The sequence below is a fragment of the Pholcus phalangioides genome, unplaced genomic scaffold (genome assembly GCF_987345545.1).
Source record: "Pholcus phalangioides strain wild (caught in Gottingen) unplaced genomic scaffold, Ppha-v1.0 ptg000017l_1, whole genome shotgun sequence".
NCBI lineage: Eukaryota > Metazoa > Arthropoda > Arachnida > Araneae > Pholcidae > Pholcus > Pholcus phalangioides.
In genome coordinates this window covers 11272547-11396487 of record NW_028301610.1, presented here as the reverse complement: position 1 = coordinate 11396487, position 123941 = coordinate 11272547, and the positions used below count along the sequence as shown (strand labels likewise).

The 123941-nt window shown below is 35.7% G+C and overlaps 2 protein-coding genes across 2 annotated transcripts; both read left to right on the top strand.

Moving 5' to 3' along the window:
- The first annotated feature begins 26343 nt into the window (after nucleotides 1-26343).
- Nucleotides 26344-94115, top strand: Wdr81 (WD repeat domain 81). The gene is made up of 29 exons (XM_089247189.1): nucleotides 26344-26539; nucleotides 38115-38299; nucleotides 39099-39264; nucleotides 40915-41023; nucleotides 46572-47056; nucleotides 48122-48343; nucleotides 50107-50250; nucleotides 51229-51432; nucleotides 51616-51795; nucleotides 52032-52111; nucleotides 52871-53045; nucleotides 55805-55986; nucleotides 57484-57796; nucleotides 58548-58918; nucleotides 60373-60598; nucleotides 66236-66806; nucleotides 67134-67276; nucleotides 70058-70177; nucleotides 70400-70667; nucleotides 71685-71787; nucleotides 72448-72617; nucleotides 72826-73006; nucleotides 73225-73349; nucleotides 74418-74641; nucleotides 76978-77108; nucleotides 80523-80724; nucleotides 82138-82237; nucleotides 91088-91188; nucleotides 91504-94115. The coding sequence occupies exons 1-29, from the start codon at nucleotides 26453-26455 to the stop codon at nucleotides 91630-91632; spliced, it is 5697 nt and encodes a 1898-aa protein (XP_089103315.1). The 5' UTR covers nucleotides 26344-26452; the 3' UTR covers nucleotides 91633-94115.
- Nucleotides 94116-111924: 17809 nt separating this feature from the next.
- On the top strand, nucleotides 111925-123458 carry LOC149072371 (cofilin/actin-depolymerizing factor homolog). The gene is made up of 3 exons (XM_089246100.1): nucleotides 111925-112442; nucleotides 115338-115615; nucleotides 122984-123458. Exons 1-3 carry the CDS (start codon nucleotides 112440-112442, stop codon nucleotides 123144-123146), a joined length of 444 nt encoding a protein of 147 aa, XP_089102226.1. The 5' UTR covers nucleotides 111925-112439; the 3' UTR covers nucleotides 123147-123458.
- The last annotated feature ends 483 nt before the right edge of the window (nucleotides 123459-123941 follow it).

Sequence of the window (123941 nt, the reverse complement as noted above, 5' to 3'; positions counted from 1 at the left end):
TTGTTTTTTCACACTATAAATTAGCTATACAGGAGCCTAACAAAAATCCAGCCTAGGGGTCCTGCTGCAGGATGTGGAGGGGCCATGGTATGGTGGCTTCGCATGTGGTCTGAAACAGTAGAACTTTGCCAGACGGTAAGCCATGGCGTTTATTTTGAACGAGAGTCTCAAAAAAAGGAAAGTGATCAGTATTGCATTTATATTATTTTGAAATTTTTCAACTAATTAATGGGAAGAGGGATGTAGGTGCGACAAGATAACAAAGGCTTCGGCCATAACCTAATCCAGGAATAATTTCACCAACTCACCAGGGCCATCTTAAAAGCATCATGGGCCCACCGGGATAAGTGATTTTTTTTAAGGCCCTACCTGGCCAATTCTGGAAAAATTGAGTACTTCGAAAAACTACTTCTCATTTTTCTGAAGTCCTCTCTTCTCTTGAGGCGTCCAGGTTTACCCATGTGTTAAGACGGCACTGCTCTACTGTATGAGACAAACAGTTGATCGAGATAAAACACACAATCAATATAATAACACAACATACAAAAAAAAGTGATTCTGAGAAAATCGCTTTATTTAAAAAACCAAATTTATGAATCTATCATCTATATGTTGTTTTCATCGCACCTATCGCACAATATAGATTGCTGTCATTTCCTCGCCTCACATTCTCTACGTTTAAGGAGCTACTTACCCCATCTTCAAGAAACTCTTCCAGATTTTACCCATCTTCAAGAAATTCTTCCAGATTCTATAACCCCATTGTGTCTAATCTTGGTTGTTTTAGGGCTCAGAATCTCAGGGTTGCTTTTCATCTTTTCCTAATTTCTGACACTGGCCAATGCTCAAGCTAGTGATTCTAGATAAGGCGCGTATGGAGATAAGGTGGTATTTCTAGGAGATCCAACTTTATCCAAGGCGCCGGTGGTTAAGTTGGTATTTTTAGAAGCTCAAACTCTCTCTAGCCATTACTTCCTAGGATCGGTGTTCTTTTCATAATAGGTTTCCGTATCATACCTAATTTTTTCAGTAAGCGCTTAGACAAAGCTCTACGAGACCACTTCACAACCGAAGGAGCGTTCAGTCCTCAGAACTAAGGTGTCAAAAAAAGGCGTTACTGGAGCTTAAGCCTGAACGATCAACAAAAGCTTACAAAGAAATAGGTAAAAATATTGTCTTTTAGAAGCGGAGGCTTCTCTGACCATGCTTTCAGATGCAGAGCTTGAAAGCAATTTTAAAAAATGATAGTAAGGAAGTTCCCGTACTTCTCTCTCTCTCTCAAACTAACAGCACAAGTCCAGTCACAGTGAAACTGCAAGAAGAGCATGAAAACGAAATTTCTTATCTTTCTCACTTAGGGGGTATTCATCCTATCAGTCACAACGGAGGCAGAAATTAAATAATTTAATTTTTTCCTGATTTTTCTTTTCAGGAATCAAGTCATTTAGGAGAATAGGCGCCAATGTAGGCAAAACTTTAATTGGGGGAAGCAATCGCTCTCCCTTTGCTCCCCCGGCTACGCCACTGAGTTAGGACGAAAGAGAGCCATGGGTAAATGATTGGTAGATAAAGGGACCATTCGGGTGTCTAAAACTTGACACAATGTAGCTCAGATATCTGTAGGCCTGAATCAGTTCTGGGGTTGATCGGGCCCATGCCATCAATTATCGTAGGTGCTCTAGCACCCACAGCACCCCCGGCTCCAACACCACTCTCCAGTCTCCCGTGCATAAAATGACCACGGAAACGATCAAGCTCCTCACACTCATTGGCCATCATGAAATAAGGATCACGGTTTATGATTTGACAATTTTTGTTATACAAAAGTCATTTCAAGCACACATTAAACTAATTAAGACCGGGTCCGAAAAATTTAGAGCCGATTTTGATGGGCGTTTTTTTCTCAGCCAACTCGTTGGGCATTTTGCCTGTTGCGGCGTTGTATTTGTATTCGTATTTTTTTTTTCCGGCCTAGCCACTGGATTCGAATCTCCGGACCAATCACAAACAGATCGCCGTCGAATTAACCAAACGTTGATAGTTGAGGTTATTGTATGGCATCAACAAACACAGAATATAATTGCAGATTTCCTTTCTTCAAGAATCCATTGTTGAAGAAAGAAGGTTCAACAAGACCTTTCGGAAAGGAAGCCCTGGAATTGGCGTATGACCCAGTGGAATTGCTTTCCGCTAGCTCACCTCACCCAATATTATTGTAAGTTGTTGCTTGAATAAATGATAAAACAAAAAGCTGAGAAACTCTTATGGATGGGGCTCCATATACCCAGCGGGTGTCGGTGTAGCGTTTCTTCTCCACGGTTGAGTTGGAACATCTTTGTTCCATTTTGGTAAAGACATTCCATTATTTCAACAACTAATTTTTTGGCAAAAAAAAAAAAATGTTACAAAGAAGCAGGTTTTGTCAATGGATTTGAAATTGTATTCGTTCGATACACGATTCGCTTAAAAGGAATATTTGAAGTAATCAATTTTATTCACGTGGTCATGGACCATAGCCGAAGGACACGCTACGACAGACAATTTATTTGTCGAAAAAATTGTCATTCGTCATCTAAGGGAAATCGTATAAATCACATGAGTTGTGACAGTCGTTTTGTGATGAATGGATCACTGTTATGTTTTTTTTGTAGTTTCAGTTTCATTCACTAGTCGTTATCTTCTCACTTACGATTCGGGAGATAAGTGGGTAACAGCATCCGTGAAGTCTTAACGGGTTAACTTGGGCCCGGACCCTGTGCTACCAGTCCCAATCACTGAATACTTTCATCAATTCATAAATTTTTTTCTTTCATTAATTCTTAATTATTTTCATTCATTAATCCTTAAATATTTTCATTCATTAATCCTTAAATATTTTCATTCATTAATCGTTAAATATTTTCATTCATTAATCCTTAGGGGTCATTCAAGTATTACGTCAGCATCGAGTGGGGGGGAGGGGGTTTCGGATTTGCTGACTTTTGATGACAAGGGGGAGGGGGGGGGGGAGTTTGAAGATTGCTTACGTCATCAACCACCCTTTTTGAAGATACGAAATATTCTAAGCTGCTGACGAAATTTTGCTGACAGGGGGGGAAGGGGTCAAAAATGGCTAAAAATCTGCTTACGTAATACTTGAATGGCCCCTTAAATATTTTCATTAATTAATTCTTAAATATTTTCATTCTCATTAGTTATTAAATATTTTCATTCTCATTAGTTATTAAATATTTTCATTAATTAATTCTTAAATATTTTCATTAATTAATTCTTAAATATTTTCATTAATTAATTCTTAAATATTTTCATTCTCATTAGTTATTAAATATTTTCATTAATTAATTCTTAAATATTTTCATTCATTAGTTATTAAATATTTTCATTAATTAATTCTTAAATATTTGCATTCATTAGTTATTAAATATTTTCATTCATTAATTCTTAAATATTTCCATTCATTAATTCTTAAATATTTTCATTCATTAATTCTTAAATATTTTCATTCATTAATTCTTAAATATTTTCATTCATTAATTCTTAAATATTTTCTTTCCTTATAATTCTTAATTTTTCGTCCACATTAGTTCTTAATCATTTTTATCATATTAATTCTTCATTAATTTTGACTTTGCTTTACTACACTGAAATAATTCTCTTCAATAATTCTGAGCTTTCATCATTTCTGGATTTTTCGTAATTCTGAACAATACCTTAACTAATTCTAAAATTATTTTTTTTCATCAGTTCTGAAGTCTTTCTTTTTTAACATTTATTCTAAAATCATTTCTTTCCTTACTTCAGAAATTGTTTCCCTCTTGATAATTATGAATTTTCGTAATTTCTGAAATTATTTTCCTCATTAATTCTAAGAATTTTTTTAAATTCTGAAATCATTTTTTCCATCAATTATGAAATTATTTTTCTTTAGTATCATTTCTGAAGTCCTTTTACTCATCTATTCTGAATTTTCATTCTTTCTATAACTATTTCCCTCATTAACTGTGAATTTTCATTATTTCTAAAATTCAGAATTTTCATCGTTTCTAAAATTCAGAATTTTCATTATTTCTGAAATTATTTCCCTCATTAATTCTTAAATCATTTCTCACATTAATTTTGAATTGAATTCTCTTTATTTTCGCTCAATGTACCTTTGAATTTTGAAATTTTTTGTTATATTTCTAATATTTCTGTAAATTCTGTAATTATACATGTTTTTTTTTGGATGCCGACACGAATGAGGAAGTCATGTACACTCCCCACCCAGGGGGTCTTCATTTTAAGAATCACGACTTCACGAGCACCGTCTATGACCATCTCAGAAGAACAGCACCCCACGTATACAGCAATTCTGACTCACGCCCTAACTCAAACCATCATAATGCAGTGTCTAATTGTAGCGTCTCGGAATCACAGACCCGGCTAAAACTCTAAAATAGAAGGGCTCCAGTGAACACCACGGTGCTCGTGACAAACAGGTAGAAGATACCTAGCATAAATTATATAGTACTTACTCGACTAAACATGGTTTATAATGCGTAATCTTTCCGATGAGTCCCGGAAATTTCCAATCACCCCCGTAAGTATCCATTACCGTACATAAAAATCGAGTTCCTGCAGGAAGTTTTGGATTTAAAATTTCAAAAAAAAAAATTAATTTATAATTAATTATATATTTCCTACGAAAGATAATATACTCTTTAGTCCATTTTACTTAATAGAGCGTGATAAATACCCAAGGAAATGAGCACCAAATTAAAACGTAATCGCAATAACAGGGTGTAAGTACCATCACGTGGAATGGATTCATCCTTTACTCGCGTTGGCACAGAGGTAAAAAAACGGTGATTGAAGAATAAAATTGAAAAATATATAATTTCTATATATATATATTAATTCTCTTTCTCTGTTAATTTAGGTAAAAAGAGGGGGGGGGGCGGTATCGCCCAGTGCCGTGTTATCCCGGCGGAAGGACACGATTACACTCAAGGAACTTTTTGAAGCGTGAACGATTCACGTGACGAGCACCTGAACTTGCCGTATATGTACTTCAAAAACTGTACGTACCCAAAAAATAAACTACACAGAAACGGAAAAGAAATGGATGATGGATTCATCCATCTGGAATTGTTTAAAAAAAAAAAAATGCTTTTTTATACATTTCTTTTCCCCCTGGCATGAACTGTTTTCTGGTCGGAAACTGAGTGATTGCTTGTTGGTATGGATGAACGGTCCCAGAGAAAAAAATGGCGTGTGTTCACTCTTACCCTAAATAGTCCTTACCGTAAACATCGAAAAATCCTCAATGGGAATTGACTGATTGTTGGCGTCAGGTTAAAAAAAAAAAAAAGAACATCAAAAATGGTTGGAATACATACCTATTTAAAAGAATCATGGGAAATATTTTCGAGTACAATGAAAGAGAGATGACTTCAATTCAATTTCAATTTTCAATTTTATTCCTCACATCATAAAACTTACATTGGCAAAACGAAGAAAATCCATCCAAGGGATCGTTGTCGATCCATACTGGTGGACACGATTATTATTAAGTTAATTTTCAAAAACGAATAGTAAATATTAATAATAAACTAATCATGATTAAAAATAAATAAATAAATAAGTAACAAACAAAACAATGAAAAAACGCAAGACAGAGAAATCATCTAATGAATATGACATACATACACACACATATACGCAGACACAAAATATTACATTGATTTAAATTAAGATTAGTGATTTGTTTTATTAATATAAATAATATAAATTATAAATGAAGCAAATAATTAGCCAATAATTAGCCAATAATTAGCAAATAATTATCAGCCACCTCGTTGGGCATTTTGCCTGTTGTGGCGTTGTATTTGTATTTGTATTTGTATTAGTATTAAAATAAATAATGGCAACGACGGAAGGTGCGATTCAGAAATTTTTGAGTGATGGGGTAGACTTTGAAATTGGATTTTACTATTTAACTAGCTATAATACCCGGCGCTGCCCGGGTTATCTTCAATTGCTGGGAGGATTGAAAAAGTGACAAACCATTATGAAGGCATAAACTATAATGCTGGCAGCATTAAAGAAGTCACAGACCATTGTAAAGTCATATGCATGTCTGGAACGCATTGCTAGGGAACCACGGTAATCAAAGTAAACATTCCGGAAGTGATTGTTGAGGCCCAGGAACCATTGTTGCCCGACAGTTTTTTTGCTCACTTCGGACATATTTTCTCCGCTCCGACAAACTTTTGAAGTAGCCTATTGTTCAAGTTGGATTCCGTTTGGTATATATGCAAAATTTGGCGACGATCGATCTAAAATTGTAGATTTGTATAACCCGCTTGTGGTCTCTGCCCCACCAACTCCTGCAGGTACACACTCTAAGTCACTGATCACTCCTATGTTCACATTCTCTCTAAATCGCATCACTCTTTCAGTCATTCATATTCTTACACACGGTTTTGGTCATTAACATGCGTGAACACTGTTTCAGTCCCCCACATGCTTGTATACTGTTTTGGTCGCTCACATGCTTGTACACTGTTTTGATCACTCACATGCTTGAACACTGTTCTGGTAATTCACATATTTACAAACGGACTAGGTAACTCTTTTGGTCTCTCACTGATAGCTCCCTAGCTCTGCAGGACACTTTTGGTCATTCGCATGCTTGCTCATGCTCTAGGTCACTCTTTTGCTGACACGCTATTGTAAACTCTTCAGATCATTCACTGACCTAGTCCCTTACCGTCTCGCAAAGGTGGATTTATTTAAAGTTATACAAATTTTGGCCCCCTTCTCTCATTCTACTAATTTTCTTGGCACACATTCCCTCAAATATGCCGCCCCTCTGAACTTGCCGCCCTGGGCTATGGCCCGCTAAGCCTTCCTGTAAATACGCCACTGGGTATAGCTTCAGTTTCAGAAGCAGTCATCTCGATCAATTCCGCCTCTATCAATGTATCTGGATTGCTATTTAATTAATTATTGGATTTCTACTACATGTCCATATCATCGATCCATCCTTCATCAACACCTAACGTCAAAATGTCTTTTATAATCTTTCCTATTAGTACCGTATAAATGAAAGTGTCCTCGAGCACAAATTAGAGTTGTTCTTTAAAACACGAAAATTTGGCTGTTTCCATATTTATAGTTCCCACGGCTACAGCGGTGACACGAATGACATTAGCGATGGTGTAATTGATTTATAACTTGAGACATTTGATATTCTTTGATTGGATGCCACAATCATCCCTATTAAGTAATATGTATAGGAGTCTTAAATGCTCGAATGAAGTGACTGGATGATACGTTGTGTTGTAACCGTGTTTCCCAAAGTGGGCAATATCGCCCCCTGGAGAGCGATGAAATGGTCCATGGGGCGATAGAAGCTACAGACTTAACATAGGATCCTATGGGTTCAATTGAGTTGAGGGGCGATGAGAGAAAAAATTTTCTGATGAAGGGGGCGATGGAACAAAACGTTTGGGAAACTATGTGTTATAATTATGAGACATGTACAGGGTGGGCAAAAAGTCCGTAGAAACTTTAAAAATTAATAAAAACCGGAAAAAAACAGAAATAAAAAACGGTTTGCAGGGTTAGCATCGCTAGGTCACGGGAATTTTTTTAAGACGGGAAAAAAACCTCAAAAACAGCCGATAGGTGGCGCTGATACGAGCGACTTCAGTGGAAATATGCTAATGAGACGGTTTTATAAGAACTTGCGCTCCTAATCCACAACCAGTTCACCGTTGTAAACCGTGTATGTGAACCTGCTGCACTCTGCCGTTGCTGGATTTGTGACTCGCCTGCAATGTGTTATATCCTGTGGTGGCCATGTGGAACACATACTGCTGTAATAAACGATTTGGAGGCATTCTGTTCGTTATTTGCGTATCTTTTCCTTAACTTGTGTACGTCAGCGTCACCTATCGGCTGTTTTTTAGTTATTTTTTCCCGTCTTAAAAAAATTCCCGTGACCTAGCGATGCTAACCCAGCAAATCGTTTTTATTTCGGTTATTTTTTCCGGTTTTTATGAATTTTTAAAGTTTTTTACGGACTTTTTGCCCACCCTGTAGAGAAAGAAACGCGCTAGGTGCAAGATGTCGGGGGCGAAATGTCGGAGGTGAAATTTGCGGATCACGAGGATGGGTTGCGATGGGATGGGCTTCGTCCCTGGTACACTTGGCCCCCGGAAATTTCACCCCTGACATTTCGCCCCGTATAATTCGCCTGCTCTGACCGTATGACCGACCCAGTGAGTGACCAATTGAGTAACCCTATCAGTGATCAAGTGAGTTGTACATTTACTCTCTAACATTTCGCCTGCCCTGACCGTATGAGTGAACATATGAATGACTGTATGAGTGGCCAGGTGACGGTGACTCACTTCGTTACTCACTTGGTCACTCACTTGGACACTCATACCGTCACTCACTTGGTCACTCATACTGTAAATCACTCGGTTTACTCACTTGGTCATTCATACTATCAATCACTCACTTGGTCACTCATACTATCAATCACTCGGTTCACTCACTTGGTCACTCATACTATCAATCACTCGGTTCACTCACTTGGTCACTCATACTATCAATCACTCGGTTCACTCACTTGGTCACTCATACTATCAATCACTCGGTTCACTCACTTGGTCACTCATACGGTCACTCACCCACTTCAATAGTTACTCACATAATCACTTGGTCACTCACACAGTCACTCATACGTTCGGGGCAGGCGAACCGTCAAGTGCGAAATTTTCGGGGGCGAAATGTAATGGAGACGAAAAAAACGCAGAAACAGTGTTTTCTCATAAACAGGAAGAAGCAGTGACGTATTTACAGGGGCGGGCTTACCAGGCTATAGCCCAGGGCGTCAAGTTCAGAGGGGCGGAAAATTTGAGGAATGAGTAGCCAAGACATTTAGTAGGAGGGGAGAACGGCCGGAAAATTTGTATTACCTTAAATAAATCCACCTCTGCCGAGACAGTAAGGGACTAGATCAGTGAATGACCAAAAGAGTGACATAAAGAGTTTGCAGACAAGTGAGCGAGGATAAGAGTGACTTCGAACGTAAGCAAGCATGTAAGTGAACAAAAGAATGAGGTCAATGAGTGATCTACAGCGTTGGCAAGCATGCGAATGACCAAAAGAGTGACCCAGAGTGCGTGCAAGCTTGTAAACATGGGCCCCCACAAGAGTAGGGCTGGCAAGGCTCTAGCCCTGGGTCCAGGGACGATTCTCATCGTTTTCTGTTTTTTTCACGCTATAAATTAACTATAAAGGGGCTCACATAAAGTCTGGTCTGGGGGCCCGCCAGAGGCTCCAGCCTAGGGGCCATGCTTGCAAATGACCAAAAAAATGGCATAGAGCATATTATGTAAACGTGTAAATGATCAAAAGCAACCCATTAAGCAAGGAACCATGTCAGTCAGAGACCAAAAGTGTGACGTAGGGCGCAAGCATGTAAGTGACCAAAACAGCGCTCAAGCATGTGAGTGGCAAAAACAGCACGCAAGCGAGTGACTGAAAGAGTGACTTAGAGATTGTGTGAGCATGGGAGTGACCAAAAGAGTGACTTAGAGAGCGTGTGAGCATGGGAGTGACCGAAAGAGTGACTCAGAAAGTGTGTGAGCATGGGAGTGATCAGACACAGGAAGGAGTTGCGGGAAATCAAGCGGGTTATAGCACAGGGAGGCATAGACACTGGAATCTAGGGGCTGGGGCCATTTGAGCCCCCCACCCAATAAATTTTGTTAGGGACCTGAGCTCCCGCTCAGTTATTTAGGAAAAAACAATGAAATAAATGCTCCCTCTCCTGTGGATTTGCCCAAGTCCCATATATACGGGACGACCAGCAACTTTCAGCCCTCCCAATGTTTTCTTCGTGTCGGCGCCTGTGCAGGGAGGGGAATTCGAAGAATGAGTGGTCAAAAAAAATTAGACTAAAGTGGGAGAAGAGCGACAAAATTCGTGTATCCCACGGGCGGCGAGACCATAAATGCGCCCCTGGGAAGAAGACCGCGAATACGAAATCCGTGAATACCGACGTCCGACTGTATTAAATGAAATAACTTGATAAATGTAATATCTGGGCCTTATGAATGTAAAATATGGCGAGAAATTCATTTTTTTTTTCATCCCTGAGAAGGGAAGGCGATTCAGCGGTGTAACCAACGCCCCTGTATATTTAGATACAGTCGAATCCCGTTATAACGAACTCCACGACACCAAAGAAATCACTTCGTTACAAAGGAATTCCAGGTCTTTACATTGTTCCTAAGTAAACTTATCTGTGGGGTGGGATATAATAATTCGTTAAAACGAGATTTTTCCGCTATAACGGCATTCGTTAAAACGGGATTCAACAGTATTGATAAATTAGATTTATTTTCACGTTAGTTTTACATCAAAAGGATAAATATAGCGATAATTATTTATCATTTCATTATGCAAATATTATTTTAAAAAATTAAATTTTTTTCAAAATCTTTCAGGTTATCAACCTTTCAATGGCGGCCAATGTTCCCAATTGGGAACATCGGTTTCATTAATCATGAAAAAAAAATTTGTTTTTTGTTCATGAAAGAAGTACTTGATTTTTTTCCATGAAGGTATGAGATTCGAAACTTAATTTACAAAACAAAAATTTCAGTCATTTCAACACACATGCTACTAATTTAATTTTTTTTCAAATTACCTATTTTTAAGGTAAAATATATTTTTTTTAAACTAAACAGGTTCACAGAAGACATACAGGGAATTTTTTGATTGATGCGTCTAAACCAATGTTTCCCAACCGCCGGGCCACGGCCCAGTTGAGAGGCCCTAACACTAGTCACACCGGGCCGTGAGTGATTCGCGATATCATTTTCCCATTAATTTCTCATTAGTTGTGTGTGTATGACCGGAGCTTTCACTTACGCAAAATAAATTTGCCGGGCTGCGAGTTTCTGAAGGTTGAGAACCACTGCTATAGGGCAGTGTTTCTCAACCGCCGGGCCGCGGCCCGGTATTGGGCCCTGATATCATTCATACCGAGCCGCGAGTAATTATCCGTTTCATTTTTCCTCATTCATTTTCCGTTGGTCGTGTGTTTGACCGGGCCTTCGACTCACAAAAATGAATGAAACCGGGCCGCGGGCTTGAAAAGGTTGAGAACCACTGCTATATGGGACTTTTCAATAGGGCGAATGTTATTTCACATACCGACAAACTGGGAAAGTTTTTTTCTAGTTTCTGGCACACTCGGTAAAGATATCATTAAGAATATTTCATACCTTCATAAAGGGTGGTTGATGACGTAAGCATCATCCAAACCCCTTTCGCCCTTGTCATCAAAAGTCAGCAAATCGGAAACCCTCCCCCCCCCGATGCTGACGTACTACTTGAATGACCCCTTACCTAAAAACTAGTAGAAATCATTAAACTAACACTGAAAAATAAGGCGCGGTAGCCCAGGACAGTGAGATACTCGCTTAAAGTACTACTACTACTAAACCATACATGTACCTCGTTCACATTCCTCTGCGGAACCTCTAACGAATTGGTACATGTTGGAATGGGCGTGTACGTGTAGTGAAACCTGACGTGAAGTTTGTTTCTGTATAATGCTTGTTATGTGTAGTGCTGTCATCTGCCACCAGTTTTTTCCAACTATGAGTGATGTGTAATGATTGAATAATTGTATCGTTGTGTAGGTCTGTTGCTCTCTGTGGCGAGACGAGACTTTTCAATGGGGAGATCGGCTCGCATTTGCGCCTCGAAGTTGGGAACCACAGAAAACCAACTTCAGCCGACCACCACTGCGGCGCTTAAAGTATTAAAGGATGTTTACAGGTGTCGCGAGTTTGATACCCGGTTCGTACTTCTCAGCAACTTTCCTGACACAGGGGGTGCAACAGATACGGCGACGTGACCGCAGAAAAAGATTGCTACCGCAGGGGAGTCCCACATCGAGGGATTAGCGCACCAAACTCTCGGTGAGTATAAAAAAACAAGCTGTGCAGTTCGGAATCGGCAATAAATTGTAGGTCCCGGTCTAATTAACCCTCGTATGCAGAAAATGACCGTGGTGCGACAACTATGATCAAATATCCTACTTCCTCGCAAACGATTTGCCGAAGCAGTGTCTGAGTCCTTAAAGCTTAGGACTTTTCAGGGTTACTATTTAGTCGATCATCCAAGCGTCTAACCGTTTGCCGCCTCCAGACATATCTAGACGGAACATATTAGCGAAGAATAAGAAATAATAATCTATTCATAGTCTCAAGCATAATCTTTTTTGGCGATCTCATCATTTTCATATATGCAAATCTTTCTTTATAATCCCTTGTTAAAGTAACTCCTTGTTGTGTATGGAGGAAAGACCTGCTCAATTATGTCCAAATTAATATGCCAATGCGAATCTACCAAAAAGCTACATATCACAGAAGCAGTTCGTGTTTGCCACGAGAAGCTCGTTTACCACTCATTTAATCGCTTTTCACACAATCGAGGGATTGGTGCGCCATCTTCCTTCAACAGCTTGACACGAGAGATTAATTTTTTAAACTATTTTTCTCTCGAGTGAAAACCTAAGATATCAGCAAGCACTTCCTGAAGTTCGTTTTCTTTATTTGTCAAGGGAATAAGTAATTCACCATTGAGTCCAGTGAACTTCGCTTACATGCGCGGCATTCTCGCCGTCTCACGACGCCATCTCTTTTTCCCAAATGGAAATAAATTCTGTGTTTTCAAAGTTTCTGTGGACGTCTCAGCTGGGGTCGAACTCATGAAACCGCGAGGGCCTCCCATCATAGCCGTACGCAGAATTTTCTCAAAGGGGGGTTGAATTATTTTTTCTTCTCGGGGGGGGGGGGGGGGGTTACGTTTTTTCCGGCAAAATAACACTATAATCTCGGCTTGAGAAGAATTAAAACCCCAAGCCCCCTCCCCCTTTGCGTACGCCAATGCCCCCCCCCCATACGGGAGCAGGGGCCCCTAGGCTAGGATATTTTGCGACCCCCCCCCCCCCCCCCAACTCACCACTAGCGATTATATTGCCGCCATATGCCTCTGTCATAAGGGCTACTATATAGGGCTGTGAGTCCCCTATACCTTTAAGATACATGTCTCACGACTACCGTTTCTGATATTGTCTTTAAAATAGGCCCACGCAGTGTGGAGGATCTTCCACTAAGAACCCCTACCCATCGTAGCCTTGGTCTCGGCAGGAATCGAACCTGCATCAAAAGTTTAGGAAACTTCTATTCAGCCCCCTTACTACCAGCCAGTAGGCTTACCGGCCAGATTTTTCACGGGCCAGTTTATAGTTCATTTATAGCTCGAAAAAACAAGAAATGATTAGAATTGACCTTGGGCTAGAACCCTGCCAGCCCCGCCTTTGTGGGCCCATGGTCTGGGGTGTTCATAAACTACCGAGCCAGTTGTTAAGTCGACTGACGGCCAAGTGCTGATCCAGGACGGTGTGTCAGGAGGGAGGGATGAATTGTGTAAGTTCTTTAAATCATCCCGTATTTTACGTTATAGTCATATTTTCAAATATTATTCGGCTCTTGGGAGGAAAAAATTTAGGATCTGCGCCTGAGTGAAAGCAGGCACCTTCAGCTGCGAATGAAGCCGAGCCAGATATCTTCACCTACGAATAGAGCGGATTCAGAACGATGTGTCGTAGAAGCGGCTTATTGTGTAGGTGCATTGCAGCATCCCGTATTTTACGGGTCAGACAAATTTAACCTGTATATTATTCAACTCTTGGGAGGGGCAGAAAACTGGTTTTTTCGTTCCAAGTGACGTCATCGTTTTCCATCTTCAAACAAAAATGTGGTTTCGCCGCTGCAAGCGACGTCTAATCGTTGAAAAACAGGATAGAGAACGATTGGCTATAGTAGCAATACTAAAGTCACACTTGCACTCAAAGATTCGGGGTTTCGAAGAGCCCTATAACTCCATACAACACTTGCTTAGGCAACGTTACTTGTTAAGGTTGAAGAATAAACCTTAGTCCCTCTTAAAGAGATTAATTCACGACCATTGCTTCTGATAAGGCCTCTTATGTTGACTGAAACAATCGGGTAATCAAATTCATTGTTGTTTACTCATCGCGGACATCTCAGTTCATTTTGATATTGATCAATCAACTCGAAACGCAAGCCCAAAAAGACCACTCGTATATAACTTCGATCATTTCACAGAACAAAAACAAATAAACTAATGGACACAATTTTTTTTGGGATGGGGCAATTTTGTGTGTATTTCGTTCCTCTCTGTCAATTTTGTAACTTCGCGTGACATATGGAAACTACTGTTGCAATCCAAATACGAACGACATTCCAATCACCGAAATGATTTTTATTGATCCTTTTTATGAAATACGTTCAATGATATTCTCGGAGGAGAACTATGTTTTTGAGGATTGAGTGTGGCCAAGAAAATTAGTATAATGGGAGAAGATCGGCAAAATTTGTATACACACACACCACCATAAACCCGCCTCTGCGCTGAGAGCGAGGGACTAGGTCAGTGAGTGATCAATCGAATAACCTAGACAGTTTGCAAACATGTGAGTTAACAAAAGAGTGTTCAAAAACGTGAGTGAGCGAAAGGATGACCTAAAGCGCGTGCAACCATGTGAACGATCAAAAGAGTGACCTAAAGCGTGTGCAACCATGTGAACGATCAAAAGAGTGACCTAAAGCTTGTGCAACCAAGAGTGACCTAGAAAGCGAGGGACCAGATCAGTGAACGACCAAAAGAATGATCCAGACCTAAACATCTAGAGAGCATGTACTCAAGAAACTGACCAATAGGGTGACCTAGAAAATTTATGAGCATGGGAAAGACCAAAAGAGTGACATAGAGAGTGTATGAGCATGGAAGTGACCAGCAGAGTGACATAGAGATACAGGCGTATTCACTGGAGTGGGGAGGGGGGGTGCTTAGCGGGACACAGGGTGGGGAATCCGAAGAATGAATGGTCAAGAAAATGAGACTGGAATGGATAAAGGGCAGCAAAATTTGTATAGCTCGCCAGGCAGTATTAACGCATCAGCCCACCCGGGCCCTCAAGAAAATGAGATATGGTTAAAATTTTCGAGAGCAAGCATGTGAATTGGTAGCTAAACACTTCTTGCAAGGTTCGGGCCTCAGAAAAATCACTTTGCCTGAGGGCCCTTGATGTTGTTCTTTACACGGCTCCGCCCACAGGCTGCAAAACCATAAATCCGACTCTGTATACCGTAATAATATTTCAAAGCTTGAAGTTATCTCGAGGACCATATTCTGATTCAGGCAAGTGCTCGAGGACAGAGACAAAAAAATAACCATGCATGGAAATGATCGATTTTGCCTAAACGGAACATGACGGAAGCCATTTTGGAAAAATGCCCGCCATAATTTTTGTTTGGTTTCCACTCCACCCGCTGCGTCAATTCCAGTAACTAGATTCGAATTGCTTTGTTAGGATTTGTTCTTATTATTGTAATCATTTCTCGCTACATATAATGTGTTATACGATTTTATTACTTCCTTTCCATTTCATATACTCTCTTAAAAGTTGATTTTCTTCACCTTCTCTGTGACCCACTTGGATTCGGAACTTTCATTTACGTGTTTATCATTATTATGAAAGTGTACTCTAGGTCCATTTATTATTATTATCATTATTTCCATGTTATACAAGAAAACTAGTACATCATTTCAATGATCAAGAAAAGGGCAATTCGTTTCCCGTACGAGTTACACGAGCTGCACGATGCCCTGATTTACTTTCACTATACCCTTTCGTTTCTGTAATGTTGAACATAAGGGACAAAAAATTAAATTGCGTGATTACTACTGTATTTATTCAGTATTTTAAGTTTGTTACATCAACGGAATTATATGGAAATTATGGGAATAATGAATTAAGGTGTCTCCTATCTTTTAACATGGCAAAACACGTTCTTATGTAGAAATATTAAAAATATTATTCATATCTGATTTGTTCTTTTGTTTGTTTTTTTAAATTTTTATCACATATATATGATTGTGTATGCCAGTTGTTAACCTTTTTTAGTCCATGGCCCCTTTGAACCATATTTTCTGCTCGTGGCCGCCCTAATCTTAGCCAGGGTCCCCCTACCCTCATGCAGGAGTGAGAACTTTCTACAATATACTTATTCAATTGAATTTAGCCAAAACTTTTAATTGAAATTTTTTTTATAAATAAGATTGATATCTGTGTAACAGAAATGGATCTAAAAGGGGGAGGGCGGGAGTTATTATCCCTCCCAAGAGCCGAATTATATGGAGAAATAGGTACGTGTGTAAAATACGGGACGATCCAACGAACGTACACACACACGCCTATCTCGACACATCATTATGGGTTTGTCCCTACCCTGGGAAAGAATTCAACGAGCTTCTTGTGGGGCTTCTATGCATGGACTGTCTCATCATCATGGGTCCCGGGCAAAGTGATGTTCTGGGACCCGTATACTTAGCTGGAAGTCAGTGGCGGTTCGTGAAGGAGGAGCGTAGGCACGCGCCCCCCTGAAAATTACGTCATTAATTTAATTTAAATAGATTTGATACCAAACTTAAAACCATTGAATTTTTTTTTTGAATTTTTGAAATGAATTTAATAAATTAGAAAAAAAAATTCGGACGCATTGATAAAAAATATTATCGGTTGCATTTGCTCGAATGTAACCTATGAGCTTGATTAGTAAGATTTTCAAGTTTTATAAAAGAGATTTTATAAAGCTTTTATAATGTAATCCCGACCTAAGACTACTATAAAAGTTTGATAAAAGATCTTTTAAAAGACTTGAAAAAAACAGCCAGTAAGCCTATTGGTTACATTTGCTCATAGGCGGTGATAGACTTGGAAGTCTGGGGGGGAGGCATGTTCATTATTGCTGGGGATGGCACGATGATGATGATGTCAGTTTATATATATATACCTTAGATCAGTCGACTCCACCTTTAACGCTGGGGGCCAATGTTCCCCCATGCCCCCCGTATCTCCGCCCATGCATTTGCTTGAATGTAACCCATACGCTTATTGGTTGCATTTTTCAAGTTTTATAAAAGAACTTTTTAAGCGGCAATTAGAAATCACTAAACCTCCCTTCAATTGGATTTTAGGATTGGATTGGATTTTAGGTTTATTGGCGCAAGGACCAGTTTGGTCAAACTGCGCCAAAACACATGATTATAAAAAAGATTGTCCTTTTGTCATGTCGAAAAATTAAAAAGGCGCTTGATAAAAAGCAGCATGAAACGTAAAACAATGACATGAATTGTAAAACTATAATTTGTTATAAAAACCAATGGCCTTGATGAATTTAAAAATGCGAGATGCATCGCTATTGTCATTTAAAATGTCATGAAGTGAAAGATGACTATGACCAAAAGCGGTCGTAAAATGATGACGGTGATGTGAACAAGTAAAAGCATGAGCAATGGTCAATGGACTTTGACAATGAGGGCACTCTGGTTGACTCTCTCGCAATAACAAATATGATTGTGTGAGGCGACTGTGTCCTATACGCAACCGGGCAAGCAGAACTTCCTCCTTTCGGTTAGTTCTGCAGCTCGAACGCCAATGGCCAAGTGTGGGCTTGATGGCAAATAATTTGTTATTTATCTGATTGTTCCAATGATCCTGCCAGCGGCGATGCATCACTTCTCGGAGGATTGAGAAGTGGTCACTGGCAGGAACCAAAAGGCTATTATCGATGTTAGTGGTTGTTCGAGCTGCGTTGTCTGCTTTTTCATTGCCCGGTATTCCAACATGACCTGGTACCCAGTAAAATTTAACGGTGGTACCGTACCTCCCTTCAAAATGCCATATCTTTTTTTAATGAAGTAGGCTTTCTTCCGATTTGCAGCCGATGCAAACTAAGGAGTATAGGGGAAAGTATTTTATTGAGAAATTAACTTTACAAAATCTCTGGGCGTGATAAAATAAGAGGCTTTGACGAGAAGACGAGATATCTCGTCAATGCTGCTTAAAGGGTAAATAAAACTTTTACAGTGTAATGGCAGCCTACAATTTTCAACTTTCACTGTGATTACAGGTAAAGATTAGTAAATCATAACTAGGACTGATTTCCCTTTTTTTTTTGGAACCAAAAAGGTAATAGTTGAATTTTTAAAAGACCTATTTATCAGTTTCCTCATAGGAAGTTCAAATTATCGATTGGAGCTTTCAAAATATCTTTCTTTCTGTTTCTGAAAGCTTCCGCGTTAATTTATAACCTGTCAGTTTTTTCCTAAGAAGTCTAGACAGTGATATGTCTTAAGTAAAGTTTTTTTTTTTTTTGCATAAAAGACTGAAAACCTTTCTTAAACTTTTAGTGTTCCCTCTTTTTTTGAGTGTTTTTAGCGTTGAAAATCGCGTCACAGATGAACCGGCACAAACTTTTCTAATTACTCTAATCTTTGTGATTATTCTCTTAACAATAGCGATAAGAATAGAACAGATTCGTCTTCGTATGCGGTTATCGCACAAACTCGTTCTCTTGGTTTCCCTTTCAGCCTTGCATCCATTTTTAAATAGAACAGTTTTCATTTTATTTTATTTGATTTATTTATTTCTGATGAAAAAAGCATGTTTTCGCCGAATATTTGAAACATTCAAATGATGCTTCGATTCAACTAAATACAGTCGAATTCCGTTAGGGGTCGTTTAAGTATTACGTAAGCAAATTTTTAGCCATTTTTGACCCCCCCCCCCTTCCCTTCTCAGCAAAATTTCCTCATCAGCTCTGCCCCTCTGGATCGTAACACATATTGGTGGGATCAGAGACGTCACGAGGGGGGGGGGGACATAGGGGCTCGTGGCCCCCCCCCCCACGATCAAAAATTTATTTTTTTAATGCAAAAAAATATTTTCTTAATTGAAATTTCGGAACAAAATACCTTTATATGTTATTATAATCAATTTCTGTTAATTTCAATGTTATTTGGAAGCTATATGAACGCAAAATTTATTTTTTAATAAATTCATTGCGACCTACCCTCTATAAGCCATACAATGATAAATCGCATAAAAACCCTTGGCCCAAATATGGCACCAGGGGGTTATCTCATGCGGCCTGCCCTCATCAAACCTAATTTTGTAAAAAAATGAACTAAGCGGCACACCTACAGATCGCTTAAGCGGCCCGTGGTACATTTTCAGATCACTTAAATGACCCGGGACATAGTTCCAGAACACTTAAGCGATCCGTGACACATTTAGAGATCCCTTGAGTGACATGTGACGTAGTTTTAGAGCACTTAAGTGGCCTCCAGTGCGGTTGTACATCACTCATGTTACCCGCGGAACATTCTCAGATTATTCAAGTGTGATCCGCGGCATATAATTACGGATCACTTGAGTGATGCGTGGCACAGTTCCAGAGCACTTAAGCGGCCCGGACACATTTTCAGATCACTTGGATTCGCGAAAAATTTAGAGATCACTAAAGGGGCTCTGTAGGGCACTTATGAATAGGGGGGATGTTACTTCAAGTGCCCACAAACTCACAAACTATAGAAAGGTTTTTCTCGTTTTTGGCGCACAGAGTAAGATGCTATTAAAAATATTTCATATTTTCATAAAGGGTGGTTGATGACGTAAGCTTTATCCAACCCCCCCTCCCCCCTTGTCATCAAAAGTCAGCAAATCGGAAACCCCCTCCTCCACCCATCGATGATGACGTAATACTTGAACGGCCCCTTATAACCAAGCACGGATCCACAGAAGGGCGATTGGTCCTTCCAAGATCCGAATACTAAGGAGAAAATTTGTCCGTACCCGTAAAATACGGGATGATCCGATGCACCTACACAATTAAGTCGCTTCTCATATATAATCAATGAATATACACCATCAGTGGCGTATTTTCAGTAAGGCTTAGCAAGTTCGGAGGGGGCGGCAAATTTGAGGAATTAGTGGCATCGAGAATTAGTAGAATGGGAGAAGAGTGGCAAAATCTCTCTCTCTCATAAATCAACCTCTGCCTAGAGAGTGAGTGATCTTGAGCAGGGCTTGACAAATCAAAAACAATTTAGGCGCCAACCAAATTTCTTAGGAGAAAAGCATATTTTTATTTTCCATAAAAATAATGGTTTTTTTTTCAGCTTGTCCAGGACTCAGCAACCCTTTTCCGTGTTGCTAGACACACTGACGTAATTTCTAAAAATTTCATGTTGTACTGACACTGCAATTTAGTAACCAAACATAAAATTTTAGGCACCAATGCTAATTTACAAGTAACCCAGGTGACCTGGCACTTGGGATTTGACAAGCCCTGACCTAGAGCGTGTGCAAGCACGTGAATGACCAAAAGAGAAAACTAGAGAGCGAGAGACCATAGGTCGGTGAGCGATCAAAAGCGTGACCTAGAACGGATGCAATCATGTGAATGACCAAAAGAAAGACCTATAGAGCAAGGGACTTGGTCAGGGAGCGATCAAAAGCGTGACCTAGAGCGTGTTCAAGTACGTGAATGTACAATAGATTAACCGTGAGAGCGAGGGATCACGACAGTGAGCGGTCAAAATCGTGGCCTAGGGCATATGAAAGCATGTGAGTGACAAAAAGGATGACGTAGACATTGTGTGAGCACGTGAGTGACCAAAAGGGTGACGTAGAGATTGTGTGAGCATACGAGTGACGAAAAGGGTGACGTAGAGATTTTGTGAGCATGTGTAGTGATCGAAACAGTATGCCTGCATGCGGGTGTCCCAAAGAGTGACTTACTGACACAGGCGTTTTCAAAAGGAGCGGGAGACCAAGCCGGACATTGCTCGGGGTGGTGAATTCGATGAATAAGTGGTCAAGAGTATTAGAATAGAATGGGAGAAGGGCAGAGCAAAATTTGTTTAGCCCACAGGCGGCAAAACAGCAAACACGCCTCTGTATACCATGCAACGCACCACTCCCTGGACTCGAGCCCCGTATATACGAGACAGCGGGCAAACTTTCAGCCCCCTTCAATGGGAACCTTCATTTCGGTGCCTCTGTGGCCTTTACTACATAATAATATCTCTCATTTTAGAATAGAAAACTCTTAGAATTATGGCCATTGCAAAGAAACGGAGGAGGTTATTGACGCGAAATGACTTAATCAACTTTTTTTTTATCGTATCTTCTATGTACATTATTGGTTTCACTGCCCGATCATCCGAAAATCAGTTTTAGGTAAACAAAGGGATGTCATCGTCCTGTTATAATTCTCGATGCTTCACAATTGGATTTTGTTTGTATAGATACTGTATATACCCCGAAGGTAATAAGATGAGAAAAGAAAAATCCTTGAAGCGCAAACTGAAGGAAACACGGTAGATAAAAGGTGCCTCAGAACGACGATTTGAATAATCTTGAAGGCATTCGAATAATCTTTTCTTGTTTTTTATGATAAGATAATATCGCGTATGAATATACAAAATCACAGGAGATTACGATGGTATCGAACGTTATTTTCTTGGATTACAAATATGTCGACTAGCTGCTACGAGTTGTTAGCAAATGGAAAAACAAAACAGAAAAACAGAGCGATTTGAGGGGTCCGTGAGTAATAGAGAACATGGTTTTATTGTTTCTCATTAATTCGTCCGAAACAATTGCCTCTTATAGGACAAATAAAAAAACAACAGGATATAAGAACAAATTTTCAACAGTTTTTCTGAAATGGTTACCGCCTTAGGAACATGTGCGGATTCGGGGGGGGGGGGAGGCATTGAGGGCGATCGCCACTCCCAAGAACCAAAAAACGAGAGAAAAATTTATCTGTCCCGTAAAATACGGGACGATTCAACGGACCTTATGATGTCGGCCTACACCATTTTTTTTTTGCAATCATATAATCAATAAATTTTCAGAAATAAATCAATAAATTTTCAGAAATAAATCAATAAATTTTCAGAAATAAATCAATACATTTTCAGAAATAAATCAATAAATTTTCAGAAATAAATCAATAAATTTTCAGAAATAAATCAATAAATTTTCAGAAATAAATCAATACATTTTCAGAAATAAATCAATAAATTTTCAGAAATAAATCAATACATTTTCTCAGAAATAAATTAATACATTTTCAGAAATAAATCAATACATTTTCTCAGAAATGAATTAATACATTTTCAGAAATAAATCAATACATTTTCTCAGAAATAAATCAATAAATTTTCTCAGAAATAAATCAATAAATTTTCAGTTTCAAACTCAAGTAAAAATGTCAAAAATAGCATTCTTCGTAAAACGCGTTTGAAGTTTTTATTCACTGATTATGTATGTGAAAACGCAACACTAAAATGGACGTATTTATTTATTTATATATAAACTCATACAACAGGCATATGCCCAAACAGTGGAGCGAAGAAAAAAGTAAAAAACAAACATATAAAAACACACACACAGCACGTTGCAATACAGAAAGGCAAAGAATAATACAAATAATAACGGCACAATAATAATAACGCAAATAAATATAATACAAATAATACCATATGTGTGTACAAAAAAAGGAGAAAAAAAATGTCAAAAAAAGCACATGAGAACTTCCACACCTGAGGAAGCGGAAAAGAGGAGAATTTTCCAACACGTTAGTTCGGTATGGTGGGACATACAAGAGATTTCGGTTATACGAAGATTGATGCTATTACAGTGAAAACTGATTTGCGCTAAAATGTCTGGTACATCCAAGTCGAAGTGCAGAATTTTCACAAAAAAGGTGATCAGTGCATTCTGACGGTGGACTTCGAGTGATTCATAGTGAAAAGTAGACCCGAGTATGTCTGTAGGAATTCGAATATCAAAAATTTGAAACTTCTTGAAGTAAACAAAGCGCAAAAGCCTAGTTTGTGTGCGTTCAATCCTCATGCTATAGTGCAAGTAATAAGGATTCCAGATTATGGAACAATATTCTAGAACTGACCTTACGTAAGAATTGTAAGTACACAGCAAGGTTTCTGTATTTTGAAAAAATTAGCTGTTGCGGATTGACATTCCTTGATGCCTTTGAAGCAATAAAGTAATATAAACAAAACAAGGCATGTTTTGTAATTCCAAAACATGAGGCTTTCATAAAAAATGAAAATAAAAAAAATCGACATTTTCTTCCAAGATGGCATTTTAAACATAGTCAGTCTTATTTCTATTCGGAATGGTTTGAAATTGAGAAATTCGACCTAATATAAGTTGATCTTTGTCTCTATAGCCTAGGATTATTGAATTTAATATTCACCCAAAAAGACAAGTCATTTCTGTATCTCTCAGTATATGATGCTATTCACAGAACACCAAAAATGCTTATCTTCATACTTTCCTAGATCAAATATGAGAACAAAACGGTATAATGATAGTGCTTTTTAAGCACCCTTCGTAATTAATAATGCTTCTTTTCAAATGAAATACAGGGTGGTTATATAGTTTAAGGGACTCTATTTTCAAGTTCAAGGTAGGCGCAAATCTAGGGCGATGTGAAGGGAAGGACAAATTGTGTAAGTTCGTTGGATCGTCCCGTATTTTACGGGACAGACAAAATTTTCCATATTATTCGGTTCTCGGGAGGGGGGGGGGGTAGTAGTTCCCCCATCGCCTCCCCCCTGGATCCATGTCTGAGCGAATGCAAGCATCTTCAGCTGCGAATGGAGCGGAGCAGACAACTTCAGATTCGAATGGAGCGAAGGCAGACATCTTCAGCTGCGAATAGAGCGGAGGCTGGCGGATCCAGGGCGATTTACAGGTGAAGTGCCTTATTGTGTGCATCGGATTACTATTTTACGGGACAGAAAATTTTTCCCCCGTATTATTCAGCTCTTAAGAAGAGTGATCGCCCCTTCACTCCACTCTGGATCCGCGATTGCGTCAAGAATGCTACTGACGAAAAAACACAAATAATTTGAAATTTATTTAGGCCACTTGTGGAGAGAGAGAGGGGCGGAAAAAGAAAAGGTTGTTCAAAGAGGAATGTATTCCCAGGTGTTTGTATAATTGCGAATGGCCAGCAAAAATGTAATGTCTCAGCAAGATCACGGTTTTATTAAAGTTGGGCAAACCCGGGCACAGTCTGGGAAGTTGGTGGGGAGGTATCAGATGCATTGGTGATGAACTGATAGTGTGTGACTGTCTACAGAAAGTATGAAAATCGGATGGCTATCATGCCCCCCCCCCCATCCTGGAGCAGGTCCCTTAGGCTGGGGTTTTTAGCAGGCCTCCAAACCACACTTTTCACGGGGCCCTTCTGTAGAGAATTTATAGCATGAAAAACAAAAAATGATGATAATTGTCTCAGGCCCTAGGGCTGTAACTCTGTCAGCTCCACCCTTGTGGGGGCCATGGCTGATACTTCCAGCCAATGAGGGGGGCCTCAGGAATATCACTTTGCTTGGGGGTGGGTCTATCATGCTGTTCAGACGAACATACAGTTGTTCTTCCCGTATGTAGAGAAAGTTTCAGGCAAAAAAACATTAATGGAAGGAAATTTTAAATAACGAATGGCAGCTTGGAAGCTCGAAACCTTCAGTATGATTTATTTCTTTATGATTTTTTGAATTATGAATTTTCTACGTTACCGGTACTGAGTCAATACCTCGGCGAATGTGAACTCGGCGACCTTCTAAATTGCTGTGTTACACTGGTTGGGAATCACAGCCCTATTACTGTACTTGATTCAGTGCAGGTACCTTCTCGGGGCCCCGGTTGCCCCAGCCTAGATACGGCCCCGATTCAGTGTATTTTTTGTATACTTAAGACTTAAGTAATTTCACGGTAATCCGTTTGGGGATCACAGACAGAGACTTGCTCCCTCATCACAGTTGGAATGATTACGTGCGTGTGTCTGAAGATGATTTGACCGAAAACAAAAACCACTGCTTTTCTTCTATTTTTTTTTGTTAATTGTATTCTTCCCCCCCCCCCCCCCCCGCCCTCAACGAGAGAACTCTTGCTTCAATTCTTTGTTACTCACGGTTACCAAAGCCGTCTCACTTTGCTCAGTACCTGGATTTTTTTCTTTACTTTCTCATTCTTTACTCTCAATCAGGGCCGCAACTAGATGCTAGGTCACCCAGGGCAAGCACGCATTTTGACGCCCCCTTGTAATGTTGAAGGAGAGGTTTCAGAATAAAATTTGCGCCCGCTCGGATCCAGCTCCCGGGGCATGAGACCAGAATGCTCCCCCCTAGTTGTGGTCCTGCTCTCAATTAGATGTACATATTAGTTGGTGTTGCCATCCATTTTTGAAATCAACTGCGAGTTTGTTACTTGCAAAGAAAGCATGTCCCGTTTTATAATTTTTGGAATCTATAAGACCTAGGCATCAAGGCACAACTTTACATCTTATGCAAACGATTTGCCCTTCTCATTGATGAGTAGAAAATTTTGTGAAGAAAAAAATGTCCAAACTGAACTCGGACTTTATTTCATTGTGACACTATGTCGTCTCTCATTATGTAGCACATAGTCGCAGATACAGTATTTTGATATAAGACTTTATTCGAGGATAATGTCACTCTCCGCTATCCATACACACACACACAAAGGTTTTTAACAGCTGGCTGATGCGAAGATATATTTTGGAAAGAGAGAAAACTTAATTGCCCCTATCACTTTTCAGGTGAACGCCCTAGACTACAGAGACAACGAATATCTCAATCTTTCCTTAGAACTCGGGTGCACTGATCGGGACCGTACATGGACGGCAGACCCTTAGAGGAGAAATAGGGGTCCTTGTTATATTTCTTCTCAATGGTCAGACCTAACTCGGGCCAAAGCTCACAATTGCTGACAGTGCCACCATATGGTCGCGAATGAATTTTTGAATAGGGAAGATAATTTTAATCGTTGATTTGAAGAATAAAAGTCAAGTTGGCTTCAATGAAAATGACGTGAAAAACCGGGACATTTTTGCGAAAAAGTCGGGACAGCCAGAAAAATAGAAAAAACCGGAACTGTCCCGGCACATACAGGACGTATGGTCACTTTACTCCAACTGATATTTATATAAAAATAATTGAATTCATAGTTATTTAACTTTCTATGTATAATATATATATATTCTCTTAATATACGTTTATGCGAAAAAATATCATTAACAATACCATATCATGAAAATTACATTTTCATCAATTTTTTAAAATTAGATAAATCAATCTTTTCTATGTAACGGATGTGATATTGTTGATTTAATTAGTGAATTTGGTAAGAGAATGAAAGTCGTGATTATAATATTTAACTATTTTATTCCAACGCGTATGCAAATTAAGTGATTATATATGTCTTACGATTTTATCGCAGATTGGTGAAGTGAGATTTCAAGCGCAAGAAAATAACGTTACAATTATACAGTCATAGACGTCTTGATGCATATCAAAACCTTTTGTGTTTAAATGAACTTTGATCAATTTCTCCTCACCCTCTTTTGAGTTAATTTATGTTTCTGTACCAATTTTTTAAAAGATGGATTTAGATACTAAAATTGAAAATGATATCGGTATCGTTAGTGACTATTGTAAAGTTTTATCGGACACAAGAGCCGTTTGTTTGGTGAGTGCCATTTAACACCCACATTCAGTCCCAAGCTTCTAGTGCATTGTCTAAAAATTAATGATTTTTTTTCTAATTCTCTGGCATAAGCTCTCGCCTCTGACAACAAAAAAAAAGGCAATAAGCCAGGGCTGTGGCCTATTCCTTTGTGTTAAGTAGAGTCTCAATAGTTTGGGACTTCGAGTAAGTCAAGGCGCTGAAATGTTTTTGAATTTCTGGATATATATGGCCCTTTTTCTTTTCTCTTCTCCAGAATTCAATTTGTTTCATTTTCCTGTGAATGCAAGTATTTTGTTCTGTTTGACGTGAATACAGTTTAAAGTTGGGTACAGTAACAGTCTCCTCGCACTGGCATATTGAAATTGATCTTGAGTAGTCTCAACTGGAAGTACAGTTGGCATGAATGAGTTGAGTTGCCCGTTCTACCTCACACAATGCTATTAAGAAAATCTTAAAGCCTGAGAAATTGAGTAAAAACTACAACATTTAGTTCACCTTACCTTCCAGTACATCATAAATCGGGATAAAAAAACTAAAATTTCTGGAGATTCTAGCAATGATGACGATGTTATATTATAAATAATTATTATCCAACGCTATCTCTGCCAAAAAAGACTGAATAGAAGAAATTATAGCTATATCCGTTTAAGCGCACACATTGAAAAGATTATTCACTGTAGACTGTGTTGTTTTGGCGCAGGGCCATCTTCAAAGCATTGTGGTCCCTGGGCAGTGATTTTTCTGAGGTTTCCCCCTTACCTATTTAGAAAAGCCTGCCTACCCATGCTCACTCGAAAATTTGATCCAGATTTTATTTTCGTGAGGACTGTGTTTGGGTGAATCCATGTGTTCAGGCAGCGCTGTTTCGGCTGCAGAATTATGAGAATCATTTTAAATTCATCACATTCTATGGAGTAAGGAAGTGAAAGACTTACCTATAACTAACTCCTCCCATACCTATTTCATAGAAACATTACAATTTAGGGAATGTGTGAGTCTTGATGCGCGAGTGATTACCTAAAGTCAAAGTCCATTATTTTGAGTGAGCTGTAGTTCTGTAAGATGAAGCTTTATTTTGATAAAAAGAGCAGACTATGTTACTGCACCGAGAGAGAAAATATAACTGTTTATATTCAAGGGATATAAGATTTTTGTTATATCCTCCCACATGCACATATGTGCATTGCCTATATTTACATTACACGCATTCTCAAATTGAAGGAGATTATGGAGGTACATCAGAATATTTATATAGAAAATACAATTCAAGTCCAACACATGGTCCTCGCTGTATAATTTAGAACAACAAAAATATGAAGAAATACTATAGTCGTGTTACAAATGTTTCATTCAACTAGCACGTCAAGTCGCCAGTGATTCCGCCATGTAGGATATCTCGTCGCCAATACACAAATATCCTTGTCTGAGGAGCACCATAGCAATACATGCGTTGGAACACTTGAATACAAGGGGTGCGGTAGCCCAGGTCGATAAGATGCTTACCTAAAGTACCAAAGGATGTTTAGAGGCATCGCGAGTTCGATACCCGGTTCGTCCTTGTCAGGAAACTTTCCTGACACGGGTACAATAAAAATGGCGACAAGACCGCAGGAAAAAATTGCTACCGCAAGGAGTCCCCCATCGAGGGGTTAGCACACCAAGTCCTCGACGAGTATGAAAAACAAGCCTGCCGTTCGGAATCGGCAATAAATTGTAGGTCCCGGTCTAATTAGCCCACATGTGCAGAAAATTACCGTGGTACGACAAAAATGATCAAATAATCAACTTGAATACAGAGTCTACTATCAGACTTCAGTATTCCCATGTGAGACAGTGAACTTTTAAAGTTGAGTGTAATGTTAAGTCATGAAAACCAATTGGTTTTAAAAATGTTTCAGAGGAAGCTAGCAAGAGTTAATATTGCCTACAGATAGGTCTTCTTCAGGAAAATTTGACTGTCCACTATTTATGCAAATATGTTGTTGAGCTAAAGTGGCAGACTGACTGTACTGCACTGCCGTCATGGAAACAGGTCGCACCTTAAATTCTTGGGGTCTCAATATATTTTATTATTCGTTAGCAGACCAAATCTTCTGTAAGCGTCCATTATCAAGAGGTTCTACTGTACATGGTGCAAATATGAAAGTTACAGGTGTCTATGAATGGATCTCATTAAGAAATTTCAATGATATTCTGTTTATATGAATGCGGGGCTGGAAATAACGGGGGCAACTGTCCCGGGTAGTAAAATTTAGGGGGTGGCAGTTTTAGATGGGAACAGAGAACACCATGCATTATAAAATGATTAAATTTTAAAGTTGTGGGGGTAACAAAAATCCTAGTTACGGCCCCCAAAGCAGAATGTTTAGTACTGTTCTGCGACGAGATATCAGCTGACGAAATGTTTGCGGTAAAAATCCCCACACATGTAATAGTGTATTTTTGCACTTTTTCTTAAAATTCTTCCAAATTGTTCTGCAGTAGCACTAATTGTTCTGCGACGTGCGTCACAGATTTTTGGCACATTATGCTTTAGGGGTTACGGCCCTGTATGAATGTATCCTCAAGCATATTTACAGGATTTTTTCAAGGGGTATAGCACAGGGCAAAAAGTTTGTGAGGGAGGAAAATTTCATGAATGGGTTGTCAAGAGAATTAGTATAGAACGAGAGAAGGGCGGTAAAATTGGTATAATCAACTGGTGTAACAAAAATCTGCTTCTGTTTTCAAGTTTCGGTACCAGACCAATTATGCCATGCATTGGCAGTTTTAATGTGCCATATTGAAAATATTAGACTACAGTAAAACTTCAGATTATAAGTAACTCAGTTTATGAGACGAGCAAAATTTTTAAATAAATTTTCACTTGTTAAATGAGCAATATCTTGCAACACAAGTAATACATATACCAAAGCCTCCTAGGTAAAAACTAGTCTTTTAGAGGCTTTCTGTATTTGTGTTGTATGTCAAACATGATGTGATCACAGCTTAAAAAGCCAAACAGAATTGAATGTAGTTTAGACCCCTTCAGAAAGTCACAAACTGTGGCACCTCTGAAACGTTTGTTTATCTTCTGCTTCAACTGGATTATACTGCCTTCTCTGTCTGTTAGGGCTTTAATCCTGCTTAGTGAAATAATATTGCCATGTTTCCGGTTGTGGTGAAAACAGATTTGATAATTCCAGTCCGGAGCAGGGGTACCCTTTAACGGCCCGCAAGCCTGCGCCGAACAAAGTTTGGCCTATAGGTGTAGCCACTGATTATCATATTCGCATGCACCTATGTTGGCGATTGGACGAAACGTTTTCTGTGTTAATGCATTGTTGAGCTCTGTATCATTTTACTTCCATCACGTGTTGTTGCAGTATATTCTGCTCACAGTCGCATTTTTCAGCACCAATTTTTTTAAATTCTTCACGGTGTTAAATAGCTTCTGTTGGGCCGAGGCCTAGTAACTTCAAACACTTCGGAATTTATTTTTTTGGTAATTTTAATTTCGTATTATCGTGACTTATTTTTAAAATTCTGTAGTATGAGTTTACCGCCAATTCAATTCTGTTGGATTATTTCAATTTATTACGCGCATTTTGGATTATTTCACATTTTTGTGCTCTAAGGATTATTTCTATTTCCAATGGATTATTGCTCTGCGGTCAAGGATGCAAAAAAAACAGGTGAGCGGTGGAAAAAAAGCTTTATTTCCCTTTCTCTGGGTTACATTAGACTCGGCATAGGGCCAAAGCAGTGCCAAGAAGGGTGCTTATACTGCTTTTTCACCATTGAATTTAATTTTTTTCATCACATTGGAAAAAATGTGACTGGGTTTTCGGAGCATCCATAAAAGATTTCTCTTCGACGAGATATTGTCCATAAACTTCTGCTGTTGCACACAATGGAGGTCCATCAGTTCATCTGTGGTGAACTCCTGACCATATTCCTCCACTAGTTCTTGAATGTCATCTTCATTCATCTCCAGTTCTAATGACACAATATCTTCAGCAATTAGTGACTTTGCTCTTAAGCTAACCTTCAAAGTTCAATAATGCAAGTAGCACACAGTTTTCTCTAAGCAGAATTGGGGGTTCTCTTGGTGATCTTATCCCAATCAGGATCCTTTATCGATGATTTTGAGGCAGTGCACGATGCAGAAACAGCTTTTCTAATACACTCAGAAGGTAAGGCTTGTTCTGTTTGCTGAAGATTATGCACAATTCCACAGTATGTGTATGGGCAAAAGCGAAAAACATTGGTTTGGCCAAGCCTTTTTTTAACACACTAACTGGTGGGATTTTTGGCTTACCAGCCTTTTTATTTGTCCTACCAGTAAAGAGAAAAAATTTTCCCTCGTGAACTGTAATCTTTTTTTTCAATCATTGACATCTCACACTGTTGAATGCAGTTTCTTCAAAGTGACCCACCAATTTGAATTTCTTATAAAATGGCCTGGGTTCAGCTGTAATCAGATAAACAAAGCACAAAGTTTTTGATTGTAATGTGAATCATTGCTCATTTATTGAGTCAAAATTTTTTCTCGTATATTGAAACACATTAACTAAGCCACTTGTAAACCAAAGTTCCACTGTATTAGAATTTCTTCATATTGTCTTTCATTTTGTATCTTACTTAAATATAATTTACATTCTAAGTTGCATAGAAGTAAAGCAGAACAGACAAAAACTAACTCTGTTAATAAAGAGTATATGTTCTTTGTCTCCCCCCCCCCCTGGAAAAAGTTGAAATGAGGGTCATGATTAGACACCTGGCATATATTGATGTTTCTTTAGCATTTGAATTTTTATTATAGTTTCAGCATTATTATATAGAGATAATGTAATTTATAAGCAGTTTTTTTAAAGATGTTTTATTTTTTGGAATTTGATATCATTAACTTACTGAGTGTTGTAAGATTTAGGTGCTAAATATATAGAAATTGTTTCTAAATGAGTGGTTTTTTTTAGAGAATTGTAAGTTTATGCAAAACTTTGCCTTGACCAAGTTTATAGACATTATATTACCAGCTAAGAATATTTTAAGATGGATAAAATAATTCTAAGATTCCTTGCATACAGACTCATCATTTGGGAGGAGGATGGCAATTGTCCCCCCCCCCCCCGTCTTTAAAAAATACAATAGAAATGGACAAACAAAGGTGAAATATATACTTATATTGAGTATGGTCTTTGCTTCCCCCAGAAAAAGTTGACGGGCTTGCTTGTATGTGTTTCACCATATAATGGACGCTGTTTTGGAGGAAAGAGATGGCTATATTAACATTAGAAAGACGGACAAGGTTACTGACCCTGTGTGCTCTTTCTGCTCCCATATCTCAATAATGAACCAAAAGCTTCAAAATTTCTCGACTTTTCCTGAATTATGTTCTTATCGTACACCAAAGCTTTTCTCATCTTTTTAGCAACAGATAAGACCGGATATGCCTAGAAAGACGGAAGGGGGTCATACTGACCCTCCCATATATTTTAGAACACATGCGTCATATAATACTACCAATATTGTCACAACTCATTTTGTGAAGTCAAAATTCTTCTGATAGTCTCTTTGTGCATCTAATACAGTATAATCTCCATCCGTGATACTTTTTTTAATCTTCATTATCTGCAAATGTCAATCAGCAGGTGTCTCAGCATTTGTTGGGTATTTTTTGTCAGGTGATGTTTTTGTTCTGCAATGTAGAAATATCCACGTAGTTGTGATCAGGACCGTCTTAAGTGCAGCATGGGCCCCCGGGCCAAGTGATTTTTCTGAGGCCCTACTTGATAAATTCTTGAAAAATTAACTACTCATTTTGCTGAGGCCCCTCTTCTCTGGAGGTCTCCCAGTGGACCCATGCGTTAAGAAGGCACTGGTTGTGATTACTATATAAATAACAAAAACCCACAGATTCACTGAAGAGGAAATTTCTCAGCAGTTGCCGAAGACTGCATCAGGCAAACCTAGAAGGAGTGGTGCTGATGATGAGAATTTATAGAAAAATGAAAACCACCCTAGGCAGAACATTCGTGAAGCAAAGATGATGAATGTGTGAGTCAGAATGAAATTATACCTCCAACAATGCTTTAGTGGATGCAAAATAAAATGCTTCTAGAAACAATCAATGCAAACCACATTTAAGCCACCAATGAAAACTTTGAAGTACACCAAAACGTTAACAGATTTCCATAAATATCAGATTTCAATAACATCCTGTTTATCAGTAGCAAAGAAAATGTAAGAAATATCGTGGGACCTTCCTTGTCAATAGGACGTCAAGGATTCCAAAATAGTTTACAAGGAACTCATTGCTTACAGATACTAATTCTACATCATTGGAATTATGTATATTTTTTCAAATATAAATCAAAAGTTTAAACCAAGTAGTTTCTTAAAAAAAGTCTGATTTTTTTCAAAACATCACATAAAAGTGGCCTAAGTATAATTTTTTCCCTGAAAAATATCATATTGGTTCATTATTAGCCAAAATGTTTAATTCTTACCACATTTTCTATTTTTGGAGTACATTTTTATGGTAATCTTTAAATGGTGTAAGATTATATAAGTTGTTTTTGTCAAAAAACCTCATAAAAGTGCCTAAATATAAATTTTCTTTCATGTTAAGTATCTTAGTTGCTGAAAAATACATACTGTATCAAAATTTCTCATTCTTACTGCATTTTCTAACTTTCTAAGCTTAACTACATTCTGATGCTCTATCTTGAGCAAATTCATGAATGAGGATTGCATCACACGTGGTGGTGGTTATTATCTTACAGGCTTTTTTTCCCTTCACACAAAGAAGCAGCAACAGTAGTGATTTAACTGCCATGCTAAGGGCAGGTGGTCTTATAATCCAAAAAGACACCAGCTGCTCCTAAAGGACAATTACCAGTGTGTTAGTGGTTACATTACCTCAGACATTTTTTCATTTTCTTTCCATAAGAAGCAGCTCATCTCTTACTGTATATTGCCACCAGACTTAATATTAAATTATTAATTTTTTTACATATTTTCAACATTACCCCCAGTTAATCAAGGTTCTACTGTACAGTAGTAAAAGCCAGAAATTGGTCATTTCATGAAGTGGCCAGTGATCCCTGTCCAAATAATTTTCAGTTAAAAATTCCTTGGAATATGGACTGGGTCACCATTTGGTTAGGATGTACAGTAGTCATGGGCGGAGATACAGGGGGTGTGGGGGCATTGCCCCCCCCCCCATCATCAAAGGTGGAGTCGACTGATCTAATGTATATATGTATATGTGAATTGACATCATCGTGCCCCCCCAGCAATAATGATCTTGCCCCCCCCCCCAGACTTCCAAGTCTATCTCCGCCTATGACAGTAGTAAGTGATTTATGAAAAATAAATCGGCTATATAATGGCTTAAAATTTTGCATAGATCCATTGTATGAAGCAATGGAGTTTTCTTTGGTGAAAGAAAAAAAAATACTTTAAAATGTATAAGTAGATGATGCTGTACTTGGCCAGCGGTATAATCTACACTCATGTCCATAAATTAGGGATAATTCAGAATCACACGGAAATCGAAATCTAAAGTAAAAATTTCACCTGTAGAATTATCACACACATCTGCAAGAATGATATGCAAATTCAGGAAGCCACCAGATGATGCCGAAAGTACGTCACAATGACAAGAGTGTAAGAGAGGGATATATAAGGAACGGTGGCAAAGAAGTGAAATTGTTCACAAGAGTTCTGTAAGGCGCTCAGTGCCATAAGCGAATAGTTATGACACAGAGGACGCATGTGGATTTTTTTACATGGTAGAATTATCGGTCGCCTGGAATGTGGGCGGACTCAGATGGAAGTATCTGAGGAACTGAGAATTGCCCAAAGTGTCATCTCTAGGCTTTGGCAACGATTCCAAGATAACGGAAATAACAGTAGACATTACAGTACAGGTCAATGCCAAATGAAGACCGGTATTTCGCAGTAACTGCCAAAAGAAGCAGACGGAGCACAGCATCCGACCTGTCTCGTCAACTATCTGCAGCCATGGGTACCACAGTTTCAAGGCAAACCATGTACAGACGTTTGGGAGATATTGGTCTGTATGCTCGCAGGCCTATCAGATGTGTTCCGTGAGTCCAGGTTTAGCTTGCAGTCTGATTCACGTCGGACTTGCATATGGAGAACGCCAGGTACCCGTTACCACCAAGACAACATCATTGAACGACACCGTTACGGTGGTGCAGCATTGCTCGTTTGGGGTGGAATTATACTGGGTGAAACAGATCTGCATGTTCAAACCGGAACCATGAAAGCCCAAATTTATCGGGACATCATTCTGGAACAACATGTACATTTGTTTAGGGGGGCCCATGGGTGCAGAATGTGTGTTTATGGATGACAACGCCCGTCCTCACCGAGCAAACATCGTAAACGAATGCCTTGAATCTGAGGATATAACCTGTATGGAATGGCCAGCATTCTCACCTGACTTGAATCCGCCGACGAGTTGCAGCCCGTCAACCACCTCCTACATGTGTACCAAACTTCGGAGAGCATTGCTTGCTGAGTGGAGTGATCTTCCCCAAGATCAGATCGATAATTTGATACTCAGCCTGTCTAGGTGTTGTACGGACTGTATTTCATCGCATGGGAGACATACGATGTATTAACCATCATACCAACCATGTAATAGTAAGTTTTTGTAAAGGAGATATTTTTTACAATTGCTCCAGGGAGCAAAAATCGTAGTTTTTATGAATGGTATCATACATACACCATCGTTTTTGTTCTTTATCTTTTGTTTAATAAATGGGCTTTATGAATAAGTAACGTTTGTTTTGTTTCTGAACCTTTATTTGCTGGAGCTGGCATTATCCTTAATTTATGGACATGAGTGTATTTTGCGCAACCATATCATTTTGGAACTTCAATAGCATCTGTGTGTCTGGACAAATCCCAGATGCCAGGGTGACTAGAAAATCGGTTTTGGCACCTAAAATGAAGTGTAAGTAAGAGACAATTTTTTTTATTTCATAATAATGTGTCTTCTAACATGAGAATCGGTCATAAAGTCCTGGAAAAGTGTAAAAACAATTACTCAGGATTGTTTTTCTTTGGGAAAAACATGCTTCTCTCTTAACAAATTTGGCTGGCGCTTACATTTTTTTTCGATTTGTCCAGCCCTGGTGGATAGCACAACTTTTATCAAGATGCACATTGTAACACCAGTGAAGCAGCTGCTGAAGAACCATTTTGCCAATAACAAGATGATATGACACCTAGCCTCCATGTTCACCTGAATACAATACTATAACCCTTGCAACTTTTGGCTTTGGGGATACTCCAAAATGTCATGTGCAGTGGTTGGATTGCAAACTTTTGTGAATTGAAAACACTCACGCACATCATTACCATAACATACTCTGATCTGTAGTTGAACAAACATTTTTGCACTTCCACCTAACAGCCAGAACATGGTGGACAACGTATTTAACATTTCTTGTGTAAGTTGTAGTTTTTTAAATGTGATTTAATTTTTGTTACGTTTCATGAATTATGAAATCATGTCATGCTAATTGCATTATCATTTTGCCTTGATTGGCTATCATATCCATTCTGCGAACAAATTTCCTATGTGCTGGATGAGTACAGCGTCATCTATTTTACATTTTAAAGTATTCCCCCCCCCCCCTTTGTTATGCAAAATTCTATTGCCTCAGGAACATTCATGCAAATTTTCAACTCATTCTGACCAGTCGTTTTTATTTTACAATGTTTTGAAATCAGAACTTTAGTTATAATCATCCTGTATATATCGTAAATCATTGCTAATTAATCTGTATTAATTATGCTTCATTAAACACATTGTATTTGCCTAGTTTTTATCAGTTTTTGCAAAATAGCATCCTAATTAAGCGTATCAAGAGAAAGTAACTGGAGAAAACATCTTTATTTTAGGGTTAATAATAACATTGAGAATTCTCAAACACAAAATATTTCCTAGAGTTTAGCTATAAAATAACTAAATTGCAAAAGTTGGCTTTTATTAAAATGTAAGAAATATTTAGATTGATTAATATAGGAATTATGTTAATTACATTAAATATGCATTTTATTTTAATTAATTATTAGAAGTTTGAATGATTTTTCAGAAATTTTATTGTTTTTAATGTAATTCTATTAAAACCAAAAAAAAACCTGGTTTAAACTGTTTACTTACTGTTTCGTAGAACTTGAATCAATTCTAGATAATTTTTTTAACTTGCATAATAATTATTGTTGGTGATTGTGGAATTTACCCGGAATAGATTGGTATAAAATGCAGTCTTTTTCAGGCAATCACGGTATCAGCAATAGTGTTCTATATATTTTCCTTTAATCTCGTCCAAACCATTTTTAAAACCAACTAGAATATCTAACCACTCTAGCTCTACTTTAGATCTAATAGCTTTTTCCAACAAAATCATGGCATCTGATTCCTCTGTTTTTGATGGTTATTCCGACCACAAAGCTCCCTTTATTAATTTTTTCCTTCATCACACCATTCCTACCTTTAAACTCATTGCTAAACTTAATTTTTAAAAAAGTGCCAACTTTTTTTTTTTCCCCCCTAATGCAAAATATCCTTCTTACTCATCTCCCTGGTTTCATCTCTTCTTCTAACGGCATTCATTCTCTATGGAGTAAATTCAAAGCTGTAAATGATAAATGTAAAACCACTGTTCCCTCGAAAAATACCTCATCTAAATGTCTCTCTAACCCATGGATCAACAGCGATATCATCCATCTGAAAAGAAGACCCTGCCAAATTTTGGAATTTTCTTCATCCCAAATCTGTCTGTTCTTCCCTCAAAATCTCCAACTCCGAACTTCTTACTTCTCCCCTTGATATTGCCTCTGAATTCAATCGGGGCTTTTGCTTCTGTTTTCTCTTCCAATCCCAACTCCCTCAATACTCCTTTTCCGACTCCATTCATAACTTACAGTCCAGAAGATCGTCACGTGCTTCCAACCAAAAAAAATATAGCACACACATTCGTTGATCATATTCACAACCTAAAAGCAATATAACATTGAAATCCTATCGGTAATATATAAAATACAGATTCCCAGTTTCAGGTTTCTTCCAAATTGACGTTCATCAAGAGAGGTCATTTGCACACACACACAAAACAGTATTTTAAATTAATGATAAAATATAATAGATCAATGGTTTCACCCACCAATTCTTTGTGGTATAACTTTATTCTGTCACTAAAATATTATACCATGCTGTGAAATATTAAGATGTTCAAAAATTGCCAGAAAAAAGCAATGGGGTCACACAGACCCCTGCCTGTCTTTCTAGTGTTAATTGATCATATAATCATGCTGACCCCATCAAGAATAGCCTGACGCTTCTCCACAGGTTCCTCAGCAGACAAAATAATAACCATATCTGATCAATTCGGATGGTAAAGTTGAAATGAATTCATTTCATGAGACAAACATTTTTCATGAGACTTTTTATTTGCCATTTTTATGGATAGTGATCTAGCAATATTCTCATAGAATTATGTCTTAAATACTAGTTTCTATTTTTCTGAAAAATGCCTTCATTTCTCTTAAGGTCTCTTCAGAGTGGCTCAGATATGTTGCTATGCAAAAGAGCTTACCATTAAATTCTATTCAATTTGGAGAATTATCTGCTGAAAAGAGAGTGTCGATATTAAATGAATCTGATATGGAGCAGGTTGAAGAATGGAAGCTAATCAATATAGAAGTCATATCTAAAGAACCAAAAATGCTACAAAAGTAAATATTTTTGCTTGTATGATAAATCTGTTATTTTCAAAAAGTGTTCAAAGAAATTTTATTTCAAAATACAGAATTTTTTGCTTTCTCAACAAAAATTATGTGACATCTTTTAATTCAACATGTTTTCATTTTCATTTTGAAAACATTCAGAGAGACACATGAGATGTAAGTGATATAATAGGGACTTTCATTTAAATAATATTTTTTAAAGTTAGTTTTTTTTCACAGAGTAAAAAACTTAATTTCAGCAATGGTTTTGCTTTTCACTGAAGGAAAACAAATATTTACAATTTTATATATTTCTGTGAGATAAACATGTCACATAGTGGTATGTAGTTGAGATTAATATGATTGTGCTAGCCAGGGGTTCTATTTTGCGAACATGTGAAATTGGTTGTACAAATCTATTTACAGTCCTGTTATAAATGCACCATTTTTCAGATTTTAGGTTGTGGTTAAAAAGGGTAAGAGCCCCTGTACTAGAATTATTCTTCATCTATAAACACATTTTTGAATTGGTGTTACTTTTGTCAAAACAAGTTTTATTGGCTTCAGCTTTTTGACCTAAAGGAATATAAGAAAAAAAAAGTGAAAAATCTCAAGAAAAGGTTTCCATTACTTGCTGTTCAACATGATAAAAATCATAAAACATAGGCTACAAGCAATAATAAATAACTTGAAGTTATATTAAATAGCTGCATGATTTCTAAAAGATTTGTGGATAAGATTGTACTGTGTTCAAGATAATTTTTATTTTTTAATAAAAGAAACTAATATTTGCTTTGATACCCATTAGGTTACCAAAATCATCTCTGAAAATTCCATCTGGTTCGACAGATCTCAAATACTGCCAACTTATGCACTATGTCACTGAAACGAATTATAAGAATCTTTGGAAGCAAGCATGGCACAAATATTGTTATACAGATGATCGGCGAAAAAGTAGACCACCAGAATTACAGGTGCATGCAGTCAATACTCGATAAGTAGTTTTCACATGACTCCAGAGCCTCCAGTTTTAAGGTAGTTGATAAATCAAAGTGAGGACAACCTGGAGTTTTTCTTTGGTCCCTGTGCACTTGACTAATCCAGTTTTGACTGTATCCATCTTTTTTGAATACTATTTGTAATTTTTTAACAAAGGAGGGTAAAACACCAACAATGCAAAATAAAGTGTTTGTCTCATGCAAGCATAAGTCTGAGACTTGATCTCAACCATTCAGCTGATTTTGTTCTTGGGTGATTCAAACAACTTTGATGGTAACAAAAAGACTGAATTGTGCTCTCTCTTCATATCTATGGAAGATATGCAATGACTTTCATAGAATATAATTAGAATGATATTAATTTGCATAGTTCCATCTTTAACTGCTATAATCTGAGTGATTTTTGTGTTATGATAAATGTTCTAAAGAAAATAAATTAAGAAAACAAACATCGAAATAAAAACGAGGTTGCTCAAGGTTTTGAAGAGTACAGGCTACTTGTTAGTTTATTTTCTAATCACTTTTGAGTCCCATAAGTTAACTGGTAATGAGAGACAAAATAAAATAACTCAAAATGTTGGATATTTTTTCAGTTTTAAACAAAAAAAATTGGATTCTTAATTTTAATCTGAACCGATTCCCATTAGACTTTGAAGTATTTTCCATAGCAGGCCTAGTATCCATAGTAAAACTATGATAGGATATAATATTCAATCTGTAGAGAAAGACATCTTATCCTTTGTTAATACAATATAAGCAAAAAACTGGCTGTGTGAGGTGATATTGATGTTTAGAAAAGGAAAATTCATCTCCGCCCTCATGTGGACTTGGCCCCTGATCTCTCATATGCCGGGCGAGTGCTCTATCTTTTTAAGCTATAGAAGCAAATAGAACATTCCCTCCTTTGAGCATATATATACGTATATGCTGAATGGGTCCATGCACTGAATGGTTGTAACATTCTGCTAATAATGTAAGTTTGGTCTCTGTGAGAGCCGAGATGAATTTTCCTTTCCTAAATATCAATCTCCTCACGCAGCTAATTTTCCTTGTATATTGTAGTATTCAGTCTATAGCAGAGGCACTGACATGAGAAGCTGTATCATATATTAGTTTCTAATATGCGATAGCGGTGCAGGGTTCAGAGTCACACGTTGTAGGCCACAGGTTGAACATATACGTACATTGTGAAAAATGTAACTTACCTTTTTGTGATGATTCCTCAATCAATACTCTCTTTAATTTTTTCCCCCTGTAAATGAAAAAAGAAATTCTGTGCATTAAGAATGAAAACAATTTTTTTTTAATTTTTCGCACAATGAATATGTTAAAAAAAAACTATTTTCTGCTGGGTATACCTGATCTAATACTTGATGGTGAAGACGTGATCTTGAATACGTAATTTTGATGCACCACTTATAAAATATCTCTAGAAACAACAGAATAGATACTGTGATTATTTTGAAATACTGCACATGTTTTTGTTCCACGAGGGACTGCGCCTGAAAGTAGGTTAAACAACATCTCAAGGAAATAAAAGTTATCAACATGGTTCTATTATTATTTTTTTAATGAATGATATTCATTTATAAATTAAAGCAATAGATTTTTTCTTCTATGTTCTAGAGTTTTGAAGATGTTTTTAAGGGAATTCTCAGAAGAATGTTTAGATGCATTATGATAAAAAGCAAAGGCTCTCCATCACATGTACCTCAAAGCATTATTAGTTGCAAGGGTATGTTGAAGTATTACATTTTATATGTGCATCCACTGAAAGTGTTGATCACCTCTTTAAATGAAATCTTTTAAAAAGTGAATAAATGTTGTATTTTAATATCAGCAGAATGCATAAACTATATACCTGTGCAAGTAGGTTTTTTCTCTATTCGTTATTTTATCATATATATACACAATGAAAAGTTTTCTTAAGTAAAATTTTGAAGTTCTCTCTGCGAGATGAATTTTTTTTGTTTTTTTGAATTATTAAGAGTACAAGATGTCTTGTATACATGGTAAAGTCTTCCTATCTCAATACTGATAACAGGAAAAAAATTTTCGAGATAATTTTTGTAAATATAAAATCAGAACCCATAACAATCAAATTGCCCAACAAGTTAACTGAAAAAAGTTTAAAAAAAACAATATAAATATAAAAGAAATACTTAAAAAAAAGCCTGCAAAAATATGGTTGTCATAGCCTAAATACAGCAATCCTCAATAAAAATAAATCTGTTGAGAAATAGTTTTCACATGTAGAAGAAAAATACAAACAAAATTGTAAAACTTTCAATTTTCCTAATTAAAATGTTATATTTAACTACATACTTAAAGTAACTCCCATGGCCTCAGAAAAATCTTCAGAAGCATAGTTTTACTGGAAAGATTTTTTTCTTTGCATGGCATAAATCATTGTTGAACTAATCCATCATTATCAGAATGAATTGGTTTCCAGACTTTCATTACTCTCTTGATGTTTTCATACTTTTTTATGGTTTTTCAGTTTCAAAATATTGTTGAAAAGTGAGAGAAGGCTGTAAGTAATCACAAAATTTGCCAAGACTTCACTTTCCTTCGTGATAGAATTTAAATCTAAAAACTTTGAAATATGTCAATTCCCCCTTCTCACCCTTCAATTTAAGCATCCTAACACTCCTTATGCTGGTGTAATGGTGAAAGTTTTTTATCCTTTGGAACTGGGCCCAACACTGGCATGATACTACAGTTGACACTTTTTTTTATTAACTCTATACAAATACAATGCCACAACAGGCAAACTGCCCAACGAGGTGGCTGACTTAAGAACATCATGGATCCCCGAGAAATTTTTTGGAGGCCCTACCTACTACTGCTACACCACACATGCACCCCCCCCCCCCCCGCGGAACCCCCAACAAATCGGTACATGCGGGAATGTGCGTGTACGTGTAGTGAAACCTGACGAAGTTTTTTTTGTTTCTCTGTAATGCTTGTTATGTGTAGTGCTGCTATCTGTCACCAGTTTTCTAACCATGAGTGAAGTGTTATGATTGAATGATTTATCATTGTAGGACTGTTGCTCTCTGTGGCGAGACTTTTTAACGGGGAGATCGGCTCGCATTCTCACCTTGAAGTTGGGAACCACAGAAAACCAACTTCAGCCGACCACCACTGTGGGGTTCGAACCCGGATCCTCGCATCACGAGTCCGTCACTATAACCACTTGACCACCACAGCGGCTTTGATCTCCCCAAAACATCAGTTTTTCTTCTCCTTCCCTCCCCCTATGAAATAAATTTGTGGTGAGGATAGAATGTCTAGAGATCACAGGACAAGGAAAAATCTGAAAAAATGTGAGGAATTTTAAAGATTTGTCCTGCAAAGGGAGCCTATGCAGGGTCCTAGCCAGAAATATATTTTGGAAGGGGGACAACTAGTGTTTCGGGAGACCAAAGTGGTTGAACAATATAATTTACTATGGTTTTCCATAAGTTTTGGCCATTTTCTCACATTTCAGGGGAATCAGACCCCTTCCCCGGTTCATCCCCCTTGCTATGGGCTTGAGCCTATGGATATTTTTACATTGGTCCCCACATCTGGTGAGGACAGTTCTCGATCCACTATAACCATGACCACAGTTTCAGACTGATCAACTGAGAATTTAGATGAGGAAGGACAAATTTTGTGTTAAGTAGCAAGTTTTATGTTTTTACTATGTTTGACTGCCTTATATGGTGCAACCAAAACATGAAGAGGAATGACAAAGAAAGCAATACAAAATGGCAAATACCAGAGCTCCTTGAAATATTTGCAGGTGCCTTAGCAAATATTAGATTTGAAATAACCTTACGATTGTATTGGCAATCGTAAGCAATTATCCTTTAATTTTCTACCTGCTTTGATCTGTTTTGTATGTGCTGCAAGGCAATCTGCCATATTTAGTGGTGTTGCATGCATGGGCATATTTTTATATTGTCTGAGCCTGCCTGAACAGTGTTCAGAGGAACGTTTCATTATAGGTGTTGTAGGAGTTCTGATATGAAGAAAACATTGGTCTAAAACCATTGAACATCTACGTATGATCCTCAAAGGCATATGTAGGAAGAGCGTTGCATTGTATCTTCATGTGATATTGAGATTCAGCTTCTTCATAAAGTTTTTAGTGAAGGTGGTCAAGTAACTTGGTTCCATTGCCTATATGACAATGTTGGTATGTCTAGCTATTACTGAATGAATCAGTAATGTGCTTTACAGGACATTTGTCCATTAGCTTTGATATTCCTCATCAGTGGAATAAACTAAGAGGGTAGTTAGTAGCTTAAAAATGAGAATGAATGTATCATTGGCAGGGACAGGCTTAACTATTTTGTGGCCTGGTGCGAAAACAGCTGCTTTGCGGCCCTCCGAAATTATTTTTTCCGATCCTTGAGGTGGCTGAAATAAGACTCGCCCCCCCCCCCAAGTTCCGATGCCTATGTTATTCTCTGGGATAGGCATCGAACCCATTCTGCTGCAAAATGTGGGCGCCATCTCTACTACACCTGTACACAGCACATCACAATGGAAGGGCTGTCAGGGCTAGACGATGGATTATCTTAACTAAATACTCCTTCACCTGTGACAAGCACGCATTTTGCTACAACCCCCCCCCCCCCCCGGGTAGTTTTAAATAAGTACGTCATCAGAGTGAGAATTCAGCGCTCTTTCTTACCCAGTGCCCCTGAGTAAATAGGGCACGTGACCGCAAATTTACAGGGCGCAGAATTTGGCTGCTTTTTGCATTACAAGCAAATCCTTCCCAATGCCTCTGCCTCAAAGAAAAGTAGAAAACTGTACAAGAGCTGCCCAAAAACAGTATTTGCCCAGGCCACAAACTTATGAGATGCAGGACGTGGGTTCGGGAGGGGGGTTGTCAAAATCATAGATCTCGAGGGAAGATCTTCCCTGTCTTGGACGGAATCTTAAGATATTGCTTTGATAAGAAGATAAAATGTAACTCAATGTAATGAACATATTTTTCTCAGTGTAAACAAAGTATTTTTAATTCGTTTCGTGGCCCCTAAAATTTAGTAGCCTGATGCGGGTGCACCTTTTGTGCTTGCCTAAGTCCGGCCCTAACCATTGGTCAGCAGCAGGTGCAGCTTAAGCAAGGGTACAAGAAATGTGTTGCACCCGATGACAGGTTGTAAGGAACAGCAGCTTAGGCTTTAGGTAGACACCAAAATGTGAAAAATTTTCAATGGTGAAAATTAATGTGACATCACACTTTTAAGCCATACCTTGACAACAAGGATGTTGAGAAAACTAGAAGGAACAGACGGCCTGCGATCGTAATACCAGAAACAAGAATTTACTCGATCATAAGGGGCAAGTGTGCATTTTGGTGCCCCCACCTTGTAATTTCTGTGGGGCAGTCGAAGGCAAAGAAAAAATTCAGCTTCTCACTTGTTCTGTCCCTGGAAAACCAGAAATGACATTGAAATAAATTTCTTGATAAAAATTGCCCTGTTATACTTCCTCTTCACAGGATAAGTGTAAGTAATGATAGCTTATAAATAAATGTTTTATGGCATAAGTTATCTGGTATAATTAAGAACAATAAAATAAAAATTCTGGACTAAAAAAGTTAGTTTCTTTTTGAAAAAAGAATGTTTGGTCAAGAACATTTTACACAGTAAAACATGGTGTGTGGCTTTGCACTAAAAAAAATCATACTCATCCCAGGGTCTTTTAGGCTAAAGTCCTATGAGCCTTCCACCAGAGTCATCTTTAGGGGCAGCACATGAGGCTGCACCCGAGCAACAGGTAAATTTGAACCACCTCTAGTCAGCAGATTTGAAAGTGTCAATTTCTGGCCAAACTGTGGGGAATGAATAATCTTTTCATTGAGAAAGCTGTTCTTATGGGGGAATAAATGATAAACTTAATAAGCTGCTCAATTGTGTATTCATGATTTGTGATGCAGAGGAAAAAAATTCTCTTGCGCACACACACACACAGGAAGGTATATTCAGAGTCATCTTAACGCGTGGGCTTAGGGCTTCAAGTGCAGAGGGGGGGCCTCATGAAAATGAGATCCAGTTATAGTTTCCAAGAAAAATTATCCAAACTGGTAGGTGGGTATTTTGCCTATAGCTAGGTAGGGCTCTGTGAAAAATCACTTGGCCCATGATTCTCGAGATGGCCTTGGGTATATTTCTGACTGTTTGCATAGTTTAAGTGTTAAAAGCATATCACAGAGCAGTTAAATGTTTTCTGTGTCTGTCAGTTCAAGAAATAGTACCTTGTGAATGGGTGAGAACACTGTGTGCTGAAGGAACATATCTTCCTCCTCATAGTCACATTTATGCCAAACAGGGTAGCTTCTCTTATCACATCCCCATTCTAGACTTGCATGTTTAGAAAACAATAACTATTCATCCATTACTTTAATAATAAATGGCTCCTTCCTTTTTAGGACTTCACATCAGTTGATTTTTGGCTGTGAATTATGTGAAATCTAGAACAGCGGTTCTTAACCAGTACAGATGGAAAATATGTTCTATGATAGAGTTATTCATTATATTTATTATATTATTCAAAAGGAAGCAAGTGAATATAGTTTGCGGGAATCAGAATTGAAGTTCATTGAGGGTGGGATCGAGTGAAAAGATTTAAGAACCAATAGTCTCAAATTCGCTCCAGTATCCAATCTTCTGTCAAATTAAAGAGCATTATTTACCAAGCAATCTCTTACATTGCTTCAGGCATGCGTCAGTTTACAGTTATTCCACAGAATCCTGTGATTCATTTGGGTAAAACACCCTCTATTAATAAATGTATAGTTCTCTGACAAAAAAAAAAAATTCCACCTTGCCTGTATGTTCTATGATTGGTCCATCCAGCTCTTCCATAACTGGTTTACAGCTCTACACAAGTCCTATACAGCCTAAAGCTCCACATTGCTATCAATACCAGCACAACCTTCTGCTTCAATCTTATCTGGTAAGCCGATGTAATCACTTCATCCAAACTGAAGTTTTCTACCATATGTGTAGACAAAATGTCTGGTTTAATTCCACTTGAACTGTGGCTGTTATAAAGTTATTTCAATTGTTTTTTGTTTGATGAAACGAAAAAGGCTTTCGCAGCTATTACACAATGAAAACTATGCTCTTTGTTTCTTTTCTGACACTTACACATGCAGAGGATAAACCAAGAAATTTGGTATACTCATTTGTAAAATTTTTCTAATTTTTTTAATTATAACAGTATGTATATAAAATGAAAGTAGCAACTTTTTTAGTGTAAGAACTTCTCTTTTCCAGATAACTGCCATTCCAATATTGTTGAAGTTTTGTGTGTTGTTGAAAGTGAAAGTTCCTTTTACATGATGTATGAGAAATCAAAATTTACTCTTCAGCATTGTATTATGTTCAGTCCAGCAGTATTAGATGCATCAACAGTGCGTCGTCTTTTTGTTGTGTATCAACTGCTTCATGCTATGCAAGATATCCATAACCATGGTCTTTGTATGGGTTCTATTACATTGTCAGACATATTTGTTGAACAAAACTTATGGGTTAAAGTGTTCCCCAAAAGTTGTAGAGAATTTTGTGACTGTGACAGTTCTGAGAAAGATACTAAACATGCTGCCAAAGAAGTACAATTAATGAAAAAACCAAAATGTATGTATAAAGACAACCTGATATCAGAAAACAGTTCCTCCAATCAAGATGCTTTGGAATCTGCAACTGAGCAGTGGATAAGAGGAGTAATTGGCAACTATGATTACTTACTTGAACTTAACAAGGTATATTTTCTGCATATTTTACATAAATATTTTTTAAAATTTCTTTAATAGAGCTAGCCCAATTAACCTATCAATTGTTAACTGCAGTTAAGTTTAACCACAGTTAACTCAAGTATTAGTTGAGTTGATCGACTCAGTCAATCTGATAGAAAAAATTAAATTTTAAATTTTCATAAAAATTTTGTGAATTAAATTGATTTATTTGGCAAAACCAATTAAATCTCTTATAAATTATGTTCCTATACATAACATTTTAGATAAATAACCACATTTAAAATATTCTTGAATCAGTAATTTAAAAAAAAATTTTGTCATTGGGTAATACAAGACAATGAATTAAATGAAAACTGGTGAGGATTTCGGTTCCAAATTGAGTTTAGGAGTTTTAAAAGGAAAGGCCAAAATATATTGTTTTCGCTGTGAACAGCAGTTTTAATTCAGGCATTCAGAAAGCGTTAGTCTCTCCCCTCTCCCCCTTTCCCAGAGTACCATTTTGGAGTGAAACAACCTCGTAGACATTTCCTACGGCTTCTAAGGGAAACAAACAACAGTATAATGATCAAAAGTAGTTTTGAAATCAGTGACTAACCTAAAATAACCGATTCTCTAAAAAAATTAGGTGTCCTGTAAGTGCTAGCACAGCATTTATCTCACCAACTGCTTATTGTAGAGATATGATTCCCATTTAAAAAATGCTTAACAACTGTTCAAAAATTACCCTGTGCCAGTTTTGAGAGTGAAAATACAGTGTGTAAGTTCAAATGCTTTCATTTTCCACTCTTCAAAGCAAACTTTTTTTTGTGTTGATGTCAGAGATTAGTTGATCCTGATAGTTTTATGGTTCATATTGCACCCAATATAGTTAAAATGAATAGTGTATGTTCTGGTGGTGTTCATGTCAAACAAAATTAAAACTCAAGGAAAACATACGCTTTTTAATCAGTGATTGCATGTCTGTATTACACAACTTGTTATTGGTGTGTTTTAAATTATTGAGTTATAAATTTGTTTTATTTACTTAAAATTTTATTAAAATTTATTTTGCCTTTGTTTTAACTTTAAAAGCTTGCAGGGCGCATTAAGGATAATCCACACTGTCATCCTGTGATGCCTTGGATTATGAACTTTTCAGTTCCAGAAGGAGGTTGGAGAGACTTGACGAAATCTAAATATCGTTTAAACAAAGGAGATAAACAGCTGGATCTAACTTATGAATCAGCTACTCTCTCAGGAGACAATACACAGCAAGGAAATGTTACAAATGTGCTTCAGAACTCTGCGGTTATGGTATGTATCATGGCATTTACCATAATGGTATGCATATCATACATACCATTATGGTATGTATCATGGCCAGGGTAAGATTATGGCAAATTAAATTGTGTGTTCTACACTGTAGCCTTCCATGGTCAAATTTGCTGATCTTTTTTTTGTGGAACAAAAGAGAAACACTGGTTCTCTAGTTGTTTGAATTGTGATTCAGTGAAATGATATTTAGTATAAACCATATTGTTTAATAGTTTTAGGATTCTGGTTTTTTTTTTCAATTCAATTCAATTCAAATTTATTTTAAAATTTGTGTGAATACATGTTATATTATATTATTGGCAACCAAGGAGACAGATGTCCCATACTGGTTGTTACAATGAATAGGTTTAAAAAATATAGTACAGTGATATTATTAAAAAAGATAGTAGTTACATATAAAAATAGTATAATTAACAAAAAATGAATATGTTAAAAATTGCAATATAAACAATAAAGAATATTCTCATGCAACGGCGGAGGTGCTATAAAAATTACATATGAATAATATCAACATGAGTTCTTAATATAGACTTAATATTTACCCAAAATACACAAAAGAAAAAAAATATATATGAATATCATGTTAACGATATACATAATAAATATGGAGCCAACACATGAATTTGTACAGGATTATGGGAGGTGATTTAAAGACATGATTTAATTAAGCATAATGTTAGAGGATGTAATCAGAAATGGGACTCAATGAGTTCGAGTAGGTAAAGTTTGAGGCGTTTTTTAAAGGAAGTAAATGCAGTAGTGTCAGTGATTTCTCTGGGTAGATTATTATAGAATTTTGGAATCAGAAAGCAAAAGTGTTTTTTAAGAATATTTTTATGAACTAATGGCAGTGAGTAGATGGCATTTAGACGAGCAGAAGTACGGGATACGTTAAGAGGTAAGGAGTATTGGTGTTTTTTTTATTATTAATAAGGATTTATAAAAGTAGAGGTAACGCACTGGGAGAATTCTTAATCGATGAAATTGATCAATTAGAGGGGTAACATAATCATTAGTGATGCATCTGATAGCTTTATTTTGGAGAGAAATAATAGGCTTAATATTAGTTAGATAATCTCCTCCCCAAACTGAGAGACCATACATTAAATATGAATGAAACATTGAATAATAGAATGTTATAAGGAAATGGTTATTAATGTACGGTTTCAGATGATAGAGCTTATATAAAATGAAACGGAGCCGAGTTTGAAGGTATTTAATATGCGATTTCCATTTCAAATTTTGGTCAATATGAACGCCAAGGTATTTAATGGATGTTACTTGTTCAAGACATTGGCACGTGCACGAGGTGAAGTGTGAACATACATGGAAAGTTATATTATGGTTGATTTGAGGAATGGATTGAAGAGAAAAATTTATAAATTTACTTTTTGTTACATTTATTTGTAAATCATTGCATTGAAACCAATTTCTAATTTTGATGAGGTCGTTGTTTATAATGTTAGTGAGTGCCAAATATTCTGTGCCTGAATAAAGTATGACTGTGTCATCAGCAAAGGTTATAATTTTACCTACTATGTCGAGGTTACAAAGATCGTTAATAAAGATTATGAATAGCAGCGGGCCCATAACCGATCCTTGAGGGACTCCCTTTTTTATTTGCATGACATTACTCAGAAAGTAAAAGATAGAAAATCTTTCGATATAAAAAGTTTAAGATTGTTCCTTTCAAAAAAAAACTAATATTTTGTTTGCATAATTTGTTTTTCTGTATGTTTTAGGTCCCTCACCATATGTCAGATGTTCTGACTGACATTACCTATTATGTTTACAAAGCTAGAAGGATCTCCAAAACTATTCTCTGTCAGCATGTTAGACAGAAATGGGTCCCTGCTGAGTATCCATCAAGCATGGAAAGACTTCAGGTAAACTATTATGGCTGTTTGAATATTTATACCAATTTTCAAGTGAGCATCATATCGATTATACATTAATCATTAGTAAATGGCCATGTACAGTGATTTTTTTAAATGTTATTCTCTTCACTCCAGAGGTAGACGTGTACCTCATTTTTAATGGTTTCAAATGTTTTTTAATGATTCTTCAAGTTAAGACCAGAGGTACACATGTGCGCCTAACCCAGATGGTTATAGTAAAGATATCAACCCAAATTAGTTAATTTTTTTTAAAGGGTACTTTGACGTACAATAAAATCAAATACAAATAAATCAATCAAAAAAAATTTTCTTTAATAGTCTGTTTTGGCTCAGGTGTGAAGAGGTAACTAGTGTCTCTGTTAATTCATGTTTCATACCCCAGATTAACCTCTATCAGTTTGACACTTGTTACTTGAGTAGCTTCTGTCTTTCCAGCAATAGAAAAGCATTAAGGGACTGAGCATACTGTTTCTTCAATTCATGTAAAAGTTATACAGCAAAATCACCTAATACTCCAATTTCATTCATCCTAAAATATTGTCTTTTGCATTTGGCTAACAAAGAACGACTGCTCACAGCTGTTACTCTTCCCCCCCCCCCCCAATGTTTTAGATTATAGAAAGCTAAAGTTCTTGCCAAAATTAAAACTATTGTTCTCGGTTTAACTGTTTTCTCCAGTTACAACTTTTTTAGTGACCGACCGAAATTACCTTATAACAAAGATTAAAGTAACACCAAATTTAACTTCTAAAATTAGATATATTAAATATGAAGTTGAAAGTTCTTACATGTACAGATCTCTTGAGAGAATTAGTCATTCCTGAATTCAATTGCGGTGCTGGCTATAGTCTAATGAACATAGTTGATTGTAGTTGTAATTAAAATTAGCAAGAAGATATCTGCTGGAGTAATTAGTTCACTGTCAGTTAGTCATAGCTAACCATTTTTAATATTATTTATACATAGGAATGGACCCCAGATGAATGCATTCCAGAATTTTTCTCAGATCCATCCATGTTCTATTCCATTCATAAAGATTTGTCAGATTTAGGAACACCATCTTGGGCTGATGGTCCTGAAGACTTCATAAAAAAACATAGAGCTGCTCTAGAAAGTGATCATATATCAGAAAGGCTTCATCATTGGATTGATTTGACATTTGGTTATAAAGTATGTTCACATCAGAAAAATATTAAATTTATTTCTTAAAATTCTCAAGTTCAATTTATATGATTTTGATAGGTTACTTTTTTCAGTATATGATGGTGAGCTGGTGCTTTAGTTTTGATGTTTTTATCACAAAGTCACTTTCTAATGTCACTAATATTTCTTAATGGTCTTTTCTTTTTTCAGTTAGTTGGTAATGCAGCTGTGAAGTCAAAAAACGTATGCTTACCATTGGTTGATCAACATACTTCCATCAGCTGCCATGGAATGGTGCAACTTTTTAATCATCCCCATCCTCATAAACTCAGCAACTCTTTATATTTTAGTAGTGTGGCTCCAAAAACTTTCAGGAATGTTGTAAACAAGGCAAGTTCTTATTATTTCATTGCTTATGTTTATTTTCAATGAACTTATAAAATTTGGCATGACTTTCTCAAATTGAAAAAGTTGTTACACAAGTTTTTACAGACATACCCCTTGACAACATACAAACTATAGAAACTACGGCTAGTATTGCTGTACAGAGGGTACCAGATTTTCATTGTAAAGTGACGATATACTTTTTTTTTATAAAATTAGTTTTATTCCTTTTTTTTTTAAAGCTGCATGATGCAAAAGATAGTGGTGAAGAAGAAACATCATCAGAAGGCTCCATGAAAACTGGTAGATGGAAAGTACTAAGGCAATTATTTTTCCCTCTTTTTTTTTTTTTTTTTTTTTTTTTAATGTTAATGTATCTGAAGTACAAAATATCTTTCTGAAATGAAATATTTCTTCCAATGCTAACATATTTTCAGTAAAGCAATAAGTATGGAGATTAGCCAACTTATCTAAGCCAATGTCACACCTCTGAATACAGAATACTGAATGCAACAGTTAGAACTGTCTATCATTTTGGAACGAAGTTTATCTATTTTCTCATGATTTGAAATTCATAACTTCAGTTACGCCATTTGTTACTTAGATTTATTTTGAATATCTTTGCACTGGCCTCATCTTCAACCTAAAAAAACATTAACCAGTATTATGTATAAATTGTCTTCAAATTTTTCTGAAATTTTCTTTTTGGACACAGTCTATCATGAATCTTAGAAAGTAAAGCAGCATTTTTACTTCAAGTTGAGCAGTTTTCTCAAAAATTGCCAGCATGATCCGATAGTGCCTGAGTGGTGTGGTGGTAAGAGGCTCGTCTGCCATCGCAAAGGTTGCTGTCACGGTCCCAGGTTCGAACTCGAGGGAGGATATAGATAAGATATTTTCTCTAACAAACTTGAGGCGACCAACACTAGACAGCGTCTTCATTTCCAAGCCATCTCATTAATGATAGTAAATTGCAGTATAGCGATATGGCCAGAGTTGGTGTTTGGTGAAGTAGTATGATCTGATATTTTTCTCTGAACATACTTCAGTTTATCTTAGAAGCATATTTTTGTTTTTTTAGGTCAAAGTCTATGCCAGCAGGCTCAGAGCAGCTACGTACTGAAACTAGGCCTGAAAATCTAACCATCATATTGCCCAAAGACTATAACCCTTTGACAGCTTTGAAGCAACTAGAGTTATATTATACCTTCATTGCACGATCACAAGGAGGAAGATTACCTCAGCAGAAACTTAGTGTTCGTTATATAAATTTTGTTGAATACACAAAGGGGTATTCAAAAATAACTGGAATTGTTTTCTTATGACATTGAATTGAATTTTAAAATCATAGGTAGCTTATTCCCTTTTTTTAGGTTTTCTTGCCGCAGTACAATGTGTGTTCTAATGTTTTTTCCCCTGCTGAAAACATTTCTGAAACTCTTGATCTGGATTATTTTAAGACTACTACATTTTCATTTATTTCATCCCTATCACTGAATCAATTCACTTTGCAAGTTTTCTTTTGACTGTGGGAACAGAAAATGTTTGCACAGAGCAAAATTAAGCAAATATGGTTGATGAAACACCAACACCATTTTATTCTTTGAAAACTGTCTAATGGAAAAATTTGTATCAAATAGCATTGTCATGATTAATAATGTTAGCATGCTTAACTTCTTTTTGATTTTCTTATTTGTTCTTGTTAAAGAATGGGCCATTTTGTGGCAGGTCTTTAGTTGACATAGTTCTTGAAATAAAATCACTCATAAACTCAAGATTTACTCAAAACTCTATCCTTAAAGGGCTGTTAAAACCAGTTATTTTCATTATAGTTTTCCCAACAAAAAAAAATAATTTTGGTTGTGATTTTATCGCCGAACACTACTAGTAGAAACCTATGCAAAGGAAATCCGAGGAGGATGAGCCACTGCATGTAGACTGGGGTCATTCAGCATACTAGGGCAAGAAACCTTAAGTTATACAACTGGTGGGGAGGGCAGTGTTGCCATTCCAGTTATTTTTAGGTACCAGTCTGTTTATCACACAATTAGTTATACAGTGATCTCTCACTTATGTCTTGGTGCAAGAGAACAAGAAGAAAAGAGGCATAAGTGTCAGGTGTATAAGGGAATAGCTTTATTTACCTAAATCTTTGGCCAGGAATGGACGAAACTATCTAATATGTGAGAGGTTGTGTAAGTGAGGGATCACTGTAATTACTTTTTTTTCAAACAACTTATATTATTTTATAGCATTGTTAACCCTAGAACCACTGGGTGAACAAGCCTTTCAATTTTATTTAACAATCTGGTAAGGATTTCATAGTTGAATTAACAAATAAAAATATATAGTATAACCTCTTAATGGGCTCTCTTTTACCTGTATGTTTCTTTAAACTCACCTTAAGAAGTCATGTTTCTTAATTAATGATGTAAATGATCTTATGTTGGTAAGTAAATATATACAGTAAAAATTCTTGGAATTTGTACTGAAGAGAGCACTATCTTCATCACACTATGACCACTTATCTAATGTATCGCCGTCTAGGATGTAGGTCCATATGTGAAAGACTCTGCTTTTTAGTGTGCTGTTATGCATTGTTCCATTCAACACTGTTGTAGCAATTGGTGATTTGATACACTATAGACCTGTTGTTGTTGCGGCGAACAATATGTTATAATTATTACTGAACTCTGGCATAATGGACAACAAATGGCTTGACATCAGGTTTTCTTTTCACGTGTGCTCTACCTTTGAAAGGTTCTTACACTGTCATTATGAGAATAAAACACAATTTCCAAAATGGATGATTCTAGGTGTCGGGCCATTACAAGTCGGTCAAATCAGTTTTTTCACCCATATTGCAACTGGAAACCTTACTTAGAGAAGGCTGGTTTCCTATTTCCATTATACAGTGATATGATCGTAGCGGCACCATTTTTTCATCTCCAGGTGTGCACATTACTGTAATCAGAGGATTGCCATAATGTGCATCTGTGTAAGCCTGTATTTTTGACTTTGTAAAAAAAGTTTCCTAATTTTCAGTTGTAATGTTTTGATATCTTTAAATAGAATTTGCATAATGCAATATTTCTATTGAAATACACAATAGATTTACTATAAATACATAATTTTGCATTGGTTTCTATCTCCCTCATTAAATCAGGATTATCTCAAAACTGGTTGAACTTTGAACTCACGTGGGTCTGTTGAGAGTTTTTATTGTATATGCATTTTTTGAACATGCTCTGAGCATGAGCACATTAGGGTGTTTTTTTCCTGTAACCTAATTGTGAAAAGAAAGTCTGAAGACAATATGTATGTGGAAGTTTGCTTTCATAAGCTACCATATTCATGTGATCCTCTAACATTATACAGTTGGAACCGCCTATAGCAAAGTCTGAAAAAACAGCAAAAAATATTTGTTATACATGAACTTTGCTACATCTGTAACGGCTCGATATTCATAGATAAGCAATACAAAATTCACAGAAAATGAAAAAACTTTGATATATGTCAATTTTTTTATGTGTGTTGGTTATTAGTGAGTTCTACTTTACTAAACTATGCCTCAATTAAATCCTTTAGACACTATAACCAACGAAAATGACAAAAGTTTAAAATCCTAACATACATTTCAACACTCATTATTTGTTAACAAATATGTTAAGATTTTAGACTTTTTATTCCATTTCTGTTGGTTATAGGATTTAAGAACCACCATATTCACATCTTTTGCTCAAAGATTTTTGGAGAATATTTTTTCTACATTACTATTCATTTCAGTTTCTTTAACATTTCACAAAGTAGCTTGATTTTGCCATTTTTTCATGCATATAATATAAATTATTAGATTTTATTATACTTCTGTGTTCAAGAAAGTGGTTTTGAAATTATGTGTGTGAGTAAATAATGTATGTAAGTGAATGAAAATATGAGTATTTATTGCTCTTAATTACTTTACTAATATATCTGCAATTACTGTTTATGAAACTTATAACAGTTATTTTTTTAGACAGATTCATCAAACTTCTGTGATGTACATAATCAAAACAGGGACATGCTTGTTTTGGGATGTCTTATCGGGGAATTATCTTTGTCATCACACTTAAAATTTGTGCAGAAAGGGTCAACTCTGGAAGATCGTTATGCAACCATAACAAAGCTGTTGAAAATATATAAGCATGAAGTACCAAGGTATATCTTTATGCCTTTTCAAATTTATTGATGAAAATAATTTTCAAAAGTTTTCTGTCAGTCCTTAAGAAACAGTGAAAAATATGAAACAAACCAATGCTCATGTTATTATATTATACCCACATCATAGCCATTAATTGTACTGTGAGAAAGTGGAGAGAAAATAGTCTTGAATTTTAATTTGATCAAGGTCCTGGGATTAGTTTAACTCCTTTCTGATGTGGTCAGCCTGTTTCTTGTACATGAAGAAGGAAAAGATTTAAAGATATATGCTTAAAGATAGAAACTAAACTGAACATTTATATCAACTAAAACATTCGTTAGTCAAGGTATCGTTGTACTACTTCACCTCAACCAGCTCCAGTCATATATCACCATATGGCAATTTCCAACCAGTGGAGTTGGGTGAGAAAATGAAGGCGCCATCTATCTGTGGTTGCCCCAGGCTTGGTAGGTAAAGGACTTGTGTCTGATGTTCTTTCCCAGATACAAACCCGTGGACCTCGATGGTAACCTTCATAGTGAAAGATGAGCATCTTACCAGTGCGCCACTCGGGTAGTTAAGTAAGAATGATATATATTTAGCCATGGAGCTGCCAGTGTTCATGCATGTGCTGAGTATTAAGAGCCTAGTCTTTACACAAAGGCAGAGATAATTTAATGTTTATCTAAAAAAAACAACCTTGAAATATATATTTAGGTGGGACCAAACACATATTTAGCATTAAAGTGGTAATCCGCACTTACACAGTTTCACATTAATAAGATTAAACTTCATACTGAAAATCTGAAATTAATTAAAAAACACTCAGAAAATAAAATGTTTGGAAAATGTATGTTTAAATAAGTTACCTTCCCCTTAATATATTTAAAAAATAACAAGGTTGTGTATTTAAGCATTTAAATTTCAATACTTTGGAAATAAATGTCTGACTTGTTACTTCCACTCTATAGTTAAGTACAAGCAATGGTGGCTCATCAATAAGAATTTTATTGTGGGTTAAATTATCTGAGATTACAACAATTATGTTATATTTGTGATTAAAAAAATCATACAAGTGTGGTTTTTTTTTTTTTTTTTTTTTTAAATCACAAATAATATAACAAAACATAGATGGAGGCCTCAAGTAACACCAATAACTTTTGATTTCTAGTGTTTCTGTTAATTATGTTTTGATTTATAGCTAAACTTCATTCATTTTTACTTGTGTTTTTACTGTAAAAATTGTTCACACTATATTGCGGCTTTCTTACTAATAGTTTGATAACTGTCCCAAACAATTAAAGTCTTTATAACTTTAGATAATCTTTTACATAAGAACATTATGATAAGCTATTTAGATGATAGAATTACGATTTTATGGAATTTTGTTCAAATCCGGATAAAATTTTATACGGAGATTGGATCGGTATTAGATCGGTATTTTAAGAAAAGGTAATTGTGTGGGGGGTATTTTTTGGACCTTTAATAATTATTTTGCATCTTATCATGCCTAGGTGTTTCTGGCAAGTGTTGCAATTACTACTTCAATTAACACCCTCCTTTGAATTGGATCATTCTGTTGCAAAGTGTCAAAATAGTACAATTCCTAGTCGCTATCCTTCAGTTTCTGCTTGGGGACTTCCACCACCATCTCCACATCAATTGTTACAACCTCTAATTCGTATAATTCCATTTCCAACATATTTTTCCAAAATGTATTCATTTCTGCATCATCTGAACAATCTATCTTCACAATTAATGTCTGCTTCAAATAACTCTATGGACAATTTAGAAAATGCCGGTTGTGATGAAATTGCAAAATCTATGGTAAGTTATCTTTTTCATATTGTGGAGCTCTTTTTTGTAAATTTTAATGTCAATAATTTTGAATTTTAAATGATAACTATAATTTATTATATTAAACATTCACCTTGAATTATATGTAGCATATAAAAATATATGCTATGTTGGGCACTGGCATATGGAGGGGGGCAAGCCGAGATCGTGGTAATTTTTGCAGTAAGAAACAAAAAAGTATCCTTGGAAGGAGTAAAAAGTTTATTCTCCTCTCCCCCCTCTGAAAATATTGTGTATGCTACTGATGTTGAGAGTAACGGAATGTTAATTTTAGCTAATATTTGTGCATGTATTTTATGTAAGTGATTATCTGAGTAAAAAAATTTTTATTTTTCTAATTATTAAATTAGAAAAGTATAATTTCTCTATTTACATCTTACTGATATTAAAAATGCAGACCTGATAATATTTAGATTATTTTAAGACAAATTGGCCTTATATATAAAACCAGAAAATCTCCAATAATCTTATAAATGATGGCTGCAAAATGTCTTACAAGGTATATCAGTGATTCTCAATGTAGGTGTTAACACAACAATCCTCACACAATTCAGGAACAATTTTTTAAACAAAATTACTCCGCTTATACATTAGTTTATAATGTTTAGATTAGTTTGCATGCAAATGGCATTCAAAGCAAAAAATTCTGCTAGATGGTTTTTATAACATTAAGTGTTCATATTTTCATTAATTATTCCTTTGAACTTGAAACATCTTCTAGGTATGTTTTGCTGCTGATCAACTGCGAGCCCTCTTGCCGAAACTTAGCTCTGAAGCAATTGAGTTACTAATTCCATACTTGCAAACATTCTTTGAGAACTCGTATACATCGTTGCATGCATCATGGTATCTTTTCAATACTGTATCCCAATGTTTAGGACCTCAGCAAAGTGTCAGAAAGTTGCTTAAAATGCTGATAAAGGTTTTTGATCCTGATGTACCTTCTTCAAAGCATATGAAGTTATATCACCGAAAATTTTTGCTTCAGCTAATTATTCGTTTAGGTCTACAGAATTTCCTTGCTCATTTTATGACCATTCTGATTGAAGCTGTTGGTGGTATGAAAGATTTTTTGCCAGAAGACAAAGAGGGGTAAGGAAGTTTAACATTTGATTTTGAATGGATGAAACGTGGTTAATACAAATGTAGTTAATTCAATTTTTTTGATAATTCTAATTTCTTGCATTTTCTATGAAATTTAATGTTAAAATTGCTTGTTCAGTTCAATTTTGTTTCAAATGTTTAAAGTTGGAGAAAAAAAATCAAAATTTGTAGGCAGTGGGAAAGTTCTATAAACAGTCACTTTGATTCTCTGGACCAAGTTGTTGAACAGTAAATCATAAAACAAATGAAAGTTTGAAAGTTCTCGCATAATTTTGGCACACAGTGAATGCTGTTTTTTTAAATTTAACTTCTGGCTCAAAAAGCTGTGAGAACATTCTGTCCACTGAGCAACGAGTGAAGAAATTTAGGGTCAGTCCTGAAAATACAGGAAGGAATGGGGGGGGGGGTGTTGCTCCTTGAGTCAAGATTTTCGTTTTTTTTTACAGCAAAAACAAAAACCTTCAAAAAATGATGAACTTCCCACTTGAGAAAATCCTGAATAGGTATATTACCCCAGGTTTTATGATTGACTTTCAATAAAAAATTAGCACTTCTCAGTTTGCCTACTAGAAATTTCTTTTTGCATTGGATTTATTGTTTAGCGACTTAGTTTGTAAAAAATTATCTGTATTAATTATTAGAAACCAAAACAAAGTCCATCTAAATTCATTAAGAGATTATTCGTTCTGAATGAATCAGACCAAAGTGCCAGGAGGATGAGTAATCTATTTCAAATAAATGAATTGTCAGTATAGTACTGAAAGTATTAATTTGTGGATGTTTAGTGTTTTTTTTTTAAAATCATTTAATGCCCATTTTAAAATTTCTCAATTAGATTGCATTAAGATTGTGTAACACTTGATACGTATTATGTTCTTCAACTTACGGGTCAAGATACATCATTCAAAAAAAAATCTGACACTTATATCTTCATTCAACCAAAAAATGATAGATAAGTATGGAAAGTATCAGAATGTGCAAATCCTAATATGCTAATGAAAGTAATTTTCCTTGATACCATAAGAATCATAGGCAAAATTTGGAAAACAGTTTCATAACCGATGATTACGAACTGTTTCTGTAAATAAGGCTTTAAACCACACGATCAAGAAAATCTACAGTGATGTCAATTCCTGAACATCAGAATAATGTAACAACTGAGATCAATTATTAATCCTATGTGAATATTGTGGTTAAGTCATTTTATGGTTTTGATATAGATGAATTGGATGATTCAAACTTTTTGCAGCAACTTTAGACTTCAAATTAACTAAGTTTCACCATATTCTGATGGAAGAATGTTCTTGCTTTTGACAAAAATTTAATTTTGAATAAATAATATATAAACTAGAGCATATTTGACTGATGCTGTTCTTAATTAGTGAAATAAATTTTGTTAATGTAGCATCCCATCTAAAGTTTTTACACATCTTTTTCCATAGAGATAGAGACAGTTGTTGTAATGATGGCAATTTAAGACGTAAAAGTTCTCATTTGCAATCACCAGAACTTCAGGAGATGGCAGAAGAAACCAAACGACTAAATGAATCGGTTGTCAGAAAAACTTATGAGGATTCATCACATGTTGAATCAAATTATCCAGATGTTGATGATGATAAGGATGTAGAAATGTTTGATTTTGATGAAAACAGTGAAGATTCTACAAAGGTTTGTTATTGATAGTATTTAATTCAATAGAATAATTTTTATAACAAAAGTAAAATTAGTATATAATTAAACCTACACATTAGCCGGCATGCCAGGGAAACAGCAAGGGAGACCAGCATATTCCAGCATCACCCAGGAAGTTTGAGTCACAGATTCTGGATACTTAAAGATTAAGACTGTAAAAATCTTGAATTGACTGACTTGAATCTTGTCTGTTCTGTGTATTTTAGGACCCTATCTGTTTTACGAATTATGTTAAGGTAGTTCTAACTTTGTTTGCTTTTGCTACTACAAATATGTACCAAAAATTTTGAATACTAAACACAGCATCAGTGTAGGTTATTAAGTTAAATGGAAATATAAGTAGAAATGTCCATGTCATTTCATCATTCATCCATATTTTCTATGGGCATCTTTTTTCAGCCACCTGGTTGGACAATTTGTCTATTGTGGCCTCTGTGTTTGTATTTGAAGCCTTTTTTTATTATTTGATCTTTGGGGTGTCGGAAATGTTTTGAATTTCTGAGTGCTCATCTTGACCTTTATGTAGAAAATTTTGATTTCTGAATCCATTCTGGGGATGATCAGACCAGTGCCACAAATTACTAGGGGTGCTCAAGTACCCACAGCACCCCTGACTCTGACGCCACTGTTGATCTTGTTGGTAAAATAATAAGCAGAGAAATTAAAAAATTGCATGGAAAAGCATGATAATTTAATATGTAATTTAATAAGTATGCCTTTAGGATCAACAGTTTGCCAGTAAAATGTCATACACCGTTACCTATACACCCTATATATGCCCATAGACAACTACAGATCTCAATATGTTATAATTGCAGCAACCCACAACATATATAAACATAAAATAAATATATTTTTAAATATATGCAATCGATGCTATCATAATGGCTAAAAAATAACATGGGACGAATAGGAAAATTTTATTGGGACATATCCTAATGGTGGCTATAATGGAACGGTCAAAATAACATGTGGTGGTCATAACAGGTGTCAACTATATATATATATATATATATACATAAAATAAAACATACCATATCTATAAATGTATACATACATAAAATAAAACATTAGTTAACTGTTGTCCTTGTTGGCACACAGGGGTTGAGTTATGAAGAGAGAGACTTCATTTTTTGAATATGTTTACATTAGATGAATGTAGGTGTCGAGGAGATATGGTCGAAGTGTTCAAAATTTTCAACGGGACGGATAGGATGGACCGTGAATTATTAGTACACCGTCAATCGACTGCTTTTACAAGGGGACACCAGTATCGATTGGTGAGGGACAATGCAAGGTTATGGTGTCACAGGGAATTTTTCTCTAATAGGGTTGTTAATAAATGGAATAGCTTACCCCCGGAGGTAGTAAATTGTAACACAATTGACACGTTTAAAAAGAAATGTGATAAACATGTTGGGGTAAATCGAGAAGCTATCCATTCTTAGAATAAGACAACCATAGGTATTCTTATGGGCATTGTATCATAGTTTATCATGTGTATATATTGTTTATAATTTGTGTTAATTGCATTTTTAATTGGGTTGCTGTTTTTTTTTAAATATATGACATCCATATTTTTATAGGCATCTTTTTATCAGCCACCTCGTTGGGCATTTTGCCTGTTGTGGCGTTTTATTTGTATTTGTTCATAATTGAGAGACTAAACGCATTGTCAATTTTTTCTACAACAAGAATCAGGTGGTCTGCAGGCAGACTTGATAATTTAACAGTGATTGAAAAATTATTCACTTGTGAAACTGATATTGGTTATATTCTTGGGGTTCAAATAAAAAAACTAGACCTTCATACCATTTGGGTGACCATATTTGATCAAGAAAAATATGGGATGTTGCTAATTGTTGCCAAAACATGCAATTCTCAATAAAATTGTCAATTATTGCTGCAATTAATGGCTATTGCAAATCACTCTAAAAAATTTAATCGAAACTGTTAAATCCTGATGATCACAATGAGGAAAAATGCTTAAAATTGAGATTTTGAATATGGAAAAATACAGGACATCACCAATTGTCACCAAAAAATTTGCCATAAGTGTGCAAAATCACCAACTATTACTAAAATTGCTGAAAAAATGTCAATAGGTAGTAAATGCCTGCTGAACAATGTTCAGAAGTGGTTAAAAAAACACAAAATGCTCTGTTTCATTCTCAAAATGTCTTGATATTTTCCCAAACTGATCCTTCCACTTTTCTGGGGCTCAGTTCAGAGGCGCCGATGAGGAGAATATATTGGAGGGGCTGAAAGTTGCTGGGTCGTCCCGTATATCCGGAACTCAAGTATGTATACAGGAGGAGGAAGGTGTATTACATTGTTTTTTCAGAAATCACTGGGGGACTCAACCCCCTTACAAAATTTATTGGGGGGGGGGGGCCTTCAAATGGCCTCAGCCCCTAGGTTCCAGCACCTATGGCTCAGTTCCTCCTGGATTGGAGTATACCATTAGGTTTTGGAGATCGTACTCACAGAGGAACATTGATTTGATCGAGGGGGTGCAGAGAAGAGCCGCTCATGCTCTTGATGGCACACAGGGCTTAAGCTATGAAGAGAGACCTGATTTTTTGAAAACTTTTACATTGGGAGAGCACAGGTGTCGAGAGGAGGGATATGATCAAAGTGTTTAAAATTTTCAGTGGGGTGTATAAAGTGGCCCATGAATTATTAATACGCTGTCAATCAACTGCATCGGCAAGTGGATACCAGTATCGATTAGCAAGGGACAATTCTAGGCTGTGGTGTTGAGGGGAGTGTTTCTCTAATAGCGTGTTATGAATAAATGAAATAGCTTACCTCTGGGGATCGTAAATTTTTACATGATTGACATGTTTAAAAAGAAATACGATAAATGTATTGGGTAAATCAAGAAGCTATTCATATTTAGATGAGTCAACCATAACTTTTCTGGGCAGTATGTATGTTCATGTTTTATCATAATTATTGGTTATTTATTGCTCTTATTGGGTTGCTGTATATTTTTTATATAGTTGAGATATATATTCGATAACCATATTTTAATAGGCATCTTTTTTTTCAGCCACTTCATTGAGCATTTTGTCTGTTGTGGCACTTGTATAAATGAGGAGATACTGTAAATCACATTGAATTTCATTTGAAATGGAGATCCTGGAAAAAAAATGTTGAATATAACAAATATGCGAGATGAATATTTATATTTTCATAATTATCATAGCATAGTTTATAAGTTATGAAAATTATCTACATTTACAATTTTGATTAAAAACAACAGATTGATATTCAAAAAACAAGACAACTGTATAAAAAAAAGTCTTGTCCAATCAAAAATTCCAAAATGTCCTACAAAATACAGGTCATGTGCTCATACTACTCGGTGGTGTACCGAAATGTTTCAGACATTTTACTGGTTTTTACATACAAAAAAAGGTTGAGAAAACACTTTTTTCTCTGTTTTCTGGTTCAAATGATGAAATGAGTTATAGAATTATTGTGGTTGGGGGGGGGGGTTATTGAAGGCAGGAGAATCCCAAAGCCCAGGTAGCAATAGTATTGTATTGCCTAGTGTCATCTGTAGTTTGTGGGAATAGTTTTAGAAGACCTGATCCATACATAGAAAATCTAGGCAAGAGTGCATAAGAGCAATGATTGCCAATGAAGGTATTTAGCACTTTCAGCCAGGTGTCAGGACTGCTATATCTTTGAAACTCTTTTGTAAGCTCTCTGCTGCCTCTAGAAACATTGTCCCAATGGCAGGACCACAGCTACGGGGTAGCAGGCAGGTCTGGTTTCCAGCTGCTGGATCAAAGGAGGACAAATATCACCCTTCAACATCTCCAACATTACAAGCGGACACCAAGTGCTTGCCCCGGCTGACCAAGCATCTAGTTGCGGTCCTGCTTGAGGGTTATCTTTTCTTGAAGGCTTCGTTAAAGGGAAACGAATTGCTAGAAAGAGTGGTTGTATATGGCAGTACATAAAGTCTTGGTCTGTCCAGGCACATTATGTTAGCTGGTTGTGCACCACTCTGTGTTTGGCAGAGGCTGCCTGACTGTCAGAAGTATAGAGAGAAGATTCCAAAGATCTGACTTTTCAGGGATTCGGTTAGTTTTCTGTTTCCTTTTTTATGGACAAAAATATTTATTCATTGTACAACTGAACAGTGGAACATGAATCAATGGAATCTTCAAAGTGAGGATACTTTGTGTGTGGATGAGCTAGGCAAATCTCCAGCCCTCAATCTGATCATGTCTGGGATGCTTTTCAATGGTAATTTCAAATCATCAGCTGTTTCTGAGAACCATAGAAGCATGGCCCCACAAGGGTGGGGCTGACGGGGCTGCAGCCCAGGACAATTTTCTTTTTTTTTTCACGCTACACAGGGGCCCGCCAAACAGCTTAGGAGTGTGTAATGGGCATTGTCTGTCTTGGACATTCCTATTCTTGCTAGCATTATTCACAGTCATGCATACCTTCCATTGTTGTATGATACAATAATAATGCAATATTGTACTACTCTATATTCATATAAAATTTTATTATACAAATACAACGCCACAACAGGCAAATTGCCCAACGAGGTGGCTGACTTAAGAACATCATGGATCCCCGAGCCGTTTTTTGGAGGCCCTACCTACTACTGCTACACCACACATGCACCCCGCGGAACCCCCAACGAATCGGTACATGCGGGAATGTGCGTGTACGTGTAGTGAAACCTGGCGTGAAGGTTTTTTTTTTTGTTTCTCTGTAATGCTTGTTATGTGTAGTGCTGCCATCTGCCACCAGTTTTTCTAACTATGAGTGAAGTGTTATGATTGAATTATTTATCGTTGTAGGACTGTTGCTCTCTGTGGCGAGACTTTTTAACGGGGAGATCGGCTCGCATTTGTGCCTTGAAGTTGGGAACCACAGAAAACCAACTTCAGCCGACCACCACTGTGGGGTTCGAACCCGGATCCTCGCATCGCGAGTCCGTCACTATAACCACTCGACCACCACAGCGGCACAGCCACAGCGACCATTATTAAATTCTGTTACTTTTTGAGTAATTGAAAAAAAAAAGTTTTTATGCCCTCAAACGCACTACTACAGTTTTATTGTAATGAAGCTCTTTATTTATGAGAGGTGGATAAATTTCAAAAGTGTGAGTTTATAATGTAAATTCTTCTCTGCTCTGAAAGGGAATTCTTACTTAATCAGCTGAAAGGGAATTCTTACTTAATCAGCTGAAAGTTATTTTTAATTTCTTATGCTCTAAGGGTGCATCATTTTGTTACTGATGGTTTAAAAATATATCAATAGAATTACAAATCCTGAAATTTGATAGGTTTTACTTATGATCATTACTTTTTTCTGATCTCAATAAAATAAATTAAGTAAAAAATTATTGAATTTTTCCATGAAAAAATGAAAAATTTCACTTGAAAGTATTCAATTTTTTTAAAAGTAGAAAGAAAATACTTAGAAACCTTAAAACATTTTTTTACGCTTTTATTTAATTCATTTTTTTACCAAGATCAAAGCTGCATAACTTGTGATAAATAATGAACTGAAGATATTATCAGAGAGTAAGGTAGCATTTTTTTTCTGATAAAAGTATTGAACTTTTTAATTTAGGCTTATCGAGAGAATGGTGCATCTTTCACTCCAACAAAAGACTATGAGAAAGATGAAGCCAAATGTTCACAGCCTGATGTGGTAGAGGTATCAAATATATCGAACATACCTGAAAATGTAGCACATTTACCTGAAAATGTAGAGGACAATGATGATGATGATGAAGACCCAGATGTTATTGATGCTTTGGCATCACCAGTAACTGAATCACGAAAATCGACAAAACCCCCAGTATATTCTCAGTCTGCTCCAACATTAACTTCACACATAGCCCAATACAAAGCAACTGAAGAACAATATGAAAATAGAACTGTTGATGAAAATAGAAATGTTGATGAAAAATGCAGTCCTGAGGTTGCAGCAGAAGCAATAAATGTAATTCTTAGCCCCAGTAGTTCAAAACAAAATGGGAATTTGAACATTTCAGATGTTGCTGCTGAAAGTATCTTGTGGCTGACTCATCGTCTAGGACCTGTGCTAACTGCAAGATATGTCACTAGAAATTTGCTTCGGATGCTTACCTTATGTTATGAAGGACCAGAGAAGCGAGAAATGATAGTTTGTAATGATGGTTTGTACATTTTCAATATTTGAGTTATATTTTTTTTTAATGAACTGGTGTTTCTACCAATAAAAGCTGCCTTTCAAATGTACATTTTCTTTTTTTTGTTTGTGTTTTTTTTTTATTTGAAACTACCACAAGTACTTTGTTCAAATTTGCTAGAATGTTTATTTTTTCCTACATGAAAAAAAAATCGAGCCTTATCTGAAACTTTTCACACCTAAATATCAAAATGTAGAATAAGCATCAAGTAAAGTATTGATGGAAAAAAGGTATTTATTTGATTTTATATTTATATTGTTCATGAGAGTTTCAGAAAAATTACCTTTATTCTAGGTACATTTTCTCTGAGCATCAGTCACAGGTGGTATACTGGTGATATTTCTGCACAAAGAGTACTGGACTGCCTTTCTAGAGTTGCAGCGCTTTATGGAGAGCAATTCATTATGCTTCAATATCTACCATACATAGCTGATTTGGTAATTTGTTTATTTTCTGTTTTTGGCAATTTTTTTGCTTTAATTTTCTTGGCTTTCATAATAGTACTAAGATATGAAATTCCTAGATAGTTTGACCAACCAAGACCTTGAACTGTATCGACTTAATTTTTTTTAATGCACAATTATATTGCTGAACACATGCAGTAATGCCACTGATATGTCAAGTACCCAAAATTTCTGAAAAGGATGTGTTTGTTCATGCATCTCACAGGATGTGTTCTTTCCTACAAGAAACTTTTTTTTAATGAATTTTGGTTTTGCACATGTTTTTAAAAATCAAATATCAGTTAGATTTACTGTGGGGCACCAATAGATGGAGGAAAAACAATTTTAATTTTCTTTGAGTTTTATTCAAAAAAGATTTTGCCTACCACCTGGGACCCAGGTAAATTGAAATAGAGTGGCATAATTCCTTCATGGTGCTTAATTTTTTTCTCATGTTTAACTACTATCTCATGAAATGCGCTTGAAAAATTAAAACTCAGTTGACTTTAGTTTCAAATATAATTTTTTGACAAACAAATGAATTTTATGTAAACTTTATCAGATGCTCCACTTTCTCTGTATTTCATAAGGTAGCTTGAAACATTTATGGGCATTGTAGTCCAGATTGATAAGATATCTACCTAAATGTGCATGATTTTGAAAGCATATTGACACTTTCAGGAATCTTTACCGACACAGATATACTATAGTCAAGCCCTGATGCAGATGATACTCATTATAACAACCCATTGGGTTCCATGAAAACTGATACATCAAGTGGTCGCTATATCAGAAGTTTGAAAAAAAAAAATCAAAATTTTTCTTCTTAAGAAAGTTTTACATTCGGATAGAATGAATTATATTATTCCATTTTGTTATAAAGCAAGCAGTTGCAATGAAAATGTATTAGGTTAGGAAATAATAAAATTTAAATATATGTTGTACATGTACATACTTGTTGTCAACTCTTGCCATCAGTTTGAGGTCTAACGGCATGGCCCTGCCCACATGGGTTGAGGCAGGACTCCAGCCTGGGACAAATCTTACCATTTTTTGTTTTATACACTGTAAATTTATTATAGAAGGGTTCATATGAAGTCCTGGCCTAGGCTCCAGAACAGAATGTGGGGTCCATGACCAAGACATTTGGAACTTATTATATTGGATGTTATAATGAGAGTCGACTGTATAATGAGTTGGATGGGACTGGCAGTTTTATTCATTAAAGAAAGACGATCATTAGGTCTTTATCTATTGCATTAATAAAGAATGTAATAATTATAATGTAAATTTTCTGGTAGGTCATTTTAATGCTATAATTAAAGCCTAAAAACAAAGAAAAATTTAATTATTTAGCACAAGGAATTAATTGATCTGGTACTTCTGGTACAACAGCATGCACACTTACAATAAAAGTAAAAAATTCAATATGTTGAATAATACAGCTGCAGGAGTATCAATTTATTTTACCAGGGGAAAGAAAACCATATTTTTTTTTTTTACATTTGTTAGGAAACACATTTTGAGGTTTAGTGTTTACTGCATTACCCTTTTGTGTAATGCAGCTTTGTGCATAGAATTTTGTGTAACTAGTTCTTTAAATTTTATTAATGAAAATTCAGTTAGATGTTTCATCCCTGTAGAAGTGTTCTACTGCATTACACAAAAGGGTAATGCAGTAGAAGTGTTCTAAAGAATAAAAATTTAAAGAACTAGTTGGCTCACCCACACTTGTGTGATCATCTGGTAATCATAAATTAGTTATTTTCATACTTCAAATTACCAAATTCAACAACGTATATAAGGAATGTTATCAGGGTTAAAAAGAAAGTGGTATCGTCAGTAGTGTCAAAGGATTAAATCAGGGTTCTATTGCACTGCTATTGGCTAAATTGACCAATAGGAGTACAAGTTCCAAGACAACTGTGCAAACATGTAGCTTATGTAAAAATTTCTATCTTTTTGGTCAGAGTCAAAGGTGAATCCTATTTGGAATCTGTTAAAAACCGTAGGTTCCATTCTGATGGAATTATCAGTTTCATAAAAAAAAAAAAAATAATAAAAAAAACATGAGTTTTGGGAAATAAAAAAGCTTGTGTGTTTTTTTAATTTCATTCTCTTACAAGCAAGAAATCATGCCTAAAATTTTTGTCATATTAGTAGGAACTAGATAGCTTGTTTTTTTTGCATGATATCGTTAGGCTATTAGTATTGATCAATCTGTTAGTCATGCTGATTTCTTTCATTCATGTTCAGATGGTTCTTTTAACACCTGGTTTAACTGCTCAAGTGCAACAAATAAACAAACAAACATGTGGTAAGTTAAAGAAGTATTGTAAAATTCACAAGAGATCTTGGGTAGGGCCTTATCAGCCAGTCTCAATTTGCATTAATTCAATATATGATTATGGTTGTGGCTTCCACCATACTACATTTAGGCAATGCTATATTCAGGCACTGCTGTCAGTGCATGAATATGGCTTTTTATTAATCATATTTTTCATTAGTATATATAGTTTTCCACAAATATATGTAGATGATGCATCATATACTAGTGAGGACTTTAGCATCTGTGATTTTAGATGACTCCTATTGTTTCTGAATGAGCATATCTGCATATTTTCTCTTGTGTGAAACTTTTCACTTGGCTTCATTTTACTTCAAAAATGTTGACTGAATTTGCAATTGACATACAAGTTTAATGAATCTTGATATGCATCTAATATTGATAGTTTATATTATTTTAACAAAACAAAAATTTTCAATATTCAACAGCTTGCTCTGTGTAAAAAGCGAGTGACACCTACATTAGAATCTGGCTTGATTGGCACCATGTCTCTACTTCAGCATATCATTCCATATCTATCTGATGCTACACTCATGGATTATTTACAGGTACATATGTTTGATACTTATTATAAAAGTATATCTTGTGTAATTTTGTAAAAAAATACTGCTTCACAAGTTCTTGTAACATTTTCATGAATTAATAAAAATTAAAAACTAGTGTCATTTCCCTTCCTACATTTGATCATACAATAGTGTAGACATATTTTTTTAATTTGTTCTATTGAAGTCTGTTATCTAGTTACAATGTGTTTCTTTGGTTTTTACCAGGACGTGATAGTTAAAGATATTTTATACACTGTTATACGCCTTATTTCTTCTCTTCGTCTGACTTATCCTGGTGGTGGAAATGCTCGATTCATGATTACATGCCGACTCATAGATGTGATATACGTGATTGGCTTGCGGATAGGGTTCGAGATGACAAGAAAGCATTTATCAAGCATATTACAGAAATTCTTTTCTTGCTTTGACAAAGTTTATAATCAACATGCAGAACTGAGAAATTCACATGATGTTTTGGATAGCACTACTTCAGGTAAGTAGGGAACTAGTAAAAAACGTGTACTAAATTATATTATAAAGGCCTATTCACAACCATTCATTAGAAATGGTTCAAATGCAAAGAACACTACAGGTAGCAACGTCATCACAAACCTAACCTCTCCTAATGGTATTTCCTTGTAACTGTCTATAAGCCACTAAATTCAGTTAATTGAATTTTACAAATCGTACTTGGGTTCCACTTACCTTGAATTTCTACATATGCTGAGATGTACCGTATCTAAAATGGATTCTCACTGTATTTGTGTTCTCAACACAAATCTTCAATTTTTTATCAATCTTTATGAAATTTTGCATGAAAATTGTACAGAATAAAGCTTAAAAATTGCTGGAGTTGCCTGGATGTTGTCATCATAAATTTGTCTAAGAGGAAAAAAGAAAATGGTCGAGATATAAAAGAGTATACCATTTTTTTTAATGGAGTTAATCGTATATAAGGAATTAATATTGCTTGCTATGTTTTTGAATTTCAACAATGATCAGGTTTTTTTTAATTGAAAGAATGGGGTGGAAGCTAAACTTTTGTAACGTTAAAAAATAAGGGCCACCCCTAATGTGTATAGTGATATCTTGACTAACAAATGCTTTGGCTTACGAATTTTTGGGCTAACAAATGTTTTTATTGGTATGGATGTACATGGCAACCAAACACAGCCATGTTTAGTACAGACGTCAAACTGAAGTCTGGGTGATCTAGATGCTTCACTTTTACATTGGTGTTTTTTGTTGTATATGTTTATTATGTACACACACACACACATATATAAATACTGATTCAGTTGTCTACATAGTGTGAAGTAAAATCTTCAGTTTCTCTCTCTCATCTTTTTGTTAATTCGGTTTTATTTCCTCCATCCAATTAAGAAGCTGTCAAATTTTTTTTATTTTTTACTGCCAGTGTACATAGTCAATTTGTTTATGGAAAATTATTAAAAATTTTTTCATTGTTTCCTAACTGTCAAATTTTAGTATTGCAAAAATGGTTTTTCAGGAACTACACCATTCAAGGAGAGTGCATTGGAAGAGATGAGAGCCACTTTTACTCCAGAGATAGCCTATCTTTCATACATACCTTTTTGCAAACTTGCTGGCGGGTAAAAAATTTTTCTCAAACTCTTTTCCCGCCACGATTATTTTGACTGATCTTCAGTGCAAATCACTAAACTGGTTGTCGGGGAAAAAGGGGGAGGCGATAGTAAAGTTGTACCATTGAGAAATCAGGTTTTCAAAATATCTGGGCTTTATTGATAAAATAAGTTTTTAAGAAGGCAATGTATCTTGCCAATGCCTAAATGCAAACCATCCGGTTCGGCAAAATATCTTGTCAGTGCCGATGAGAGGGTTAAACATGCCCTATATGTACTCATAAAATCGTCAACGAATAAGGTAAATACCAGGAAATACTAAAAAATTCCTAATTCATTTTGACGCACTATGAGTGTCGTTTTCATAAGATAAAAATATCACGCTGACCGAGTTTCCCACTTTGATTGAGTACCAAATCTTCAATCTCAGTCGCTCAGTGGAACAAAAAAAACAATATATCTGTTCAAGTCAAATGTCGTGGCAAGAAAGAGACTATACGTTTAAAAATATGTAGAAATTTAGAGACACTATATATTTACTATTTTCTTCTATTTCTTTCGGGAAATTTTATATTCTATTATTTTATTGAAAATTAACGTACTACAAGATTTATTATTTGATAGGGTGTTCTACTGCATTACCATTGAAAGGGTGTTTTTTTTTTTCAGTATCTTTATGGAAAATACGTTGAGAAATGATGAATTAATAAGACATTTATGTGTGAAGTATGATTTGGATATGGCTAATGCTGTTCCTGGTGTATCGGGGGGTAACCACAAAGGCAATACATCTGGTGAAAAACCATTCGTAAAGTCTCATAACCGTGAGACTTCTTTAGGTAAGTAATCAATTATATAAATACCCTATACTTCCCGACACTTCTTGGCAGCATACTGAGCTAATAGTTTTCATGCAGATTTTTCCTTTTTTTCTATATTCTAATATATTAAGTTCATTAGTAAATTAGATAATTAGTTGAATAAAAAAATTTAATGAAGTTTTCTGGATCAGCTTTCTTTTTATGTGATTTTCCCTCTCCCACCCAGGGCAAGATGACAGCTTTGTTAGTGGTATTTTTGGAAAGAATGTGTCTTTGGTAGGGAACCGTTTGGATGTACAGTTAGGGGAAGAGAGTCATTTAGTAGCTGCGGTTGAAATACCTTTGCCGAATTCATCCTCTTCAAAAGGGGCTGATGTGCCAAAGTATGACATTAGCCTCCTTAGAAGGTATGTATGCTCAATATCTTTTTTATCAATTTCCTTTGTAATTTTCGTTATGATGAATGTATTGGTCTATTACTTTTTCTTATAACTTATATCATGGTGAATTTATTGCTTATTGTATGCATTTATTCTATTTTGTATTGTTTTATACTTTATTTTAACATGTTATCCATTGGAATTTTTATTTTATTTTTCAAATGTATGTTTTCCCATATTTAAAGAAAAATGGATAACAGTCAAAGACATTTGAAAGGAAATTGGCTTGCATATTGGGAGCATGAAAAGGGACGAAGTGAGAAAGATGATCGTTTTAACTTCAAGCAAATAAAACTGCAATCATTTGTAGGTAATTATTTTCATTTTGTTGTCCTGAAAATTATGAACTTTTTTCCAAATATTGTATCAAGTGATTCCCTCAATTGCTAATTATCACATTTTTTTTACATTCCTTGGACAGGAACAAACTCCTGTTAAAAATTATTTATTGCTTTATAACTTGTCAGTTTAAATTTAACTAATCTTATTGTATTCATATACATTCTCTTATTGTATTTACTTGCCCTACACTCTTGTTCTCCTCCCTGATGTATATGACAAAATATACTGCATATTATATATATATACTACAACAACGGTGTATAGGATTTTTATTTGCTTAAGATCATTTTTATTGTGTGCAGCTTAAAGAGAAAATTGGACATATCATTTATTTGAAATAGGTAGTGTGTGTGTGATTTAAAACTTGTGGGAAAAACTTGAAGGACTTATTAGTCCTTAAATGAATGTCCTTATTAGTACTTAGTCAATGAACAAAATGTTTTAAGGCTAGCAAAAATACTGTACTTCAGGTGTGGAATTGTGACCTGACCTACTGAAAAATGGTAGGTACCATACAAGCCTGGGGATTTTATTTCTGTAAATCAAGTGGCAAAGTCTCATCTTTATACTGTAGTCTCTCAAAATCACTGTATTTTGATTATTTTATGTATGGTGTTCTGATTGAATTAAAAAAAATTCATTTTTTTATCACTTAATCATCTCTACAATTGAAACATAATCCTGTGGTTATACTTGAATTTCAGAAATGTGCATTTTTCACAATAAATCCTTCAACACGGGGTAGCATAAGTTGGGTTAATATCCTCTTCACAATTTGGGTTGATATCTTTTACTAGAACCAGTTGAGTTTGGTACCCTTACACATATCTTAACTTCAAAAAAAATCACTAAAACCATTAAAAACTGTTAAAAATGAAGGTACACATATGTGTACCTCTGGAGCGAAAAAGGTTATTGTGTTATTACTTATGTTATGTTTGTATACACTGCGTATTCTGTTGCTATTCAATACAAATGCTCAATTAAAAATTTTTTTTTTATCAAAATCAATCTGTTAATTTTTTCTCTTTAAAAGGTCATACAGGTGCAGTTAGAGTGATTCAAGTTCTTGACAATGAAAACTCATTTTTAACAAGCAGCAGAGACAAAACAGTAAAGCTGTGGTCTCTTCGAAGTTATGGAGATGGCTCTGCTCAAACTCCATGTCAGTGGACCTATAATCGCCATAGGAAATCAGTCTTTGCTGTTTCATTTTTAGATTCGCTTCGCTTAGTGGGCTCTTGTGATAGTACTGTGCATGTAAGTTAACATTTGATGTATCCATAATTTAATTCATCTTGTTATTTACAAATAAGAAAATTATGAGTTTTACTATTAATTTGAAGTTTAAAATTTTTTTTATCTGCAATAGTACCTTTTTGCAATACTAACCTTATCTGCAATAGTGACTATATTTCATTCGATAAACATGCTTGTGATCTGAAACAATGTTCTCTGTAAGCTGCATGTTTGTGCGACTGTGCACAGTTTTTTTCTGTGCACAAGAAATTTACTAAATTCTGTTTATATACAGGGTGCGTAGCAAATGAGGTATTTTACTGGCGAACCGTTTATTTTAAAGATATACTTCCAGATAGAAAAAGTTTCCAAATAATGTGTAATACTCAGATATGTCATTCATGTTTCAAGGGGTTGTATAGTTATTAAAATAAAAAATAATTTTTTATACAGTCCCCATGTGCCTCAAAACCAAATTAGAAAGTTGTAGCCCTCTCTTTCCTGCAGTGCCGCAACTAGATGCTGTGTCACCTGAGGCAAGAAAGCATTTTGGCACCCACGTGTAATGTATAAAGAGCAGTTAAAGGGTTATTCTGGCTCCCATCTCTAGTCCAGTGCCCAGAGCACCAAACCTGCCTGCTCCTCCCTAGTTGCAGCCCCACTCTCCTGATGTCAACAAAAAATTCAATGTTTCGAAGTGCAATATTCACTGAGATTCTCAAATTAAAAAAATGGAGGAAATTTAGAGGAAAAAACCCATTTAAATGTGGGTAAAATGGTTTTTCCGCATTTAGAACTGTTTCCTCTTCCCTTTCTTCTGTTTTTCGAATTCGAATATCTCAGTGAATATTGCACTTAGAAACATGGAATTTTTTTTTTTGGCATCAGGAGAGAGAGGGCAACAGCTTTCTAATTGGGTTTTTGAGCAGACGGGAACTGTATAAAAGGTTTTATTTTATTTTAATAACTACACAACCCCTTGCAACATGAATAGCATATCTGAGTACTACACATTATTTGGAAACTTTTTCAATTGGAAAAACCTGTAGGATCAACGGTTTGCGAGTAAAATGACATACACCCCCCCCCCCCCCCGTTTGCTATACACTCTGTATATGATACAGTGATGTTTTGTCATTTTGTGCATGTGTCAAAATCGTGCATGCAGAGTAACAGGTCTACAGAGTTTAGAAAAAAACACATTGATCCAAAGCACTCACATATTGAACACTCGAACTTTTTCCAGAGAATGATTCAAGTGAGTAGGGGGCTTCACTTAAAAACATCAGCTTGCATCAATACATTGCAAGATGGTCTTAAATGGGTTTGTGCTATGGGTGTCACTTTCTGCACTCAATGACACTGTAATGAGAGAATCCACAGACATTGCTCATGTATTAATTGAAAATTATTTAAAATATTTTCTCATCCTGCAAAACACTTTTAAATCAAATTAGTGGTAATCCACAAGGATTTAAAACTATATAGTTTTCTAATTTTATTTTAAATTAACCAGCAAAGATGTGAAGGTCATCATTTCATAAATTGTATTCCAATTTCTTCTGTACACTACATCAGTGGCATTGGAGCCAGAAGTACTGTAGAGAGCTTGAGTACCCAAAGAGCAGGTCCATCTTAACACATAGCTTGCAGACCTTGTGATAATGAGATCCAGTAGTATGACTTTCGTGAGTAATATAGACATTGGTATGCAGGTAGTTGGTGCTGTTGAAAAGGTCCTGTTCCAGAATTAGTTTTAGAAATAAAAATCTCCCAGGGCGTGGTAGCCCAGGTCGATAAGATACTCGCCTAAAGTACCAAAGGATGTTTAGAGGTGTCGCGAGTTCGATACCCGGTTTATCCTTGTCAGAAAACTTTCCTGGCACAGGGGTACAGCAAAAACGGTGACATGACCGCAGCAAAAATTGGTACCGCAGAGAGTCCCCCATCAAGGGGTTAGCGCGCCAACCTCTCGATGAGTATAAAAAAAAAACAAGCCTTTCTTTCGGAATCGGCAATAAATTGTAGGTCCCGGTCTAATTACCCCTCGTGTGCAGAAAATGACCGTGGTGAGACAAAAATTATCAATGATCAAAAATCTCCCACATCTCTTCACTTCTAAATTTCTATGCTCACTGGACATTGAGATAGTGGTCAAAATTCTAACATTTATTCACATATGCATCTAAATCTCTTCATTTTTCCTTTTTGTTTCCTAAAATAAGTAATGAAATTGGCACACAGTGTAAATGAAAATGAGAAGTTTTGTTCAGCTCATATTTACTATTTCACAAAAAATTTGAAAAATCACAGTATCATCATGCTATGATCTAAAAAATGGTATTATTTACATTTAGATTTGGGATCCCTTCATGGGTTCCTGCATCAAGCAAATAGAGCCAACTAAGGGAAGCCCTATCACTGTATTAGCTGCAATGCCTGCTCCAAGTTCTACATTTTTAGCAGCTACAACCAACTCTACTGTTAGGTAATTGCTTGTGTTTTTAGCACAATTATGTATATTTCTATTAATGATTATGGTTTTCTGATAATATGCCATGTTTTATGGCTTTATACATTATATTCAGTTCAAAATTGTACCACACTATACAGGATGTTCATTCTTAACATTCTGCAATAGCCAATTCTTACAGGAAATTTCCAATCACAAAAAATATCTTGGATGCTTTCTTGCATCATCGTAAAAACTTTAAATCAAAAAAAAATATTTCTCAAATGATTATTGGAAGTTGGAGGACTGGGGACTATATAAAAATATTGGTTTTTTTTTAACACTGTATTTCCACTCTCAAAACTGGTACAGAGTGATTTTTGTATGCATTATGAGCATTTTTAAAAGCAATTAATTTTTTCAACTTACCTGGTCTTGTGTGTATGTTATATTTAGCAAAAGAAACATGCCTGCAATGGCATGAGAAACAAAATACATTTTGTGAAATTTGTATAACTTTTGAGCTTTTTGGCCATAGTTGTCCTTCTCATAACCAGATTATGATTCGCCATTCTGTCTCAATGAAGATATAAGCAGGTGGTTGAAGATGTCCTGGGCCATACTGGAAAATGTGTGTGTGTTGTGAACCTAAAGTGAAGTTGTTTCTGTGTAATGCTTGATATTGTGCTGTCATCTGTTTTTCAAACTATGAGTGAATTATAATGATTTAATAATTGTACCATTGTACCACTTCATCTTCTGTGTGAGACTTTTTTAATGGGGAGATCGGCTCGCACTTGCACCTCAAAGTTGGGAATAACAGGGAACCAACTTCAATCAATTACCACTGCAGCGACGGTAGCTTCTGAACCTGGGTCTTTGTGATGTGAGTCTATCACTATGACCACTCATGTACCACAGTGGCTTACAGATCTGCCAACTCTCCGGATTTTTCATCCTTCCTCCCACTCTCTGGATTTTCGCAGAAAATTAGATTTTACGCGAGCTTTCATGTAGTTGTGACGTCAATGACTGCCGTCGTCGTTAGGGAAAATACCCATAGAGGGCAGCCGCGGTCATTCCCATCGAGTAGCCGTAAAAAAAGGCTTGGTGACCGCATTTAAGCAACTGGCAAAGACGTGACTTTGTTTTCTTAACGTTTATCTGCAATCATTTATCAGGGGCATGACCTTGGTTGCCGAAATTCCTGTATAATCGTTATTGTATTCCATTAACAGCCATGCAGTAAACACAAGTTTTTTCGTTAGCAGCTTTGTATTTTGAAGTTTTTTAATTGTTTCCTCTGATTAAATATGTCTTCAGAAAAAAAATATAAAACTTTAAGCTGTATAAAGCTAAATATAAAGCTTTTAAGAGTTCATATACCCAAGATTATTAATCACTGATAGCATCCACGAAAGGAAACTTATGTTTTATGAACAGTATGTAGATGTGATTTCTCTATTCTGCATGGAAAAACTGACATGAAATTATATTCTGCTCTGGGGGGGGGGGGGGAAATAGAACTTTTTAATTGATTGAAGAAAAATTTTTTTTTGCGAAAAAATTTTTGTGAATTTTTTTTTGATAGAGTCTATGAGTACCTGGGGATACCCCCCTTTAGAGAGAATCTCCGAATTTTTGGATTCCAAAAGTTGGCATGTCTGGGCTTAGGCCATTGTCCAGGATATTCAAGTCCTGCCCTTATGCTCACATCTGTGGCTTTCAAAAATGATGTAAATACCCCAGATCATGCCCTTACAGCCCATAAGTGGCACTTCACGTAATGCTAGCCATGACAGCCTGAAAAATTATTTCAAAATATATTTCATTCTTTACTACCAAAACTGACTAGCTAATTCAAGTCGAAGCGTTTTTTGTTTGTTTTTTTTTTGTAGAGAAATAAAGGTCATACACACAAAATTACTTTGAGTAATAAATAATCCTTTGCCTGGTATTAGCATAATAAAGAAAAAACTAATTATTAAGGTAAGTAAGAAAAATTCTTATTCCCAACTCATTTCGACACTTTATGGGTGCCAACACTATGTGTACCAATAGTGTTGAATCAAATCAGTAATTTGTGACTTTTATTTTTTATTTAGGTTTATTTTTGGTTTTTTTCTTTGTTTCACAGTCACTTGAGAGAAATAATTTTTACTTATTAAATTTAGTGATCTGTCAGGAGTATCCTAAAACTCCCAATGTTATGCCATTAAATAAAATCTCAATTATATTGTGATTATGCACAAGTTTTTATATGGCCCTTTACAGTTGTGTTGGAATGATTCTTATTTTTTATAAGGAGGCTTTTAGGATGATGCAAGACAGTATTTGAAACAATTTTTCCAATTTGAAGTTTCCTCTTAGACAGTTCATAAATCGACTTAAGTATAGTGATAAGAGAGTGTGGAAATCTTGTATAGAAATGTTTTTCTCTGGTGTGTACAATTTTAAATTTAATGCTCTGTATTATCTTTATGTGTATTTATTGAACTTTTATTTTCAGAAATAACAAATGAGTTTTTTTCAGGGGTAAAACCACTTTACAACCAAAATTAGATGTTTGAGAAAAATGAACCTTAATGCATTAAGTAAAGTAATTTTTCCTTTGTTTACAAAACTTTATTATTTTTTTTATACTTTAAAGTTCTATCCAAAAAATAATTGCACATGGGGATAGTGCTCCTTGAATGCTACAAGATGGCATCGCTATCTCATTTTCAAAAAAAATTGCTGTTAGGTGGTTTTGACCCTGAACCTTCAAATGATAATCCCAAGAATCACATAAAACCTTTTTCTAAATATTTTTCTACATTTTATGAGCTCGATATGATTTCCCTTTTATATTTAGTATATTTCATAGAATTTTAGTATTATCACTTTCTCAATTACTTGTTGATACTAAATTAATGATGTTGATACTAAATTAATGATGTTGATACTAAATTAATGATGTTGATACTAAATTAATGATGTTGATACTAAATTAATTCAAGATATTAAAAAAATTTGCAAAATCATTGTTTTGAATTGATAGTTTCCAACACCATTCATCAAACTCAGTCGTGTAAAAATATTGGGAGGTCATGATGATTAGCAAACTATAAAGCCGAATTCTCTGCTTTATGATAAATAACAAATGCACACAGTTACTTTCATTCACACAGTTAATTAATATTCTTCAGTTATTTAGCTAAACTAATTTAGTTCTTTGTCAGATTGTCTTGCGTAAAAAGTAAATTTTTATTCATTCATAATCCGCTTCTAGCTCAACAAGTTTTTTATGAGCAATAAAAAGAGCAAAATGTTAAAACATCAGTGTGATCAATTTTGCACCTTAAACGTTCAGATTTTCTTCTTTTTTTTAAAGTTTCAATAATGCATAGTATGAGCATTTGTGATATCAGAGTAATGCTACAAAATATTAATATAGAATAAATTAAACAGATTTTTAGATGCCAGAACCTGTCGTTACATGCATGAATTTAAGGTCAGTATCGGATCAACAGGTCTGATAAGATGTTTGGCTGTTAGTCCTAATAGTCATTGGTTGGCAATTGGGCATTCTACAGGAATGATTTCTGTGTTGGATGTTCGAACAGGTCTTCTTTTTAGTGCATGGATGGGACATGAAGGCGAAATATTACAAGTAAATCCATTTTTTTTTTACTCTAGTTCTTTTAATATACAGGGTGTTTCAAGAAGAATTGCCCGATTTGAAATGCGTATATTATGAAAAATATTGAACACATAGACACTTATGATTAGCCAGGTAATATAAAATTAATATTAAAATTTGTTTACAAATCAAATTAAAGGTGCTCAGTATGTCCACCTTGGGATGCATGGCATATGTCTATATGGTAGTCAAATTCGTCCCAAACTTTTGCGAGTATGTTTGCATCCACTGCGAGTGAATTTCTGTGGACTACGTGCGAAACTACATTTTTGTCTGACATGTGGGGATGGCCAGGGAATTTCCCTTTATACGGACAACCCGTGTCTCAGAATTGTTTATACCATCACCTAATACTCCGAGTGGTAGGAATAAATCAGAGAGTGGTAGGAAGTTCAACACCAGGGTATTGTCAACGAAAAGCAGAATGAACAGTTGTTATGGACTCGCACTTCGTGAAGCTTAAAACACAAAACGATTTCTGTTGTGTAGTCGCCATCTTGACAAACACTGAAGTGGCGGCCGAAGGAAGAGCGTTAGCTCTACCTGTCGGCAACTGCGTAAAACTCGAGATTTCCCTCTTTCTACTTACACATTATTCGATCAAAATGGATTAAAAGCTGAATGGGGTTATGGTTTTTTTAAATTGGATGATTCTTTTTGAAACACGCTGTATTTGGTTCTATGATATACACATTTGCACATTGTATATTTTTTTAGCTTCAGTTTGATACTGGACTAAAACTATACTTAACAATGGCAAGCAGATTCAATTTTGCTCAACTCCTTCCATCATGTTAATGTGTATCTACAATGCATGATTTTTAAATTTCTTGTGTTAGGGAAACTGCTGTAGCTTCAGCATAGTAAACCTTCAAACACTTGAAATAGTTTTTAATAGTATTGTGTTCTAGATCGTTTGAGTGCAAGAGATTAGAAATATATAATTTTACAACTGAGTATTTTTCAAATCTTTGTGATTGTGACAGAGACACACATTCAAGTTACAAAATTGTCTTCTTTTTGCTGTGTTTTTTAAATTGAAAATTTAGTGGACTATATTTAGTAATTACTCTTTGTGAAGTCATCTGATAACTCATAGCACTGGGAATAAAGTTATTGATGTTTTTCACAAATGGTGGAGCATCATGTATCTTGAAACAAAAAATATTTTATCACAAAAACTATGGTGCTCTATTTGTAACTGGCTCGCTCACTGGGATTAGCAGCCATTAAGGGGGCACACAAATGCACCCCCTTTAATGGCAAACACTATACTTTGGACCCAACTTTATGTGTAATAAATTGTGCATGTAAATTATTTTGCACAAGAAACTTGCTTTTCTTTCAAAGTTAAAAACCAATGTAAACATATTTCTTCTACAGCTGAAAGCATTTGATAATTCACATTTTGTGACATCATCTCTTGATCACTATGTGTCAGTATGGAATTCCGAAACTAGTCAGAAGAAATGTCAGTTGAAAGGTGTGTGAATGTTTTATCTGTATTTATTCTTCCACTTTGATTGCAATGAAAACTTTATTGGATAAAAAAATGTAATTTAATGTATCTTTAAGGAGTTTTAAATAAAAAGGTTAAACTGAAACTAAATAAACTTTTCATTCTTGAAGTTAGAAATAATTTAGTTTTTTGGAGTAATTTTTTTAGTTTGTTTTTTAAAAAGTCAAGTTTATTTTTTTTTAAATTAATTTTCTTTAAATCTGAAATTTTATTAAGAATTGAGTTATATATTTTCCTCCATTAGGATTATAATGAGCTTTTACATTGACAAGAACACAAACATTAATTCTCATCAATACAAAATGTTGTGGGTGTGAGCACAATGTATCAACCAGATAAGTGTATAAAAACTTTTTATATAAATATAAATTGTGTTGTCAAAAGCTTGATATTTATGCAGACAACAGGAGCATATATGAAGAATCTACTTTTGGTTGGGGGTGACAGGGCTGCATTAGATTGGCCGCTTGAATTTTTTTTTTTTTTTCATCGTGAATTGATAAGAAAAAGAATTTATTAGAGAAGTCTTACTTCTCTCTTGAAAATGTTGGAATTTTTATATGGTTTTACTTTTGTAGTACCCACTCCAGGCCATTTTATAAGAAATTTGGACTGGTGGGGCACTAGGAAAAAAGGGCACTTGAAGCGGAATAAGTTCCAGTGTGTTTGTACAAATGATATAGCAGGCGAAAATTTCTAATTTTAATAAAATATTAATTAATAAATTATTAATTACTAAAATATTGACTAATAAAGTTATTATTAAACTCATTAGTTGATTATAACTGTAAATTTTGCTAATGATTCAATTTTTTAAATTGATACTCTATTAATATTATTAATTAATCGAAATTATATTACATTTATTTCATACTGATATCCAAAGGAAAAAAAACTATTTTCATGATTCACCATTGGTAGCAAGTACAACAACAAAAACTAGGTTCAGTCACCATGGCTATATAAGCTCCATGCCACAAGGAGTGTGGCCAGTGTAGTTATAAGTTCCATTAACTTGAATATTAATGATATGATATACTAGAGAAGAAAACGGAGCAAACATTGCATAACATGTGCAAAACAGGGAGGGCGGAGATGTAAAACTTAAAAAAAAATCATAGCAAGAAATCTAGCAGAAGTTTACAGTGCGTGCTGCAATCAAAAATTATGCACGGGGATAATGACACATTGTGCTGGCATTGATTCAAAACAATATTGAAGGAAAATTGTAAGACTTTTTTACTCTAGAAAATTATTGCATGTACAAAATGAAGCAAGGTGAAATTGTATATGCAGAACAGGAGAATATAACCATTTGCAAAAATATATACATGAAGGTACGCAAAAAATACATTAAACAGGTAAAAAAACAAGAGGGTGCGTGGCCTGATCAGAGAGAAACCGTAAGAGTGAAGTATATCTGAATAAGCATCAAAAGCGAGCTTAATAAGAAATCCTAATATTTTTGCTGAATGTTTTTGGAATTGTTTCATCCATGGATGTTTTGTGGAACCTTTCTTCCATTCTTTCTCTAGTTCATGATGTTCTGTGACTTTCTTGTGGATCTCTGACTGAAGATGTTACACTACTAGTTTCAATTTTTCTTTAGAATCCGCTCGATAATTTAGGTAAAAAACAATGCAATGTATTTCCCCCCCCCCCTTTTGCATACGCGATTGAGTCTCGTATATACGGGACGACCAGCAAATTTCAACCCACCACCCTCCCGATCTTTTAATGTCAGTGCCTCTGCCCATGACGAGTGGTAAAAGTGGACACACAGACATACACACACAAACAGCTCTGAAGAATTAAATCTTTAAAGTAAAATATGGGGGAGGGGGAATGTGACTATTTTCAAAATGCAACACAGCCCCATCTTAACCTATGGGGCTCATGTGAGCATGATCCGGGGTTTCATATCCGTTAGTAGTGAGATCCGTGCACAATGAGATCTGGGGGTACTATGATTTTTAAATGTGAGTATGTAAATATAAGTGAGCTGTAATTCCCAACTAAGTATTGGACCCCAAAACGTTACTTTGCCCGATGTTGAGACGGTCATGCATAATTCCCCCCCCCCCCCAAAAAAAATGAACCTTACTGAACTCTAACCCAGGGTAGGCGTGGACTCAGGGTGATGCATCGAGAAGATTGGTTTAGCTTGTAAGTTCGCTGTATCACCCAGTTTTGCACAGACCTATTTTTCCAATACAATTCAGTTCTTGAGGAAGGGATGGTTGCCCACCTTCTAGAACCATGCCTGGCCCAAAGTTCCAGAGATCGATCTTATTTATGAAATTTTTGTTCATTATTAATTCAGTTTTTGTTAAATTCAATCCAATTAGTGCAAAGTGTCTAGCTCTCTCACTATTGGATGAGGGTTGGGAGGCCCTGGTAAGACGAGGAGGATGAGAGGAAAATATTGTCCAAAAGGGGCTGAAAGAAGGATGAAAGGTATTTTCTCCATGACAGTGGTGGAAACTGGTAAAAACTGGCAAAAATTGGTTTTTCATGGAAAAAACAATTTTGACTCGATGTGTATTATATGTAAATGAGACATACAAATCATTACAGCAATCAATTTTATAATCTGATGGAAAATACATATACAAATAAATAGAGATACGTTTGTGCTCATTATAATTCCATTACAATGACCTAGGAAAAGTCCCCACACCCTAGCCCTGGAGCCGGGCAATTCTCATCACTTTTTTGGCTTTTTTATGCAATAAATAAATTATAGAAGGACCCATCCGGGATGATCATGGTCATTATAACAATATACAATTCTTTTGCATTGGTTTTTTTTAATGATCCTAGACATGAATATATAAATGTGGGAAGTATCGATTTGTTTTATGCATGGCAAAAAACTATTTTTATCAGGACTTTTTTACTCTTCATAATAAATAGAAAAATAAATGCATAACAATGCCTTGGATGCATACATAGAGAAAAGAATCTATTTTTCCTGACAGTTTTTACCGAAGTTTTTCCTATCTATAGCATAAACTTGCCAACCCTGATACAGTGAAATTTTGATATAATGATGCTTTGTGGATCAAGAAAAAAATATTGTTGTGGAGGGATTTATTGTTATATCGGGCATCGTTACAATGAGGTTTCACCGTACAGTAATACCCAGACTTACACTACCACTCAGGGGCGTGGAAAGAAATTTCGTTCGGGGGGGGGGGGACCAAAGTTATAGAACAATAGATTTGGCCATCTTTTTCCCTTTTTTCGGTAATTTTTTCACATTTAGGAGGGGACCAGACCCCAAGTCCAACCTTTCGCTACGCCCTTGCTACCACTAGTTGCACGGTTTTAGAGTTATGTGATTTTTAGTGAAAAATGTTCATTTCTGAAATTCAAGAATAATCACTGGATTATTGCTGAAATAGTGCAAATCATTAAATAATAATCAAATGATCTTCAACAAAAACAACTAGAAACTGGACTTAAGCAACCAGAATTAATTTTAATCATTATTTGGATGACCATACGTCCAGTGACGGATTGAAGTCGGCTCCAGGTGCAAAAGAAAATATTGGGCCCCCTTAAATTAGAAAAAAGTATGAAGTTTGGGTTTTTCGATGTGCTTTAGAAGTCGGGGCCCGGGTGCGTGCTTGGTGCGTCCGCCGTTAAATCCGCCTCTGCATACGTCTCGTATTTCCCGGAACATTCCTGTATTTTCACGTGATTTATTAATAGGCTACTAGTGCACAGAAAATTTTTTGAAACAGACTAGACAAACAACTAGCAACTAGATGGGTTTTTTACATCCAAATGGCCAGAAAGAAAAAGGCCAGATCTAGTTGGAAAATTACTAAGTTGTCAACACTGTTCTAGCTTGAGTTGGCACTACAGAAACACATCAAACACTTAAACTTTAGAGTGGAAAATAAAAACAAGAAAATATTTTACCTTTTTTCCGATGTTAAAATGTAGATGTTGATTTCTATCCTTTTTCAATGATAACAAGACAATACAAAAAGCACGCAACACGGGATGTAAAACAAACACTCAATTTAAAAAAAAAATCTGAACAGAAAGTAATTTTTTACATGAGTCTGCATTTGTGAATAACAAATTCTCAACATGAAATTCCCGGTTATAATCATTTCAAATTTCATCTTACGTAGCACAGGTCCTCCTAAAAAGGCGTTGACATATGATACCCCCAGGTCTTGATTGGTATTTTTTTATGGTTTGTTATTACTGTATGGCCCACTTGAGAGTGACCATTGGCTAGCTTCATCACAAAGAGATACTGTCACCAACACATCTCCCAAAGACAGACCCATGCCATTCTCTCCTTTCCCCACCCCTCCAACTTTTACACACATTGGAGATTCAATAGTAGCGGAATCACTCTTCAAGTATTGTATACTCACATAGTGGGGTTCAGTATACACAGAAACACTCATAAAACCAAAGTACAGTGGAACACTCGTTTATACGATTCTCATTCATAGGACTTTTACTCATTCATTTATACGTGTTTGGCTTCGGTCGCAGTTCATTCCTATACATTTTAATGTTAAAATATTTAATTCATTAGATGCACAACATCAATTACACAGTGATTTCATTTCGACTTGAACCCTGAAACTCTGCAAAAACTTCATTTTTGTCAATAGGATTTCAATTTTTTTGTAAGCAGCAAAAGAAGTCACTGAAATTAATATTTTTATGAATAATATCGCCTGAAAAAGCAATAATTTTTAGTATGATTGCAAACGGATACATAAAAATTCAGCAAGCTGGAAAAAAAAAATTATGGCTAGCCATAAACAAAATAATTTAAATTTTTCGAAATGCAATTATATTAGATGTACTGACCATACTTCTTCGCGTACTACATATTCCTCCTGAGTTTTTTCCATTGTGTTAGTGCTTCGTTTCCCAGCGTTATTCCTGGAGCATTTGCAACTGGTCTGCTGATAAACATGTGCAATATACGAGTTCGTTTTTTAATTTCCAGTAAAATTTCCTTTGGTTGTGGTATGTTGTATGCTAGCTGGCTACGTGGAATCATCTGTTCTTAATTTCTAGAAAAAAAGAAAAGCTTCCCCCCCCCCTTCTCGTGAACGTGAAATTAAAATTTCGACAAAAAATCTGGATGTATGAAAGAGTGAAGCTTGTGAAGAAATTAAATATGCCGAGTTACTTTTGGAGACGGTTGCAAAAAAAAATATAATAAAAATAAATTTGTAAATATAAACAGTATTGTTAGCAGAAAATCTTACAAATTTGTTTTTAATTTTCTTCTTTTTTTTGTCATTTGTAAAATAATCGTAAGAATCCTGAAGAGAGGAAGAGGGATTAAATAGGCAAAGTCATATTGGATTAAATTTATCAAAAAATCATAATCTCATGACCTTTCTTTGTTTTCCTTCACATTCAGATAACTTTTAAGCATAATCCGAAAGTTAAATAAAAATTCATTTCTGAGAATTTGGGAGAGTTACGGATAAATAAAAACTGCCTTGATTTGGTCTCTCGAAAGTCGTATAAACAGGGTTCTCTCTCTCTCCACTGTATTTTATTTTCTTCATTCCCCCTCTCTTCAGATCTAGAGACCACCTAATGTCCGAATTTGAATGGTTTTGTGCTACTACACTGATGTTTATCTATCTATATTGCTCTAAAATAGAATGTTTTAACCCCAGCATCTGATGACAACCCAGTAACTTTAGATCCTTTCTACTTCCAGGATTATGTAACTAAATCGTTTCACTTTAATGAGCATAAAAAAAAATCAATAAATGGTCATATCCTTAGCCTCCGCCATCTCCCATCTGTTCTTTGTCTTTTTACGAGAGCAAAAGACCTATTCCCGAGAAGTCGGTCCCTGGAAAACTTATTTTTTTCAGTTTAACTTTTTCCTTTTTGAAAAAAAAAAAAAGATCAGTCATAAATGGTCAGTCATCACAATCGTCGGAATCTTTTTTGTGCAAGTTTTTTCTTTGACTCCCTTCATATTCGTTTGAAGCTGAAGCTGCTGGAAAGCAAGAAAAGGGCTTTGCCCCACCAGTGGTCATTTTCTATCTTCACTGGTGGGGCAAATAGAAAGACTAGCAGGGCAAAATCCCCCCCCCCCCATTTAACATGTTAAAAAAAGGCCTGACCCACTCATGGTTTTGGGATTTTTTACACATGCTACAGGTGTGAACAAAATGCATTTGGAGAAACAAGGATAGATGTGATACTGTGAAATCCTGATGTAACAGTTCTCGGCAGATTAAAAAAAAAACTATCTAATGGGGTACGATGATGATTGCTGGGGGGGGGGGGCCATGATGATGATGATGATTATGTCAATTCACATATATGCATATACATTATAGACCAGTAGGCTCCACCTTTGATGCGGGGGGGGGGGGCAATGCCCTCCATTCTCTCCTGTATTTCCACCCATGGTATATAATCATGTATAAGCCAACCCCCCCTAACTTTAGGACTACCAAAACCACAATAAATTGAAAATACGTGTATAAGCCAACCCCCAAAAATCAGCGTAATTTAGAGGCAGGAAAAATCTTATATTTTCATGCAATAAAAGTTACAATGAAAAAATGATTCAAACTTTCTAATAATCCATTGCTTCTTCTGATTCTTCAAGCTCTACTTCAAAAGCCAAGTCATATGATTTGTTATCTTTGTTTTCATCTTCAACTGTGCTGTTATCGCCGTCGTCACTTTCATAGAGGATGCCGTTTTTTGTGGAAACAGAATTCTACACCTCATGAACTCACAGGCACACTAGGCCATGCCATGCTTCTTTAAGGCACGGCTTTTTGTTGTTTCTTTATTTTTGGAACTCATCCATTCAGTTCATAAATTCCTTAAAAAATCCTTAAAAGGCTGGTTGATGCTCACATCTAAAGATTGTAAAATTAATGTTAGCCCACCAGGTATCAAAGCCAACAATGTTTTCAGTTTTTTTACTCTGACTTTAACGTCATCGGTTCGGTGGGGTTACTGATTAGGGGTGCCATCAATAGTAGTCTAATGACGTCATGGATCTTCAAGCTAGCAGTGTGGAGGCCACATTGCTATATGATTTGGTAAAGTGTGTGGGTAAAGTATTTTCTTCCCAAAAAACTGCCCTGTTTATAAGCCGACCCACCCTCCCTAAATTAAGGAACTAATTTTTCAACAAAAAAAACTTATACAAGAGTATATATATGGTATAGCCCCAGTACAGTGCAGTGCCCGAGTGGCATGGTGGTAAGATGTTCGTCTACCATCGTGAAGGTGGTTGTCAGGGTCCCGGGTTCGAACCCAAAGGAGAATATAGATAAGATATTTTCCCTAATGAACTCGAGGCGACCACCGATAGACAGCGCCTTCACTTCCAACCCATCTCACTAATGGCAGTACATTGCAATATAGCAATATGGCCAGAGTTGGTGTTTGGTGAAGTAGTACAGTGCAGTATGTACCATTTGCCTCAAATGCATAGAGGCCTCATAATGAGATCTGGTACTATGATGTTTTAAAGTATGTATCTCTAAATTTGTTGACAAGAACTTTTAGCCAAGTACAGGGTCATCTAAACGCCTTTTTTCCTGGGGGCCCCCCATAGTGCTGTTGAGACTGTCCTGCCCCAGTACTCTGTAACAACTGCAAAAAGCTAAGAGATTTGAGTTTTTGAGTTCTGAGTGAAACCGAAATACTTTCATTGAAACAGATTTATGTGCAATGAAATATAAATTTAATTTGAATACTTCAGTTTAATTTTGTGGCTCAATGTGTCTGCACCCTCATAAATCTTTCCCTGGACCAGTGACAATCATTAAATCAAGTTTTTGCAATAACTTCTTTGCTGTGCTATGCGTGATTTTTGAAATATGGAATTGAATAACCATAGCAATATATGTTACTTTTCATATGCTATTTTTAGTCAGCATTTGATTTTAAAGAATCTAAAAAATACTAATTGCTGTGTGTTATAAGGAACCACTTTTTGCCTAAAACTCTGGGAGTGGCTTTTTCAACTTTTTTCCAAATTTTTAGCCCAAAAAATCAGGGGGTTCCTTATACATACCAAAATATGTTGTATACAGTAGCAATCAAAAGACTTTTGACGAATGCAATATAATGTTTATAGAGCCAATTCATTTACATGCACTGTCCTGACCTTGACATGCGTAAAGCAGAAGGGAGACATTTATCGACACCTGCAGCTGAAATTTGTTTGGGGTTAGTGAGCTGGTCATTTTTTGCACCCGACATCGCCCAGCCCCTCATCCGGGCAATGGCTAAAATTGACAATGGTCGATAGAGCCTGGGCGGTGCACGGAATGAAATGAAATGAGGTTAGTGAGCTTTTATTGTGTAATTTTTGTTTTTTTAATGGATCTTGGTGTTTTGACAAATGTAGTTTAATCAAATATGGAAGTAATAAATTCTTATTTATTATGAATTTACACGCTATAGTTTAAGGTTCAAATTATAGCGTGGGATACTGTATTTTTTTAAATAGTTCATCCCCATCTGAACTTTTTGAATGCCTTCATGTATATTGCCGAAATTTGATATCACAAATGCATCAGTGAGAGAAACTTTTGGTGATTCACTGTTATAAATCAGTTTTTTGGTTTATTTTATTTGCTGGTTCATTTGAAACAAAAAATAGCAATAAAATTTACATATTAATTTGTTAAAACATTAATGTCGCTTTTCTCTTCATAACTGTGGGGATAATTTATTCATGGGAAAGAGATATGTGTTGAGGTTTTTTAGACTGTTCTGACATTTCTGTTGCCTATGTTTAATGTTTTTGAAACTCAATTTTTTTAGGTCCTCTTGAACTTGTTACAAATATATGTTTTTACAAAGGAGAAGTTATTTCAGCTACAGCTGGCAACAAAATAGGAGTCCATACATCTATTGATCGAAAAGTAAGAAAAATACCATAGCCTTCTGATAGTCTGTAATTCATTAGCATGGTAACACATTTGTATTCACGTTTTGCACAAGGGTATACTTTAATTTTTTCAGTTTACTTGTGTTATTTTTTAAATGTCATAAGTAATGAATCAAAAATAAATTTATACAAGAATTCAGGTTAGTTATTTGGGAAACAACAATCCTCTTAAATTCAACTATAATTTTTTGTTCAGAAGGAAATAATTATTGAAATAATGAGTTTAAGTTGATAATTTTACTTCACATGCTGTATCAGGTCATGTTACACATTGTTTTTCTGTTTGTAGGCTAACTATACAAGTACTCGTTTAAGGTCAGATACTTTCAAAGGTATGTTAACAACAATGGCTCTATTACCTCTCAATCGCTTATTAATGCTTGGAGCAGACAATGGGAATCTAGTTTTGCTGGCTTAAGTTGACATTCTGGTGAATAGTATGTTTTATGAAACCTTCCAACGTGTGTATTTATGTGCAATATATATTGTATTTCTCATGTTGCTTATATTTCACCCATGTTTTTTACATTAAAAAGTTATAAAGGTAAGTATGCAAACATAAAATCATTAATGACAAAAAAATTTTAATTAAATTTGCATTGAATTTAATGTTATACTAAGCTATTCAGAAAGAATCATTGAATACCAAAATTTTATCCTGTAAAAAAAATAGAAATTAATTACAGAATGATAAGTGGTGCATAAATGCTGAGGGGAAAAATATCAGTTTTTGGTGTAAAATGTTTTATATAATTCTGATTAGCCACACACATAATCTGCAGGTAGTATGAAAGTTCTTGATAAACATTTTTCTTGCTTTCCTGAACATGCTCTTCGATAAAGGTGTTCTGTCTTAATCATTCTTCTGATCATATCGTGAATGCTCAGTCATTTTTAGACATATTTGGTTCTTTATACAAAATAAATCATGCAGACAGTGATTATCACCAACTATCATCATGCAAACAACAGCACACCAAAAAGCTGACTAGATACCATTTCACTGTTCTAAAAGAGCTTCCTAAATGACATACTAGCATTATATTGTCTATTATCTAAACTTTGAAGCTCCTCTTTTTACAATCATGTGTTACTGCTCTGTGTAGTTTGTTTAAAAATATAAAATTCTCAAATCAATTTATATAGTTATTAATTTTGCATCAAAAATTATGTCAAACAAAATCATTAATTTTTGCTTTTTTTTTAAACCAAATTGCACTTGTCTTCAATATTGTGAAATACAGTTGTATTCTCTCTCAATAGTACAATGATTCTATTAAATGAGGAGCTTATATATTTTTTAAAAGGGAACAATTCCACATTTACTAGATTTGCAGAGGTAAACATATTTCTCCAGAATGGACTGCTTTGCAAAAGTGGAAATAGCCCAGCAGGTAGCAGCATATAAGATAAGTAGAAGAATATTTAAATACTATGCAGGGCTCCCACTCTTCCTACTTTCTGGCAATATGTCCTACTTTATTGGTTTTGTCCTACTTTATTGGTTTTGTCCAACTTTATTGGTTTTGTCCAACTTTATTGGTTTTGTCCAACTTTATTGGTTTTGTCCAACTTTATTGGTTTTGTCCAACTTTATTGGTTTTGTCCAACTTCATTGGGTTTGTCCTACTTTCTAGTTTTTGTTCTACTTTTCCTACATTTTTTACCAAATCCTATCAACAGTATTCATGTAATTGATTTTAATTGAGGAGGGAATCATAGATTCGTTGCCAAATATTACAAATGTTGTCGATTGAAATTAATGATTCTGTCAAAGCAGAAATTATATCGTTTTTAAAGTTATCAAAAAGTAGAATAGTCATTAAAAACTTTTGTCTGGATGGAAAAATAGTTTTGTATTTACTACTTCCATGGTCTTGTTACAGTAACTAACATTCATCATTCATAATTATGGTGCACATTTTGTGTATAGGTGAAACAACCGTTTGCATGACAAAGCAGTTGGATGCATAGGCCTATTTTATGTTTGGTAATTCTGATGCTACCCAATAGCATTCAAATACAAATACAATGCCACAACAGGCAAAATGCCCAACGAGGTGGCTGATAAAAAGATGCCCATAAAACTATGGATGTCATATGTTTCAAAAATACAGCAACCCAATTAAAAATGCATACATTAATGTAATAAAATTGATTATGCAGACCTGTAGAATTGAAATTTTGGAAAATTGTCTGGAAACTGATGAACATAGTTTTGGAAACTATTGAAGAATACTCATCATGTAAAGATTTTTCACAAAAGTTGATTTTGGTATCACGGGAGAAAATCTATAAAATGTGTTGTTATAACCTTTTAAATACTAAATTAACTTTTAAAGGAATTTTTTACGTAATGTTTGTATTATATTTTTTATTATGTAGCTTTCAGTATAAAAGTAGCATAGGGAGAAGAACAAAAACAGTTTAAGAATTTCCATGTTTGTAAGTATTCGCTGAGATATTTAAATTCGAAAATCTTAGGAAAGTTAGGGGAAAAAGCAGCAAAAACTAACAGACAATGCTTCTTTCCTTTTCTCCTGTTTTTGAATTCAGATATATCTGCGAATATTTCACTTAGAAATGTAGAAATTTCTTTGTTGGCAACAGAACACATATTGTAACAACATTCTAATTCGGTTTTTGGGTACAGGGTGTCCATATAAAGAGTTAATTTTTTTTAATAACTATACAATCCCTTGAAACATGAATGAGGTAGCTGAAATTCCTGACTTTGCATATTTACATTCCTAAGAATGTATACAAATACAACGTCACAACAGGCAAAATGCCCAACGAGGTGGCTGATAAAAAGATGCCCATAAAAATATGGATCTCATATATTTAAAAAAAAAAAACAGTAACTCAATTGAAAATGTAATTAACACAAATTATAAACAATATATACATATGATAAAATATTATACAATGCCCATAAAGAATACTTATGGTTGTCTTATTCTAATTATGGATAGCTTCTCGATTTACCCCAACATGTTTATCGTATTTCTTTTTAAACGTGTCAATTGTATTACAAATTAACTACCTCCGGGGGTAAGCTATTCCATTTATTAACAACCCTATTAGGGAAAAATTCCCTGTGACACCATAACCTTGCATTGTCCCTCACCAATCGATACTGGTGTCCCCTTGTAAAAGCAGTTGATTGGCGGTGTACTAAAAGTTCATGGTCCATCCTATCCATCCCATTGAAAATTTTGAACACTTCGATCATATCTCCTCGACACCTGCATTCATCCAATGTAAACATATTCAAAAAATGAAGTCTCTCTTCATAACTCAAGCCCCGTGTGCCAATAAGGACACGTGCAGCTCTTCTCTGCACCCCTTCAACCAAGTCTATGTCCCTCTGTTGGTATGGTCTCCAAAACCTTACAGCATACTCCAGTCCAGGACGAACTAAGCCTCGAAAAAGCGGAAGAATGACTTTAGGAGAACGCGAAGAGACCTTTTTGAAAATGAGACCAAGCATTCTATTTGCTTTTTTGACAACCGCTGAACAATGTTCAGAAAACCTAAGTCACTCGTCAATGAGAATTCCCAAATCGGTGACTCTAGTTGCATCCGGGATAGTGACACCATTCAACTCGTAAGAGAACCGTGGGTTGTTCGAACCAAAATGAGCAACCATGCACTTATCAATGCTAAACGTCATGCTCCATTCATTTGCCCATGCTGCAATCTTGTTTAAGTTTGTCTGGAGCAACTCCCTATCGCTTTCATTTCCGATTACCCCCATTAGCTTCACATCATTCAGTTGTCTTCTGTATTTTTAGGGCATGCACACATAGGCATAAACAATTTTTATCAAATGATGGCCGCGAAAACCTTATAGACTATTTAATATTTACAATGCTTAGCAAAGAGCTAGAAGTGAAAGTGTTTCATTTGTCGAAAAAGATTACACTGGCATATTGAACACTAAAATTTAAAGAAATCCCTTTAAAAAAAGGATGGACAACACAGTAAAACCATCCAGTTCACCTTGACTTATTTACATTGGACCTTGCAATTTACACATTTTGCACTGTGCTTTTGGAAGTGGTCTCGAAAGAGCATCATTCTTAAAAATGTACACGCCTTCATAATTTGCTGTGCATTGTTGAATAGAGTTGACACCGGATTGTGGAAGATTCCAAAAAAAAACCAAAAAACATTGTGAGGGGGGAGACACAGAAAAGAATGTTCTGTATTAGCTAAGTACTCTGTTTTGACCAAAAATTGTTTTTGTAACGTTTGGCTTGAGTCAATCTTACAGGATACTGGAATGTATCCTAAATCGCTATCTACGAGAAAAAAAGTTAAAATTTTTTTTTTATTATGCTATGATTATGATATCTAAGGGCATGTATCCTCCTCCCCATCCTACTTTTTAGCCCTACTTTTTCTAATTTTTTGAGTGGGAGCCCTGACTATGTTAAAATGTGAAAACTGAATTTCGGAAAGTGAATTACAAAATAATTGAAACGTTCTCTTTGGAAAATGAGCTTCTAAAAAATGATATTGTTGTGTACACAATTTTATTTATGTTTTTATCTTAATTTTGTTAACTCTGCATGAATCTTGGCTTTACTTGAAGAGTAAACATGCCTGCATCTTAAACCGTGGTCTAATGAATTTATTATATGGTTTTCTTATACAGTGAGTAAATCATAAAGCATGTATATTTAGGGATAGATCACACACACTAAACAATTTTCACACAAGCTGAAATCAATCTCGCCTAAATATTTTGGTTTTCTTTCCATTTAATGTTCTTTTGTTCCTAATTCAAAGTTGTAAAATCTATATGAATCCTGGTTTTTCAAATCGAAGTGGAGATTTTTTTGTACTATAATGTCTAAAATCATGTTTTATATTTTGTAGAAAGTGTGTTTAATTTATAAAGGTATTTGTATGAGTTTATATGCAGGATTTTAAAACTTTTTTTTTTTGCATTGTAATTGAATTGTACTGATGTTAGTTATTTATATTGATGCTAATTCATATAAATATGTTGATAAAAATGCAATAAAGTATATTTATTTTTATAAAATTACTAGTGATGAATTTGTAGCACTATTCAAATATTTTGAGATGGTTGATTTTCTGTGAATATTCTAACTGTATTAAGTTGGAAGTGAACCTAATTTTTGTTTTAATACATACATTATTCAAAACACCCATATTAAGAAAAATAAAATGATAAAGTAATGCTTTTGACCATGCTGTTCAAAAGTGTTTTACAATCAAAATTAAAAATAGTCTAGAGAGTGCAAATAGAAAATGTGCAATGTATATAAATTACAGTAATATGTACTTCCTTTATGATTAGAATGCACCGATTTATCTCTGAAGCTGCAAGTTTGTTTTTTAATCATTTTGTATAGGTTTATTTTTCAGTATTCAATATTCTGACATTTTGAGATTCAAAGTAAAATACCTAAGTTTCAAAAAAGAAAAAAATCTATACAAAATTTTTATCAATCAGTAATTTTTAATGAAATCAACAGCAAATGTTCTTTATAGTGAATCACCATTTAGTTTTTTACTGTCATTAAGAAGTTTATGGGGAAGGGAAAATTTTTAAATTTATATTAAGCCACATCATTTTTTTGTCTTTCAGCAAAAAAAAAATTTTGTAGAGATATATTCCGTCCATATTGTGCATAAATGGTGCATAATAATAAATGTAAAAAAAATGTAATGTGCAGTTTGTTTTTTATGTGAATAATTTCTGTGAATTTCATTAACTGTCTGATTCAATGAAATATTACTCAATATCTGCGCATGAAAAACTGAAGGAAGCGTTGCTTGGCTGTGTGAAACTGAATCTCTTTGCAAAATGTTATACTACACAATCTAAATTGTTTAATTATCACAAGGCCTAAAGCTTGCAAATTCCTGATGAGAATATCATTTATCAAAGCAGTATTAATTTGCTGGGATTTGCCACTTTTATCAGGCTCTCAAACAGTATATCAAACTTTTTCTTGCAATTTAGATAATGTGAACATTGTTTTAATGATTAATTTTAAAATTCTGGCCAAAAAAAGTGACTTTGAAAAAAAATTTACTCAACATCCTTGCATTGGTTTTGTTACTTTTAATTTAATGCCTTTTTTTTTATTAAGTTTTTGCATATATCAGAAGGTTATTTGAAGTATCGATCAAATAGAAGATTAAAGTCCTGTCTATAACTGAAATTTGATGTAGTATTTAAAAAATATATAATGGGAATTTAAGAGGAACTTTACAAATTCGCTGGAACTACAATAAAATTTATTTTTTAGAAAGTAAGTCATATCTCTATATAACGGAGTGACTGTTTCATCAAAAATAAAAAATTAATAAAATGTTACGTATAAAAAGTTTACAGCAGAGGAATCAAACTAGAATGGCAAGACCATCATCAGAAGAGGGAATCTGGAATTCAGGTGGCCATCCCCCCTCCAAAATGTAAAATAATGAGGTATAAAAATCATAAGTTTAATAATAATTTGGGGTTTTCATCTGAAAGAAAAACTGGCTGCAGCCATATATAATGTAATTTTTGTGGAAGTTTACTTGTTCAAAATATAAAAGTAGCAAAAAAGTAAAAAATCCCACCATTATTAGGTTGCAATGAGACTAGGAGAATTCATAACCCCATATATAGTAATGGTATGAATGTTAAGTCCATATGAAAAAGGACTAAGGTATCCAACTGTCTGTCTTGTCACTTTTCTTAAAAATGGTACTGGTGTAAACTTTGATAACATTTTTTGATAGAAAGTGCCCAGAAATGATAAAAACAATAATAAATTTTGGACTATATCATTTTCTATGAAAATATCATTGTCAAATTTTAAGCAAAATTCAAGTGATGTTCCAAAAATGATTGCAAAAAATTCTATGAATGGAATTTTTTTTAATTTTCACAATACTTTCAGCTAGTTACGGCGTAGGTTATGAACTAAAGTTGTAAGGATTATACAACATGCTCATAAGTTACATTGAAATCTGTTGATATACGTGTGAAAATTTCTGGAAATTTAATTCTACATTTTGTCTATAAAACACTGTAATCAGACAAATATGTGATTGACTTTAGAGTTTTAGTTCATGACTTAAGCAATATATAGCAGAATATCATATTAAAATTTCTTAATGATACAATGAATAGATTTTGTAAAACAGTGTCACAAACTCAAGTAAAATGTCAAAAATAACATTTGTTGTTAAACGCGTTCAAAGTTTGTATTCACGGCAGGGGCAGCTTATGCAAGGGGTGTGGTGCACGTGGGTAGCACGTTGGGAGGGACGGCAGCGTAGACTTAACTGAAATTTTTAAAGTCTTAATTAAATTTTTGTGTGAAAAAGGGAGGATAGAACCCCCTCTTGTGTAGGGACCATGCCCCTGCCTCGCAAATTCCTAACATTTTTGGGTATAACTGGTATAATAATGTGGGTATAACTTCGGTTCTGAGCATCATATAAACAAAACAAGGCCTGTTTTTGAGAATCGCAAAGAATAGGGCTTTCATAAGAAATAAAATAAAAATTGATATTTTCTAAAAAATATGAGATTTTCAACGTAGTTGGATACCTTAAAAAACAAAGCTCAGAGCACATTAAAAAAAAATTTGGTTATGATAACAGTAATGAGAAATACAAAAAAACTTTTTTTCGCTAATTCCATATGACAAAAAAGATGTAAAACGAGCTTGTCAAATTAAGTATGAGAAAGTCTCATATGATCCTGTTAAAATTAATATCAATTTCTTACCGATAAATAGTTTAATCATTTTTGATGAGCAGTTTGGAGCAAATTATTTTCGTGATTTTTGTACTTTACCGCATGTTGAAGCTGCATAACCCATGCAAAAATTAAGTTTTATTTCCACATTTTGATGTTACCTAGAAAACAGACTCGTTTTTTTTCTTCTTTCTTTTGATGGTTAACGAAGTTATGCGATCAAGAGCGCACGAACGTCATTCGTAAGGGTGACACGTATGATGAATGCATCTCTTCAATAACATTTTAGAGGAACTGCTTTCGAAAAACAGTTTCGCCATTCTGTACTATTCTATACGAAGTCCAGGAACTTATTATAGTGAGAACCAGGATGTTGTAGAAAATGTGGACAGAGGCCACTCTTCCGTGAGGATACCTTCACCGATTATTTTTTCGGTCATTTTATCAGTACATCTACGGCAAATTTTGTTGAATTTTAGTATGAAATAGTTTGTGTGTGTGGGGAAGCTTTCTGGGGCTGCCACTGTGTTGATATCGACTGTCAGATGAAGCGTACTAACTGATAAAAAGTTTTTTCTTTTTTCTTGATAAATTTTCATTGACATTGTATTCCAGTAGTGATTTTTTGTGCAACTGTAGTTTCACCATCTTTATTGTGTCATGTGCTTCTCTTCGATTTCGTCTCACCGTCCCTACTAACCACTTCCGAGAAAATTCTACTCCACCCCCCTTTTTCCCATAGAATAGTACGGTGGGTCAAAATGACCCAAACCGCGGTTCTAGGTATAAGTGCTTATAGCTCTGGAATACAAAATATGAAGAGAATAAAATTATCATGAATTAATATTCATATAACATCATGAAAAGTCGGGGTGTAATGTGATAGGCCTCCTCGTGGTGCACTCTGGGTAACGCTAAATCTATCACACGTCATTGTCATCGCTTTTTGTGCTCATATACTTCACTTTCAATAGCCAAGATTACATGTTTTTTTCTACACATCTTACAGTACTTGTCTTGCGTCTTGTTTTGTCCTGTACATGTTTATGTCTTGTGTCCAACCCCTCATTGTGGACCCCGCTTAGGCGGGGAGGGGTCCTCCCAGACGGGGCGTTGCTTCTAGCGTATGCTCTGTCTGGGACGCTGTCTACCTGCGTGTTTGCCGTGCGTGGAGACCCGTAAGGCTGGAGATGGGGATCCTGGTTAGCCTGATGCGCTAGCTTTGGCCTCGGATTCAGCCGAAACGGGAGGCTTGGATTAGCCCCGTCCAGGTCAATCGGCTGTGGTCGCCTCGGTGGCTGAAGGGGTTACACTACTGGGCAGGTAGAGGGGCCGGGCCTGCCGGACGTCGTTGAGGTTTGTTGGTGCTGCTTCACGACGATCTTGGATCTTGAACGCGTCTGCTCGCCTGCTTTGGTGGTGTATAGCTCCCACCTAACCTGACGTTGCTACTAACCTTCACCGGTTACGTGTGCGCGTCCCCTTGTAGGGCTGCATGGTGGGTGGGAGTGGAACCATACCCATTCAAATATGGGAAAAAATCAAAATGCACCAAAACGTAAAAGAACTGCTTCAAACCAAACACATGTCAATGTAACTGCTTCAAATTCATCAACTGTCTCATTTTTCTTTCTGCACTCTTCAGATGCTGAAAAACCGCTGGCCAAAGTATCACCATTTGTAATAGATAAAGCTCTCTATGGCACAGTTGGTACCTTAAAATCGGTGAAGGCTCTTCGTTCAGGAGACCTTCTCATCGAGACTAACACATCCAAACAAGCCGAACTCATTCAAAAGCTCACATCTCTCGGAGACATTCCAATAACAGTCAAAATCCATCCCACGTTGAATTATTCACGTGGTGTCATTTCAGATACTAACTTAATTAACATGGATGAAGAAGAACTAACACAAGAGCTGGCGTCTCAAGGCGTAACATCTGCCAAACATATTATGAGCCGCAAAGATGGCAATCCAGCTCCCACACGAAACATAATTCTCACATTCTCATCACCAACATTGCCGAAAGATATCAAAATAGGTTATTATAACCTCAAAATCCGGCCATACATTCCTAACCCTGTTCGATGCTTTAACTGCCAAAAATACGGTCACTCACGAACGGCGTGCCGCAGTCAACCCACCTGCGCAAAATGCGGTAAGAAGGACCACATTTCGGACAACTGCACTAATTCACCATTCAAGTGCGTCAATTGCGGTGGCGACCACCCCGCATTTGACAGAAGTGTCCGAAATGGAATGAAGAAAAAGAGATCCAGAAGATCAAGGTCCTCAATAACATCTCATATATCGAAGCACGCCGTCGTATAACCTCTAACCAAACTCCAATAGGTAATAGATCATATTCTAATATGGTAACAAATCCATCATCAGCTAATATGACTAACAATGTCACCAAAGCATCCGTACAACTCAGACTGAACCAATAGCTGATACATCAACTCAAACATCATCATCTAACCAACCGTGTAATAGTTGTGGCTGCTGTTGCTCTGCTGGATTACGGAGAGAGTCCACTACCTCCGAAGAAGAGGCAGGAAAAGCAACAGTGCACACATTCAAAAAACCTACTGTTACTAAACCCAAGATTAATTCTGGAAATAAATCTAAAAAGACCGGATATTCAAGAAAAGCAATACAGAGAGCAATAAAATGTCCCACCCTCAAGAATGTGTCACTAATTGATGACAAGTCAATTGGTGACATGGATCTTGATAATCTATCAGAATCTGGTGGTACTCGCCGGAAACTAGACCGGAATAAATTTAAAGACCTCGAACCGTCTACTACTACCTAATTTATGGCCAACATAATCCAATGGAACATTCGTGGTCTTAGATCCAATTATGAAGATCTCAAGGATTTGATCAATCGTTATCATCCTGTTTGCGTGGCACTCCAGGAAACTTTTACGAAGCCCTCGGAGACATGGAACATCAGGCGACATTCCCTGTTCCGTATTGATTACGATGACGGGAGTAGAGCCTGCCGCGGTGTTGCTCTGCTGGTTCCACATTACGTGTCGTCGCGCGTTCTAACGCTGCGCACGAACCTGCAAGCCATCGCGGTGGAAATCTCTACAGGCCTAAGAATTACCATCTGTTCCATTTATTTGCCACCAAATGACACCATCTTACAGAGAGATCTAGAAGATCTGATTGATCAATTACCTCCACCATTTTTTCTTCTTGGAGACTTCAATGCACATAACCTGATATGGGGTTCTAACAGCAACACCCCACGTGGCGAAATGGTTGAACGGCTGTTAGAAGACATGGACCTCGCCATCATGAATGATGGCAGTTTCACTCATTTTCATGCCCCAAACAATAGTTTCACTGCAATAGATCTATCCTTATGTTCACCCTCACTCTTGCCCAACTGGTCCTGGTCGGTTGATCCGGACCTCCACGGGAGCAATCATTTTCCTCTAGTGGTTAAGTGCCTTGATCGAAGCCATAGCATACCTGAGGGTCCTCCTCGGTGGAAGCTTGTGGCCGCCCGATGGGCAGACTTCACGGTCAAGGCAGAAATCACGGAGGATATGGTTTCGCAACCCGACGTCGACCACTGTGTCGACCTTGTGACCAGTTGTATCATCTCTGCAGCAAATGAAACAATACCTAAAGTCTCCTCGAAACTTCCTAAATTTCCTAAGCCTTGGTGGAACCACGAATGTAATCTCACGATTAAAGCACAAAAGAAAGCATGGAGTAGGTTCCGGCGGTATCCTACCCATGACAACAAGTTGGCGTTTTTAAAAGCAAAGGCGATAGCGAGAAGAACCAGGCGCCAGGCTCAACGCGAGTCCTGGCAAAAGTTTACCACGGGAATCAATTCATCTACTTCATCGAAAGTCATTTGGGACCGGATCCGAAAAATCAATGGTCATTATCAGTCTCATCCAATCACCATTTTAAACACCAATGGCACTATCATCAGCGATGTGAGGGATATTGCGGATACCATCGCCGCCCATTTCGCCACTGTCTCCAGTGATGCGAATTATCTCCCATCGTTTCATCCCATTAAATCATCGGCCGAACGTACATCGTACACCTTCCGGCCTTTTACACCGGAGGGGTACAACTCATTGTTCACCCTTCATGAACTGACGACGGCCTTGCGGCGAAGTCCTGACTCAGCTGTAGGGCCTGATGCTATTCATTATTCCATGATTCGGCATCTCTCACCAGAATCACTGTCACATTTACTTATTTTATTCAATCGGATCTGGGTCAGTCATTCATTTCCTGACACCTGGCGAGCAGCCATAGTTCTTGCATTCCCGAAGCCTGGCAAAAATCCTCAACAACCTAACAGTTACAGACCTATTGCTTTGACCAGTTGTCTATGTAAGCTCATGGAACGCATGGTCAACTATCGCCTTACGCACTACCTTGAGGTTAACAATATTTTATCGAAACATCAAAGCGGCTTTAGACGGTTCAGGTCCACAACATGCAATTTGTTACGCCTTGAGACATCAATAAGACAAGCATTTGTGAAGAGGGAGCATATGCTAGCCATATTTTTCGACATAGAAAAGGCCTACGACCATACTTGGAGGCACGGAATTCTTTCCGACCTCTATAATAGCGGCTTGCGGGGCAACTTGCCCATTTTCATTAAGAACTTTCTTGCTCGCCGCATCTTTCAGGTACGGATCGGAAGCACGTTATCAGCTCCCCAAATTCAAGAACAAGGTGTACCTCAAGGTAGCATTTTAAGTGTTACACTTTTTATTTTAAGACTCAACGGGGTGTTGAACCAACTCCCGTTGTCTGTCACTGGCGCACTCTACGTGGATGATCTGTTGATATCTTACCAATCAGTGAATATGAGGTCAGCCGAGAGACAATTACAAACCGCTCTCAACAAGATTAGCAAGTGGGCTCATAATAACGGCTTTTCATTCTCCGCTGACAAGACTGTTGCTATGCACTTTTGTCGGCGTCGAGACCTACATGATGACCCACAATTGTTTCTCAATAACAATCTAATACCTATTGTAGAAAATACTAAATTCCTCGGCATCACATTTGACAAGAAACTCACTTTCAAACCTCAAATTGCGCAACTAAGAGCTCGTTGCATGAAGACGATGAACCTCTTGAAGGTCATCTCTTCTACATCGTGGGGAGCTGACCGTAAGTCGCTCCTCCACTTATACAAAGCTTTAATAAGATCGAAGCTCGACTACGGCTCCATTGTATACGGGTCGGCACCTCGGAGCTATCTGAGTGTGCTCGACCCAGTCCACCATCTCGCCCTGCGGATTTGTTCTGGAGCTTTCCGGACGTCTCCAATGGAGAGCCTGTATGTCGAATGCAACGAGCCATCACTGACATCAAGACGCCAACAACTTTCTTTGAAATATTATATCAAAATGAAGTCTTTACCAAGTCATCCACTTCATCGTGTCACTTTTAATCCCTCATTTCATAGACTATTTGCTGCTCGCCCTTCATGTGTTCCATCTTACGGTCTTCGTATGAGGGCACTTGTGGAAGAACTAGAATTAGACATCAGTCGTGTGGCCCCAGTTGCTTGGCAACTGGCACCATGGGAGCAGTCTCTGCCAGATGTCTCTCTTTCATTATCATTATACCCTAGAGCCACCACAGCAGATGTCATATATCGACAGATATTCTTTAGGCACAGGGGTAGGTACAACAGGTACTTCCCCATATATACCGACGGCTCCAAGAGCCCTGGCCATGTCGGTTGTGCCTACATCTGCTGTGAGGAGACATCTTTCAAACTTCCAGACACATTCACTATATATTCGGCAGAACTGTACGCAATCCTTCAGGCTCTACGTCATATACGACGCAAACGCCACCGACGATGCATTATCTATAGCGACTCTCTCAGCGCATTACAAGCACTGTGTTCCTGTACGTTTCACACTCATCCATTCATTCATTCCATTTTTCATGAACTGCATTACCTCATTCATCATGGTACCACAGTAAAATTTTACTGGGTACCAGGTCATGTAGGAATACCGGGCAACGAAAGAGCAGACACTGCAGCTCGAACAACAACTAACATTGACAATAACCTTTTGGTACCTGCCAGTGACCACTTCTCAATCCTCCGGGAAGTGATGCATCACCGCTGGCAGGACCATTGGAACAATCAAATTAATAACAAATTACATGCCATCAAGCCCACACTTGGCCATTGGCGTTCGAGCTGCAGAACTAACCGAAAGGAGGAAGTTCTGCTTGCCCGGTTGCGCATAGGACACAGTCGTATCACACAATCATATCTTTTATTACGAGAGAGTCAGCCACAGTGCCCACATTGTCAAAGTCCATTAACCATTGCTCATGCTTTTACTTGTTCACATCATCGTCATCATTTTACGACCGCTTTTGGTCAAAGTCATCTTTCACTTCATGACATTTTAAATGACCACAGCGATGCATCTCGCATTTTTAAATTCATCAAAGCCATTGGTTTTTATAACAAATTATAGATTTTTACAATTCATGTCATTTTTTTATGCTTTACGTTGCTTTTTATCATGCATGATTTTATTATTTTGACATGACAAGAGGATGATTTTTCTTATTTTTATAATTTGTTTTGGCGCAGTTTGACCAAATTGGTCCTTGCGCCAGAAAATTTAAAATCCAATCCAATCCAATTCATGAAAAGTCACAATTTTTTTACCATCTGCGCTCAAGTTTTTGAGATAAATGAAAACGAAGTTTGATTTGGGTCAAATTGACCCACTCCGTGGTTCTAGTGTTAAAGATGGGGCAAATAAATTATAATTAAAAATTAGGTTATGTGTTCTATGACTAGGATGCGCTCAATGTTATGCATATAAAATAACGTGTCCTTATTGACAGATTCACTGATTTATTATCACCGAGCCTAAACTGCTGAAATTTGGTCAGTGGTTTTATTTCATGACGTAGATTCACTGAGAAGGGTTTTTTTGAAATTCAACCCCTAAGCATGTTCAAAGGTTATGTGGTGCAATCTCATCTCTGAAGTTATGAATATGAAATTTAGTCAGTTATTTTATTTTATGATGTAAAGACTCACTAAGGAGAAAGACTTCAAATTTCAACCTCTGGGGGGGGGGGGGGGTCAAAGGTTATATGGGGCAATCACGTGGCGTCACGCTGAAACCGCTGAAGCTATAAATATGAAATTTGGTTAGTGTATACATATATATACGGGGTGATTATAAAAAAACTATCCCGACATATGGGCCCCTAACTATCATACCATTCACAGAAATTGAATGAAATTTTGGCATAAGGTATTTTGAGGTATGCGCTCAAGAATGATATGGAAAACAACAGTGTCACTCTAACACTTACGGTTACAGTGAGAAAATTTCGAAAATATCAAATGGCAACACCAAGTTTTTTGTATTGGAATGCGGTCTCCATACTGAAAAACCCTAAATAGCGTTTGAACGGCAACTGTAGCATGAAAATCACCGGAGCTAGGCAAGGAAAAAGTAAAAAGGACTTTGCCGTGCACCAGAGCATTAATGTTCGTTTCATTCGTCACACCGTTTCTTCGGCTGAGATCCCAGCCTGATTAGTCCTTCCCTCCACAAGGTCATGTGGAAAATTTGTGAAACACAATAAAATGCTTTATTTTATGCTGCTTCTCTGTCCTTATTGGTTGTCCTCACTTTTAGCCTATCTACCGCCGGTGATTTTCATACAACAGTTGCCGTTCGAACGCTATTTAGTGTTTTTCAGTATGGAGACCGCATTCCAATACAAAAAACTTGGTGTTGCCATTTGATATTTTCGAAATTTTCTCACTGTAACCGTAAGTGTTAGAGTGACACTGTTGTTTTCCATATCATTCTTGAGCGCATACCTCAAAATACCTTATGCCAAAATTTCATTCAGTTTCTGTGAATGGTATGATAGTTAGGGGCCCATATGTCGGGATAGTTTTTTTATAATCACCCCGTATATACCTCCTCTAAGTGTAAACCAGTTTTATGGATTCCGTGTTCTATTTTATCTACTCAGGACCGTTGTCTTAAGAGCATCATGGGCCCCTGTGCCAAGTAATTTTTCTGAGACCCTACCAGGCAAATTCTCGGAAATTTCAACCAGATATCATTTTTGTGAGGCCCCCCATGTCATAAGACGGCACTCTGTCTACCGTGTTATAGTACTGTACCAGTGGTTCTCACACATAAACTTCTGTCACACTCGCGGCTCCCCAGAATAGTTTGGTAGATATTTGTTGCCATATAAAAAAAACACTTTTCAAAGCATAAGTTGGTATCTCTAGCTCTCCGCGACGCAATGAAAGTCTCGCTGCAGTGTTGCGCATTGTCAGAACGCGTATGCGCGAGTGTGTCTGGCTGTAACGCTTTGGCAACATATTGACTTATCGCCAAACGCTTGCTATTTCCGACTACTTTATTACTAACCTTAGGCGTACGCAGAATTTTCTCGAGGGGGTTTTCAGATTTTTTTTACCTTCTGAGGGGGGCTTTCCCTGCAAGATAACACTATAATCTTGGCTCGGGGGGACCCCCCCCCCCTTTGCGTACGCTAACGTTAGTAAGTACACCTGTAGGTCGAACTCAGTTCGTTCGCAGACAGCTTCATTTTGTCATTTTTGTCGCACCACGGTGATTTTCTGCCCCTGCCTCCGGAAATATTGACTTTGTTTTCACCACAACCCCGGAATGCATCTAGCGATTGGTGATGTAAATGAATCACATTGAACCTGTGCAACGGTTTAAAAAAAATCAAATATTATTAAAATAAAAAGTTTAAGATCACGCATACATTAAAAAATGAAGATGGTAATAACGGAAAAAAACCACAGCCGGATTTTTGGGACACGAACGCACAACCTTCGATTTGTGCATCTCGCGTTCTAACCACTGTATCAATCGCGGATGTCGAACCTTTGTAGAATTAAGTATATCCATTATATTACATATCTCCAGAAAAGCACGTGCTGACAATGCTTAAACTGCACTTAGACGTCTTCGTATATAAAAGGGTTCTAACCATCGAGCTTATATTACGCCCGTAATATAAATTCGATGGTTCTAACCTGCACAACACTGCAGCGAGACGCTTCCGCGACGCACACTTTCAAAAAAACACTGTACTACACTATACGTGCATATCGGGGAAAGGGGTGTGTTGGTGGTTGATAACTAAGACACCTGGGGGACCTACCAACTTCTAATGCTAAAAAAAAAAAAAAATTCGATAGAAACTGACGTCTAAGCGCTTGCGGTTTTACTAAAGGATACTACTATCCATTCCGAGAGTGCATGCACATTAGTGACAAATAGATGTTCGGGAATTGATATATTCAATTGTGTAGGATCCCGGCTAGCAGCAGTTAGTACTTCGAGGCGCAAATGCGAGCCGATCTCCCCATTGAAAAGTCTCGTCACAGAGAGCAAGAGGCCTACAACGATTAATTACTCAATCATTACAATTCACTCATAGTTAGAAACTGGTGGCAGCTTTACACATAACACGCATTACACAGATACAAACTTCACGTCAGGTTTCACTACACGTACACGCACATTCCCGCATGTACCAATTCGTTAGAGGTTCCGCAGAGGAATATGGACGAGGTACATGTGTGGTATAGTAGTAGCAGTTAGTACGAAGTATAATTAAAGTCAACCAACAGGGGTTGATGGTTCGAATCTCGCCCGTAACGCTATTTTTTCCCGCTCTCTCACATCAATTTTTGGATGAATTACTGATTGTTTTTTGTTTTGTACTTGTACCCATAGCTGTTATTAAACGTCCCGACACCCCGGAGGGATGCAGGGTCATGATGCGCTTGCTGCATGGAGTGGTGGATCAGTGGACAAAACGATCCAGCGGCCCCGCACACGTTTTATTACTTTTCGCACAATAAAATGAAAGTACGTGTTTGATGTTTTTTGTGTCCTATTGTAATTATTTTTCAAAAAATTGTGTTCGGATTACGGTATATTGCAAGTGTAAAATACCGTAAACGTAGTCCGAATCTCAAGCATGCGCCACGTGCATCGTGGAAACATGTTCTTGAGAAAACCCTGCTTCAGCACCAGGGCACCTCAAAAGAAAAGGGGAGGGGGATACAAAAATGAGTTCTGGTTGAAATATTCGAGAATTTGCCTGGTAGGGCTTTAGAAAAACCACTTGGCCCTAGGTGGAAGTATAAGTAGCGGGAGAACCGCTCAGTGATATTAGTGTTGCTCTTAGAATGTCGAGATGGCCACCGATAATATTCTGTAAAATGTGGGCGATATAGTCACCCTATTTAGTATACATGTTACTGTCAAAGCCCGAAAATGGACAGCTCGCGAATTCGCTAATTTCGTTGTAAATTAATTGGGCCAATGTCAGAACTTCGGACTTTCCGAAGTGACCTTACCTCCCTCGTCAAAGTCCGATAACGAAAAAACAAATATTCGGGATCATTGTCAAGTTGGCGTAATTTTTCGTGGTAGTTTTGCCCCCGTTAGTTATGGCAACCCATCAAATCGAAGTCACGATACGGTGATAGTTTTCCTCTCCAAAATTTAGCAGAAAAAACGATGTCTATATATGTAGTAATTATTTTTATAGTTTTTCTTTCAAATTTCACTTTTTTTTTCTTTCTCGTCACAGGGAGCTAATCCAATGAGTCTTTTGGGATCACGTGATATTTCTCTTTTCCTTGAGGGACATACAAGGTAACCAATATGGCGACTTCCTGGGCGACTCATGAAAGAAACAAATCGAATTAAAGAAACATAGAAATTAATCGGTTTTTTTTTCTTTTTAATGGGAGCTAAATATTTCGAAATTTCTTTTTAACATTTTTCTTTTAAAAAATGATTGATTAAAGCTGCGGAATTTCTTCAATGTAATTTATATGGGAACATAATTAATTTCAAAACATCCTAAACTATATGGATTGATGCAATTGGATAATAATAAGACAATACGGAAACATTAATTCTCATTTTCGTGCTTGAGAAAATATAAATAAAAAGTTGAAATCAATGTTATTGCATGGATATCCAACTCAAAAATGGGTCTAGGTCATTATTTTATATTTAATTTTCTGGGCTTCGTATCTCTAAGCAAACTCAATATTTCGAAAATCAAAAATTCAATTCAATTTTTAAAATTATTGATGTGGCTGAAAACCCCACTAAATTTCCGCATTTCTACGCTAAAATCGGCAATTTTAACATTGATCTGTATGGGAATCTAGTGTTTGTCCCTTGTATGATTATGACGTCTATTCGAAAAGCCTCATACAGATGTTATATAGTGTCATGTATCACACGTTGGCGATGGAAAAAAATGGATTTAGCACTTACCGGACCGTCTGACATCAGCACATCGAACTTTGGCCAATGATTTCTGGCCACTTTCTGAATCATTTCTGAAAATCGGACTGTGGCGTGTGGCCAAAACTTTCAGCCAATTTGCGAATTTGTCACACTTCGGGTTTTTGCAATAACATATTTCCAGTATTTAGTCAGTTTAGTAAATATGGCTATTTTTATTGTTTACCATATTCCCATTAGAAAAATAAGGAAATTTGAGATCTCAAATACGGGAAAGTACCAATTGTGATCAAAATGATGCCAAGTGAAGCAAAACTGCCAATAGTTACTGAAATCATTGAAACATTGTCAAATGGTGGGAAGTGAAGCGCTATTACAGAACGCAGTGGATTGAAATGCAATTCATGAAGAAGAAAAAAATCGTTTCCATATGGCGTATAAGAGGAATATTAATATTTATAATCTTATAATAACGATTATAATTTATCCGTATATAAGCTGGGAATATAGTTATACCCTTTAAGCGGTTTTTAAAATTTTCCTGATCCACATAACTGCCACATTTGAAATTGCGAAAACTACCAAAAATTGCCACGTATTTTAAGAATTTTTTTCCGATTGCGAGCAGATAACTGCTTTTACCCCAAACAGGAAAATTTACTCCTCCTATCGCTTTTATTTCCATGACTATGATACAAAAACACTTTCCATGATGTGTGCAGCTTTCTAGGAAGATAAAATTTTTTTTGGGGAAAAATATTTTTTATTTATATATATATATATATATACACTGAGAGAGAGAGAGAACGCGTATATTTCTTTCTCGCTCCTTCTTATCTAACCTTTAACAAGAGCTGACTCTACCCACTGGCAGTTGATTGGTTGGAGTGGGGGGGGGGGGGATGGAAAACATATTTTATTGCAAAAACAGCTTCATTGAGTTTTTAGAAGATGAAATATCTCAGGGTGACAGAAATAAAGCAGATCAAGTTTGACAAGATATATCGGGATTGACGCTGAAAGGGTTAAATCCTCGATTACGGAAAAGAATAAAAGCTTGGGTTGGCCTCGTTTAAATACGGGACATTTTTATAAAATTGTCGGGATTGCCAAACCTGGAGGAAAATTACGAAAAAAATCCACTTATTCAGATTTAGTATTTCAGGTCTTTTTTCATAAGAATTAAAAAAATTCTAGTTATTTAATTTTTGTGATGTTTTTGAGTTTTCAACACCAAAATAATTAGCAACTTTGCCAAATCCGTATTTTTCTCCAGGAAGTATGGTCAGATAATTACGTGTATTTAACTATTTAAATTCATATCGCATTGAAAGGAAAACCTTACAATAACAAAAATTTCATAAGAAACAACCATAAACTAATGGAAACGTATGACAAATAAATCAAATGTCAATATCTAAATTTTTGAAAAAAAATTATTTATGACACATTTCATCATCATCGCCATACAGCAAAAGTTCATTTCATCTTTCTGACGTGAAAAATGAAACTAAATCGAACAAAACGCTAAAATTTCAAAATTATGAAAAATATAAAATTTGAAAAATCTCATAATCTCGTATCACGCGGCGGTATCAACCGGCGAAATCACGTTGACTTCCGCTGTGATCGGATAGGATATCCGTATAAGGTAATATGTGTGCACTCCTTGTATAATTGGAGGAGCTCGTAAAATGACGTGCCTCACGTGATTACTACGCCGAGTTTGAAGTAGCTAAATTTGTTCACATCCACCCCCTCCGTAAAAGAAATATATAGAAACCGACATGCTCGTTAATTTTATCAAATCACTCCGCCGAAGAAAACTGTGCCGAAATTAAAAGGTGCTCGTAGAATACATTTTCTTGCAAATCATATTTATAAGGGCACTATATAAAAGAAGCATTCTGATTGGTCACTCGGTAGGTTTATCGCGCTGTTTCTGATCGTAAGGTCGGTCATAATTGGTCAGAGATCGGTCTTCGGCACGGCGGATGGATATACACTGAGTACGTTGGCCCTTTACTAATGCTGTTCCACCCTACTAGCTTCCTGTGGCTGCTTCGAGAACTGTAATCGCGAACCGCTTCCATTCCGGCACGTAGTAGGATTTTTATACTTTCTACAAATTTAAAAGTATTTAAATTTTGTCAAAATGGTAAGAATTTATTAAATCTTTATCCTTAAAATTTAATTAAATTACTGACTGTTGCCTATAATCGTTTTTAGTGCCTATATAGCCAATGTTTTTTTTTTTTAAGGAGGGTCTGCGTCTTTTTTTCACATGTAAAAAATGGCTGTAATTTTTACATTTTTCTATGGGAATTGTCATAGTTTGTTGAAAGCTTTTGGTGCATTAAAAAAGTTTTGATAGTATTTTTATCATATATCTTCTATGCTCTGTATATTGCCAAAAAAGAGTTGAAAACTAAAAACACAACGATGTACTAATAAAATTTTCGTTGAATTTAGAAAAAGTGAATTTTTTTTGTAAAAAGGGTGTTTCATTATCATTGGTGCATGACAGTTATTAAATATACTTTCACTGTGAATGTATTCAAATTAAGTCATAGGTGTCAATGATCTGAAGAAATCATTGGGGCAATTTAACTATCATTGTAAATTGTCAGGTAAAAGATGTGATGCATAAATTTAGTTTCAATAAGTTTGTTAGCTGATACACTTCATATGCTGTATATTGTCAAAAAATTAGACAATGTTAGTACAGTGATTTTGTCTTTCAAATTTTTTAAAATATAACGATATGCACTTTCGTATAAGTGGGGTTATATTATCTGTGTGTGAACAGAGTTATTAAAAATTATTTATTCATTATTTGAACAGGGCTGTAATTACATACTATGTAAGCTGGAGCAAGCACTCATTTTGGCGCTCTGTGTAATGTAGGAGCAGAGTAAGGGTGAATTCAAAAGACCCTCCTCCCAAGTTGCGGCTCTGTGAATGTATTTTAAATGCAGTAGCTGTCTGTCCCTAAGCAGATACTGAATCTGATCATACTGAAATCTGATGTACGTTGTATAATAACCAGTGTTACTACAGAACAATCTGGAAGAACTTTTAAGAAAAATGTAGAAAACATTATTTAATGGATATTTTTTTCTGTAGGGCATTTCCAGTTAGCCAAGGGTTCATTGCAGAACAATGTATATTCAGGCAATTTAATTTTCATGGCAGTTGTCATAGTTTATTGAAAGATGTGATGTATGTGTTTAGTTTTAATTTTTTCTTTTACAGACGGTATATTGCAATAAAAAGTGTTAACCCTGTGTTTGAAGCAGCAATTAGAAATGATTAAATCCACTTTAAAATACTATGTTTATTAATAAAGTGACTTGATTTTCAGGTGTAAACTAAGGGGTATAGGGAAAAGCTTTCCATTGAGAAATCAACTTTAGGAAATATCTGGGCTTGTCAATCTTAAGCTTTTATGGAGGCGATATCTTGTAATTGTCAAAGGGTTAGACTTGATATTTGGTATAGCAACATGTTTTGAATTTTATTTTAAACATGTGTATTTTCGTTAAAGTGGGGTTGTCATTGTTGATGAATGATTGTGATTATAAATCATATTTGTCAATGTATATAGGCAGTTGAGTATAAAATTGATTTCTCGACCACTGACAGCTATGACATTGAAGTAATTTAATTTACCACATCTTTTGAAATTATTTGATGCCAATCAGATATATTAGAAGCCAAATGTATTTCTTTTGTCTGAGCATACATAAATTTTATAGGTGCAAATAAAGATTTTTTACTGGCTAACATGACCTGGGAGATAGGGTCAAGCCCTTGTTACAGGTATTTAAATACAGTAGAATCTCGTTTATCCGAACAACTGAGTCAACCGAACTCTTCAGTTTTCTACAGTCAATGATGCTCAACAGTTGGTATTTTCTTGAAACTTGAATCCTCTTATCTCCCAACTCAATAGTTTCCTTCTATTTTACCCACTTTCAAACAATTGTACATTCTGTACCTGTGAATTATAGATGTAAGTAGGGGTGGATCCGGGCAGGACTGGAACTAGAGTAGGTGGAGGGCAACTGTCCCGGGCCGCAAAATTTAAGGAATGACAATTTTAGGGGGAAACAAAGAAAACCATAAAATTAGTTTTTAAAGTTGTGAAATGGCAATATGTTTTTCCCAGGCGATTAAAAATCCTAGTTACGACCCTGGATCCGGGGAAGAGTGCGTTTTCTTGACAACAGTGCTTATCATGGTTTTGCCGGGGGAGGGGGGAAAGGATGTTATTTATTGGTGAATTTTTCATTTTCGTTATCGAACTAGTTTAGAAATCGATTTTCCGAACTTTTCACTTTTCTGAACACCTTTCGGTCCCAATGTATTCAGACAATCGAGGTTCTACTATAATGGTTTATACTGAAAGAACACGTGCTTGGTAATGAAAGTCAATAGGGGATTGTTTCAAGTTTGGCATATGTGCATTGCCAAGTAATGCAAGTCCTGTTCTGTGTGTGGTTTGACTGGCTGAATTTAAATTTTGTACATGTCTTGAAATGTTTATAGAAGTTTTTTAAAATCGTTTTGTTTTTGTGATGGGTTTTTTTTGTATATAGCCATAAAATCATTGTTGCTGATATTCTATTGTATTAAAGTAAATTTCTCAAACTTTTGTTATGGTGGCTTTCGAGTTTCTAAAATCTTTTTGCATGTTACACCCATGTTATAGCTAGCTATTAGTGATTTTGGTGGGGGGGGGGGGGGAGGAAAGAGCGTGTACTTTCCCTGTAATTTAATTGTGGAATCTAATATTCCTTTTGAATAGATGTTGGGAGTGTATTGTCTAGTGCTTTATTATATTGGGCGAATGGATACAATGAGAGAAGAATTGTTAAGAAGTTAATTTTTTTTCAATGGATTATGTATTTAAGTACGTGTGCGGAATACATTTTGCTATAAATTTGTAATTGTGAATCCAATAGGAATGTCATTTTTTTTAGATGTTTGCTTGAATGCAAATTGAATTCAGTCTCATTTGTTTTTTAATGTACTTAATTTTCTTTTTTAGTCTTCAGGAGTAACCGTTTCAACGGAAGCAAAGAGAGTATATGAAGAAGTGAAGAAAGATAAGAAATACAGGTTCATCATCTACCATATCAAAGATGAAAAAGTCATAGATGTGGAAAAGACTGGACCCAGAGATGCTACTTACAGCGATTTTCTAGAAGAGTTGCAACAGTTCAAAACGGACTGCAGATATTGCGTGTTTGACTTTCCAGCCAATGTTCAAGCTGAGGGAACTGGTGATAGCAAGATGAGTGTTGATAGATTGGTCCTAATGACATGGTAAATTTAAAAATATATTAAATACTTGTGTATCAAATTCAATTTATTGGCCAAAAGCAGTTTTGAATGTCAAGGTGGTTGCTGGGAAGAAGGGGGTGGGGACATAATCAAAGTATGTTGTCTCTTCAAATTTAGAATAAATTCAATTATTCAAATTAACAATTATTTCATTGAGGGTGCAATATGTAAATGACCACAAGATAAAGCTATGAGCTTAAAAGTTTGAGAACTATTCCAGAGTATTTTAATGTTTTAGTTATGTTTTTGTGGAAAAATTTATACAGTAGTTATTAGATCTATTTTCTGGAAACTAAGGAAGTTGATAAACCTTTAAAGAATAACAAGCAAAGTTTTAAAATTGTTGAAGAGTTTAAATTGTTCCCGAACAAGAGAGTTAGTTGGTCTGGAGGTCGAGTAGATGGGAATACATTTGAGTTCTCTTCCTTTTGACTCTTTATTAGCCCTATGTACAGGAATTTTCAACTTATCATGGCATAGCTGTCAAGTCTCTTGGATTTCTATTTTTGGCGTGATGACTTGTATGTTTTGACCATGTCCTATTAAGTCTGTTCCGTTTTGGCTCATTGGTGATTTTTGTTGGCATGATTTGATTTGGAAGGAGCAATAACAAGTAATTTGAAGAATGTTTGCATGATGTTATACATATTTATAAAAAGGGGGAAAAATCCCTTTTTATATTTTTATATAGAATTTTGATCTACCGCGTTTTCCCGAAAATAAGACTCAGTCTTATATTAATTTTTGTTTCAAAAAATGCTTTAGGGGTTATATTAATAATATCCTAAAAAATCTTGTTTACTTGCGACAACTGGATTCATTGGATATCCAAAATATGCTGCATATTGCTTTTTATTCATTAGAAATGCTGTGGCATTTAAATCACTGTTCGTAAGCGACTATCAGGATGAATCCATAATCTAATGAAGACCCGGTTCTCCCATTTTATGACAATTTTCCCCCTATAATAAAAACATGCGTTTTAAATTCTTGATTAACGGCCATTGTTTCACTGATAAATTTTTTGGCGTTTTAAAACCAGGTGCCAGTTACTCTTTGCCATACTCTTTTGCCCTTTATTTACTGAATGTTAAACATCAGTTTTTGAGGTATATTGCTTAATTTTCAACCGTACACTGTCCAAATTTGCTGCAGTAAGTCTATTTGAATGGGTTAAGCTGTCAAATTACTTTTGAACCAAATTTTTAAGAATAATATTGATTTGCAGAGTTGCTAACTGTTAGATTGTCCGTAGTTTCTAAGGACGGCTGCAATAAACTAGACCTATGGGAGACGCTCGATATTATCAATATTATGGAAATCAGTTTAAAAAAATCGGGTTTTTGAGTTTCTTGCGGTGTTTTATATATTTTTTGAAATGGCAACACTTTTTACCAATGATGATATTATATGCTTGTGAAAGAAACCGAGAGAAGACAAACTTGAAGTAATGTGCTAAATATCTGAAATTCCCAAACAGGAGCTGATCTTGTTTGTGCATGGAAGGCAATCAGTAAAGCCACATCTAAACCTGCCGCTTTGCCCAAACCCATAAGAACCGGGTTTTCCGTCAAAACAGTCCCACGCTGTGGGTTAAAAACAGGTTTTCGAGTGGTTCAGCACTGAAGTTCGAACCTTGCTTTATTTGTATAATGCATGGTTGAGCTCACGGAACTTGTCTGAATTTTGCCATAGGTGCTGATAAGAAGAAAACAGATGCGGAGGGGGGTCTAGGGTTGTATTGAATATTCATGAATTAAATTAAGGGACTCTGTAACCTCAGAAAGTTCCTTTGGGAGGTGGGAGTTGACCTCGTGCAGCCTGAGCCTTCTAAGTTCCAGTATCAATGCTTTTGGTTGATTGTTTGATTATGGTCAATTTTGCATAGATCATAAATTTGTTGTATCAAGTATAAATCTGAAATAAAATGTTCTGTGTGTGGGGCATGAAAGAACACTTGCTTGTGCCTAGAACTATCTGGAATTCGTATTAAAATCATGGAGTTGGGTGATGGCTGTATCTATTGTATTTAGAAAATCTATTTCAGAAATATCAATTTTTTTTTTTTCCGATAGTCAAATACGAACTTTATAAATATCAAATAGACTATACCTGGTACTTTTTTAAATAGGCTTTTCTTATTTGAAACTGAATGAGGAGTTCGAATGAAATTATTCTACACAATTATTAAAAACTGCATTACTGTTATTTCTATGCAGCATACCTCCATGATGCTCTGTATTTTCTGATAAGCTTTCAGGCTTTTCTTGTACACATTTGGATAATATCTGCATAACTTGTAACAGATGAACTTGAGACCTTGGCTCCATATTTTTTTTATACTAATGATTTTTCATAAACATTTTCTTTGATCCAAGACCTTTATAAACTACAGTAATATCCTGATTATCGAAGTAGATGACTAGGTACATAAATTGTGCAAAATCATGAAAATTGAAAGTATGAAATTTAATATTTATCGGTAATTGTATTTTTGAATTATTCAAACTTGTTTTTCATTAACAATGGTATTTAATGTTCTTAATAGCTAATGTTCATTTTTCATACTCGTGGATGTTTTTTCAAGGTGAAAAACAAGAAAGCTTGTGTGTGTGTGAGCTCATAGTCGGTTTAAGTTTTTATCATTTTTTATCTATTTAAAGTTTCTTATTTGTAAATATTATAGCTGCCAAATCTTCTGAATTTCTAAATTTATCTCATTAATTTTGTTAGTAATTGTAAAGAGGTAAAAATTATTCCCAAAGGATTTACAGAGGGGGAAAAATTATGTAATTTTGGAAATGAACATCGCAAGCGAAAAATAAATTCTGTCATTGTGTCAAGTCACTCGAATATCATTTTCAGGGAAGATAAAATTTGCCAAACAAAAGGTTCATTTCAGTCTTTTGACATCTGAAATTTGGCAAGATGACTTGTGTCTACTTTGACCATATGCAGGGCAGCAACTAGTCGGCGGGACAAGCATGTATTTTGGTGTACTGTGTAATATAGGAGCCATTAAAAGGTGAATTTGGTGCCATATCTAATCTTGCCCACAGGACACCAGATCTGATTGCTTCTCTCTAGTTGTGACCTTGACCATGTGTTCTGTATGTCTGTCTTTTGGCAAGATTTTATTTGGAGAGTAGTAATGACAGGTAAGAAAGTCTACTGGTTGGTGATAATAGGCGACTTATACATAATGTCATGTTTTTGTAAAGGGAAAATCCCTATAATTTTTTACCTTTTTACTAATGAAAAAATTCCTAATTTATTTTTGTACGAAATTTGAATCCACATGGAAACATTCCCCAATTCCCATTTTGAAGTTGGCAGCTATTAACTGTTGTCTTTAATGGAGCTTGTTAGAAATTTATTGACATCGATGGCGGCATTTGCCGCCTGGCAGTCGAGTGGTTAGGGAACTAGCTTCTCACTGTGCAGGTCTGGGTTTGAATCCGGGTTTGGGCATGGATGTTTACTGACACTAACAAATTCCCTGGACAGATCATGCTGATCCCTTGGGAAGACGTGAGGATCACGTTATTATTATTAATTTGCATTTTCTTCGTTTCAGGATTGGGTAGTTGGCAATTAAATTGAAAAATTTTTAGGGGGGAAATTAGTTCCCCCTTTCGTGACTTTCTTTTAATATTTTAATTGGTCATTTATAAAGAGTTGTATGTGTTTCTCTAAATTATATATATACTATTTTCTTTTATTGGACATCACACACACACACACAAAAATAAAGCATATAGGCCTGCTTACATTATGTAGCTATGAGACATTGGTCATTCATTCTGGGTAGCTTATTTTTTACTGCCATTCATTAATTCAAGTGTGTTCATATTCATGCATTTAAAATTTATTTTAACACTATGTATATCTGTACACGTGTGTAAATATTTTTTTACATAACTATTACTATGTACGCAGGGCTAACGTGTCTCCTCGAGGTCCCAGGACAATTTTTTTTCTTGGGGGCATTTCCCAGATTGCCAGCCTAGTTATGGGCTTGTACTTATGTTTAATATTAAATTTATATAAAAGGTATTACTCTTACATAGTCATACATGTAACTGTTATACACATATGTATACATTTGGGTAATATCGTATCCAAATGTATACATGACAGGGTTGATTAAAAATCATTTAAATATTGTTTTTAAAATTTAAATTTCAAATATTGTCTTTAGGATTTAATATTGTTCAGCCATAATTTTTAAAGATAAGTATATTTTTTTAAGTAAGAAAATTAGACATTAATTTTTTAGACAATATTGAATTTGATAAATATAAGGTAAAATAAGTGCATATTCATAACATGGATTATATAAAAATTAATTCATATGCATAGAGGGAAAATCGTTTATAAAGGATAGGGTAAATAAAAATCTGGTGTTTTTTTTTGGTTTTTTTTTTTAAATCATAAAATCAATTTCTAATTTAAATTCAATATTTACTCTCACATTTTCAATTCAAAGTTTGAAATGTTAATTTTGGGGTATTAATTAGTTTTCATAAAGTTATAGTTCTCACATTTTGGACTTATGAACAATATTGAGCTCTAAAGATCTTGCTTTTAAAAAATCGCATTAGCATATTAAACTATTAGAAATCCCATTTATCGTACCAATTATATATCTAGTGTCCCACAATTGATTGTTTATGAAATGGGATAGCAAGAAAACAGTGACAGATATTAGTCATTCTTGTGAAATATAAATGTGCGAAGTCAGGAATTTCAGATATGTCATTCTTGTTGCAAGGGGATGTGTAGCGGTTAAACTAAAAAAATTAATTTTTTATATGGACACCTGTGCCGAAATACCCAAATAGAAAATTGTCCTGTCTCTTCTGATGCAAACAAAAATTTCTTTTCAAGTGCAATATATTCAGTGATATTTGAATTCCGAAATCAGAGGAAACTTCAGAATCAGAGGAGGCATTGTTCATTAGTTCTTGCCGTGTTCTTTCTTAGCTTTCCTCAGTTTTTGAATTGGATTATTTCTGTAAATATTGCATTTAGAAATGTGGATTTTTTTTTTTTGGCGTCGAGACGGCAACAACTTTCTATTTGGGTTTTTGGGCACAGGGTGTTCATATAAAAGGTAATTTTCATTTTAATAACTGTCTGCTTGCAACATGAATGACGTATCTGAAATTTCTAACTTCACACGTTTATATTCCGCAAGAATGAATTTAATGTCACCATTTTCTTGCTATCCTATTTTGAAAACTGTCATTAGAGATTGTGAATTGTGACTCTTTTACCAAAAATTCTATGTTTAAAACAATATTGAAATTTGTTTTCCATAAATAATCCAAAAGCATACAAGTAACTCGCATATATTAATTTGATTTCAATACTCTCTGGAGTAATGTCTTTATAGTTTTGCAGTGATATTTTTATGAACTTCGAAAAGAACCACCTAGAATGAATAAAATTCCTTATGAACTATGAAAAAATTCTCTAATATATATTCAAAGCATGAGGAGAGGGGAATTAGAGTTGGGGAAATTTTTGACTTTTTGAAATTTACTTTTGAAAAGAAACACTTTTCTCAATTGTGACAATTATTCCCATAGATAGGGCATTGGCTACTTCCACAAACCCTGCAGTAAATTCTATTCCAGGATAAATCTTGTCTATACAGTTAACTCTTTAACAATTTCACTTTCTCTATGAATAAATTTTTGAGAGACTAAAATCCTAAAATCTTTTTTCAGTGTTCTGAGGAAACTGCACTGATTCTAGTGGCCTGACTCTTCACCCAAAAAACAAATATATTTATCACATTTAAATATTAATTGTGAAAATAATTACAATATAAATCTTTTTTATCACTTGGGTTGCATACAAGTTAAAAAAAATTAATTGAATATGTGTGTGTGTATACCCCAAAGCAGAATGTTTAGCACCTTTCTGCGACGAGCCCTCGGCTGACTGGAAATGTTCTGCGGTAAAAATCCCCATACATGTAATAGTGTTTTTTTGCACTTTTTCTTAAAATTCTTCCGAATTGTTCTGCAGTAGCGCCAATTGTTCTGTGGCGTACGTCACAGATTTTGGCACATTCAGCTTTGGGGGTATATATATATAGGTATATGTAAATATACCTTATATGTACATAAACACCTTTTATTACTGAAATAGTAAAGATTATTGAAGGATAAAATGGAGGAAGAATTAGTGAATTAGAACATTGTAATAAAAACTACATCTCTTTTTTTTTAGAGGACACTGGTATAAAAACTAAATCCGAAGGCTTGTGTGTGTGGTATCTGTTATTTTTAAAGACTGGTTAGCTTTGTCAGAAGTCTAACTTTTTGTAATTTTGACCCACATTATTTTCTTGCCTATTAAATAAGCAGCTTATTTATTTTGATAAACCTAAGTGTTATGAAAACATTGAAATTGTTTGAATTGAAAGACCAAATAGGGCAGTTGGGTAGTTTATTTATGAAACCACCTGTATTTTTTTAAATAACTTCCTATTTATTAAGTTGTGCAGAAATAAATACAGGTTTGTGATTTTGTAATTTTTGTCAAAAGACAATTGTTATCAGTTACATCTATCCTGTGAGTTTTGGGTATTGCTGTACATTAAATTTTTACTTTTATTTCATTTTCTAATTTGTTACAAAGTAAAATTGAATAACTATGTTTGAACTAATTTTGTTTACATATCTAGATTTGTATTCTATCTGTCCTGTAATGTGTTATCTTAATCTTTAATTGTATGTGACACTGCTTCAGTGGCATCAAAACTGGGTGCTTGAGCACCCATAGAAATTTATAATATAGGTCTAAACACATTTAATTGATTTTAAAACAGTGAAGTTCTCCATGTAAGAAATCAAGATGAGCACCCACAAGAGTTAAACACTTCTGACACCCCCTATATTGTTTGACAAACCACAAATTTAGTAGCCAGAAAGAAATAGGACCCCCTCCAGAAACTGTTCCAAAAATAATGGTTCTGTGAACTTTTTCTTCCATGATGGTAGATATGCCGATATATTTGAATTCCAATAATTTTTTATTTTGTCCTAACTCTAATTTCATGACCACATATAAGAAAATTTTAAATGCTAATGTTTTTAGTTGCCATAGCAACTTCTCTAAAGCTGTCATACGTAAAAGCAAAATATATTCGATTTATAGTTATCGACAGGATATTTCAAAGACTAATATTGTTATGGACACAAGTTTGTTTTAAAGAAGTTTCATTGTGATAAACGCCAGTAAGTTGTGATCAATATCATAGTGATTGAGTAGAAACTAGAGAAATTTACTGTAAAAAATTATATTGTGATCGTAATTGTAGTATATTATTTGTAGGTGTCCAGAAGGATCCAAAATCAAACAGAAAATGCTTTATTCGAGTAGCTACGATGCTTTAAAGAAAGCTCTGGTGGGTGTGTACAAATATGTACAGGCATGTGACTATGAAGAAGTGAGTCAAGAGGCTATAGAAGATGCCTTTAAGAAAGGTGGAAAGTAAAAACTGTTGCATCCAGTCATTTAAAATTATTTATGTATGTGTCGGCTTGATGTACAGTCACAGGCTTTATGAACCTGACTGTTTCATCACTTCACTGTTTTTGTTTTTTTTTTTTCAAAACATGCTTTATAGAAATTCTTGTCAGTTTTGAAAGTTCTCGCAGAAAATAATGGTTCATATTGGAATGTAGGCTCAGGAAGCTGTCAACTGCCAGTGCTGGCATTTTGTCACCATTTTTTCTATACTGATCATTGCCTGGAACAGCTGTGATTTTTGGAATGTAAACCCAATAAAATTCTGTGTCAAATTTTCTATGTTTCTGATGTTTTTGAAAATGCATGTTTTAAATTGGAAATCTTGGAAATTTTTTTTGTAGGTAATATTTTCATTAAAGATATAGAATGTGAAAGCTGTGATATACTATGTAGATTGATCAAATGAAACCTATCTAAGGAGATTTTTATTAAGACAAAGGTTTTACAGATTATATAAAAGGCCAATGTTGTATGACAGGATATGGAACATTTGGATATATAAGAAATTTTTTTATATAAGAAACGGAAGATGCGCTTGTTTGCTAGAAGTTTGTCTGAACCCTTCAAATGGTGTGGAAAATGTTTTTTTTCTGGCTGTAGGTATTTTTCCCCTTTGCGTAGTTCAATCCTGACTTCAACTCACCGAGGTTAAAAAAAAAAAAAGGAAAGCTAGGGGAAAAAAGCAACACCTACAGGGTCTGAAAAGGTTGCCTCTGCATCCTGGTAGACCGGGTTCACTCAGTGTATCAAAACAGTTGCA

Coding starts and splice junctions, on each gene's coding strand:
- Wdr81 (XM_089247189.1), top strand. CDS start 26,453: ATGGATTTAGATACTAAAATTGAAAATGATATCGGTATCGTTAGTGAC. Junction 58,919..60,372: donor TTGCCAGAAGACAAAGAGGG/GTAAGGAAGTTT, acceptor CTTTTTCCATAG/AGATAGAGACAGTTGTTGTA. Junction 73,350..74,417: donor AAAACTGCAATCATTTGTAG/GTAATTATTTTC, acceptor TCTCTTTAAAAG/GTCATACAGGTGCAGTTAGA.
- LOC149072371 (XM_089246100.1), top strand. Junction 115,616..122,983: donor AGATTGGTCCTAATGACATG/GTAAATTTAAAA, acceptor TATTATTTGTAG/GTGTCCAGAAGGATCCAAAA.